Below are 125,833 nucleotides of genomic sequence, written 5' to 3' on the forward strand. Positions count from 1 at the left end.
CTCCAATGCAAAACTTAATCAGGATCTCAAAGATGATGTGTCGAGGGTGGAAGTGTCCTCTTGAAATATCTCTAATTGTCAAACTTATCAACATTTAAATTTCAATCAATAGAAATCAAGTGTTGGTATATTTCCAAAACAATTAATTATCTTTATTTACAAAGATAAGTAATTTTTTTTTTTAGAATTTTACATTGGAGACATACAAAAATTGAAGATCTTTATTTACGCTATTTAAAAGGAAGAGGCTCAACTGGAACTCCACATGTAAGTACATGTAAGACGAATAAGGATCTTTTTGAGTTTTGCATTAGAAATGATCCAAAGAAAATAATGAATGTGGAGCCTAATGTAACAAGAAAAAAATCCCCAAATTACAACTCATTTTCTTGTCCCTGGAGATCCTTTTGTCATTCTAAATATTTTCAGACCCAAAATTTTCTCAATTTTCTCTCAGTCCACCCTTACCCTTCTCTTCCTAAAATCTCTTTCACCCTAAAAATAAGCTACCATTTCCTACATAAATCCCCCTATTCTAGCCTGTCTCATCTACCCATATTCAGACCCCATTACCCTTCTCCTCTACCCACTCTCACTCATTTCTTTTTTTCTCTCTACTACAAAGTATTCATTTTCCTTTCTGAGAAAATCTGGTTCTGGGTTTTCTCCATTTGATGATATTTTCATGTTTAGAGAGATAATTGAATATAGAGTGAGAGAAATTTAGGGGATATAGCAAAAAATGGCACCTAGTTTTGATTATGCAGCATCTAGCCTTCTATGTACTGAAGATAACAATAGTCTTGTTTGTTTTGATGATTGTGATTATGGAGATGTAATAAATGATGATTTTAGTAGAGATGATGTTTGGCAAGAAAGAAACTATCAAATCAATAATCAAAATCAGAGCTTTTTTAATGTTGGGGGTTTTTGTTTAATGGGGTTTCCTTTACCAACTAATGAATGCATGATTTTGATGGTTCAGAAAGAAATTGATCATTTACCAAGAAATGACTATTTGAAGAGATTGAGAAATGGGGATTTGAATATAGGGGTTAGAGGGGAAGCTGTTGATTGGATTGGAAAGGTGAGTTTTTTCCCCTTAAATCAGATTAATTCAGTTCTTTAGTGGTTACTTTGAAGATGATTTTTCACTTGATTTACCTTTAAAAGGGTGGATTAGGATTTGGGTTTTTCTCAGAATCTTCAATGAGGTTTTAGTTTTTCATGAAGTTGGATTTTCACTTAAATTGAGATAATTTATGCTAAATCTTAAATATATCTATCTGATTTCTCTGAATTGATGTGGTTTTCATCTAATTTGTTCTTCAAATCCATCTACTAGCTTCTGAAATTGTTAATTTTGATTTAACAGGTTCATGCCCATTACAGTTTTGGACCTTTGAGTGCTTATTTATCAGTTAATTACTTGGATCGATTCCTTTCCTTTTACGAAATTCCTGTAAGTAATTTGATATTCAAGATCTTCCCTTTTTCTTTATATTCTTCTCTAATGAGCTCTGATTGCTTCTCTGTCTCTCTCTTGATATTTGTAGAGAGGTAAAGCTTGGATGATGCAGTTATTAGCAGTAGCTTGTCTATCACTGGCAGCCAAAATGGAAGAACATGAAGTTCCCTTGTCTCTAGATTTACAGGTAAAGGAGAAAAAAAATGGTTGAATCAATGTGGGTTTGTTCTTGAATTGTTGAAAATTTGATTTGATCTGATAATATATATGGGTTTGTTATGATCAGGTTTATGAATCCAAATTTGTGTTTGATTCTAAAACAATTCAAAGGATGGAACTTCTTGTTTTGAGTACTTTGAATTGGAGAATGAAAGCAATTACTCCATTTTCTTTAGTAGATTATTTCCTTTTGAAGATCAACAAGGATCAAACTCCATCAAGTTCATTAATTTCTCGAACGGTCGAACTCATATTAAGAACAATTAAAGGTTGATTAGTCCATAAATTTCTATCTGTTAATTAAACACAAAGTTAGGTGAAATTGGCTAAGGATCTGATCTTATTTATGGGTTGTTAATAAATGCAGGAATTGACTTCTTGGAATTCAGACCTTCTGAAATTGCTGCATCAGTGGCTATTTTTGTATCAGGGGAAACCCAAAATGGACTAGACATCGATAAGGCACTATCATCTTTCATCGAACATGTAGAAAAGGTAAAACCTCCTTGTGCAATATGGCTACTCCTTTTATTGTTTTTCCGTGTCGGATATGGATACTATGGTATTTGTATAATACTCGTGGTCATTTTACTTGGTGTAATATGAGATTTTGTACGTTTGTTCTCTATGTACTGAGCCATTGGCACAAAATCATGTCAAGGTCGTAAACTTCTACTCTAGGTTAATGTCACTAGAGGCTCGTGAAACAAAGAAAAAATGTGTAAGAATGGGACTCCATATTAGTGGAACTAGTCATTTGCGTAAAACCTAATAACTAAGACAAGCAAATACGTGTACAGCCTTATAGTCCCTGATACTGAGACTTTGCGGTTGTAGTCTCTGAAATCTGGTACCCGTGTCAGATACAATCTCGATGTCTGATACCCGTGCCAATGTACATGTTATTAAGGGTAACCCCTTTTTTCTAGATTGGTTAGTCTCATAATAGTCTTTTATTAGTTCGTCTGATTAACTTGCTCATTCGGTTTACTTGGTCGATTTTGTGTCTGCAGGAAAGAGTTCTGAAATGTCTAAAATTGATCAAAGATGGAAATGTTTCTTCCGTCCCATCTGTGCCTCCTCAAAGTCCAATTGGAGTGCTTGATGCTGCATGTTTGAGCTATAAAACCGATGAAACAACAGTTGGGTCATGTCCAAATTCTTCAAATTCAAGTCCAGAAGCTAAGAGAAGAAGATTAAACATACCAACTGAATAGATTTCAAGTCATGAGAAATCTTGTTTGTTTTGGTTTGGTGGGATAGAAATTTGGTGTGGGTGTGAGAAGGGCGTGCCCATAAAGAGCAGAAATAGAAAAATGATGAGTTAAATTTAGATAATCCAAAAAAAACAGAGGGTTGAGTTGAATAATTTATGATGGGGGTTTTGGAATCAACAACTTTGTGCTTTTTAGCATGTATTAGAACAACATTTTGAACAGCTAGAGAGAGAAAGGTAAGAGTAGGAGACAGAGAGAGAGTGAGCTGAGATTTTGAATCTGCCCTAAGAAGATATACAAATTTGTGGCTTCTACTATCTCAATGAAAAACAAGTAAAAATAGATCAAGAGGGGAGGTTTGTCAAATTAAATTATAATCACTAGATTTGAATAAATTTAGATTATCGATTAAGTTTGATTTGTCTGAATCTTAATCATCTAAAATTAAAATTGATAGTATAAAATAGCCCTAACTATATAAACAAGTGTAAAAGAACAAACATTCTGAAACGTGACTTCGTTAATTTAATTGAGACCTCCTAAAGTTAGGGTTCCAATCCTACTCTGAAATGCTTTGTTATGTCTTCTCATCTATCTCTCTCATCCATTTGCTTCATTATGTCTTCTTCTCATCTCCCTCTTTCTCTTTCATCAGTTGATAATAAATTTGCACTGATTCATAAGGAGGTCTTGGGAATACATAAAGAGAAACCACACAGAGAGAATCTCATGTATTTATAAGTTGGAGGATGGGGAGAAAATATTGGGGGCCCTCTTCCCTCCCTTTTTTAAAGTTCCAGAATTTCAGCCTTTAAAAATGACATAGGAATTATTCTTCCTAGTCTCATCTTTTTAACTTTTTTGTGCTATAATATTCCAAAAAAAAAACTCAATTTGATATACCAAAAATTCTATTTGTGTACACTATTTTACATACACTTCTCAGGCGAAATGTACATGTGATGGGCTATTACACACGGATTCTGACCGTCAAACCCACTTCAGATATGTGAGGTTCCGGTATGTGTGTATATATATAACATTGTCAGTCGATTTACCCGAGCAATATTTTTACTCTCTGTAGAAAGCTGATGATCTCTCAAATGTAAGGTACTGCAGTTGTTCTTGCCAATGCCATTATTGTTTTACTTTCCTCGTTCCCCACCATGCACCCAATACATAATTATAATAGGCTTACCACAAACCGAGACGGCCTGCAAGGATGTGCCAAGTATCTAAGGAGAGAAAGTTATTCCACTATCGTCAGTGGACATCCAACTCAACCCATCAAATTAGGTCGCCAAACCGGTCCTTACTCGTAAGGGTTGGCTGGCTAGGACGAGTTGAGTTTGTAGAGAGAGAAAGTTACTCGACCAATCCAGACAGCCAACTCGGAAACTGACATTCAGTCGGTCGGGCAGAGTAACATTATTGTTTTCACTCAGTCAACCAAAAAAACTCATAAACTGTGTTTTAATTGCACACTAGCACACCCAGTTCTAGAACTATATCAATTTCAACCACATAAAATGCTATAAATAAAAAAAGAACAATTTGATTAAGTTTATGAATGGAATTTTCACCAACAAACTATATGAAATGAAAGAGAGCACTTTACAATACTTAGATTGTCATTGAGACAGATATCAAACAGAGTACCATTCCACAAACTAGATCGAAACACGATAGCGAACAATGAAAGAATTTATCATACTTATATATGTTTATCAAGCAAAAAGAACATGACTTCTAAGTTGTCGAATATTGACCCAAAAAAATTCAGTCAAAACGTATGTTGCGCCGAGCATCATCCAAGCTTTTTATAGCACTGTCATAATTCACAAACCCCATGAACCAGAACTCATGGCTGTCTACAGAAACAACTTGAATGTACTTTTCGGTAGGATTTGTTTTACTTGCAGAAGGAATAACTGATCTAAGTTGATGCAGAGGAACAACCACCTGCTCAAACAAGATCAATTGAAATTAAATTAGAATAAATGAACAATCGAGCTGAGTCGATTATCGGCAGTTTGGTTCTAAATTTCTAGTTCAACCCCAATAAAAATGATAAAAAAATCAACACTCATAATTTATTCCAATTAGTATAATCAAAATACGTTAGCTGATATTTTACTCCTATCTTGGGTTCCTGTGCTTATCTCGGTTGAAGTCAACATTTATTTCATTTCAAAATGAATACTAATTTTGACCCAAACATGAATGAAAATAACAAAGTTATATGTTGAGTTTCCTGTTTATGGCCATTTCAACCAAAATATAATGATCTTTAGTACTATGATTTTGGAAAAGAAAAAACTAAACAAATATCTACTGATCCATTAATATCGATAGTATATTTGCATAATTGGAGAAAAGTTGATGCAAGCCTAACGGTGCCTAAGGGTTTGCGCTAACGTTACCAAATACTTTAACCCCCTTTGCGTACCACATAGGGTATCTCCGTACGCTTTTTGGGCTTCAGTCTAAATCAACCCAATTCCTTTGTAAGAACCTATAAGCTCCACCAGTTAGGTAATTAACTACAAGACTTTCTATTCAACTAGTTAAAATTTTAAGCTTTACGGAGATCGCGTGTATATGCATTGCTAAAAGTTGATATTATTCATGAAAATAGACTAAATAGTCTAAAAGGTACTGATGAGGTATACCCCTAGCATGTCCGATTCTCACATGGTAGCGTATCGTGTGCTGGTACCCGTACCACATACCGAGCGATCCGCATACTAGGTAACATTGTTTGAGCCATGTAAAACATAAGGATACCACCACGTAAGCAACAAATACATGAGAATGAATATTGAGAAGTGAATAATACCTTATAATAGCTCCATTCAGTTCGAGCTCCTTCTTTGTATGAAAGAGGAGTATCACTACAAAATGCAATCTTTGAAGTGGAGAGATACAAAGTTCCCATAACTGGACCAGCAGATGTTGATAGATAACAAGCAAATGAATTTTGAAGTTGTTCTTCAGGAACTGTTTCAAACGATTGTCGGAAGATTTTCTCGTAACCACCTTCTGCTAAAACTTTTGTAGATTGAGCAATCCTTCCCATTGCCGCATCAGTAACACTCGGAGCTGTTTTCACTGATTTTCAAAAATAATGTCAATACTTCCTCAGGTAAGTAGCAATTTTCCCCTGAGTCAGATCTGAAATCTGACTCGAGGTCCATAATAACATGTTAGAATATTTGTTTACGTTTCTTGAAATTGGAAGGGGGGAAAAAGAAACTCACAGTGTTGCCAAACGTTTCCGGCGAGATCCTCAGCTCTCTTGGTCGCCTCACCTACTCTCTTACTCCATCTCCCGAGTGCATCACGAACTGAATCCATTCTTTCTGAATCAAAACAAAAAATCTATCTCTTCATCATTTCTTGAACTAAACCGAAATAAACATCAATAAAATTGAAACTAATAAGATCATACAATTGGAAATCAGATACCCGGATTTGGGTACTGATGAAAACCCTAATTTAATCGATTTACAATCAAATCAAACCCAATTGGTAAAAAAAAAAAAAAACAAGAAGAAGGACTAACCCTTGACGGAGGAAGAAGGAACAGAGGAAGAAGAGATATATGGATTGGTTTCAGGAGGCAAAGAAGTTGCAGGAATAGGGTTATGATCTGCCATTGAAACGGTTGATTGTTTCGTCAAATTCAGAATACCCAAATCAATCTTCTTCCTGAGATTGAGATTGAGATCCCTCAATAATAAAAGTTCCCAAATTCTCTCTAACTGAGGTGGAACTGGAAGGACAATGTCACTCGGATCGAGTTTCGGGTATGGAGCATAGTCCGATCAATGTTCGACCGGACTACCGGAGATATCTTTCAACAATCCTAGAGAGTAGTGGTATCCAACGGTCCGGGATGGGCCGTTCCGGCTTATCCAAAGCCAGTCAATGATGGTCTATGGGTCGGCCCGTGAGCTTTTTATGTAGAGTAAAATTTAGGATTTTTGAGTTTAAGGTCCAAAAATAAGGGGGGTAATTAGTCATATATCCACTCCTAAATCAAAAAATAAAATAAAACCAAAATAAATCGAAAATGTAAAATAAGTCCAAAAATTCACTATTTGGTGGGGCCCATGCATCAATCCTTTAATTTTCTCTCAATTTTGCGCTTTCATAAATATTTTTTAACTATTGGTAAACCAAAGGTTTATAATGGTTGAGTTAATACAATTATTGTTTCCATAAATTTTATGAAAGAATATTTATGGTGGATATTTAATGTTAATCTTTATTTCCAAAACTTATATTTTTCTAAAGTAACCTACCAAATCAATGGATATTTACCTAAAACTAGTTTCTCTCTCCTAACACGAGTTTCCCTTTCTGTAACTATATGTTCTTCGAATTCAAGAAAATATATTATTTCCAAAACTGATATTTGTCTAAATTAACCTACCAATTCAATGAATATTTACCTAAAACGAGATGCTCTCTCCCAAAAACAATTTTCTCTCTCTGTAACTCTATGTTCTTTGAACTTCAAGAAAGTATGAATTTGTAATTTGCTTTTTATCTCTACCTCGATCCAATTAAACATCTACAAATTCTTTTGTGAGGTTAAAAAACAAACTATTTTGCTAGCATCTTACTGATTCTACTAGCATATTTTAGATTCTACTAGCATCTGATGAATGAATTTGATAAAGTAGTTTAAAAAGCAAATACTTACTATTTAGCTAGCATCTTATTGATTCTAATAGCAATTTTTACATTTTATTAGCATCGGTTGAATAAATTTGAATACAGTAGTTTAAAAAGCAAGAATATTTTGCTAGCATCTTATGAATTTGTTACAATAGGTTAACAAATACATTTTAGTAATTAAAATATATTATGTGAAATTGTTTTTGTTACATTTTCAGTATTTTACTAGCATTTTCTTGATTCTGTTACCATTTGATGTGAATTTGTTACAATAGGTTGATTCTAATAAAATTCTATGCTAGTAGAATCTTATCAAGTCTAACAACATTTTTAACATTTTATTTTAACGTTTGTGTTTTCTTATTCTTCACTACTGTAGATGATGAATGAAACCATCAATCGATTCTCTCTCTCTCCCACTCGATGCTTTCACCTTTTTCACTCGGTTTAATTTGGGCGTCGATGATGAATTTGTTACAATAGGTTGATTCTAATAAAATTCTATGCTAGTAGAATCTTATCGAGTCTAACAACATTTTTAACATTTTATTTTAACGTTTGTGTTTTCTTATTCTTCACTACTGTAGATGATGAATGAAACCATCAATCGATTCTCTCTCTCTCCCACTCGATGCTTTCACCTTTTTCACTCGGTTTAATTTGGGCGTCGATGATGAATGAAATCAAAACCTAGTTCATATATAAAAGTGACGATGCTCTCTCTCTCTCTTCGGTTTCCTTTTGCCCTATTCTAATAGAAATTTAAAAGAAAGTATTCTGCTAAACGGTAAAGGCAACTATTTTTCCGGAAGGAAAGTTTGTTTTTGAAGAAATCATTTAATGAATCTCTAAATACTATGGTATATTTTATTTTAGGTTATTTTTTTTAACTTAAGATAGGTTAGGTAGTAAAAGAGAATGAGAGGATAGACATGTAATTTACTTTGAGTGGATTTATTTTCTATTTCAGATTATCTTTGGTGTCTAGACTCATTGATCATGCGATTTTGGACTTAAAACACTTCCAATTTAGATGGTTTGGCAAAATGATATTTTAAATGAAAATTTTAGGTCTTTTAAGTCTAAGAAAGGGGTCCAAATAGGACCTTAGATTCACCCGTTATTAAAGAAAACCTTTATCCAAAACAACTTTCATAACCCACCTCAAGTCCAATACAAGATCTTTATGCTCCAAAACGGATCTCTAAGCAACGGTTGGATCATTCACTACGACAATGTCTGGGAATGCCACGACAACGGCCACAATATTGTTCATATTTGGACTTCATGTGGTAGTGCCACATCGCTTCGAGAGAGTCCAAAGTTTGTCTGGATTGTAGATGCAATGCCCAAGCTTAGTAAGTGATGAGGTCTTTTAGGCGAGCTTATGGAGCCTTTGCCGAGAACAAATCCCTGCACTTATTGAGCTTCGGTCTACGTGTCTAAAGCGGGGACAACATCGATAACTGTTAAGGCTTCGGTCTACGTGTCTAAAGCGGGGACAACATCGATAACTGTTAAGGCTTCGAGTGTTACGAGTGGTATCAGAGCCGAAGATGACACGTCACTGAAGGAGGGGGATTGTATAGTCCCACATAGTTTGCCTAAACTTAGTAAGTGACGAGACCTTTTGGGTGGGCTCGTGGACCCTTCCCCGAAAACAAAATCATGTACTTGTTGCACTAGAGCCCGGGGGTCTAAAGTAGGGACAACATTGAAACTGCTAAAGCATGGGGTGTTTACTTACTATCTCTTTTGAGGCTGGGCCGCTGGGGTAGAAGCATTATCGTATTTATTTGCCTGCGAAATTTTATCATGCCATTGCTTGGATCTTTGTAAATCCTTCTTTTAAATTCATTCCAACTATTTAAAAAAAAAAAAACTTAAGCAAGAAGACAGATCTCCAACTCAAGAAAACAAAAAAGTAACTAAAAGGAAGTTGCTATAACAGTAAATGAAATCAATCCAAATGTTGAAGTTAATTTCTGTTTAGTCAATAAAAGGAAATAGTTATCGAAAACACTAACTTTGTAGATCTAAACAATAAAGGGGAAAAAAAAGATGAACAAGTAATGATGAAAAAAAAAAGGCTTACTTTACAACTTCACCATCTAACCATTTTAGTTTAGGAAGAAGCTTTACTAGTAAAATCCTAAATTTTTCATCAGAAACTGCATTTCCAACAACATCTAACTGTGTTAATTGCAAGTCCTTAAATAGCAAAACAGCTTCCCAATCTTCTACTACTTCAAGATCATCAAAATACCAGTTGCTTTCTTGTGTGTGAGATAAAGGAGAAGAGCACAAATACCTTGTCGTGTCAATTGAGTGTGAACCGATCTCGTTGTGGGATAAATTAAGTACTTTCAAGGACTTTAAAAGTCTTAATGGCTCCAATGCTGTAAAACTTCGGAATTTGTTATTGCTTAGGTTCAAGCAAGACAGAAGTTGCAGTGCCTCCAACCCTGTCACGGAAACCGATAACAATCGTCAGTTAATGACAGGAAGCTATTGTCAGACACTTATATGTAAGGGTCTTAGATCCTCGAATTAGTTTGAGATTACCTTCAATTGATTGAAGTTCATTGTGGCTGAGATCTAACATTCGGACCCACAGTACATGTTCAAAAGACCCAATGCGAGATAATGACAAGTTGTTAAGGCGCAGGCACACGGAGCTATGATAATTCAAAGAACTTGACTCTCCATAGAAAAAGCAGTGGTTCAACAACGACTTCTCCTCTGAGATTACCTGCAAAGACACCCTAATGTAAGATCACATTCATAGTGAAGCAACAGAAGAGGAGTGACCACTTTCGAGCTCGTGAGAGTATACCCAAAAAACTCTCGAACCAAGTTAGACCTGGACAACTAGAAGAACTAGATATAGCTATAATCTGTACTCTTTTAACTATTCATATCAAACTTTCACTACCTAATTTCTGAACTCGGACTATAAATTGAATTATGAGGTGGGTTTCTTTATTTTACCATCTTCTGAATCTGACTCGTTTGAAAGTTAACCCAAATCATCCATTCAGACAAGTTAGACAACACGTGTCAGACATAAGCAAACACTCTGAAATCTAACTCAAGTAGTAAAACTCGATATCTGATTTTGCACTTTATTTGAATTTTAGTTTCCTAAATATTAAAGAACGATATGAATACTTTCTCCTGCTCTATGATGAATCAAGGTGTCTCTCAATGTTATATATTGAGGCACCCAATACAGTAGAGTAGTAGACGCAAAATGATCTAGTAGAGACCAACAGAGAAGAAGCCGAGAAGAATGTCGTATTTCTGATTTTCAATCCCATGAGTGGAACATCTTTGGCAGGTCGCAAGATATTTGCAAGAAAAAAAAAATGGGTCTCTATATATGTTTAGCCTACGCTAACTAGTCTAGATTCTACACTATACCGACCAAGGTAGGAACGTGAAAGACCCGATGCCTGATGGGATTAGTTCTCTTTTATCTCTTTTCCACTTATATGACAAGAAAATTAATACGCATCAATTTCATGCTTCAATTTCAATATTATAGTCATTACTTATTCGTTCACTAAGAGTAAGAAAAATTATTCATTTTAGTTTAAGGTAACTAAGCAGATGGTTGACAATATAACTTATGCTTCTTCTATAGGAAACAAACTCTACTGCAGCAACACCATCGAGTACTCAGACAAAATGAAGATAACTTCACATAATCTGAGCCATAAACAGTTACTTTTCTAATTAAGTAATGAAAAGATAACAGAGATGTTCATCATAAATACCTTCTCAACTAAGACTAAGCTATGTTCGCCTTTGTAGTATCCCGAATGATATGAATCCAATCTCATTAAGTCACTAAACAGCTCTAGAACTTCTTCCGTGTTAACCTTGTTGTATGCAAATGAAGTGTTGTATGACATCATTGCATCATGTGCCATCAATAATCTTGCAAGTGTAAGCTTTCCAATTTTACTACAAAACGAAGCAAACTCATACATGAAAATAAAACAAGAACAAATCTAGTAAACTGCGAAATAAATAAAAATTTGAAGTTGGCATTGTATCATAAAAATCGGAAATACCAGTTTGTTTCTAATAGCAACTCCCGAAAGAGAGCAATTTCATATACTATAGTCTTGATCTGCCACCTATAAGTTGTTGGATCATGATCCTCGATGATTCGAAGACCATCAAATGACAAAATACGATTTAAATCCTTTTGAAGAGCCTCGTCAGTATGAAAACTGTCATCTTTCCATACGACTTCTTTGGTACTTGCTTCTCCTTCACCATCTTCTTTACAGTTCAGTAGACTCACTGTAAATGCAAACCTTGATGGGTAGCTATAATTGGACCCATTTGAAGAAACGATACCCTGGCCATTTCCAACGCTTACCTCAACTGGATAATTCGTCGAAGAATGGGCCTCCCGTTCAGGAAATTTGAGGTATGCCATCCAAGCTTGGGCCTTTCCTGAGTTGTTCGCTGACAGTGGTGTCCATTTAATTTCTTCGTTATTACTGAACATGAACTTAATTTTTACAGTAAATGAGCTAACACCTTCAACAGTTTGGTTAAAATAAAGAATGAGAGGAAAAGTTCCTTCCTTAGAACAGAAGGTTGTGGAACGAGAGAACGTAGAACTGCCCGAGTTCTGATTAGAGGATAAGATCAAATCTGAACCATGAATAGGCCAAGAAGAAACCAACACAGGAGCATCAGGAGTAATAGTTTGATCGAGAAGCCATAAATGATAGAACCAACCACTTTGATCAGCTGGTTCTGTAAAAATTGCATTGTGTACCAGGTCATACTCATTGGCTAAAACTTTCTCTTTAGAAGCAAATTCTTGAGCCTTCTGCTTCAGCAAGCTTGATAGAATAGCACTGCAAAGAAAAATTCAATCATATGAGTTGCAAAAGCTGCTCCCCACGTAAAGCAATGACAACATTAGTCAACGATCAGAAAAGAGCCAAAGTAAATCCGTTCGACTTCAGGCGAACTCTTGTTAAACCTTTAAGTGGAAGCGTGACACAATGACGATATATTCATGCATGCTTATAGAAACTTCTAAAAAAATAAAAACTAAATAATAATGAATAAGATCATTCATTCATTCATTCATTATTAGAAGTACAGATGCTATTAACACTATAACTTGCGATTAACTCAATTATAGGTAAGGGTAGTACAGTGGTTCAAATGTTTCAGAAGAGAACACGAGATGTTCCAACATGAATCACATGATGGTGATGAGATCGTACTAACATTTCCCATATGCACCTTACTAATATATTTAAATCTGAAAGTGAAGATCTTTACCCTATGATATTCGACTTTCCTACCATAAAACAACCCACAATACATATAACACAAATATGAGATATGTTATCACAGTCTTTATAACTATATTCAACAAGCCAAACCCAGAGTTAGAATACCAAAGATCAAGACATTTATACCTACGATTATGCCACGCAGAATAATTACTGAAATTGTTCTCTATCATTGCAGTTGTATAATCTAATTCATCCTTTGCCGATACATTCTTCAATGAGGCCACAAACCTGAAAAAAGGCGTTAACAAATATATAAGCAAACCCTAATGCAGTCTCAACTCTCAAGAAAAACATTTTAAGTTTAGAATCTAATAATCACCTCCTATAATTCCAAGCATGGAAATTACGAGAATCAGCCTTCTGAAACTGATCTAATAACTTAAATTCATGATCAGTCGACGATAATCCTTTGCTTAGAACCCATTTCCTATGATGCCAAGCACCATAAGATTTGAAATTCCTTCTTAATCCAGCTTCCACCTACCATAAGAAATTAAAACTATAAATTTCGTAGTAACAAAAGTTTCAATCTTTACTTGAGAAATAAAATAAGTAAAAAACATACAACTCTGAGTTCTTCATCTAGAATTGATTTAATAGTTTCCTGATTTGTTTCTGATTGAAGATTAAATTCGACAGCGAGTTTTCGATAGTTCCAAGCTGTATAGAGTTCAGGATTAGATTCAACTAATTTTGAACTCAGATCTAGGGCTTCTTTGGTATATCTAAAGAGAAAAAAACAAAAAAGAGAGAGAAACCGTCACATAGATATAGAATGAACTAATCAAACGATATGTAAACTGGAAATGAAAAAGGAAGTTACATTTTGTTATGATGATTATGAAGGAGTTGAGATTGAAGAATTCGTAATTTAGAAGCTTTCTCTTTTGAAGCTGCGTCTTCTGGCTTGAGGGGTTTGCGAGGTCGACCGTGCATTTTCTCTCTCTCTCTCTCTCTCTCTCTCTATAACTTTCACGTTTCTGCTGGTTACTTACTGTTCTAGAAAGAGAAAGAGAGAGAAACTCAGATCAGATGGATGATGATGGTTCATTCACATTCAAGGGCGGAGCCAAGATTTGTATCTATACCTGGCTAGCCAAAATTACTATACAATCTATATGTAATCACGAAACTGTAATTTAGAGATGGTGAAGTAAAAGTGTAAACCAACAATTCTTCCGTATTTTCTCCATTTCAAAGATCATAAGAGAAGTTATTTGACTATATGAACTTCCATCTAGATATAAAAATGGTATGCTAAATTGAAATTGAGAAAGGGATTTACACAAAAACATCAAAATAACCAAATTAATCAACTAGTTAAAGCAAGATTACAGCAAAAAAGAAAAAAATAAAGAAAAGGGGAACAATAAATACTATATAAAATGCACTAAACAAATAGAGTTTATTCTCATTCTTTCTGTTTGAATCTACAATATTAGGGTTTAAAACTAGTTTCTACCCAGACCAGTTTTAAGAAAAATCAACCCCAACAGCTGACACCATACATGCTCAGCAATTTCCCAAGCATAATAAACCCTAAAGAGAAAAAGGATTTTAGAAGTATTTGGACTCTTAATGAATAGAAAAAGGGAAACCCTAACATCAAAATCAGTACCCAAATGCCCAAAATAAACAATATAGAAGTTTTAGAAGCTTTAGAAAGAATCAAAAAGAAGAGGGGAGAAATATCACTTACCTAAATAACAAAGTTTTGAATCACTTGAAGAACCATAAATTTTAGTTTGAATCTTCACTTTAAACCCTAATAAGGGTTAAAGAAGCTGAGAAAGTGAGATAGAAGAACGAGATGATACAGAAATTAGAGATTAGAGAGAGATAAAGAACGAGATGATAGAGAAATACTAGTTTGAATCTTCCTGTCGATCCAAGGGCGGAGCCAGGATTTGAAACTGTACAGGACTAGTCTAATTTTTTTATAATTAAAATTCTTCTTACGGTAAATATAAAATCGGCGAAAGTAACATGTGAAGGCAATTTTTTGTGTCAAAGTACAATGTTGCAACATTATTGTCACAAACCATATATGAAAAGTAAGAACATACCTAATAAGAATGCGAAGTTCGTCCGTTGCAATTATATCCGTTACTTTGTCGAAAAGAATACCTATCAAAAGAAATATTTCGCAATATATCATATACCAAGAATTTATTTATACAATGCGATAGTTCATTGAAATAAAAGTTCACAAAAGAGTATATAAGATCAAAGTAATGTTTTCATTTCACTGTGTATATATTACCACATTTAGCATATAACAAAAGAGGGTATATAGCAAAAAACAAAAGATGTACAAAACATCGAAACCCATCAAAATGACATATAACTATACTACTTGAGTTGAGCCCTACGATCCTTCAACTTATAAAACTAATCAATTATTGAATCATAATCGATTGTTTCGGCTATATCTCGATGTGTATAATCATGCAATCTCTTAGGAAATCATCCTCCATTTTGTTTCAAAGATAAAACATGGGAGACAATAGGCCGCATCTTTTGTAGCCTTGTAGGAGAGTACTCAAGCCAAGGAAATAAGGTATACCAAGAATTTTGAAATCTTCGGGATTGCTTTCCAAACTTTGTTGTCGGGTAGTCATTAAGCATAGGCTGATAAGGTCCCACATTAAGATATGCACGTCGACGGTCATCTTGTGTGTTAATAGGATGTTTCCAAATTTGAAGGCGCAATCCCAGATCACGTATAAAAGATGTAGTATCAATTTCTTCTTCTAAAGCATTCAAAGGAGGTTGTCTATCTTCAACTATATTTCGAATGTTAGGTATAGAAGGTGAAGGTTCTAAATCTTTATTGTTGTTTTCTCTTGTCGAAGTAAGGAACGAATATAAAGTTTTTTCCCTTCGCTTGGGTATTTGAGGATCTTCGGACATTTTAGCCTAAAGTTAAATCAACATCAAAATATAACAAATTTAGATGAATTCCTACTTTTTAAAACTACAAAAAAATCAAATTTCAAAATTAGGTTTCTTTAATCAAACATCAAAATAAGCATTATAAGTTTATATTTAAATTCACAAGAAATAACTAAAATTATTGCCTCATCTATAAATGAACACTCTCATTGTTGTACTAGATCCTAAGATCTCCCTACTTAAAAAAAATAATCACCTATTCACTTACTAGCTTTTTCTCACAGAAAACAGGAAAGTTCCATTAATCCATTCCAATTACCAAACCCTTCCAATTACCAAACCATTGAATCAATTACCATTCCAATTATTCAGAATCATTGTAGACAGAGATATGGAAATGAACAGGAAAGTTTCATTCCAATTACCATTTACCAAACCATTGAACCAATCAAATCTAGAATAAGCCTTTTCTCAACAAAACAGAGAACCCATAATAATTAATGGCATCATCAATTCAACATCTCTATTTCATTTTGAAGAAATCATACTAGAAAAGAAAAAGACAATCATCAACTTATTCCCCAAATCAAATTATTTCTGACCTAGAAATTGATTTCAAAGAGTTCAAGTAACCCTAAATATTAAAATGATGAAGAGTTGAAGTCTTTGAAGAGTAAAGATCTTTTTACCTTTGGATTAGCTCAAGCCCTAGGTCGATTTCCCTCTCTCGAAGAGTGATTGAAGATTTCGATTTCCTCTAAATGGAGTTCACGGCTCTTTCTCACTCTACTTCTCTGGTTCTTGAACAGATTGGGAAATGACCTAATACTGAGAGCAGAAAAATGGGGCGCCTTCGACTAAAAGGTGAGGCGCTTATATCACCTTTAATCTCTTCTCCACCCAAGTCGCGAGCAACTCACGAAATCAAACAGACGAAATCAAGCAGCTCACGTCTTCGACTAAAAGGTATTCTCGCTCTCTCTCTCTCTCTCTCCATTCGAACGAACTAGGGTTTCTCGTTTTGGGTTTTCTCTCTCTCTCTTGTACTCCATAGGGTAGGTAACTCGAACTAGGGTTTAGGTTTTTGCTGGTTCGATTTCACAATGTAGTTTTAGTAGTTCAAATATAGCTTTAATTAGGTTACAATAGTATGTTTGATAATCTGAATCTGTTTTTGTTCTTTATAGTTTGATAATCTGAAACTGGGAGATGTCGGAAATTGGGTTGCAATAGTATTTGGATTTTATGATCTTAGGTTGCAGTAATGTTTGATAATCTGAATTTGTTTTGTTCTTTAGTAGTTCTGTATTGATTTTATGATCTTAGGTTGCAATAGTATGTGGATTTGGAGATGTCGGAAATTGGGACCGAATTTTGCTTGAAATTTGATTGATATGTCTGAAATTGGGACTGAAATTTGCTTCATTTGTCTTTGTTTAGAACTACTAGTGATTTGATTATCAAAAGGTGGGGGTTTTAGTAAGAGGGCAAGAAAGTAGTATTGAAAATATCAAAGTTAAATCTAACGTTTGTGGGGGTTCAGTAATTCTCCCTTTATAATTTTACCACTCTCTCTTCGTCGGCAAGCGGAATTCCTCACCTTCTCTCTCAGGCAATAAGTACTCGACATTTAACCTAAGTGAGTTTTTCAAATATTTGCCCTAATTCGAATCAATCACTTTACTTAGTTCTAAACATTTTAGGGTTTTGAATGAATGAGGACTAGGTTTTGGTTCACATAATTATTCACATGTTTATGTTGTTGAAAAATCTAGCTTGATTATCAAAAAGTTTCTTCTTTAAAATCTTAACCTAAAACCCTCAAATTGTTCAGATTTCTGAAATTTCAAGCTCCTTCTACTTTCCTTCTCTTTGGGCTTTAACCATTTTTAGGGTTTCTTTAACCCGAATCTATGATGCTTGGTTGAAATGATCTCTTTTTTGCTTTGGGCGCAAGTTCTCTGATAAGGTCTTGTTTTAGTTGTTTTGTAACTAACAGATTCAATGGAGGAATCAACACAAAGAAGAGACAGACTGAAAGCAATGCGAATGGAAGCCGCTGAGACCGAAGTTTCTCATAATGTCAATACCTCAATACCAACTGGGAACCTCACAAATCCTTTACTCGAGTGCTCTTCAGTGCCGGAGAAATCACCTGCCAGTCGAAGGTTTGATTTCTATACCGATCCAATGGCCGCTTTCTCTGGAAATAAGAGGACTACTAGAGATACATATCAAAATCCACAAAGTAGTATGACTTCTGTTAATTTTACAACTCCTAACATTGGGCCATTACCATATCCTTCAGGTAATTTTTCTTTACCGGATCTCTTTTAACTTTTCTGTTTTTTCGTTAATTTCAATTCCAGACATTCAATATGGGTTTCTTATGTTATTGTGAAAAAATCTTTCTTTTGTATGAAGATCAAAGTTACTAGACGAAGAATTTATAACATGTAGTTTACGTCTTTACGAGTAAAGAGATCGAATCCCCAAATATTGTTGATAGCTCTAGTAAAGTTATAGATTGGGACTAAAGACCCTTTCTTTTAATCTCTTACGGATTTTAGCAACCCTTTGCGTCTTTTTCTTTACATATTTGTGTCGTTCCATTGTACTACAATGTGAATTTGAAGACTAGGAAGAAAAATTAGCTCCAGAAGATGACTAAAGAAGCAGAAACAAGACTTTCAGAAGCTTGATTACTGTTTACCTTCAGCTCTGAAGTTCCTTTAGAAAGGACATAAACGAGAATTGGTTAAGGGAATTGGACTTCTTTCAGTCATTTCTAGAAGTGCAGTAGTCCAAAAATGATTTTTCTGTCATTTGAAAGTTTTATAATGTACCTAATAACAACCCTATGACCCATGAAATACTTAATTTAATGGTTAAACACTTAGACTTACGAAACATGTTTGATATATATTCCTACTTCTCCCTTTTAGTCTTTTCCCAACTGAGTGTTATAAGCCTGACATATTTCCATTTTACTGATTAAACAGGACCGAGGAATCTTAACCCGAGTCTCCCTAGTAATCAACTACAGGGAGTGCATGAAGCACAATCACCCTACCTAAGTTCTGAACCGTGGAGAAGCCCAGCTGGGATAGCTACTCCATTTCCTGTGCATCAAGGTACTCTCCCTGAAGCTTGGAACAGGCCTGGTGGACCAGCCGGCTATGACTTTTCTCCCAACTCATCTAATCCTGCTGGCTTTTCCAGCCATGGTTTTGGAGGGGGAGGAAGTCATAGACCTTATTTTGGAAGAGGTCCCAGCTCTAGTCCTGGTTTTGGGCGAGGAGGTAGTTCAAGTCCGAATCCTTATTCCAATAGAGGTCCCAACCCTCGCCCTGGTTTTGGAGGAGGAGGTGGTCCTAACCCTCATTACAGAAGAGCTCCTAACCCTAGTTTTGGACGAGAAATTAACTATAGTCATTATGGAAGAAGTCCAAGCCCTAGTTCAGGACGAGGAGGTGGAAGAGGGCGAGGGTTACCAACTTGTGTCTCTGCAAGAGAAAGACCGGAACAGTTTTATAACAAGTCAATGGTAGAAGATCCTTGGGTATCACTTAAACCTATTGTACGATATTGGTTTCCTAAATCTATCAGTACGAAGAAGCCCAGAACCTCAGGATCAACCTTCAAGTTCAATTCTCAGTCAAGTGGCTCAAGCCTTGCTGAGTATTTGGCTGCTTCCTTGGAGGAAGCAACTGAGTAAGTCAAGAATGTATGAGGCCAGCAAGTGAGTTCGGGAAATTGCAGACTTCATCTTCACGGACCAATAGTAGTTTCCGTGGACAGTTTGAGTGAATTCCTTAACTTGCAGGTTTGCTGCATGTTATATGCATTCTTGATGCCTAAACAGTTGTAGGAGCTGCCCCATCGTAAATACATCAAGGAACATGAAATCGCTGAAACTTTTGCAAATGGTAAGAACTCTTATTGTTGAGATTTTGAAATGCAACATGAGAAAGAAGCATTTTGGTTCAGATGTATCATCATAAGTTGTGGGGAGATTGTGCATTGGTTCTAATGGCTGTCTAAATTTGTTTCAAAACAGTTTGTTCATTGTATAAGAGAGATATCCGAGTTTTATTAACATGTTATTTTCAAATCAACTATTGTGGTATAAAGATTTTGCATGATATTTTAGGCATGATATTTTGTTTCCTCATTAACTATTCCTGAACTAAATCAGGGCTCTGCAAGCGGACTTGCTTAGTTGCTTATATAATCAAAGGGAAGAGCTATCTCCATTGGGACACTCTAAAAAAACTCTAAAAGTTATAGTTGTCAAGTGTCAATGAAGATTTTCTTTCTTAAGTTGTAATATAGAGATCTTTCATCAAAAAAAAAAAGTTGTAATATAGAGACTAACTAAATTTTTTTGTCTCTTATGGAGATCTCTAAAATACTTCCTGACACAAAAGTCACTCTTAAATTAGTTCAATTTGGTAAAGATTTTTAAGCCTCTCCTCTAGAAGAGATCCCTCCTTGGGGATTTATTCTCTTGTTTTCTTCATTCGTATATAGATATACAAAATCTCTAAATTGCTATTCTTAATTGTTTACATCCTTTACTTTGATTATATGTATTACAATCAGACCCATTAACATCATCTAGTGGTATTGAGATCCACATTTTTTTATTTGAGACTTTCGTCATTGTGAATCGCTATTCTAGTTCCACATTTACTCCTTCAGCACTCTACATTTTTTCTCCGGAACAATTGATTCGGACAGGACTTGGTCATACGAAGACATTCGATTGAAAGCTTTGTCAAAGAGATCTAGCTAATAGTGAACGCCTTATCCTAAAAAAAAATGATAAATATGAAACTTCACTCACAAAGATAACAAAAACTCTTTTAATAAGAGTTTTCACCAGAAGAACATAACTAATCCAAAATCCTCGAGGGTTTCATAGTTGGTCGGCCACGAAATGTTTTGTAGTCGACAACCACAGATCTATCGTGGCGGGTGAGCTACTTTAGAGAGATCCAGAGAGAGAGAGAGAGGTATCTAGGCGGAAGTAGTTGACTTATTATTGGGAGATTTCATTCTTTTGGTGAAGTAATGGAAGTTTGGGGGATTTCAACAAAAAAAAAGGATAAATGAGTGAAAGATCCATAAATTTCACTCCTAATGGACCAGCAGTCCAAGTCAGAAAAAAAATAGGGTTTAGGTCCAAATGGTCAGAAATTTGTAGGCCCAAGAAAAAAAGGACAACTTGATTTTTTGTAATGCCCTAAACACCCTCCAAGCTTTTTATACACTTATTTCTCTCTCTTTTAACTTTTCAGTTTCTCTCTCTGCTCCATTATCTCTCTGCTCCATTATCTCTCTCTACGCCATCAACTTTCAGTTTCTCTCTCCACGCCATTAATTTTCTGTTTCTCTCTCTACACCATTATCTCTCCTCAATTTTCTTCATTTCCTCTCTTTACCTTAACTTTTCAGATTCAACAAGACTACTTTTGTATCTAGATTTTTGGAAGATTGGGTTTCTTCATGAACACAAATCAAAAATTTCTTCAAGACCTAGACTTGCTTAGATTTAGATTCGTTCTTTTTATAGGAATTGATCACTAACTAGTTTAGGTTATGATTTTGGAAAGGGATTCATTAGTTTTAGAGAGAGATTCATCGCCAAGTTTAGATCTGTTTTTTTTTTTATCTCTCTAGCAGTACAACAAGTTTAAAATCAACAACAGTTTTGTATCAAAATTATTCTCTAGGGTGAAGATCCGAGAGGGTTAGATCTGAATTCAAGATTGAAAATTTAATTTGGGTGTTGGGTTTAGAACAAATTTTAAGAACAAAATGATTTTTGGGGTGTTCGATCTCTATACTTATTCTCCTAAATTCTCTTAATTTTGTTGTTTTCTTTTTTATTATTAAGTGATTTGTAAGATTGAAATTATTGGATCATTGTAATCAAAACTGTTTCATTTATGTATATAAAAATTTCCAGATCGACTTGATTATGATACTGGGAAGGCTAGTAAATAAAACAATTCCTGGTACACAAAAAGAATAAAAATAGGAAATATGGAGAGAGAAAATTCCCAGGCTAGTACATAAAATAATTCCCGGTACATAAGAAAATTCCCAGTACAAAAGTGTCTAGTACATAAAATAATTCCCGGTACACAAGAAAATTTCCACTACAAAAGTCTCTAGTACATACCTAAATGGCTAGTACATAAAACAATTTCCGGTACACAAGAAAATTTCAAGTACAAAAGTGTATAGTAGTACGTAACCAAATGGCTAGTACATAAAACAATTCCTTGTACACAAGACAATTCCCAGTACAAATGTGTCTAGTACATAACCAAATGGCTAATATATAAAACCATTCCCGGTACACAAGAAAATTCTCAGTACAAAAGTGTCAAGTACACAAAAAAATGTACAATACAAAGTAAAATGTCTTACAAATTTTCTTTGAAAAAAATTTACGTTTTGGAAAGAATATCCTATAATTGTCCATCGTATAAGGAGAGAATGTTTGAGAGAAGGAAATAAGTTAAGTTTGGAGAGAGAAAATATGTTTAAAAAGAAGAAAAAATACGGAGAGAATCAAATCAATGGGAAACTACCAAAAAAATATATGGAAACAAATAAATGAAAAACTACTAAAAATGAGGAAAGTATAAATTTAAAGAGTAGAAAATATGGAGAAAAAAATGAATAGAGAATGAAATTTGAATGAGAAACAAATGACAAGTTTGTTAAGAAAAATCTGGAAAGAGAATATTTAGAAAATCATGTATTTTTAAATCAGATACATAAAATAATTCCGGTAAATAAAAAAATTCCCGGTACACAAGAAAATTCCCTGTACAAAAGTGTCTAGTACATAACCAAATAGTTAGTACATAAAACAATTCCAGGTACACAAGAAAATTTCCAGTACAAAAAGTGTCTAATACATAACCAAATGGTCAGTACATAAAACAATTCCCAGTAAACAAGAAAATTCTCAGTACAAAAGTGTCTAGTACACAACCAAATAGCTATTTCTTAGAAATTTCTTATGTATTGAAAATTAAAAAATCGAACATTTGGTATACATATTATCCAAGTTAAGAAGAATGTAACTTTGTCTTTCTTAGACGTAATATCTTGTTCCATTTTCCCAGATATAATATCTTGTTCTCCAAATGGAACATTTGGAATATGTATTATTTGAAAGTGCATTTATGGTTGTACTAGAGGATTCTCCTCTAAACCCGACATTCTTCCATATACCCAACTTTCTTCAATGTACACAACTTTCTTCAATGTACACAACTTTCTTCCCTGTACACAAATATGTTTCTTGTACACAAATTTATTTCCTGTACATAAAACAATTTCCTGAACATTTCTGATTGTAGTAAGAGCAGTTAGAATGAAATACAAGTATATTACACATAAATGATTGTAGTATCAAATATCCTATATACAAATATATTTCCTAGAAATTTCTTATGTATTGCAAATTTAAAAAATGTACATTTGGTATACATATTAGTCAAGTCAAGAAGAATGTAAGTTTGTCTTTGTTAGTAAATAATATCTTGTTCCCCAAATGATATATTTGGTATATGTATTATTTGAAAGTGCATTTCTGGTTGTACTAGAGGATTCTCCTCCAAACCCTACATTCTTCCATGTACCCAACTTTCTTCGATGTACACAACTTTCTTCCCTGTGCACAAATATGTTTCTTGTACACAAATTTATTTTCTGTACACAAATCAATTTCCTGAACATTTATGGATAAAATTATTTCATGTACACAAATTAATTTCTTGTACATAACATATAATGTGCATTATAATATCTATTTACTAAGAATAAACTATCTTCAACTGCTGCCAGGTATTGTAAATACTTATAACCTTTCGACAATTTTGCCGCAAGGTCGGAAGGTCTGTTTTTCATCTCACTTGCTCCTCCTACTTCAGGTCGAAAGGACTTTCCTTTCTTTTTATTACTCTCTCCTATTGTTTCTTCGGTATAGATCGATCGGGTACTTCAGTAGTTTCCGTAGCTGGAGTCTGTAAACAAAATAAACCAGGAACAAATTTGTGTTAGCCATTATAACAAACACATTATAACTAACACTAAAAGTTCAATGTTATTTCATGGACATACATTTTTTTCATTACATGGGGATAGTTACAGTGTGTTATTAATTGGGAATAAACCTGTTTACAATACACGAAATGTTTTACCAGAAATCAATCTTTGTTCTAGTGCATAACTTCATGTATTAGGAATAAAAAAATGTACAGGAAACTAACTTTATAGGAAGTAGAGAAATCAGTATAAACCCCTTTAGGGTTCTTACATTTTTACCAGGAATCAAGTAATTTACTGGACAGAAGATTATGTACCATTCTAAAAACATTTACTTCGAAAAAAATAATATTAAGTTGCATACCTTCTTCTTTCTTGGGCTTAGGGTCCTTGAGAATAGAGAGAGAGAGAGAGAGAGAGAATAAACCTACCTTAGGGGTTTTCAATAACAAAAGTTATTTAACCAGGAATTTAGACTGAAAAATATTAAGTTACATACCTCAACAATTTAGGGTTTTTTAAGGAAAAAATACCAGGAACATTAGGGTTTTTCAATAACAAAAGTTATTTTACCATTTTTAGAGATTTTCAAAAACAGAAAGTTATGGTGATTTAGGTTATGTTTAAGATAGAGAGAGTAATCTTCCTTAAAAGATAACGGGACTTTTGCTCTGGAGCGGAGACAGTTATTAGCACTGCCGGCACCACCAGTTTGGGCGGCAATACGGTATTCGTAGTCAGTTACTAGCAGTTATCATCGGTTTTTGGACGGTTAGGGGGTGAAACGACACCCTGTTTCATAAGTTTCAGTGTTTATTTATCTCTCTTAGTTCCCTTTAGGGGTTTTTATCCACGAGATCTAGTCTCTTTAATCATCGAATTCATTCACAATACCCGATTTCTTCCTCTCTTTCTGATAATGGACGCCGCCGACCAACAATTCCTTCAACAATTTGCCGCCTTAACCACAGATGAACGGACAACAATGATGGTTGATGGAGAAGATTTGAATCCAAACCTGGACGAAATTATCAAATGTGGAGTGGTGTGGTTTCAAAGCCCAAGGAAAATTGATATAGGGCAAGCTTTACAACGATTGTCGAAAGTAATACATGGACCAAATAAATTTTCTCTCACGGATGTGACTGAAAATGTATTCCTCATGAAATTTGCAACGGCTTCGGAACTAGACATGGCCCTTGACAGTTCTCCATGGGTTCTTCACGAAGAACTCGTCTTAATACAAAGATGTTGCAACGACTTGGCTCCTATAGACCATGTTTTCGACAAAGCCTGGTTCTGGACGCAATTTCACGGCATTCCACAAGGACATTTAACAGCCACAGCAGTGAATCGACTAGCAGGCAAATTAGGAACTTATGAACCGGCATCACCGGAGGAGGCAACAAAGTGGAAAGTATATGGGAGAGTCAAGATCGAATATGACATCACAAAGCCTCTTCACCAACATGTTTATCTAAAATTAGCCGCAAATAAATTAATTTTAGTGGAACTGCGTGTTGAAAAATTACCACGTTTTTGTCTGTCTTGTGGCATAATTGGACATTCTATAAAGTTCTGTCCGATCCTCATGCCTTTCAGGGATCTTCTCAAATTGACCGTCACTGATGACCACAAGAATATGGTCATGAAAGTTTTAGAACCAAAATTTAAGGAGTCCTTCAAAGTCCCTTATACCCTTAGGGGCCAATTAAGGGAGATGGATTCTGTAATTTTAGACCCTAGATACTTTGGTCGAGACAGTCCGGTCTATAATACAGACCACAATCCAGAATTTGATGGCATTAAAAACTCAATTGCTAATAATTTTGGTGATCTTCTGTCAACACTATCTCAGGTCAAAAGGACAAAACTCACGGAGGGCAGTTGTCCATCTTACATCTCGCTCCCCACCGACGGTCAACGAACCGAAGTGAACAACTTCATTCACAAGGGAGGCCAGAAGGACATCACTAAGGACGACTCTCCAGGAATCCGTATAAGGAGGCATTATAAACGCCAGGAAAGAGGAGAGACATCTCAACAAACACAAGATGCGGCATCGGCAGCCCAAATGCCGATGGAATTATGAGTCTACTTGCATGGAATTGTCGGGGGTTAGGGAACACCCCGACAAAAGAAACACTCTCTCAGTTCCTTTTATCTATTAGACCCGATTTACTTTTTTTGTCTGAAACTCGATTAAATTCCACTGTTCCTCTTTCGTTTGTAAATAGAGTCGGTCTTAATAATCGTTATGTTGTCCCTCCTATCGGTTATAGTGGAGGTCTTTTACTTTGTTGGTCAGATAACATAGAACTTAATGTACATTCTAGTTCTCCCAATATTATTCACACCACCATTACAATGTCAGATTCAACCCATCCCTGGGATTTACTATGCATATACGGACCCCCGAGAATCCAGGATAGACCTCCATTTTGGAATTCTGTACTCACGCTTATAAATTCTAGTACCAACCCGATTTGTTGTATAGGAGATCTAAACGCATTAATTTCTCCAACTGAAAAATATGGAGGTACTAATCATATTCCTTTTCTCTCGCAGTTTCAATCCTTTATATCAGATGCTGGCCTACTGGACCTTGGCTTTAACGGTCCGGGTTACACTTGGACAAACAATAAAGCACATCATCATCTCACTAAGGAGAGGTTGGATAGGGTGTTATGCACAACATCTTGGTTATCAAATTACCCAGAAGCAGGTCTTTTTCACTTACCAAGGTATAACAGCGACCACGCCCCAATCTTACTAAAACTAAAGGTACAAGGTCCGGTTATAAAGGAGTCAACAAAATTTGAGGCTTATTGGACAAAACATATCGACTATATAAGCACATTCGAGGAATCGTGGAACAAAGAGGAGGGATCATTCCATTCAAAAATTGCCAAAGTGAAAGACTCCATACTTGAGTGGAGTAAAAATACCTTTAACACAGTGAAAAACAGGCTGAGGATACTAAGGAAGAGATTACTTGACTTACAAAAATTGGAACCTTCGGAAAATATTTTGCTGGTGGAAAACAATTTACAAGAAGAAATTATACAGCTTGAAGAACTTCAAAGATCAAAGGCAGAACAGCGCGCAAAATCAAAATGGACTCAGAACGGGGATAGAAACACAAAAGCATTTCACATGGCAATGACACAACGTCGGTTTAAAAACAGAATTCAGAGTATTACTACTCAAACTGGAGAACAACTATATGATCAACATGCTATTGCCAATGAATTAATCGCCTTTTTTCAGAATTTGTTTTCTTCTAGTACCGTGAGTTCAATCCCAACGGAAATACTGCATGCTTTCAAGATACTATCGGCTGAATCTTTGAACGACATCTCAAGGATTCCTTCATTCGAGGAAATTAAGGCGGTAGTGATGCATATGGGGTCTCTCCAAAGTCCCGGACCAGACGGATTCCCTTGTTTCTTCTTCCAACACAATTGGGACATATTAGGTCAAGAATTAGTGGACTATATTCAGGAGATCTTCAGAACAGGTCGTATTTCTCCATCCCTCAATTTTACTACTATTGCCTTAATCCCCAAATGTCGGAATCCGAGTTTCGCCTCGGATTTCAGATCCATTTCTCTTTGCAATACATTATACAAATTCATCACAAAAATAGTGGCAAATAGAATCCGACCTTACTTAGAACAATGCATCTCCTGGAATCAAAATGCCTTTGTTCCGGAAAGACAGATAATTGATAATATAGTAATTACACAAGAATTGCTCCATTCTATGAAAAACTCTAAGTCAAAAAAAGGTCATTTCTGCCTCAAAATGGACATGGCCAAAGCATATGATAGAGTCAATTGGACTTTTCTGGAATCAGTCCTCAAGGCAACGGGATTCAGTGGTACAGTGTTGAATTTAATAATGTCTTGTGTCACTACGCCCACTTTTAGCATAAAGATCAATGGTCAGATAATTGGCGATTTTAAGGCCTCTAGAGGCCTGAGGCAGGGGTGCCCTTTGTCCCCTTACCTATTCATTCTAACCTCTCAAGCCCTCTCTCTCATCATTTCTCATTATGAAAGCCAAAATTTGTACATGGGTTACAAAATAAATAACTATAGCCCTACTATTTCCCATCTATTATTTGCTGATGACCTAATTCTATTTGGCAAAGCAAACATGGACAATTTAAAGGTAATAAAAGAAATGATGACATCCTACTCTAACTTTTCAGGTCAAGCCGTCAACTATTCAAAATCGTCTTTATTCTTTAGCAGTGGGGTCCCCCAGCAGTTAAAAGCTGTCTTCACATCCGACCTACAAGCTCCAGAAATGACGGATGAAGCAAAGTATCTTGGTTCCATGTTACTCAAGCCGGGGAACAAAATCAAAAATCAGAAATGGTTAATAGACAAATATCAATCGGCATTATCAGGATGGAAACAGAAATTTACCACTCAAGCCGGAAGAACAGTATTAATAAAATCCGTATTGAATTCATATTGTACATACCCATTCAGTTATCAATTAGTACCTCAAGGAATTATCCAACAATTGGAAAGGCATCAACGTAATTTCTGGTGGGGTCACAATGACAATGAAAGGAGGATCCATTTTCTACAATGGGACATTATTTCTTCACCAAAGAGTGAAGGGGGACTAGGAATCAGGTCTTTAAAGGAGGTGAATGAGTCACTAATAGGCAAACTCATTTGGAGATTGTTAACAACTCCAAATGCTATGTGGGTCAAACTTATTAAGGCAAAATACTTCAAGAATGATGACTTTTGGACTTCTCCTAAACCCTATTCATCATCACCATTATGGTCGGCCATCATCAGTGCCAGGCCAACCATGGAAAATAATTGTTTGTGGCTCGTAGGAGACGGCTCATCTATTAAGATCGAACATGATCCATGGATTCCAGACTTGGTGGGTTTCAAACCAAATTTAACACATAATCTCCCCCAAAATGTCTTCTGGGTCTCTGATCTGTTACTCTATAATCCAAAGAGATGGAATAATCAACTATTGGAGAGACACTTCCCAATCAACACAATAAGGGCCATACAAAATATACATATCAATGAAGAATTCTCGAGGGACAGATTAGTGTGGATGAAGACAGAGAATGGGAAGTTCAATCCCAAATCATATTATAAAGAAATTCAAAGGCTACCATCTCTACCAACAAGATTAGAAAATTTCCCTTGGAAACGATTCTGGAAGAAAATCATAATAACTCCCAAGATCCAAATATTTATTTGGAGGCTTATCCATGACAGTTTGGCAACAAAAAGCAATATTGGGAAGAGATTAAATGATGTACCTCAACTATGTTTGCTATGTGACACAGGGGAAACAGAAAGCTCGGACCACCTATTCGGCTCCTGTCCGAAGTTCAAAGACCTAATTAGGGCAACAAATGATCCACTGTTACAACAATTAACAGAAGATCCAGTTGGAAATCTACAAGAATTACTAAATAAAGGAAGAGAAGGAGATAATATTTGGCTTACCTACACATCAATTCTTTGGAACTGGTGGAAATCCAGAAACGAGCTCATCTTCAACAATAAACCAGTCGACATCAACAGATGCTGGATTTCAACAAAGATTGATATTTCTTATTTTAAATCAATAAACCCTAGCTCGCAACTAACTCCTTTTCCCTCCATGCAGGTAGAACAGTGGATTCCACCTCCCCAAGGAAGTTATAAAATCAACACAGATGGATCGTATAGAAATAATGGAGGATCGGCAGCAGCGGTGATTAGGGATTCGATGAGCAACATCATCTTCTCCACAACAACAACCTTCGCCCCAATCTCCCCTCTTCACAGCGAAATAAAAGGAGTACTACTAGGGTTGGAATCGGCGGAACTGATGGGAATGGAGTCTTTTATACTCGAAATAGATTGTAGGGTTTTATGGGAATACCTAATGGATTTTGATCCAACGGTCCCTTGGAATCTGACCGTCTATCTCAGCGAGTTACGTGGATACGCTTCTATGTTCCACGTCCATTTCACATGCGTCAAGAGAACCGCTAACACGCTAGCCCATGAACTTGCATCCTTGGAACTGGTTTGCCTAGACTAAGTCTATTGGTTCTTCTGAATTATGTCTAAATTAAAGTTGTAATTGTTACATTTTGATATATGGTATCACTTCTTTCACTAAAAAAAAAAAAAAAAAGATAGAGAGAGTAAATCTACCTTAGGGTTTCTTACTAAATAACCAAACTGGAAAGTTTCTAAGAATTAAGGTTCCTAAATAAAATGAAAGAGGATAAATTTTCCAGCTTTAGGGTTGTTAAAAAATCAAACTAGAAATTTTTAGGGTTCCTGTACAATAATCAAACAAAAATTGCTTTGATTTAGGTTTTTGAAATAAAAATCAACCGAGAAAGATTCTCAAATCAAACAAGAAAGTTAAGAAGAAACGTTTTTGGAGAGACAAAGATGAAAGATTTACAGATTTAGGGTTTTTTGTGTAATAATGGTGAGAGAGTGGAAAAACTTACTGTTTCAAATCAGATTGTTTGTTGTAAATGACTTTGTTGAAGAGATTTAAAGCTTTCCGATGGAATTTTGTTGGAGCCGAAATGAGGAAGATGAGTGGGAAGATCCGGTTTCAAATAATTTGTAGAGAGAGAGGATGAAATTTCTTAGTAAATGAAAGAAGGAGATGAACGGTCTCTTTCCTTAATGGGTCTTTTAGATCTGAGTGGTATATTAGTAAATACCAAAATAAACGAGGTGATTCTCGTCTTTTAACTAAGAGACCTGATGCCATGGACCTGCCTCTTATTTCTTTTCTGACGCGGACTGGGTTCCTATTAATAGGCCCATTGTGGGTCTTTTGCCCAACCCCTCAAAAAAAAAAAAAAAAATGGAAGTTTGGGGGTGAATGGGATCATTCCAGTCAAGGTCAAAACAAAAAAAATAGGAGACGACTTATTCAGTCAGTCAACTGAGACCCCCTGGATTATCTGTCGATTTCAACTCTTTCTCTAGTCTTTCCACTCTCTCTCTCTAGATTCAACCACAGTCTTGTGACTTCAGAATTAGTACTATCACTTCTCATCTTCCTCCATAATCTCTTCAATCAACAGCTGAAATCAGTCAATGCTAGATTCCTAGGGGGGTTTATCTTATCTTCTTCATATCAGTCTTTTCCCTTCCCAACTTGTACTTCATTCCTAGGGTTTCCTACAGATCCCGAGACCCGTCCTAGGGAAAACCCATTTGTTATCTTAATCTGGGTTAGCGGCTTTACTTTTTGATTCATGTAATTTGAAAAGAAAAGAAAAAGTTAGGATGGCTAACAGTAGCAATGCAAGGAAGAGGAAGGGTTTAATCAGCGAAGATGATGCCGCTTCCCTTTTAAAGAGGTAATCAAGCTTTTTTTTTTGATGAATGGGTTTAAATAATTCATGCTTTTTTTTTTGTTTATTTGATGAATTTGATTAGGGTTATGTCTGTTTGCATGTATTCCATCATTTTCTGGGATTGGATTTGGTATAATTGGATAATGTTGATAAAAAGTCGATGGGTTGTGATGTTTTATTTTTTTAATTTGATTCTCATTGCTGAAATGTTATAGCAATTGGCCATTGCTATACTGGCTGTAGTTTGGGAAGCTCTGAGAATAACTTTTGAGTGTCAAAATTCGTGCTCTAATTGGATACCCTCAATGAACGACTATTAGGTTTACGGTTGTCGATGTTTTAGTTTACCTCATTCACTCTCCTTGTCTGTGGGTATGGCATTTTAGTAACTTAAAATGCTCTCTTGTTATGCTAAGTGAATTTTGTAACTAATTGGTATTAACTGAATTTGAATTTTGGGGTGATTTCAACAACTGATCATAATGTAGTTCTCATCGCTAACAGATATTCTGCTACACAAGTTCTAGCTGTACTTCGGGAAATCGCCCAATTTCCTGACGTGAAGATCGATTGGGATGCATTGGTCAAGAAAACTTCGACAGGGATTTCTAATGCCCGAGAATATCAGATGTTGTGGCGACATTTAGCTTATTGTGGCACATTGACAGAAGAAGTAGAAGAAGAAGTAAACTTATTGGTAAGTCTTATACTCCCTCCGTCCCAAATTAAGAGTCCACTATTCCTTATTTGGATGTCCCAAATTAAGAGTCTCATTCTTAATATATCATATAAAATCCCTTACTTTTCCATGAATACCCTTTCTTTGATATTTTTAATATATGGTGCATTAATTAAGCTAATTAAGATATTTGACATTTTCCAATACAAAAGTTGGTTTTTCTTTGTAATATTTCAATTACTTTAAGAAAAGTTAATTACTTCAAGAAAAGTTACATGTAATTCTAGAATGGAAATTATAATCCTTGTATTGCTTCAAGAAAAGTTGTCAAGTAAATAAGGGTAAATTTGGAAGAAGAAAAAAATATGAAAATAAGTTGGATTACCAATATGGGACTCTTAATTTGGGACGGAGGGAGTAATTTATATAATTAGTATAATGTTTGGCTTGTTTTGTTACTTTGTAACACATATTTTGGAACTCAGGCTTGCTTCAAACATTCAATTCTGTTTTTTCAGTACAATTTTAGAATACACTTGCCGTCGCGTGAGTTGTTAAAAACTGAAACGGAAGGAAACTAAAAAGGCTCTGGTTGGAATTTGGGGAGCTTCCCAAGTTTTCACATCCCATTTATGAGTTGGGGATAGTTATTCTTTACACTGGTGCTATCAGACACACCTAGCTCTAGTTAGCCTACATTAATTTGCCAAAATAGGATGTACAAAAGTTTTTAGACCTCTGAGGGTCTCTCCATGGCCTTTTACGGTCAACCTCTCGTTGCTCTAGCGGTTTTATGATCTTATTCCACCTTTGTGATGCATCATTGACATGTTATATATAATGATATTATCTTGGTATTGATGTGCTTATTACATCCTTTAATATATCCATGCCTTTGATGTGATGATGTGATGGCCTTGGGGTTTGTCAAAAAAAATTTGTAATATTAAAACAACTTAAAGTTGTAGTTTTGTAGATAGCTAAAGATTTTCAGACCTTGGGGACTAAATGGACTGTGGTCCATGTGATATCACTTTTATAAACATTACTAGAGGCAAAACTGGATATTTTAGGCGATACCAAAGGGGGCCTTGGAGCATAATACGATGTTTCCGCTGATACCAACAGGGTCTAAGAACTTTTCAGATTCCATGGTCATTGATTGAATGTATGGGGTAATAAGATCTACTAACCTCATAACTGGGTAATGTTAAAAATTAGTGGTTCTTATTTGCTGGAAGTTAGAAGTATTAAGAAGCATCAAAATTGAGCAATGCAAGCTTAAAAAAAGATATTATTAGTTTTTCTTTCGTAGGTTTTTTGATTGACAATGTATAAAAAAATGTTCTATACCCAATTATTTAAGTTCCATTGACTAGAGTTAAAGTTTTCATGTTATAGCTCTCTGTAATGTTTTTTTGGGTTTTCTGATTACAGGATGATGATAGTGACTTGGAGTATGAGCTTGAAGCTTTTCCTCCTGTTAGTGATGAAGCGGCACTGGAGGCCGCAGCTTGTGTTAAAGTAGGAAACTCCATATCCTGTTTGCAGTGAATTGTTGGTCTTGATTTTAATGGTTAACATCTTTCTGGTTGTAATTCTCGAGGCTTGAGTCACATAAAGATATTAGTGAAATTCCAACAAGATTATATTATTGTTTATTTTCAGAATGTTGATGCTAGTGTTTATTTTCTTTGAGCTTACCGTTCATTTTTTGTTGGTTGGTCAGGTACTGCTTTCTTCCGGCTTACCGGATGATTCGGGTCCCCCAAACCAATCAACTATAGAGGCAGCCTTGACTATAAATATACCTAATGGTCAAGCTTCAAAGGATCCATTAGGAAATCCTGATGCATCTTGCTCGAAGGGCACAAATATCATAGTGCCTGTTTCTGTCCAAAAACAACCAACATCTTCAACAACAACAGCAGAAGGGTTAGATGGAATTGGATCCGCTGCTGGTGGCCTACCCCCGAGAAGAAAAAGAAAACCGTGGACGGAGGAGGAGGATTTGGAGCTCATTGCAGCTGTTCAGAAATGTGGTGAGAGGAATTGGGCGAACATTCTCAAGGGAGATTTCAAGGGTGATAGAACTGCTTCACAATTGTCTCAGGTTTTGTAGCTTTCATCTTCATTGTTATTAGGGCTTGGGTCCTCCTCTCTCTCTCTCTCTCTCTCTCTCTCGCTCTCTCTCTCTTTATATGTGTGTGTGCGTGTGTGTGTGCGTGCGTGCGTGCATTCACTTTTATCCGTTTTATTTAATCAAAAAGTGCTCTTTGAAGAGATGGGCTATCTTAAGGAAACGCCAGGCCAACTTGAACTCAGGAGCGGTTAGCAACCTAGGAGACTCACAACTCTCCGAGACGCAGCTTGCAACTCGACGTGCGGTTTCACTTGCTCTTGATATGCCAATGTTTGATAGCTTAAAAGCAGCACCTTCACTCGGTATGATGATTTTTTTCAGTAAAATAGAGCCTCGTTCACTGTTATATTTATTATTTTAGTTGTTTGGGCTATCCACCATAACTTTTCTTAACACATCAAGGGTAGGCTTGCAAAAAATTGCATGAGCGATAGAGTTTTCTAGAAATTTGAAGATTTCGAACCTCATTGGTGGCGAAGACTCAGATGGTAGTATTATTTCCATGTGAACCTCTTAGACAGTTTAAGTCCGAAACATAAAACCTGTTTAAGTTATTCGAAATCTTAGATACTCTTTTAGCGTAGATCACCAAAGTTTTTTGAGTGATTTTTTATGAAATAGTTGCACTTCGAAGATAATATTAGGAAAATATTTGATGTTTTCAATTATGTCCCCAGACCCAGACGAAGAAAATCCTCACTGCAAGGTGATTTAACCTTGTGAAACCCTACAATTAGATTGCAGTTAACTTTTTCAAACATAAATTTTCGTCAACCACCAGAATTTTCCGTGCTTGAAATACGAATAAATTTGGTTTGCACTTGAAACAGGTGCGAAAAAACTGGTTACACCATCTAGTTCTACTGCAGTTGCAGCTGCTCCTGCAGCTACCTCGGAAAGGAATGAGAAACCTACAATTGGCAACAGTATTGCACCTCAGACTCCACAACCACCTGCCCAAACAGTTTCAACACTTTCGAAAGGTACATCAAATAGTACTTCACCGAAATCCCGAATAACCACAAAGAAACCAATACTTGGGCCAGTTAAATCTTCTAGTGGGCCCAATCCTTTGATACAAGCAGCGGCAGTTGCCGCCGGAGCCCGTATTGCTCCTCCTGGAGCTGTCCAATCACTCCTAAAAGCCGCACAATCCAAAAATGCCGTTCATATCAGACCCGGAGGAACTCCTAATCACTCGGGTATTCGTCCTAATGTACATTATTTTCGGACGGGCTTGACCTCAGCCTCACCACCAGCATCTACATACTCTCCTGCGGTACCTAGTATTCCACCCTTGCCTGCAGTAACCGTGCAGAACCCCCCTCCTGTCAATGCTCCTACATCTTCGATTTCAGGCGAGAGTCAGCCTGAAGTCAAGACTACTAATGAAGAAGAGGTCAAACCGGCAGAAGAGATGAAAGTGGAGAGTTCAGTTGATACCGGAAAGGATTGTGGACAAGAAGTCAAAGTATCTGTGACAGATCCAGAAGTGGATATTGATAAGAAAACAACAGAGAGTTTGCCCAAAGTTGAGCAAGATGAGAATGATAAAATGGATGTGGACGATAATCAGATCGAAAGCAAAGAAACAAAGACAAATTCACCAGAAGTGAAGTGAGATTCCAAGCAACTTATTGTTCATAACCACGAAAATGAAACTGTGATTAGTAAGCAGAGAGATTGTGGGAAAGTGAATGGCAAGAATGAAGCAGAAAGACTAGCAAGGTTGTTATGTACTCTGGCTGAATTATCTTTATCTAGTTTTAAGCCTGAACCGGGAAAATGCGACTTTGTACAAAGAGTTAACGATAATAATTTATACTTAGTTGACCATATTGAATGTACTCTTTGAAAAACTATGACATCAGATGTATCAGAGGTAGGTGGTTCCTGAATCGACCCTGTTTTTTTAACATTGTAAGTATTCGTTCGTTCTTCCTCCCCATCTCTAATAAAACCTCTTACTATTTAAAATTGAACTCATCTTAACTTGGTTTACTACTTAAAACTGAAGATAGAAGAAGGCGAAAGATCTGATTATAAGTATATTATAAACAAAAACAGTTAACAACCTCTTAACAAGTCTAAAAGAAGATCAAAATGACTAAAAAGAAAGGAACTGAAGAGAAACCAATATTATGAAGGAAGTTTCTCTGTCAAATCACCACTATGATGTCTATGCAATGCTGGATTTATGCACAAGAAGATCGAAGCTTTCCTACCCTTGGGTTTATTCCCGAACAAGAACGAACGCAAAGGAATTCGAGGCTTACCACTCGACGAATTCTTTCCAGAATGACTCTTACTTGCCAACTTATATTCATCATTCAACTTAGACAAAGTCTTCTCAATCTCTAAATGCAAACTATTAACATGATCTAACCCAGCTTGTAGTTCATCTGCAACTTTATGGTTCTCTTGTTTCATGTTCAGAACTTCCCCTTGAAATTTCGCAGCTTGAACATTTGTTAACTCCGAATGATCGCCACTTTTCTCATTCATCTTCAACACTTGTGATATCTCTTCTTGTATATCACAAAGATTTGAGAATCTACATTGTAGTTCATCTTTTAACAGTGCCCCCTTTTCTAACCAAACTGTTAATTCTGTTTGAATCTCTCCTAGATGTTTGTAGATCGGTCGGGCCTCTGATTTTAGTGACCTGTCCGACCGATGATTATCTCCACGGTTGTGTCCTTCTTTTGAATTACTCTCTCTTGAACTACTTTCTTGTTTCTTTTTTTCTTTTAGTTTAGATATCTCCGTCTTTAGATCTTCGATTGAAGTTTGAAACTTTTGAATTTGATGGAATGATGTACTAAATCTTAACCAAAACTCAAGATTCTCTTCTAAAAGTTCGTCGATATCCTTTCTGAATTTTTCTTCAAGAGCTGAAGCAACTTGAGGCTCTTGAACTACAATTGTTTTGATATCTTCTTGCCCTTCTTCTGCTGAAGTGTCTGCACTTTTCGCCTTACCCAGTTCTATTTCTATCTGTGTTGTTTCAAGATTTCGGTCTTCTTGGTTATCTAAATTCATCGATCTTTCTTCTTGACAATCATGAGGTCTGTTGTTCTCTGAACCATCTTCTTCAAAACTTTGTATCATGCTTAGTTTTTGACGTAGAGATTGAATTTCTTCATCCTTAATGGCATTATCATTCTTTAATTCTCTCAACTGAACTGTTCTTTCGAAGATAGCTTCTCGATTTTTCTTCTCAAGTTCTGTTAGTTTCATCTTAGCATCCTTATAATTCCGAACAACAGAAGTGTATTCTGTTAATAAAATTTTCTCTCGTCCTTCCGACTCTTGTAAGTATAACTTCTGCCAGTCTATTTCTTGTTCTTCGTTGTCTCTTGATTCATCAAGATCACTGCCTCCTGTTTCGGTTAAATATCTATTCTCTTGAACTTCAATTGTATTTGACGCCTCAAATTCTTGATGGTTATTTACACCATCAACGGCGTATTCATCCGTTTCTGTTTTGATATTCTCGGTCTGTATCTTCCCCGAATCATTGTTTGGAGTCGCCATGTCTTTTACTTCATGGACGTCCGGGTTTGTTTGTTCCGAGTCTGTGGGTGTTTCAACCTCTTCTTCCTCCTCATCGTCAGGTTTTACATGCTGCAGCTTCTCTGTTAGATGATCAAGATGAAACCGTGCTTCGGTGAAATGTGTTTGAAGATTATTGTTTTGATCTTCAACATTCTTATTCAAACCACGAACTCCATGAAGATCAACCTCCAATTTCCTTAGCTTTTCACTCAAGTTGTTAGAATCTTGAATCAAACTTGATTTATCTTCTTCTAATTGATGCAAGTTCGTATGAAGTTCAGTCGTTTCCGATCTTAGTCTCTTTATGAGAGCAGTCTGAGATGAAAGTGCACTTTCCAAACTTATAACTTTAGTCACAAGTCCATCAATCTTCTCGGCAAGTTCTGTCACTGTGAGAGACGAATCAATATCCGTCTCAAAATGTTCCTTGATCTTCAAACGAATAGACTCCAATTCCGCTATTTCTTCTTTTGATATTTCAACTTCTTTCTCCAAATTTTTCCAGCTAGAGTTAGAAGACAAAGATTCTTCTTTCTCACTCGTATTTTGTTGATCCTTTTGATTAGGAAGAAACTCAAATTTCAGATTCTCATACTTCTCTTGTGCTTCTTGAATCCTTTTCCACTCTACTCTCGCCTCTTCGGCCGATCTTTCTTGTTTATCTAGTAATTGAACTAAGCTCACTTCACATGATTTCAAAGCCGTAGCTGTCATTAACCTTCGAGCTTCATCGTCCTCAATAAACGTATGCACACTAAACTCGTCCTGCAAACTACAAACTTCATCTTGCATTTCTCCTATTCGCTTTTCAATTTCGTAGTAATTGGCGAGTGCACTCTCGTATGAACCCTTAACGAACTCTTTTTCGGTTTGTAAAGCTAAAATCCCCTTTTGAAGCTTATCTATCTCAGCAAGTGCCTCAACTTTGGTGATCCTAGAATTAGTAACAGGAGTAGACATAGAAGGAGTACTCTTAGCTTGAACTCTCTTTGTGGGTAAAGTTAACAAACCTTTCACGTCTTTCTTTGGGATTTTCGGAACATTTGGGATATTTAGTTTCGGAGGTTGAGGTGGAGGTTCTTTTACGACTTTAGTAAGATCAAAAGGCGGTCGAGAAGTTGGAGAACAACCATCTTCATCATCTTCTTCCATGAATTGAACTTGTTCGGGGAAAACAGTAGCAATTGTATTGTTGGCATTTTGTAATTCTGCTGAAATATGATTATATCTCTCGGCTAAGGCTTTATACGCTCGAAGTGATTCTTCTACGAAGTTTATTAGTTCTGGTCTCTTTCTGTAATAAAATTCCGCTCTTTTTGCAAAGGAATCTCCTTCGTCGTGAAGAAGATCCAATGTGAATTTCGCTTTCTCTTCCATATCTGTGAAAACCCACAAAATCATTGAAAATTTTATAATAAAAAAAATCCCATAAAAACATCTTCTTTTGCATCTAACAAAAACAAACTTGGACACTCCTAAATGGATTTCTTGAAGAACAAAATCAAACTAAAAAGAATAGATAAAACCCATGTTTGAATAGATAACCTATTTGTGCAAAATCAAAATGTGCATGAAACAAAAAAAAAAAAAAAAGACTAGATAAAATCATAAAACCCATGTTTGAATAAGATCAAAGTTCACGCCAACAACTCTTGGAAGAAGTTTAATCTTCCACCTTAGAGGTCATGGGTTCGAGGCACGCTGACAATTTAAAAAAAATCGAAGTTCACAAATAATGCATTAAGAGAGAGAGAGAGAGAGAGAGAGAGAGAGAGAGAGAGAGATCATGAAAAAAAGAGTACCTTGTAAGTGTTGTTCCAGCCATTTTGATTGTTTTTTTCTAATGTGACTAGCCCACCACCATGAATATGCATTACTTGCAGCTCTCTGCAACATTCTCTCTTTCTAACCCTCTCTCTCTCTATATATATCTTTCTACTCTCTCTCTTATCTGTCTACCATAACCAAGATCAGAGTTGAAGGAAATCTGTAAAGAAGAAGAAGAACAAAGGAGAAGAAAGAGAAAGAATAATATGATAAGACCTTTTTTAGAAAAAAACAACAACTTTTGAGAACTAAGTGATTTTTTTTGGGCTAAACAAGGTAGGTATTGTCTGCCTGTATGGAGGAGAATCAAAATAGCCCTGATTTCATGGATTACCACTCTGTGTGTCAATTTATATTTCAGAATCTTTTAAACTAATTGAGGTACAAAATTTAATGTGCATGGATTACCAAATTATTACTATATCTATAGCTCAATCTCAAACATTAAATATTTGATTCTGAGCTTATCAACTTAGATTTTAGCTTATCTTTTAGATTTCCACTTAAAACTTTGTACAAGATTGTTTTAATGTCACAAATGAACAACAAGAAGCGGGAAATAGAGAATGTTGAGCAACGGGAGAGAATACTCCAGTGATATGCCGCCACATCAGGCGGAGGGCTGGGGAAGGGACCAAATGGAGAGATAAATAAAATCTTTGCGAGAAATATAATATGGTTGCCCGAAATTATATTAACCAAAAATGTAATATCTAGGTTTCTTTACTCATTACTGATTGGTTTTGAGTTGGATGACGATAAACTTAGGAATATGTATCAATAATGATCTTATTCATTTACATGGTAAGCGGAAGCATGGGCAAATTCCAACATTTTCATTACTAGAAAGAGATTTACACAAATATGAAGAAGTCTCATATATACTAGTACATACATAACTTCATTTCATCTACTCATTTGGTTTAGTTTTAGGAGAGTAGACAAGAACATGAAACAAAGCTGTCAACAACCCTTGGTTGGAGTGGTAAGAGGTATAGTCTTCCATCTTAGAGGTCAAGGGTTCGAGACACGCTGAACAATTCCAAAAAAAACATGAAACAAAGTTGCAGTAGAATATCATCAAACAACTTGTTCGAGTCTTTCTCTCTCCCTAAATCACTCATTCATCAAAACAGAAAGGGGTTACTCCTTCAAGCAGTTGTGATTCTCATCCTTCTTTTAAGTCCTTTCACTAACAGCCACTTCGTTTTCCCTTTCTTCACACACACACACACATACGCACATACACACACACATACACATGTATGAACAATGGAAAGGCAGCATACGTATATACATATATACAAACTTCGCCGATAGAAGTTTCATATTTCACATACGCTTGCCAACATATGACAAGACTACCATCTCTCTGTCTATCCCGTATTTCGTTTGGCTATTGACCCGAAATACAATAAGTTTAAGCTCATTCGAAGAAACATCAATTGTTCTGGATAGAAGTTAACCACTGTTCCATGAATTTCTTGCTCTCTGCAAATGACATCAAAATACAGAATATATATTAGCTTGGGTTACAAATACTACCCTTACACACAAGAGAGCAGGAAAAAGAATTGTTGATGAACTCAACTCAAATCTATCTGAGTCTGACTTGTTTTCAGAGACATAATAGTCATTTCATGTTATTTCGTGACAATAAGCTCTTTATGGATACTACTTTTATATCTGACTCAGACAGAACCAAAATCAGATCGAGCTAACCATTTAGATGAAATAATGAGCTCTAAATGCAGATTACTTTTCTGTCGGACTTAAATAGAGCCAAAATCAGACCGAGCGGACCATTTAGACGAAACAATGAGCTCCTTAATGCAGACTACTTTTATCTCTGACTTAAATAGACCCAAAATCAGACCAAGCCAACCAATTCGACGAAACAGATGCACGAGGTTGATAAAAAAACAGACTTGCTAAAATCTCGATTCAGTCTACTCAGATCTCGAGTCAGTCAATTCGGATTTCATATATCTTATTGAAGAAAAGACACCACCTAAGTTCATTCCTTCAATAACTAGAACATATAAGATCTACAATATAGCAATATCATAGTATTATTGAATTCAAATTGCAGCTTTAATGGCTTATAAATCTAGGACTAACAACTTCAATCTCACCCAACAAGAACAATTAAACCTAAAAGAAGAAAAGAACCATAAAAGGGTTTTAGGTTTTAGTATCATACCAGCTGAATATCCATCAGTAAGTTCTTCAATAATGGCACCCAAAATCTGGTTTTTAGAATTATCAACAATTTCATTTTGATTATGACATTGATACCCATAACAAGGAACTAATACAGCAAAACTACTCTCAGTTTCATTATAATCATCATCACTTTGAAAATCAGGAGCATGGGGTTCCATCCAACCAATTGAATAATCAGAACCATCTGATTCTGAACCAGATAAACACCCACCATCTGATGGAACTATAACCAAATCATATTCTTTATCAATTCTTCTTTCTTCTCTACTTTGCCATTTTTTCTTACTTCTTCTTGAATTTGAATTCATTTTAATAACTGAAGAAAATTTTACACTTTCTGATTCTCTAAGACCTAAATTGAAATCTGTTGAAGAACTTGAAGAACCAGTTGAAACATTAGAGGGTTCATGATCTTTTCCACCCCATAACCACCATGACAAATGATTAAAGGCTAAAGCCATTTTTGTCTACAAGACTTTGCCCTAATTTGGGTACAATAAATACTAATTGAAGAACAAAAATTTAGTAGAAGAATTTTAATATTAATTGAGCCAGGATTGAATTGAATTAACAAAAAATAACTGTAAATATCAAAAAGGCAAAAGCTAAAATGCCAAAAACAACTTCACCATAAATTTATGTTTTTGAAAGTGAATCAGACAAATCCCCAAAAATATAATAATCAAATTGTCCCAACTTGATATTTGAGGAATCAAAATCCAACCACTAAAATGATTAAAGAAAAACAGAACAAAAAATAATCAGAAGTACTAAAAAAACTTTGTCATCTATTCATACTTTTTAGGAGAAAAAACTTGGAAATCTAATAATTATTCATCAAACTATTAAAACCCAAGTTTTAGAAAACCCTAGTTTTTGAAGATTCTGACTGGACAGGAATATCAGGAACTGAGATGGAGTTTAACAATCTAGCAGTCAAAAACTAGATTAAACCATCTACAGAAAAAGAGGCAGAAATATGAAAATTTTACTAAAGAATTTGAAAGATAAACACAAATATGGAGATTTCATAACCCCACTAATTCCTCCTTCTTCTTCTTCTTCTTCTTCTTCTTCTTCTTCTTTTGTCTTTAATCTCTCTGCTTCACTGTATCTATGTATGGAAGTTCTTGGGTTATAATAGGCTCTGCCGTGTTGGCTTTCACCAAAGCCATATCAAACGGTTGTTATTCGGCATACAACTCTAGCCAATGGGAGCCTTTAGATCACTATTAGTCTTTTTAACATACACTTTCCCATCTCAAATAAGAAGTCGCTGATTTCAGGAAATAAGAAAAATTTGGGAGTGCAAAGACTCTGTATAAAATTAGTCAACTTTAGTTTTAGCAATATAGTATGTTCACCATTTCTTCTCGATATCGGCAAGGATCAGCCTTAAACTTGCATTGTCGACGACTTCAATTTTTTTTCTTCAAATCTTTCTCTCCCGTTTTTATTTTTCTGATCACCAAATTCGACAACCACCATCATTATTTGCATCTCTCGCTATCTTGCGCTCGCTCTCTCTTTCTCTCACTGTATCTCGTTTTTCCTCTGTCTCGCTAAGACTCGCGCTCCCTAAGCCCTAATCCTCTGTCTCGCATAGTAGATCTCGTGCATCGATCAACCATAAAACCCTCGAGGAGGAGTGGGGTTTGCGGTGAAGGGAAGCATTCCCTTCGCCAGAATGTGTATGCAAAAGAGGGAGTGAGACATTGAGAGGGATTGTGAGAGAGATATATAGAGATATAGACTGTGTGGGTGTATGTGAGAGAGATAGACAGTGAGAGGGAGAATAAGTGCGAGAGAGATGGACAGTGAGAGGACGAGAGAGTGAGAATACATTGAGAGAGAGAGAGTGCAATAGGATAGATAGGGAGAGAGGTTAGAGAGAAGAAGGAAGAAAAAAGAAGAGAAAATGGCGGTGGTGATGGTGGCCGGAGATGAAGAAGAAATATGTTATTTTCCCTTCAAGTTTGTTTCCTCAGAAAATCTTCTAAATTTTACATCTTCCGTTCAAAAAATTTCACCCCAGATAATATTCTTACTTCTCCAAATCAACAGGAAAAAAAGGGTATTTCGTCAATATACAACGAGCGTAAGATCGCACTCAACTCTTTCAGATAAGTTTGGAAGATTATCTCAGAACATCTCCAATGCAAAACTAAAAAAAAACTCTATTTATTTTATGTGTCAAGTTCCAATTGAGATTCTCAACTACTAGGTGGCGAAAATAAAGATACTCAATTTTTTTGTGTCTCAAATGCAAAACTTTAAACTTATTTTGTTTACTTATTCGACATTGTTATTTTTGTAAAGAAATAATTAATTATTTTAATAATTTAGAAGACTTGATTTCTATTGATTAAAATTCGAATATTGATTAGTTGAACATTTAGAGATATGCCTCATACTCTTCATCTTCTCTATCACCTTCACCATCACAACTTCCCACCACCACCATGGTGAACTCTTATCTCTCCTCTCACACTCATTGTTACCCTCTCTCGATCTCTCCCCCTCTCTCACTATCTCTCTATTGCTCTCACTATCTATGTTTCTGGATCTCTCACTGTTTTTCTCTCAATCTCTTATTGTTTCTCTCTCAATCTCTGATTGTTTCTCTTTCAAGTTCTCATGGTTTCTCTCTCAATCTCTCATTGTTTCTCTTTCAAGTTCTCATGGTTTCTCTCTCAATCTCTTTCATAGACACTATTCTGGGGAAGGGAAGTGTTCCCTTCGCCGGAACCAGACCTCGAGGCGAGTTTCTGGCGAAATCTTCAGAGGATTTCGTGGTCACGAAATATTTCGTGGTCACAAAACGTTTCGTGGCCATGAACTCTGTGATCTCCACAGAGAGATCCATACAGACCGCAAAAGAGAGAGGGAGAGACAAAGACTGCGAAAAAGAGAGATAAAGACTGCGAGAGATAGAGAGAAAAAGAAACAAAAACTAATCTACAAAGAGATATGTCTACAACGAGAGAGATATGAGAGTGATCTACAATGAAAGAGAGAGAGAGAGAGAGAGAGAGAAAGATCTAGAGTGAGACCGACAGAGAGATGCTGAGTGGGAGCAAAAGAAAAATGCGAGAGAGATAATGTGAGACAGTGGAGGAGAGAGACACATGCTCACAACCCAATGGACATTTTTTTTTGTTGTTGAAAAACAACCCAATGGACTTGGTATAGCTCACTATTGTAATACCTATAGATATTTAACATAACTTTTAAAAGCAGGGGACATGGCCACTCTTGACCCACACCAAGTCCATCCCTTGGGGACAGGGAACTATTGGAGGAGGAATAGCTAACAAAGGTCTTAGGTTTTGTAGAGAGCTAGTTTTTAATAACCAGCTCTTTCGAGTTTATAATGTGCCTACTGCCCTACCCCATGCTTATAAAAGAACTGTATCCAACACGTATGTGTTACAAATATGACAAACTTATTTTAATATTTTTATTAGATTTGGGTTATGTGGAATTGTTTAGGATTTTCCTTATCCACAAAAAATAAGAGGCAGATGAGGAGAACAAGTGCCAAACATCAATTCATGTTTGTAGATAAAGACCAAGTACAATGGAGAACCATAGCAAGGCAGCCAAAATTGGAGATAAGGTCAATTGGTGGTTTACGTATGTATAATATATATGGTTGATGTGTGTGTGGGGCGTGGAATATAGTTTTTAAAAAGGTATTTTATGGCCCCATTTGGCCATTTCATCTTAAATTGGGTATAGGTGGTGAGACTTGATTAAAGGATATGGTGCACTTTGTCCATAAAACATATTTATAATTTTTTTTTTCTAACTACTGATTGTGTTTTGAATTGTTTAGATATTTTCGAAAAATTTAATATAAAATATATAAGTGGTGTTGGGTTTCATTTAAGTTAAGAAAACATTAATAATCATGTTTTAATGCGAGAATAAAACCCATATCTCGATTTAATTCTTAGGTTGGTAGAGAAACAAGACCATCCAAACACAATATCACGACTGACGAGTGTGAGTGACTAAGAGGAGCCATGGTATTTAGTTGAGAAAATATAATCCTAACTAGTAACTAGAATAAATGGTTTGTTTAGATAAGAGATTCTTATTTGAACCTAAAGGTCAATTAGAAACTAATATTAAGTCACTCAACCACTTTTACAATTCATAAATCTTCACCCTAAATATGAATAGATCGAACGAATGAGAGAGACACTAGACAAAGAAAAATGATTTTCTTAGTACATTTAAAGTGAAAATTTCTCGGAAATTTTAGAGTAGAATACTTAAATTCTAGTAACTAGAAAGGAAGTAGAAGAAAATGTAAGGAATTTTGTTATGGGCAAGCATGGAAGAGCCGAAGAGGAGAGAAAACCAACCATTTGGTGCTTGTTGTTTGATGTCTTTTTTTCTTTGTTGTTTTGTTAAATTTGTCTCTCTTTCTCTAGTACAAAAAAAAAATGGTGTGAGAAAGATTACTCTCTTTAATTTATGCCCATCCGCTCTGCTTAACCCTATAGAGAGAGAGAAAGAGATCGAGATCTAGTATCCGGCGAAGGGACTCCTTTCGCCGGAATTTCCTCTTCTATGTATTTATTTTCTCTTTTTTGTCGACTAGTATTTCTTCTCTTCAAACTTAGCATTATAGAGTAGTATGAGAGGAAGAGATGGAGACGGTGGTTAGGGTGTTAGGCTGACTATGGGATCCTAGATCAGAATAGATGACTGTTTTTTCTCAAGTTCTTCCATTTTTGGTGATTCTCTCATTTAAGAGAAGTAAATCAAGAAATGGTTATTGAAGGTCTTCATCCAAATTCTGTCAAATGGGTCAAAAAGAGTGAAATTCCAAGTTTGAATTCCAATCAACAAATTAGAATGAATTCTGTTTATAAAATGGGTAATGGTGGTAAGGGTTTGGTGAAAGATTGGGTGGTGGATAGAAATCGGGGCCAGATTTGGATGTATTATCCGATTCTGATATTGAAATTTTTGGTCAGGGGAGACTGGTAGAAACCCATTTTAGAAGAATGAAATTAAAGAAGATGATGAGTGGTTTGATTCTATTTTGTACTCTGAGTTATGTCTACTCAGGCGATATGCAAATCTTCACCATTAACGCCTCAAAATTACAAATTCTACAATTATCCAAGCATGCAGCGATAATATCTTTCAATATTGTCGACTCCTCAAATTTAGACATCATAGAAGTTGGATCGAATTCTAAGATCGATCCAGTTAGTGATGTGGAGCAAGGGAGAAGAGAGAATTATTAGTTTTCTTTATGCTTAGTACAATAAAGGTTATGTTTCTCTGTTGGTCTTTAGGGCCTATTTTGTTGGTTTTTATGACCTTTTTGTTATTTTCGTTTTTTATTCAGGACCGAGTGTTTTGATGATGGACCACCATTGGGAGTTTCTTCATCAACTTGCAACTCTCTACCGATGTACCGGAATCAGAGGCACAAATCGGAGTTCTGCACGCCGACGGTTGACGGCGAGAAGAGAAGAAGATGAAAGAAGCATCAGTTATAAAACTACCCTCAGATGGTTAGTGGCGACTGCACCAGAAGCAGCCCACCAGTTAGATCAGGCAGCTCTAGAGGCACCCCAAGTGGGCATAACTTGTCTTGTTTTCCCGGTTATGGTTGTGTATTTGTTGTTTAAACTTCAAAATGTAATTCTCATTAGCCTATTGGCCATTATATGAAGTTTGACTTCAAAAAAAAAAATGTGCATCCAGGGACTCGAACCCCAAGTAGCCATAACTTGTCTTGTTTGTCCGGTTATGGTTGTGTCTTTGTTGTTTAAACTTCATGTTGTAATTTTCATTAGACTATTGGCCATTATATGAAGTTTGATTTCCAAAAAAAAAAAATGCGCATCCAGGGACTTGAACCCCGGTCTGTACCCAACCGAGGTATGTACCATCGGCAGACACTGTTACCACTACACCAGATGCGCTCTTGGTGATTATTCAACTATTTTTTACGTAATAATAGGTTCACTGTATGGAAAACGATATAGAAACCGCCACCATTTGGGTTCTAGGCAACCCATAATGGTACATGAACGTCTGGTGAAAATCTATAGACACCCAAATGGTGCACGTCTCCATGCCGCTCTACTGTTACTTACTCTATATCCATGTGGGGAAAATCTTGGAAACACACTACTTCCACTTAGATCCGATTCCAACACCTCCCTTTCGCCTGAACATAAAGAGAGGGAGAGTGGTGATCGTCATGCATGGTTGGAAGTGCTGGTGGTATTAGTGGTTTGAAGTGGTGGCGGTGTTAGTGATCGGAATTGGGAGTGGTGTTGGTGGTCGAAAGTGGTACTGTTACTGTTGGCGGTGTTAGTAGTCGGAAGTAAGGTAAAAGATGAAGATTATTGGACAAAAAGGTAAACAGTGGATTTTTACACTTAAAACAAGGAAGCCTCTTACGTTAAATTCGATTGACCAAAATCTTTGTTCTCCAGAGATTTTTTTAGATGTACAAAATCGTGGCTAAATGTTATTATTTAGCCATACGCAATTAACATGATCTTGTTTGTGGCTGAGAGGCTCCTTGCTTTTGTTTTATAATGTGCTGCAAAAACAGGCAAAACCACAAGGTTTGTACATAAAAATAAATAAAAAAAAAGATAATTTTCATGTATCAAACTAACCCGGTAGCTAATGAGCTATACATAGGGACAAAGAACTATTGGTCGAGTCCCTAAGAAAAGCCATACATTTTGTACAGTGCTAACTTTTCTCTAAGACTAATAACCCATCCTTACGAGATTAAAATGTGCCTACCCCATGCTTATAGAAGAACTATATCGAATAAGTATGTGTATGTAAAGGCTAAAATTATATTAAATAATAATTTTATTAGATTTGGGTTATGTGGAGCTATTAAGGATTTTTCTTATCCACAAAATATTAAGAGACAAATGATGAGAACAAGTGTCAAACATCAATTCATGTTTGTAGATAAACACCAAGTACATTGGAGAACCGTGGCAAAGAAGCCAAAATTGGAGAAAAGGTCAATTGATTGTTGACGTATGTATATAGTTGATGTGTGTGGGGGAATATAGATTTTAAAAAGGTATTTTATGGCCCCATCATCTTAAATTGGGTATAGGTGGCGAGGCTGGATTAACCCCAAAAACAACGAAAAAATGAGTGAAAAACCCAAAAATCTAGACCTTAATAAGAAAAAAACCCACTCAAAAATAATAATGTCAAAAAAACCCATTTTTTGAACATTTTTCAAAATGTTCACAAGATATGTAATTATGTTGTTAACAATACAACATATTTTTTTCATAATTCCATTTTTACCCTTATATGTTGACAACATATATCATTGTGTTGTTATAAAATGTTGACAATATCTATAATTGTGACGCCTCGTGTTCCGAGACACGGTTTGCCCGGCAGTTTATAAAAGAAACTAAGTCTCAGTCTCGCTTAAACAGAGTTTCTAAAATAAACCAAAGCCAACACACTTATCTCTGTTATCAAACAAATAAAATGAAGCAGCGGAAATCTAATAAGAAATCATAGTTTTTGAAAACGAACTAAAAGTCAAAAAGACGAGACTAAATTTCGGCAGAGTTTCCTCTGTAAATTGAGTCTATAAAACCTGTAAAACCTGCCAAAACATACATATATACATGCACATAAACTCATATCACGACAAAACAAACTACAAACCCCAAACATCTCGCACCTACTATATACTACAGTGATACATATATATTCTTCGTTCTGATAATATACATAACTTCAAAATATACAAAAACAAATCGATCTCACATCACCAGTTGCTCACAAGCAAGATTAGATCGATCTGGAACTATAGTACCTGAACAAAAACAAATGAAGGAGTGAGATAACTCGAAAGTTAGCTCAGTAGGATACCTAGACATCCTACCCGCACCACACATCAACCTTTTAATAAAACAATAGTTTAGGTGATACAATAGTACAAATAGATATTATGCACATCAAGCAAGGCAATACAGCAAGATAATTCTTCTAGCTTACCAAGATCATGACTGAATACGCCCTCAGTCGGGGTCACCTACTATTCGGCTAGGAAGAACCGTTAGGCCTTTGTTAGTACGTAGGCAGGCGGCGCCTTATCGAACAGTTGACAACTGCAGTGTACACATGGATCCACGTAATACCCCGGTAAGAGCTTCCGTAACTCTCCCTTCGTCATCATCGCCCATCGGGCTAACTTGTGATCTCAATACGCATCGAATAGTAAATCTCACCCAAACAATGATACGCTTAGAATATGTCATGACTTACCCAGACGACTATAAGAGTATCGTCGCTTAGTAGAGCCATATACCCACGGCGATACAATTATCTCGTCTTGAGGCGCGTCCTATCTCCGGCCAGATCTGACGCTTCCTCGCAAGGTAACTCATTGACCATTCGAAGAATACCCAAACATATGCATGAACCTATAATAATATTAAATGATCTGATAGGCTCCCAAAGCTACAAGAACAGAGCCCTCCTAAAGGTCCCATCAACCCAAAGGAGAAGAGCTTTCTTGTCTCTCAAGGTAGGGTAAACCCTGTTTAAAGCCAAGCTTTTATAAGTGTCCACTTTAAGGGATTAAGTATTTTCTTATTACGAAAACTCGGGTAAGCACCCTATTTCATTTCGGTGAAAATGTTGTAAGTATCAATCACATATCATACAGAATTCAAACCACAAACACCAGTGGCTTAGCAGAATAAATAAACAAACATGGCACTGGTCAGTCCCCTAATCACTCCAAGGGTCGGAATACCCCAACTCCCAATCTCTCTCGGACCCCATTCCGGGTAAACAAGAATGGTCGTTACCAAACGGCTGGCCACACGCACCGAGTGTAACCCTTAACATGAATTCATGGCTAATCCATAACATAAATATAAACAAGGGGACCAACCAATGCCCGACGTCAAACAATCAATACACGTAACACAGATCAAGCGATTCCGCCTCCATGTTATACACGCAGCTCAAGCGATTCCGCCACCACGTGTTTACAATTCACACAAAACGATCACACAGATCAAGCGATTCCGCCTCCATGTGATTATTTTTCAGAAAAACCAATTTGTTTTTAAAAGATAAACATCCATAACACACAACACACCACATACATTCCCACCATAGCATATTATGTCATAATTTTAACTAAAGAACGGAAAAGAAAAAGAAAAAGATAAAGACTAAATATATATATAAAATGGTGTAACGGGGAATACCCGTGCTCCAAGTAAGATTCATAGGATCCTACCTCAGATGTAGTACACTTCCGGTTCGTTGTCGTCCACCTGAGATTCGGACTCCTCGGGTCTCTCCTCTACGTAGTATTCGCTTCCTGCTGAAAGTACAAGGAACAAGAGTCACCTTCACTCTGACAACAAGAATATCTTATTCACACCCTTAATATACAAATCCAACCTATATTAGGTCCCGTTATAAACCAAACTATTCCGAAGTTGTTCCTTGTAACGAAATCGACTATACCGAGTACTTTCGACCATTTAAAAACTTTCGTTGTCATACTCAATTAAGTTGAATCATATATCGCTTAAAGTATATTTATGCCTTTTAACATTTCTATCGGTTCTCTTGCTAAAATCCGAATGAACCGTATCCAAAATGCATAAACACACAAAGTAGTCTTAATTGCGCACTGCGCACTCAAACAAACAATACTCTTTAGTCTTTAATCCGATTCAACTGATTCTTAAGTTTTCGGAAAGTTAACTTCACTCCTAGCGTTTCATTCTCAGGTGTCTTCTCCTAATTACGACTAAAACATGCCGGAAAAACCTAAAAGATACGCAGCAGTGCATCAGTTTTACTGCTCGTATGCTGCATACTCTAACCATCATATCGTCCTCATACGAATTCCGAATAATCATTATAATATGTTTCTGGAATCGGAACGAGACGAGCTATAATATCTATGAAGACTCGAAATTCTTCCGAAGCCTTTAAGACTGTCTAAACACCCAAAAACAGTAGCAGTTTTGTTCTTAAACCTACTGTTTTTCATCAAGTCTTGACCTATTCATCCACTTGATTCTTCATACATAACTTCATAACTCTTTAAGTTAACTAACATCATAGAATCACACATAAAGGTAAGGAAATACCCTTAAAAATTCATTATACAACCATAGGGATCAAAATTTCTTACCTTGATTCCAATAAAATCGATTTCAATAGCTTTCTCTTGATTATTCTCTTCCAATTCCTCCTCAATTCACCAAGTTCTTCAAGTAGTAAAGAAAACTACCATTAAAACTCAATTCAACATCATAGAGAGAGAAAATTAAGTTTCTATCAAAAACCTAAACAAAAAAAGCTTAAGAACAACACTTACTTCTTGATTGAACTCAAAATTTCTCTTTAAAATTCACCCAACTCTCAATCTTAATCAATTTCTTCCCTTGAGCTTAAGCCCTAATCTCAGTCGGTTTAAAGAGAGGAAGAAAATCTGATTTTTTTGGTTTACAACTTATCCACTCGAATTTACAGTTTAGTCCCTCAATTTCTATAAACTTGCAAAGCAGCCCCTAAATATTTCCTGGTCGTAGAAAACACCCTATTTTCTGCACCAGTTGTTGATTTAGTCCTTGTCCTAACTTTCTCTAAACTTCAAATGGCCCTTCGCCTAACCTTAGTCTTATATTTTCTGAATCGAAAGCACGGGACGTTACAATAATAATGTCCCGACTTATTATAAAATGTTGACGTCATATATAATTATGTTCTTAACAATATATATAATGTATTAGTCAAAATATTATTTGTTCGTTAACGGATTTGTTAAATACAAAGGATAATATGCATAACATTTTAATTTTTGTAAAAGTCAAATAAAAAAAATGCTTTAGTCTTTATATTTATGTCGAAAGCAAAACAAAAAATGCGGTAACCATTTATTTTTTCACAAGACAAATTGAAAAATGTTGTAGCCAAAATGTTTGTGTTAATTTGTCTATGTAAAATGCAAAAGAAAAAAATGCGAAATATTTTGGCAAAACAATGTCTAAGCAAAAACGAATTTGTTCACAAATTTACAAATTGTTGAGACAAACTAAGATTTGTTCAGAAATTTACAAAATTGTCGAGAGCAAACCAATAATTGTTCAGAAATGTTCAAAAAAATTTTTGACATTGATTTGGGCGGAAAATTTCATTTTAGAGGGTAAAATTGTATTTTTACCTACTGGGTTTTTTCCTCATTATTATTTAGTATTGGGCCTGATTCTCTTTAACTTTCCCATTTTGGGCCTTATAATTACCGGCCCAAAAACAGCTCCAAGATATGGTGCACTTTGTCCATAAAAAATACTTGTATAATTTTATTTTAACTATTGACAGTGTTTCGAAATTTTCAACAAAAAAAAAAACAGTGTTTCGAATTGTTTAGATATTTTTCGGAAAATTTAATATATAAGTGATGTTGGCTGCCATTTGAGTTAGGAAGAACTAATAATCATAGAAGAGAGGGATAGTTATGTTTTAATGCGAGAATTAAACTCATATCTCGAGTTAATTCTTAGGGCAATAGTGAAAGAAGACCATCCAAACACGATAACATAACCCATGAGACTAAGAGGAGTCGTGGAATTCAGAAGAGAATATATAATTCTAATAGTTAGAATAATTATTGGTTTGTTTGGATGAGAGATCCTTATTGGTAAATATGAGTCACTAAAAAACTAATATTGAGTCACTCAACCACTTTTACAATTCATAAATCTGCATCCTTCTTGATGGAATAAATGAGATGTGAAAATCAATAACAATAATCATAGAGAAGAAGGAAGAGGAGAAACATTGTGGAGGCTATGAATCTCATTCAATTAAACTAAGGTTACAACTTAACAAATATATACTAATGATAAAAGACTAAAAGGTCCTTAAAGGGCAAATTACTAAACAACCCCTAACTATTACATATATTATTCTAACACCCTCCCTCAAACTCACGATGCGATTTTGAAAAGTATCGAGAGTTTGCTAACTAAGCAACGAAAGCGTGGAACCGAGTGTGACTTGGTGAACAAGTCACTGCTAAACCAAATACTGCAAAACTGCTAAACCAAAATCCAATACTACGAACCAAAATTCAATACTGCAAATTACTGCCAAACTGCAAACGGAGAAGATGCAATCGTTGGAAAGAAGAAAAATGCAAATGCAATATTGCCCAAAGGAGGAAGAATTTGCAAATGCAATATTGCTCAAAAGAAGAAGGAAGAAGATGCAAATGCAATGCCCAAAGGAGGAGGAAGAAGATGCAAATGCAATATTGCCAACATTCAAATGCAATACTGCCAACAAGTTCAATAACAAATCCAAAACCACTTTCAAATTTTCAGTAACACCACCTCCTCCAAATTCTAAAACCACCTTATCTAAAACCACTCAAATCAAATCCCAACCAAAACTACCATTCAATTACTTCTTAAACCATTCAATTTCAATACCACCAACAATTTCAAACCGCCGAAACCACTCAATATTACCATTCAATACTATTTAATACCATTCAAAACTACCAATCAAATCAAAACAGGCATTCAAAACTAAACCACCTTCTTCTACCCCCAAAAATCAAAACAACACCAAACAAACTAGCTAAACAAATACGAAGAAGAAGTGAAGTAACAATACCAGATCTGTAACTAGAAAATAATTTTTCTGCGGAAGCAAACGATCTCTTGAAGAAAATAATTTTCTTGCGCAACCAAACGATCCCTTGCAGAAGATAATTTTCCAGCTACCAAATCAAATCCAAACGGTCCCTTAAATAAAGCAAATCATCCTACTCCCAAATCCAAACCGGCCACCAACAAAATCAAAATTAAAAACAGCTTTCCTTAGATCCAAAACCGTCAACAAATCAAAGAGCCATGGAGAACTCCAACCAAAACTCACAAAACGGCACTTCACAATCACAACCAGCTATATCCTCCTTGTACCACCTTATGCAATTTCCAAAACCACCCAAGTGAAACCCTAAGTGAAACTTACCCACCTTTAAAACCAACCAGCAATTTCCAAAAACCGCCTATTCTACTTTAAAACCAATCCCAGCCAAAACTACTAACCAAAAACCCCCTTACCCAATCTAAAACCACCTTCCAATGTTTACCACCTGTCTTCACGTTCCTTCTCTTCACAAAACAAATATACCACCATCTTATATACCATACTACTAACACATCTAAACCACAAAGACCATTTCTTTTAAATCCCACCTTCATTCAAAACTGCCATTACAACTTCCACCTTTTTTTTTTGTTGAAGTTACAACTTCTACTTAAATCTAAGTGCCATATCCAAAACCACGTAAGTGCCAAATCCACACCTAAGGGCCAAAATCCAAAACAGCACCACCCAAAATCCCAAACTATCTGTTGAATCCAACCAAAGCAACACTAGCCCCTTCTTTAAAACTGCCTGAATCAACTAAATCCAACTAAAACCGTTTGAATCCAACCAAAACAAAATAATACCACTCTTCTTCTCCAAACAATAACGGCCTAAAACAGAACTACTCTTCAAAACCCCTACAAATCCAACTCGTCAAAACCGTCAACACCAAAAACCCAAAACCACCTTCATCTTCTCCACTCTTCTAGCTCAAGCCATAGAAAAACTTCAAGAACCATGCTCTGATACCATGTGAAAATCAATAACAATAATCATAGAGAAGAAGGAAGAGGAGAAACATTGTGGAGGCTATGAATCTCATTCAATTAAACTAAGGTTACAACTTAACAAATATATACTAATGATAAAAGACTAAAAGGTCCTTAAAGGGCAAATTACTAAACAACCCCTAACTATTACATATATTATTCTAACATGAGAGAGAAGAAATAGACGTAGAAATATGATTAGGAGAAAATGTAAGGAATTTTGTTTTGGGCAAGCAAGGAAGAGGAGAGAAAACTAACCATTTGGTGTTTGTTGTTTTTATCTTTGTTGCCCTTTGCTTAATTTGTCTTCCTTTCTCCATTTCATCGAAAAAAAAAAGTAAAAAAAAAAAGACGGAAAATGATATCAAAAGTCCATAAAAATTGCGCATCCAGGAACTCGAACCCCGGTCTGTACCCAACCGAGGTCTGTACCATCGGCAGACACTATGTTACCACTACACCAGATGCGCTCTTGGTGATTATTCACATCTACTTATTACTTAATTGTAGGTTGTGTGTGTGTGGAAAACTATATAGAAACCACCACCATTTGGGTTCTAGGCAACCTATAATGGTTTCAACAAAAAAAAAAAACAATAATGGTACATGAACGTCTGGGAAGACTCTATAGACACCCAAATGGTGCACGTTTCCGTGTGGCACTTTTGTTAGGTATGTAAAGTTATATAGCAATACAAGAAAAGACACAACTAAGATTTTGCAAGATTGACATAAAATATAAGTATTGCAGAATGATCCGATTTACAAAGCTATTATAGTTATAATAAGATTGGCATAAAATATAAGTATTGCGGAAAATGATATCAAAAGTCCATAAAAATTGCGCATCCAGGGACTCGAACCCCGGTCTGTACCCAACCGAGGTCTGTACCATCGGCAGACACTATGCTACCACTACACCAGATGCGCTCTTGGTGATTAGTTATCTACTTTTTACTTAATAATAAAATATATTCTGTGTATGGATAACTATATAAAAACTTAAACCACCACCATTTGGGTTCGGCAACCCATAATGGTACATGAACGTCTGGGGAAATTCTATAGACACCCAAATGGTGCACGTCTCCATGTGATACTTTTGTTACATACGTAATGTTATATACTCACACAAGAAAAGACACTGAGGATACATAAAGTGGTCATCAGTTGACTGACATCGGAAGACACTGCCAAGAGGAGATAAAAAATTCAACGAGTCAACCCGTCTTTACGACGACAGGATCGCTGAGTCCGAAGAAGTCTACCACCTAAGTCCAAAATCGAAAAGCCGACGAGATCATTTAAATACCTCTAGCCCCGTTCTACTTCAAATAGAACCAGGTGTGCAATTTGTTATCATCTTAAATTGGGTATGGGTGGTGGAACTTGATTAACCCCAAAAAAAACTAAGGATAGGGTGCCCTTTGTCCATTAAACATACTTATAATTTTGTTCTAACTATTGATTGTGTCTCGAATTGTTTTAGATATTTTTTAGAAAATTTAACATAAAATATATGTGGTGTACGGAAAACTACGCCGGATGCGCTCTTGATGGTTATTGATCTATTTTTCACTCCACCTGCATTACCTTTATTTTATTTAATACCTATAACCATATTGGAAAAACCTTGTAACGAACTACTTCCACATAGAAAGAAACACTTCTTCATCTCCTTCTTAAGCATCACCCCTACCACCACCCACCTTCACGGCCATCCTTCTTCTCTTCTGTTCTCTTTGGCTCAGGCAAAGAAACCCCGCTCCCTTCAGTAGAGGGTGGTAACAGACGCGACAGTGAATAGAGACGGCAACAATTGATGGTTGAGGGGTGTGAAGATGTGTCCGTGAGAGACAGAGAGAGAGAGAGACACGCCAGTTTGCTTTTGTTACTTAATCCTTTAGTATGGTGTGTACTTTGCTTAAAAAATTTGAATCTAGGTTGCACGCCTTTATCCACATCTATCTTTATAGAAACCGTTTCAATAGGCATGGCCATTTGAGTGTAGGTACCCCCAAGACCCCAAGTATACATAGGCCAACTGGGGATCCGTAATTTTGAAGCCAAAAGCGTCTGCGTCGGCAAGTTCTATAAGCAATGCCAATTCTCAAAACTTGGCGTCCGCAAGTTTTATAGGCAATGCCAATTCTTGATATAGGCAATGTAACTTTTGGCCAAAACTTGGTCATTTTGTATTTTTCTCACCCTCCAAAAATCTGCAACCATATCAAATCCTAATCATCAAGGTTCATGGTAGCTCGCTCGCGAACTTTGAAACGGATTGACCACACCGATTTGGTACACAAACTCACTATGTTCTTCTCCTCAAATTCTAAGTGTAATATATCTCATATTTGTTCAAACCATCATGGATGAAGGAAATTTGGAAAGAATTTGGGAAACAATAAAGTACTACACATCATCCCTTTTTGGACAAGATTCTACCTTCAAAGAGGTATATATTCTATTAGACCTTATTACATGTTTGATGGGGTATGATTTGGTAATGAGAATCCACAAGATCAAGAATAGAAGGAGAGGGAAAATCAATGAGGGAGAGAAAGAACAAAACAAGAAATAGAATGAACACAAAAAGATAGTAAAACACTTAATATTATTAAATCTAATCCATTACAAAACCAAACTACCTAACTATACTAGTAATATTAAACTCTAAACCCCACTAAACCAATTACCACTTAGTAACCCAAACTTCAAATTTCTTCCCTACCAAAATAACCACAGACAAAAGTAGGGTTTGATTTTGGAACAAACTCCATTGAAGCAAGAACAATTCTAACCCCATTATGCATAAAAACATACATATTAGGTCTCATATATAAAGTAACCCGATTCTCATGTAACCATGGGTAACCTAAAAATATATGACCTAACCCTAAATCATCCATCACATCACAAAGAATTTCAGTCTTATAATTCCCAATAACAAACGGAACCCTACATTGAGAAGTAATCTTTGTTTTTCCTCCTCCTCCTGTAACAACAAAATAAGGTTTAGGATGAGGGGTTGTTACCAAATTTTGTTTCCGAATCACTAGTGGAGATACAAAATTAGAACAAGCAGCGTTTCCAACCCTAACATCACAAACTCTTCCATTAACCATTGCTCGAGTTTGAAAAACAGCAGGTTTGGGTACTGGTATATCTGGATCACAATGTAAACATCTTTCTACTAATGGTGGTCCTTCCATGGGGTATGAAATTTGAGTGCTGTTAATCAATCGTAATTCTTCACCCGTCGGTTCACTTGAAATCGTGTAGCTAGGTTCTTCCTTATACGCTTGGCCATTCTGGGTTTGAGCTTGATTTTGATTTGGATTGGAATTTCGGTTACGATTTCGTCGATTCGCCATGAGAAACTGAGATGAATGGGGATGAAGAAGATGGGAGGGAATATATATAGGAAGGAAAGGGTAGTGGGCTAGTGGCTATTGGGGCCCAGGATTTTCGGCGAAGATAAATCGATGTTACGATTGGATTTTCGGATTAGGTCTTTCGTTTCAAAATTACTAGCTTTTAGTTCCTTCCTCCCCTCAATCGATTCCAATTGATGCCCTTTTATTAGTACTAGTTAAAGTCGGCTAAACTAGGAACTCCAATTTCATTCTAATTTTTGTGACAACCCAATTTCATTCTAATTAACTTCAAATTAGAACTCTAATTTGACTTCAAATTATTTGGATGAGATGAAGGGGGATTCAAACTTAATTTGGAAACTCAAATGGGGAAGGATGATGTTATTGTCATTCAACTTCCTTTTCCTCTTGGTTCATGTTGGGATTTTCTCCAACTCTTACATCTCACTATGGCTTGTTGAGCAAATATGCAAGTACTGACATAAACCACGTTCAAAAAAATAAAACATAAACCACGTTCACATGATCATGTCTATGTTGTTTATGAAATATGTCATGCTAAAAACACAATAAAAGAAAAATTGTCACCCAAAATAGACAAATTAGAAATAGGTTAATTGGTTGTTGTTTTTTGTTGAAAGAAGGTCAACTAGTCTATTTTTTTTTTTTTTTTTTTTTTTTTAATGTTTGACTACAATGGTAATTACAAATGTATTGATACATCAATACGATGTGATAAACACGATAACTATCGAATTACTACTCGCCTAAAGTCTGACGAATTAATGAACTAAAACCCGAGGAATTAAATGACATAAAATTTACATATTTATATCAAAGTTCAATATTTCTGGATTTCCACTTCAATGAGATCGAACGTGAGATCTCTCCATTACGGAGTAGATGCACTTATGAACTAGTATTTTATGGTCCCATCATCTTAAATTGGGTATAGGTGGTGAGGCTTTTTTTTTTTTGATGAAGAGGGTGGTGAGGCTTGATAGTGTTTCAAATTGTTTAGATATTTTTGGGAAAATTTAACCTAAAATATATAAGTGATGTTTTGGGCAAGCAAGGAAGAGGAGAGAACCCATCATTTGGAGTTTGCTGTTTGGTGGCAAAAAATGCGCATCCAGGGACTCGAACCCCGGTCTGTACCCAACCGAGGTCTGTACCATCGGCAGACACTATGTTACCACTACACCAGATGCGCTCTTGGTGATTATTCATCTACTTTTTACTTAATTGTAGGTTGTGTGTGTGTGGAAAACTATATAGAAACCACCACCATTTGGGTTCTAGGCAACCTATAATGGTTTCAACAAAAAAAAAAAACAATAATGGTGCATGAACGTCTGGGAAGACTCTATAGACACCCAAATGGTGCACGTTTCCGTGTGGCACTTTTGTTACGTATGTAAAGTTATATAGCAACACAAGAAAAGACACAACTAAGATTTTGCAAGATTGACATAAAATATAAGTATTGCAAAATGATCGCATTTACAAAGCTATTATAGTTATAATAAGATTGTTGTCATTATCTTCGCAAAATTTTGAGTACTCCAAGAAAAGATTAAGGTTTACATGATCTATATTCATTACGTTGTAGTGATGCATCATGAAGATACAATATGCACCATAAATTGAAGAACCATATTAACTACATCCAATTTCATATTATGTTAATGAAGTGGAAGAAAGTGGATTTTCTGCAATACTTACCTCTCACTCTAGCTTGTTGAGCAAATATGTGAGTACCAATATAAACCACATCCAGGTGATCATATCTCTGCGGTTTATGAAATATATATCATGCTAAAAAAACGATAAAAGTAAACATTGCCACCCAAAATGGACAGATTTATTTATGAAAACCAACCTGGTAGATAAATATAGTGATCCACCTTCAAACTGTGCCATGGACTAAGCACAAATCTTCTAAAAAGGCCCAAAATGTTGGCATATCATTCAAGATGCAAATAACATGGTTTTCAATCTTAATTCTCTTGACCAAATCAATTATGGGCTCATCCAAGTAGCTATCTTCTCCTTTCAAAAAAAAAAGTAGTAGTAGTAGTTTTTTTCATCTGAATGTGGAGAGTCAGAGCCTTTTCAAACAGAATTGTCGACTACGATCGGTGTCCGAGTTGAGTTTGTAACGATGAAAGCAGAAAAAAAGAAAATTGGCCCATGCAGGTCTCGAACCTGCGACCTTCGCGTTATTAGCACGACGCTCTAACCAACTGAGCTAATGGGCCAACTGTTGATGTCTAATCTCTTATACTCATTTTATTGGGAAATCTTGGAAAATTGGTTTTTCTTCATATCACTGAAAACAAATCCAAATCTGGGTTTTTGGGTCTTTGAAGGAGGAGTCAAATCATTTTATAAGGATTAAAACCCAAACATAATGAGCTTTACATCACATTCCTAAAACATATTGAGGTAAACATGAAGATACGTTGGAATTTTTAGTGCTAAAATTATGACATGAAAGACTTAAAAGCTAATTTATCCACAAAAACACCAACTTTAGATGATAGTTTACAAATACTGCACACAATGTACGTATTCGTTTATTTCTAGTAAATTTAGGCCAAACTCATCTTATGTAAAATAAGGGTTCTACACTTCTCCCCTACATAAAATGTTTGACAAGATCGAAAAACATGGGGTCATTTTTCAGTTCGCTTCATGATTAAACATAAAGTTTAGGAGGAAGGCGTGGGGTGAGTAGAACTTCGAGTGGGGTAGCTTTCATATTAGTTAGACCAGCAGTGCCAGTCATGTCTGTAGGTAGACCAGAAGGTGTTTTAAACTCGAACCCATGTATAGTCCGAGCCAGTGCCAAGTGCAACACTTGAAGTGCCATGGGGACACCCGGACACCCTCTTCGACCCATACCAAATGGGATGAGTTGAGGATTATGGCCTCTGACATCTATGTCTTTGTGGGTAGTCAGAAATCTTTCTGGCTTGAACTCTGATGGATCTGTCCATATTCGCGGGTCATTGTGAATTTTCCAAGCGTTTATTATCAGTCGAGTTCCTGCAGGGACATGGTAACCGCCTAGGGTGCAGTCTTCAGCTGCTACGCGAAAACCAGACAATGGGACTGCTCCATGTAGACGAAACGCTTCTTTTAGTACAGCTTGGATGTAAGTAAGATTCTTCATATCTGATTCTTCCACTTGTCTATCTCTTCCTACGTGGATGTCCAACTCATCATGGACTTTCTTCAACTTGTCCTGATTGTTCACTAGTAAGGAAAGGACCCACACTCCGATAGCGGCCGTAGTGTCACCCGCTCCCGTTATGAGACCCTGTCAAAATAGAATTAATCCAAAATTTATAACTTTCGAATATTTATCGACAGATCAATCTAGTATAATTTTAGTACGGTTAGAAACTTTAACAGTACGATATTTAATATGGGAAATGCTAAGTTCAAAAAAAATTGACAAAATTTTTGCTGAAATGATGTGGCAAGTCTTTTTTCGAAGTTCGATTGAATCTTGGAAGTTAAAACATAATTCGTTCACAAAGAGAACGGTCCAGATTCTCAAAGTTTGAAAAGAATCTTGCCACGTCATTTAGGCAAAAATTGTGTCAATTTTTTTGTGAACCTAGCGTCAAGATATATGATTCTCGTATACGTACCAAGCAGGTTGCCTTGTTGATAGTATCAGCATCGTAAAATTCTGTTAGCTTCGTATCATCTTCGAGTATCGTGAGCATTACATCCATGAAATCTTGTTCTTCTCCCTTCTTCATTTCTCCGGATAATAATCTCTTCCTTTTATGTTCTTGTAGCCATTCCTCCATTAAAGAGTCCAATTCTTTTGCAGTACTTTTCATTTCCTTTTCATGACCACCGAAGTCCAAAAACCCTAGAGAGGGTATAGCATCACCCAACACAAACGTACCCACAAGCTTAAATAATCCTTTTAGTTTTGTAATAGCTACTTGATTGTATTCATGGTTATTGTTACTACCAAATATTCTCTTCCCAACAACCATTTTAACAGTAATGTTTAGTACTAAATCTGCAAACCACTTCTTCATATCCACTACAACTTCACCATTACTACTAGATTTTTCATTGTTCTTGCTTATCAAGCTCTCATATAGTTCTCTAAGGGAAGTTTTGATCTCAGAGTCCCATATATGTTGTAGTGACTCGAGCCGAGTATGCGAAAGAACTTCTTGGTTCATTATCTTACGAAGTTCACGCCAATATGGTCCGTATGGGGAGAACCCGAACATGGCATAGTCATAACCAAGATGTTGCATAGCCTTTTGCTTCGGATGCGAAGCAAACAACTTGTCGTTTGTAGTGAAACACTCTTTGGCTATTTCCCAACTACTCACAACGAGTGCCGGGTTTTGACCAATCCGTATGGTGAAAGCCGGCCCATATTTATCAGCCAATACTGCCAAGTTTATGTGGGGAAGGTCAGGTCCTGAGGCTAAGACGTGAAGATGACCTAGAAATGGCCATGAACCAGCTGCCTCTGGTGCTTGCTTTCTTGATAATGATATGTTACTCTTGGTCTTTGATGATGACCTCCATGAAAGTAAGAAGTGGAGTAGTAGTAAAGCAAAGAAGGAAGTTATAAGTATTGTAAAGGTTGATGAGAACTTGAAAAGTTCAGAATCCATGATGAAGATAGCTAGCTAGCTAGCTAGGGTTTATTGGTAATAATGAATGACATACTTCATGATCTCCTCTATTTATAGTTAAGTGTAGTTTTGACTAGTTCATAAGGAGCCTTTCCCAGTTAGGACCTCCAAAAAAAAGTTGAATCATATTTCTTTTTTCGCTAATAAGCTTACGTGTGAGACTGTTTATTAAGAACGTTAACTAATTTGTTATACGTAATATGGGTTTGTTTTCTTTATAGAATAGCGTAGCTTCGCAAATATGTATTTTCTATGGGGATAAATTTTCTGCAAGTTGTTTTCCGAAAAACCCGTTCAAGAATGCATAGAAGTATACAAATATAAATAATTTTTTTAGGATGTCCATCACCATATTAATTAGAGACTATGAAGATATAAGTGATTATGAATGGTAATGTAATGCAAGTACATTATTGAATTGACTTAGGTGCTGTTTGTTTTTTTTTTTAAGTCTGAATCTGAATTGGCTGAATCTGAATTTGCTGAACTGAATTTGCTGAATCTGAAATTACTGAATTATATTACAAGTTGGATGTTTGTTTTTTAAATCTGAATTATAAAGTCTGAATTAAGACTTTGACATTTATACCCTTATTTCGTACTCTAAACAAACAAAGCCTAAACCTTAATTTCTCAATCCTCATTTGGGTGAAAATAAAAAGGAAATTAATACCTAAACCTAATCACCATCTCTCCACCGTCTCTCTCTCTCAAACTCCTTCTCTCTAACAGATGGAGATCGATGGAGGTCTCTCTCTCGGCAAATGAAACTCCAAACCCTTCTTCATCCCCTTAGAGAGAGAGAGAGAGACAAACTCTGGTAAGCTTTCACTTCATAATTTTTACCTCTCCTCTTTCAAACCCTAGAAAAAAACCCCCTAACACTTCTAAGATTAAAGATTATACTTCTATTTCTATTCTTCTTCTTCTTCTATAGATCCCCCCTCTTTCACACTCAATGAATTAGGGTTTCATACTTTTTCATCCCAACAGAGACATGTCTAAGAGAAAATTCGGATTCGAAGGGTTTGGTATCAACAAACAAACAACTTACAATTTCGAACGTTCTCAACCTCCTCAACCTCCTCAAAGACTATACGTTCCTCCATCATCACGCCGCGGTGGTGCTGGTGGTGGTTCTCATGATAACTATGAAGATCACGATCTTGATGACATCGAGTACGACGACGACAGAGATGAAAATGTTGATGAACAAGTAAAGGAATCGAATTGTAATCGTGGTGGTGAAGAAGAAGAAGAAGAAATTGACCCTCTTGATGCGTTTATGGAAGGTATTCATGAAGAGATGAAAGCTCCTGTTGTTTCTAAACCTAAAGAAAAAGTTGATAAGTATAAAGATGTTGATGAAGAAGATGATCATATTGAGAGTTTTTTTTCTAGGGTTAACTTTTTTTTTGCATAAAATTTCTAGGGTTAACTTGCTGAAATGAGAAAGGGGGTTTTTAGGTGGTTGTTTTCTAGGTGGTTGTTTGGGTGGTGAGTTGTTCCTGTCTCGGCAGTGGTGGTGGTGGTTTGTTTCGGTGGTGTTGTGGTGGTGGTGGTTTGTTCCGGTGGTGGTGGTTCATGTGGTGGTGGTGGTAAAATGTTGGGCTATATGAGAATATGTGTAATTTATGGGGCTATTAGTGTCATTTAACTCATTTCAGATTTGGGCTTTTGTATTCAGACTTGTTTTGAAGTCTGAAAAGTGTGAGCTACTTTTCAGCCTTTTCAGACATGAACACAATTCAGCCAACATTTCAGATTTTTTAAATAAGAAAAACAAACATCTGAAATCTGAATTGATCCCAATTCAGATTTCAGATCTGAATTTTTTAAAAAAACAAACAGCACCTTACTCAAAATTGTAAATTGAATATTGAATTTAATCCTGATTTGTTAGTCAAATACCTGTTTACTAAATTCAATATATTGAATTCACTACTTGAGTAATTCAGTATAAAATAGGGATGACATGTTGGTATTTAGATCTACTTGGAATTTTGACTTTGAAAAACATGCTATTGCAGTTTAGACCATTTCATTTTCCACAACTGGTGGAAAAAACAACAATAATAGTAAAATGGCGAAATATTTTTAGGTGAACATCTCTCCCAATCTCTCGAGAGATAATTCACTGCTAGGTAATTCGACTCATTCACATACAGATCATGATTAAAATTAACCATCTTTCAGCTAACCTAGCCTCCTCCGTCCCTCGCGACCAACAAGGGTAGTACATGGATATTCACATGTTGTCCATCGACTACGCCTTTCGGCCTGATCTCAGGCCCTGTTCTGAATTTGAGTGACAGACCTATTTCGGATTCAACTTCCATGTTGATTTTATATGGGTTGATTTGTTGGTCATTTCTTTACTTATTGACCGTATTTAACTAGTGACCGTTTTTTGGATCACCAAGAACCAAGTACCTCCATTCCGAAAAGATAATCCTTTGTATCCTGTGAGACACAACGTAGATACTTTTGGTATAATAAGTCGTGCAAATTATAGTCTTAAAGAAAGAGATCATTTACCTCGGTTCTAATCAAATTGTTTCTCTGTTCTTTGCCCTTTAATTCTATTTTTGAAACATATTGGTATCTGAAATTTAAAAAAGAATACTAACAATTTGTTTTACATATAATATTTTACTCCATATTATATAATATAATCAATTACCTTTGATTAATTTCAGAACGATACACACATTTTGTTTTTTGCAGTTATCTGCTGCAAAGAAAAGAAGAATTTTCATAGTGTAAAACAACAAAAAAAGAGAAAACATATGAAGTGAGATCTCCAAAAGAAATCCAAAAGAAACCCCGTCAAAGAATGAGAAAAAGCATTAAATCCCATAAGAAACATACATATAATATATATGTAGCTATAAAACGAAAATCGCTAAAGATGTAATTCTTGTTTATCTTAAAAAAAAGCATTTTGTCAAGTAATTATTACCAAACATGCATGCATTTTTTTTCTATAAATGTATCCCACCTTTTTACACATATAAATAACACAATATTAAAAAATTCAAAGTCTTGCTACCATATATAGAGAACAAAATGACAAAATTAGAGCTACGTATGTGATATTACTCATTAGATTAATTTTTCAATACGATCATACAAAAAGGCAAAAGTATTATGCTATAATAAGACAAACCATTTTAGTACGATAATAACACAGATCGACTATTTAGCCACTATTAATCACTAGAGTTCAGGTTAACGTAGTGAGATAGACAAACTTTAAAACTACGATAGTCATTACATGACATTAATACATCTATCATCCATGAGACGTGATAAGCACGATGGGCGTGAACTCTAAAGCTTTGCATGCGTGCCAATGTGTATGATCAATAACAGGCCTAAATATGACGTGAATTAGGGGCAGTTCATTTAAATATGCTCAATATTTTTTTTTATTTTCCCTCCAAATTCGGTATAAACTATAATTGAAATTTTCAACTTTTTTCCCAAGTCAAAATTGGTTGCATACATGCATTTATAATGGTAGAAAAATAAAATATAATAGGGTACCTTCAAGTGAACATCTTCCCTTTTACCAAAAAAAAAAAAAAAAAGAAAGGTGAACATTCTTCTTGATTACTTGTTGACGAATTCCTAAGAATCTAACCTTAATGTTTATTTTTCTTAAATGAGATCATATGAACCATATTATTATGTTTAGAAAATTATTTCCTCATTTTGGTCCGTCGACTTTATCTCAAATCATTAGTTTAAGAACCACTAAAATTTGATTTCTTGTTACATGAGAATACAAAATTCATTTATTCGATATTAGAACACAGTTTTTTGAGTGCCGGTTATGATAAACCTTGACTGAGACATTCTCCATGGTTATTAAATTCAAAATTATATTTGGCAAATTAGCTACCTATAATAAATAAGAAAAAAATGCCAAAAAGTTTGTTGTTGTAACATAACTTTCTTTTTTTATTTTCTGATTTTCTTTTCTCTAGATATTTGATTTTAATTTAATTTGTTTATGACTTTCGTGATAATTGTTGTAGCGAAAATGATGGTGGAGATGTGTGGTGATAGATGTGGTAGTGGCGGAAATATGATAACGGAGGTGTGGTGGTGATGGAGGGGTATGATGGTGGTAGTACGGTTGTGGTGTCGTTGTTGGATGTATAATGTTGTTGGTTAAGGCGTAGAGGCGGGGTGGTGGTGTAAGAATATGATGGTGTTGTGGTGGGGGTATGGTATTTGTGTAGTGATGATCTAAAAGAGGGTCTCGACTAAGGTCGATAAGTCAAAAAAAGACAAAAAGTCCAACGGATCATCCATTGACAAGTCAACAGGGAGGTAGACTCGGATAAAACTCTATCACTTAAGTCTAGAAGTGGGGGTCAGTACGAGTGTCCCAGACATCTAAGCTCTACTTTAACTCAACTGCAACCAGATATGCCTTGGGATTTCAGAAAAGACAAGGTGAGTCTGAAGGAGATGTCCTTCAATCAAGATGATAATGCGCTCAATTTGTTGGATAAGAAAAATTATGAAGAAGATCATCAAGTCCGGTCGTATTAAGAAAGCTAGAAACGGACTACGATCGACGAGTCACTCAAATGATTCGTGACTAACTACGACCAGATCCTACAACGGGTTCCACTAAAGAATGTTGACTCAGTCGAAAGATATGACTAGATGAATGGAATAAAAGGCTTGGATTATAACCGCTTAAAAATGTCTAAAATGGTCCGGACAAGGACCGCTAAAAAATGACAAGAAATGGAACAAAAGTGTGAAAATCTAGTCGGGGCCATGACTCGTGCCATGCTAAGGGCGACCTTAGAAAGGCCCAGACCAGAGCATGGTCGGCCCATGGAGTGCCCTGGACGTCCAACAACAAGGAGTGCTTGATGAGACAAAATTCCATATGGGAACTCTACTCAAATTGGGACTCTGGATCTTTGGAGTTTATGTTAACACTATCAAGTATCAACCCGTCCGACAACCTAGTGTTATGCAATGGCCCGGGGGCGCTTTTCGCAATAATGTGGTGTCCAGCAATAACAGGGCCTAGATCTTCCCTTCGTCAAACGCTCATTTACCCAACTTCTTCTCGAACTCAGCTAGAGAGAGAAAGAAAGAGAGGAATATCTATCTAGAGAGAAACAGTTCCAGAGAGAGAGAGAGAGAGAGAGAGAGGAAGATGACGATGTTTCACTTCTTCAACTGCGCAATCCTCACCTTTGGCCCTCACGCCGTTTACTACTCAGCTACGCCATTGTAAGTCCTCCTTTAATTCCCCTCAATTATTTACAGATCCACCATTACCTTCACTTACTTGTCGAAACCCTAGTTCAGTTCATAATTCGTTTCCATTCCGATCTCTTTGAACTACCCATCTTTCTTATAAGACACCCAACAAAAACCCTTATTGTAGTTTTGAAACTAGATTCAAAATTGTGGTTGTGTGATCTAAAATGAAGATTTTATTTTTCTTCTCACAGGATTGGAAATTTGTTATAGACTAGTAATTTACTAACCTAAGTTTTGTCTCCTCATTTCTCATATTATTTTGTATTTGTCGATGCAGATCGGAGTACGATACAATTGGTTCTTCTATTAAAGCTGCTCTTGTTTATCTTGGAACTGCTTTAATAAAGGTTGGTATATGTGACATCTACTTCATTTCATCAAGTTAATGGTAATCAAGGTTGTCACTTCATTTGAAAGTAGTGAGGTGGGGTAAGGCGCGCGAGAGAGTGGAGAGGCTTTTAGAGCGTAGGTGCTATCTTTAAAAACATACATGTTAAATGACCTTAAGCAATCCCTTCTTCTGACATCAATCCTTGAGTAGTAGAACTTCCCCGGAAAACAGACTTGACGGCAAGCGGACAAGGTGAATCAGAGTTCATATTCCCACTACCAATCGCATACTTGTTCAATGTGGGTCGCTGTAGCTCCTTAGTATACTGTATATCCAGCTAAGTAAACATGATTCAACTCATGAGTAATGACCAAACCAAATGTGAACGATAAAGCATTAGAATCTTGTAGAATTGTATCAATTGTTGAATGAACCAGTGAACCACCATTAGTAGATCAGTTTAAGTATATAATCATATCTCAGTCCATTTCTTATTTCATGTACTTACAGTATTTGTTTACATGTGGTTTTATTTTCTTTTCATGGCAGCTTATTTGTTTGGCGACCTTTCTCAAAGTACCGGAGACTGACATCTTTGATCCATATCAGGTATTTAATTTCTTCTCGTTATTTCTCAGTGTGAACCACCTAAATTTGGTATGAAGGCCTCACGGCTCATATTACTGTTTTGAGAGTCTAATCTTGATTTTATTATCTCAAGATCTCGTTTTCACCCTTGCCTATGACATCCAGCTCTTTCTTAGATGTGAAATACTTGAATAATTCTTATACTAGATTGTTAAAAAAAAATCCCATATGAGAAGCTACAATTATTGGCAAGAACTCGTGTTACAAACTTAATTCATTTTCTTGAACGATTTGATTGAATTAAGAGAAAAGAAAAACTTTACAGAATTGTCAGGACCCTATAATAGGCCGATCCTGACTTGGCACACTTTGTTTGCCCAAAAAGTGAAGATTTACAATGTTGTGATCATAGCCTCCCGGCAAATTGTGAAGTCTAGGAACGGCAAATCTTTGACCCAAGTAAGTAGTCAGATCCAGTGCTTCCCTGTCTATTATGTTTGAGGATTCCAAGTTAGTAAGACCAATCCCCCCCATAAAGGACTTTTTCAGAAACTCTTGACCTAATAGAGATCCTAGATACAGTGCTGCCAGAAGTTTGCCTACCTTGCATCAAAGATCGCAGCTAGGGATTCTAGGTTACCCTTATCTCCTATCCGATAAACCCAACTGTTCTGGTAAATCATATTACGACTAAAGACCATTTTGAACCACATAAAATCCTTGATTTCCTTATTTGTGATTCCTCTGAATCAAGGAAAAAAGAGGGTGTAATTGATGTAGCATCTTTGACCCTAAAGCCTGAGATACTCTAATATTTCTTCTTTTGCAATGGCTTGACTGAGGATCTCATCAATCGGCAAGAACAATATATGGGATATTGTCACACTGAGTCTCCTTACATAGACCTCTATAGCTAGTGAGTTGTAATTCCATTGTTCAGAGCTGAGAAAGATGCTGAGAAGATGTAGCCATGGATACACGACCTCTGTTGTACCCAAAACCCATTTTCTCCATGGTGCTGGGTACAAAATCCCAGCTCACCCTATCACAGGCCTTCTCCAAGTCTGCTTTGATGATGATGCCGTTTTTCTTGAAATCTTATACGTGAAGTCAGGACTCCATCAAGTATTTGCCTGTCTGACACAAAAGTACTTTATATGGATTGCCTATCAAGCTGACCGGTCTGTTGTCATTCAGAATCTCGGTGATGTCTTCCTTCGGGATCAACACGGGGAATGTGTTATTTAACTTCCATTCAGTGAGCCGGATGCCCAGAACTCCTTAATCATGTCTAGGAATCATCTTTGACCTCTTCCCTGCACCTATACAAAGCTAATCTCTTCCAATCTAATTAAATTTTCTAGCTCCGCTGTGGCCTTGTTCCTGTTGTTGAATTCACCCGGAGGAAGGTCTTAGATTTTTCCTTCTGGTCCAAAGAGTGAATCTCTTCTTGGAGACCCCCAGTTTATCATAGACAGTTTGAACTTAACTCTTAACCAGTTCTTCAGCTGAGCAACCCAAAAGTTCTTTACTTTGTTGTGGGGTTTACTAAATAAGTACAGAAGTTAGCATAAAAGGAATTATTGTTTTCAATTATTGTGGTAAACTGGTGGGTTTTAGGCACGACTGATATTGTATCGACTTACTTTATACAACTAACATGTACTTTTGCAGTAAGAAGGTAGCTTATATAGTTTTGAAAAGGTAGCTCATTATCATTTGCAACTCATGTCCCTCAGGAACTCTTGAAAGCTGCAATTGGGTTTGTAGATGTTGCTGGCCTTTATTATGCTTTGACACAGTTGACCCATAGAAACATCTCTCAGCATCATAAATTCCAAGCTGTTGGACTTGGTGAGTTATCCTTTATTTATTTATGTCAAAGATGTTATAATGTTTTATCAACTGATATGTAAATTGCAAATTACATTCGTTCCGAATCAATTGATATGATCTCTGAAATGCTTCACTCTTCTAAATTATTTTGGAAGAAATTTTGCCATTTTCTTTTGGTAACTAACTTAATCTCTGCTTCTTAGGATGGGCTTTTGCTGATTCCGTTCTACACCGACTTGCACCCTTGTTGGTTGGTGCTAGAGGACTAGAGTTTACATGGGAATACATTTTCCAAGGTCTTGAAGCAAATGCGAATCTGGTACGAGAATTTTCGTCATTCATACTTTAAAGCATCAAATTGTCTTTGTTAACAAAAACCTGAGCAAAATTTTGTAGAAGCTCATCGAGCTTAAAGTGTTTTTCTCTTGAATATATATCTTCTCTCTCGTATTGTTTTCTAGTTCTGTTAATCTTATTAGTAATATATTATCTTCTCAGCGTGGTTCTCCAGTTCTCCCCTAACTGGTTCTTTGAGTTCTTCACCACTACCAACGGTTTATAAGTTTATATTCATTTTTTATGTAATTGTGAGTTCAGGTATTGACTATATCGCTAGCTGCTTTGGGATCTTTGATGTGGCTTCGGAAAAACAAGCCAAGGACTCTTATACCCATAATTTATATTTGTGCTTTGATCCTTGCAACAATGCCAACTACCACGAGGTATTTTTTGCATCTCTGAACCACTTACTTGAGAATTTAGAGTAGAATTCATTGCTCACATCTTAATATCTTACTGAACAAAACATTTTCATATTTCTTCTGCAACTTAGAGTTCTCTCTGGAACTATAGCTGTATCTGTATGAAAAAAATTGCTTTTATACTCGATCTGTTTCAACTATAACTTCGATTTGATTCGACTTCTCTTCATCTTTACTTATTATGTTTTATGGCTCTTACAGCTATCTAAGGCGAGGATTGGGGTGGGAGCTTCCCAAAGTTGTAGGCTTCGAACTGTTGTCTTCACTGGTTATGGCCTTCATCAGTTGGCAACTCTTCTCGGCATGTCAGAGACCTGTCTGAGTAAGTCAAGATCATAGACAGAGTCTAATGGACATTTCTGCCATGGCGGATATAACTTAGGAGATCTCGGCAAACTTTGCATGATCTTTGATCTTATTTGTAGAATTAGTAGAGAAACCTAATTCGATTCTTTTTCTACTCTCGAATTAAATTTCTATTATGTATTTTTAGCTTGAGTTATCTGTACGAACAAGGTTAGAATGAGTTTCAATGAAAGGTTTATTGTCTAATATCAACCACTTGTAAATTTTTGTCCGCATGGAAGAATTTAGGTTAGAGGAATTAAATAAGTGCTAAGACCAATAATCATCTAGACTTCTACACAAAAATGAAGAAAATATTTGGCCAAAGTCCCTCGGCTGGAGTCGTCAAGAACTTATAATTCTGGACTGAGGGCATTCTGGGTTCAGACTCTCTTTAAAAATACTCCTCCTATGATTCCATTTTAATTCTGGACTGAGGGCATTCTGGGTTCAGACTCTCTTTAAAAATACTCCTCCTATGATTCCATTTTAAAGTTTCCATCATTTGACTGTTCATTTGGGGAGGCGATTCTATGAGCTCGAGCTAACCCTCTAGTACATACGTAAATATAGTGCTTCAGAATTCAACTACTATTCTTGTTTTATACTTGTAACATGGAGAAGAAATACTAATTTGACAGAGGTATGTTCATGAGAACCAACACATATTCGAACAGAGAACACATTCTATGTTCTCTGTTTGTAGACATATATTTGAACCAATCGAGAAGAGTAACGAAAGAGGGTAGAGACTAGAGAGAGAGAGAGAGGACAAGAAAAGAAATTATCTATGGAAGAATTTGACTTCCGAGATTGACTGTAGTTGGAAAAGATGAAGAAAGATGATGTTGATGAAGAAGAAAGAGAAAGAAAGGTGAGAGAGATTAAATAAGAAAATAATTAAAAAAAACTTAGGAAAATAAGTCATTTGTATATTTCTTATAAACTAGTTAACTAGATGACTAAGAAGGAAACTGGTCATAAATTAGGGGTTATTTGGAAAATAACCACACTTGGCTCTAATGGCATCCTATTTTTAATTAAAATTTTAATGGAGACCCTAAAAACAGTTACCTTCCCCCCAAAATAAGATCAACCACACAAAGCTTTTGGTGATCAAGATTTAATCCATCCTTCCCGGATTCAAAACTAAACTATCAAAACTAATCACTAAAAATGGTGAAGAATGTATAGCCAATACTCTCTCTCTCTCTCTCTCTCTCTCTCTCTCTCTCTCTGTAGAATATGATTGATCTCATCTATAAAAACTCTCTCCAACATTAAATCCAACATTCCCCTCATTATAACCTTGGGGACAGAGTTCCAAGGTTGTGCAGGGGAAATATATACAAGAAAAAGAAAAATCAAAACTCTCTCCAAAATGCAGTCTTTAAGATCATACCCTCAATTCCTAATAATCTTCTTATTTACATTTTCACCTTCTCTCTCCTCAGCTCTAACTGATGCTGAGGTTTCATTAATAACCCATAGACAACTTCTGTCTCTTGGAGAAAATAGTGGTGATTTACCTGATGATATTGAATATGAAATGGATATTAAAGTAGTTTTTGCTAATTCGAGACTTCGTCGAGCTTATATCGCTTTACAAGCATTGAAAAAAGCTATTTATTCAGACCCATTTAACACAACTGGTGATTGGGATGGTCCTGAAGTTTGTTCTTACAAAGGAGTTTTTTGTTCAGCTGCTCTTGATGATCCATCAATCAGTGTAGTTGCTGGTGTCGATCTTAACAGTGCTGACATTGCTGGTCATCTTCCTTCTGAACTTGGTTATTTAACTGATATTGCTCTTTTTCATATAAACTCAAATAGATTTTGTGGAATCATACCTGAAAGTTTTTCAAGATTGACATTACTTCATGAACTTGATGTTAGTAATAATCGATTCGTGGGTCCTTTTCCAAATGTTGTTTTGTCGATCCCGTCTTTGAAGTATCTTGATCTTAGGTATAATGATTTCGAAGGGGAATTACCTCCTGCTCTATTCGATAAAGATCTAGATGCTTTGTTCTTGAATGATAACAGATTCAAATCAAATATCCCTGAAAACATGGGTAATTCCCCTGTTTCGATTGTTGTTTTCGCCAATAACAAGTTCACTGGTTGTATTCCAAGAAGTATTGGGAAGATGGGTAACACCTTGAATGAGATAAGCTTCCTCAATAATGAATTTTCGGGTTGTTTTCCACCAGAGATCGAGAATTTGTCGAACTTAAGTGTATTCGATGCTGGTTCAAACACATTTACAGGAATTGTAACAAAAACATTTTGCAGATTGAAGCTTCTTGAATCTTTGGTTCTATCAAATAACAAGTTAACAGGATTTATTCCTCAAAATCTCTGTGGTTTGCCTCTATTGAGTAATTTTACATTCTCGGATAACTTTTTCAACGGAGAATCGGCTACTTGTGTTCCATCAAGTAATTCTAATGTTTACTTAGATGATTCGAACAATTGTTTGCCTGATAGGCCTAAACAGAAGGATTCAAAGACTTGTTCAGCAGTGGTGAATAAGCCGGTTGATTGTGGTAAGTCTAAGTGCGGGTCTGGTTCTTCTAGCTCATCTCCGTCACCAGCTCCTTCCCCATCTAAACAATCTCAACCACAAAAGCCTTTGAAATCATCTCCATCACCAGTTCCTTCTACGCCGAAAGAGTTTAGACCACAACCGCCTTCGAAGTCTTCCCCTGCTCCTTCTCCATTTAAACCGGAAGAGCCTTCTAAGGCAGGACCTGTTCCATCTCCGTCAAAACCATCTCAACCAGAAGAGCCTTCTAAGGCAGGACCTGTTCCATCTCCGTCAAAACCATCTCAACCAGAAGAGCCTTCTAAGGCAGGACCTGTTCCATCTCCGTCAAAACCATCTCAACCAGAAGAGCCTTCTAAGACAGGACCTGTTCCATCTCCGTCTAAACCGTCTCAACCAGAAGAGCCTTCTAAGGCAGGACATGTAACACCTGTTCCTTCTCCATCTAAACCATCTAAACCGGAAGAGATTTATATGCCAAAACGTGTTCCTTCTCCGGTTAACAAGCCATCTCAACCGGAAGAGCCTTCTAAGTCAGAGCCCGTTCCTTCTCCGGTTAATAACCCATCTCAACCAGCACTAGCCCCGGGTCCTTCTCCTTCAAAGAACTTACCACCAGTTATTGCGCCCGAAGCACCATCTCCGAGTACTTTATCTCCAGTAAAGAGGAGACGCTCACCTCCGCCGTCGATGAACTTACCTTCTTCACCTCCCGTTTACTCTCCTCCATCACCAGTGTATAGTCCACCACCACCAGTGTCTACACCACCGCCACCAGTTCAATCGCCCCCACCACCACCTGTGCAGTCTCCACCGCCACCAGTGCACTCCCCACCACCACCAGTGCACTCCCCACCACCACCAGTGCACTCCCCACCACCACCAGTGCACTCCCCACCACCACCAGTGCACTCCCCTCCACCACCAGTGTACTCCCCACCACCACCAGTTTACTCTCCACCACCACCACCACCAGTTTCCTCTCCACCACCTCCAGTTCAATCCCCACCACCACCAGTTCACTCTCCTCCACCACCAGTTTTCTCCCCACCACCACCTGTTCACTCTCCTCCACCACCAGTTTTCTCCCCACCACCACCTGTTCACTCTCCTCCTCCACCCGTTTACTCCCCACCACCACCACCACCTGTGCACTCCCCTCCACCACCCGTACACTCCCCACCACCACCTGTCCACTCTCCCCCACCACCGGTGCACTCCCCACCACCACCAGTTCACTCTCCTCCACCTCCAGTGCACTCTCCCCCACCACCAGTCCACTCCCCACCACCACCAGTTCAATCTCCTCCACCTCCAGTGCACTCCCCACCACCACCGGTTTTCTCTCCTCCACCTCCTGTGCACTCTCCACCACCAGTTCACTCTCCACCACCACCAGTCCAATCACCACCTCCACCAACTCCATCAGATGACTTCATCCTCCCACCAAACATTGGATTCGCATATTCATCTCCTCCTCCACCCATGTTCCCAGGTTACTAGACTTCAGTCTCTCTTTCATTTCTTACTTGCTTCCCATTTTCTTCACTTCAGCTCTTATTATGGGTCCAAAGCCAAAAGTACCTACTGAGACCACCCAATCTTGCTAGTTGATCAGAACAAGAAGGCTATAATCGATATAAAGAATAAAAAAAAAAGAGCTAAAAGAAGAAGGGGGGGTCAAGATGCAATTCTGATACACATAATGATAACTACATATGGATTAATTCCTTCTTTTCTTTTTTAACTTGTTTGTATGAAATGTATACAAAAATGTGCCTGCTAGTTTTAATGGAGAGCAATTTTTTTGACTAGCTTTCATCTTTCAAGTTTATTATCTAAACAAGGAGAAGCTCTTCATGTAAAAATCATGTATGAAGTATATCATTGCCTTCCCAAGAAGGAAAAAAAACATTAACTACCCACCTTGTTATATGTTCTTATGAATCAAATACTCATGTTAGTAATCCATGATAAGGAGACTAGTTTGTATCCAATTATTAATATATCAGAGTATCGTAAGAGACATTTTCACAAACAGTTGACGGGTGGGTATGTTTTATTTTGATCTGTTTAAATGACAAAAAGAAGTTTAGGAGAAATTCTAACAGACAGTTAAAGGTTGTTCTTCTGAGATGAACTCCTTAAATTCTTTCTCCTAAGTGAATTGTGATAGTCCTGCATCGCCCGCGAGAGTGTCCGGAGTCTGGGCTATAGGTGAACATTAAAGCTTAGTAAGTGTTTGACCTTTTGGGTGGGTTTTGGGCTTGGGACCGCTGTCGAAAGTGGGGACAATATAACTGCGGACTTTATCTCCAACCATTGAGATTATAGAACTGTCTGTGTCACGATTGTACTTATATTACGTGGAAGGGTATTTTATGTAAAAAATGAAGCGTTAACACTTAAATGCAAAGTACTCTTTGACATAAATATTTGGAAGAAAATTACATCTCAGGAATACACTAGAACCCCAGCACATTATTTGAGACAACTTTAGCTAGATTTAAAGAACTTAAGTTTAAGACCATTAGTGACCAAACTCCAAATACCTCCAATGGAGAAGGCCAAGCTAAAAGCAATCCCTAACCAACCAAGAATCCAATTGAAATACCAATTAAAGCTATACTTTTGAGGCTTCTTTATAAGAACCCACATGAAGCAAGGGTAAGCAAATGTGACTGGAAGAGTAAGACCACCCAAAAGACCAGCAAGGCTAGATAGAAACGGAAGTGCTACTCCAATGAAGAAGGAGATGAACCCACACAAGACTCGGAAACCAGATCGAACCCAAATTGAGCAAGGACGGTTAGTACGACTAGTGTAACCAGCTTCAAAACTATCAAAAACAGGCATTGAGTATATCTGGAAGCTACTGAGACAGTTGAACACAACCAAGAGGAAAGTTGTTGCTAGAAGCCCTCTTGCAATATCTTCGTTGTGAAATCCGTATAAAGCATTTAAAATCCCCGACGAAGGCATCTACATGAACATAAATATACTCAGACTAGGTCAAGATTACTATGCAATTTATGGACTAAATAGCAAAGAAAAATTCATGGTAACGATGAAAACGAGGAAAAAAGTGCACTTACTAGGTTTCCATATGCCCAGAAACCTCCGATTGCAACAGGGAATAAGCACATTGCAATCAAGGAGTAGGCGACCTTGGCTCCTCTCCACATTGGAACATGAGCCGGGTGCTTAAAAGTCGATGGCATTGTTGCCTATAAACCCAAAGTGAACTCGTTTAGAATTTGAAACAACTATAATTCCAAGAACTATTCAATTACCTCATGCAAGGTCTAAATAGTTGAGCGGACAGTACTGAGTCCTAGGCCTAGCTGAGTGACTCACCATCGTTGAGTCTCGTACGTAGGCGACTGACTCGTCAGTCACTACTAACTCGTCTCATTTAATCTTCGCATACCCCTTAGACTTGGCTCCGACTACTCGCTAGCCGAGCCAACTTATGACCCAACTACTTAGCTAGTTAGCTCAAGATTACTATATATATCAGAAAAACTACTCCACATTGTTCATACCTGGATTTCAAGAACAAGATTGTGTCCTCTAAATGCGAAGGCGACGATTCCTAAAGCGTTTAAGATCGAGAAGAGAGAAGAAGAAGTTGAAGGAAATGAAAGGGGTTGATAAGAAATGGATGGAGGTCTGGTTTGACTAATTGAAAGAACCCAAACCATAGTAGAATATATAATGGCTGTAACAGCTCCAACTAGAGAGAGACCTGCTATTGAATTAAGATTTGGGAGTTGAGATAGAACAATGGATAAGGAAGTGAAAACCAGATACCATTCAACAGTTGTTAAAGGATTTGAAGAACAATCAGGTCCACAAACTATTTCGAAGAAGAGTTTCATTGTCTCTCCTCCTACAAGAATCAATGTTGTTGCTGTCCCTGCTGATAGGTAAACTGTTGGAAAAAGAGCTAGCCAAACACCCAACCTTTCTCCTGTAGAGAGATAAAGATGTGAGAATAGTCTCGCATAGAAGAAGGGTTATCTAACTTTGAGTTTGATGAGCACAAACTTAACATTGTATCAGAGCTAGGGCCACACGCCCACACATGATAGGCTTAAAAGCCACACGTGTTCCACGTCACCCGAAAAAAAAAAAAAACACGTTTTAGGCTGAGGGTGTTGGTGCACGTGAGAATAGTCTCACATGGGATAAAGGTTATCTAGCAACCAAGAACAAAATGTGAAGTCAAAGGGAGGGAGGGAACTCTCACCAAATGCTGCTTGGGCAAGCTCAACATATCTATTGTATCTCTTTCCAGGAACTGCTTCATGTAATTGGACTAGTATCCATAGAGTATAAAGTTGCCAGAAATAAGCAATTGTCAAGGAAATTAACCCCCAACTCCTACAATAAGAAAAGAAATGAAACCCATTTGTTAGATTCTCCTTAGATTATTTCTTAGCTGATGGTTGTTTTTTCAGATCTGACTAGTCTGATTCAAATGGACCGAAAAACAGAGGTTCCATAATAAGAAAAACAGAGCAGAAACAGAGACCTGAGAGAGAGAGAGAGAGAGAGAGAGAGAGAGAGAGAGAGAGAGAGAGAGGTTTATGTAATGTACCAGCCAAGGAAAGCAAAGGAAAGAGGCAAGAGAAGTGCTTGAAAACCAATACCAGCATTGAGATTATGAAAAGCAGCATAATGGGCATTACCATTACGAGATTCTGTAATTGGAAGCCATGAATCTTGAGGATTCAATTTTGTTAAATGTCCCATTTCTTCCAAATACCCTTTCATATTCACTATTACTTTCTTCATTGGTGTCCCAATTGGACTCAAAAATCTTGGTGAAATTAAAGAATTTGGTGTCCATGCCGTCGATCTTACTTCTTTTATTGATCCTTGAGGTCTTGGTGATCTCTGTCCTGATGGAGGAGTTAGTATCTCTGGTGGTGTTGAAACTCTGGGTGTTGTTGGAACTGACGACATTACCTCCATCTCTGCAACTCTCTCATCCATTTCACACACACACTCTCTCTCTCTCTCTAAGTATTTTTACAAGTGAACAGGAAAGTGGAGTTCTGTCTATATATCTTTGTCTCTGTGACTGTGAGGGAGAAAGCTAGCTAGAGAGAGAGAGAGAGATAGGGAATTTAAAGCTAAAGTTATGAAAATCATGAGCTCAAAACCCAAAGCTGATTAGAGGAGAGAGAGAAACAGACAGTAGAGACAGAACTGTTTTTATGCTGGAGGGGTCATTTTGCTCTCAATCCATCAATCGTGGGATTAGCCCAGTCCGAGTGCCTTCGGACTGCCCTGTTCCGTATGGACCTGAACTTTTTTGGCACGTAAATGGGTGGGACTCTGTATTCTTATTTGAGATTGTTTATAACAATAGTAGTACATCATTTGCATATGTGTGTGACACCAGAAGATGCGAGCAAGAACATCTTAATACGTGTAAGTTTGAGTGTATATATATTCGAAAGTGTCATCCATGCATCACTTAGAAGTACTAGATTGAGACGGATGAGTAGTTACACCACATATTTTTATTTGTTGTTTATTCGTAATTCCAAAAAAAAGAAAAGACGTAGACAATATGTGAACGCAATCAACGCATATAACATGTACATGCGAGATGCCAACCACGTAACTAGAGACACTATGATACATGACACATCATACATGCATGTCGATGTGCGTGTCGAGCGCGTTACACACGTATCACTCGTACGTGCTCCATCCGAAAGATTTCTAAAAAAAATATAAGAGTAATAATGATATAATATTAAATATCTATCAATATTTACGGCCATCCACTAGTCTTTGGCATTTTAGCTTGTGTGATCCATTGAAACTAAGGATTTGAAAGAGTGTCAAATAAAAAATGGGCTGTTAGACAAACTGGTCTCTTAACTGGGTAACAGAAGATCGGGTTGGTCCGGATGTCTGACTAAAACTGACTATTCGACGACCCCATTGCCCAATACAAAACCCATCTTCCAACAACTCCGGGGGCCACCGCATTTCACGCTTTAGGCGCACAACCCAAGACCTTATCCATCAAATACTATTAGAACGAATAAAGTTGACCGACCACTTGACATAAGCAGACCATCGTCGGTCTAGATTGACATCGTTCATCGATTCGTATCTCAATACAATCAGTGAAAGTGTTGGATTTTGACAAAAATACCCCTAAATCCATGATTTTGTTTCTCATTTTTGCTTTTATCTCAAGTTTGACAGAGCACGCTCCTTGACCTTGACCTCTGCTTATGGACCGCATCATAATGGTTTTCTTTTTCTTTCTTTTTTTTGGTAAAAAATCATGATGATGTTAACTCTAACATAACAGGTGAGTTTTGTTTGTAGGGTATGTACAAATCATATTTTTATAATGGGAAAGAAAGAAATAGGGTCGGCCTTGGGACTAGGTGACCCAGGCGGGCCACCTAGGGCCCTCAAAATTAGAGGCCCCCACACTATACGGGGGATGAGATTTAAGTCCAAAATCGCATGATCAACGAGTCTAGAGACCAAAGATAATCTGAAATAGAAAATAAATTCACTCAAAGTAAATTACATGTCTATCCTCTTATTCTCTTTTACTGCCTAACCTATCCTAAGTTAAAAAAAAACAACCCAAAATAAAAGATACCATAATATATAGAGATTCATTACATTTATTTCTTAAAAAACAAACTTTCTTTCTCCGGAAAAATTTGTCTTTTTCGTTTAGCATAAAAAAAAAATAGCCTTTTTTGTTTCAAAAAAAAATTGTCTTTTCCTCAAATATCAAACCAAAGAGAGAGAGAGTGAGAGTGTAAGAGAGAGGAATAATCCATTGTTGGTTTCGTTCATCATCATCAACAGTAAAGAGTAAGTTATTTTGGTTTTCATCATTTTTGTTGTTCCTTCAACTTTGTTTATGATTTAGATTGATTTCTACAACACAAAACGAATTAGGTTTTGATTTTTACAACTTTAACTATGATTTATTTTTCTGAAATTGATTAGTTAATAAGAAATTTCTAGGGTTTAGTTGTTTCGAAGTGGTTTAATGGAAGTTATTTTCAAAACCCTAAATCAGTTCAAATGAAGAGTATGTTTCTTTTTTGCATGCAACTAAAAATTTGTATTGTTACTTTGTCTCTGTTGTTGTGTGATTTCTTTGAAGAAATGGTTTCTGCTTAAATTTTTTATTTTAAACCGACAATTTAGGGTTCTATCTAATTTAGGATTTTGTATTGTAGACTTTCAAGCATAGTGTTAGATCCAGAATATAGTCACTTTCAATCAAACTTAATATTTTGTCTAGCATTATTAAGTTTCTTATAAAAGTTTATCAATGGTTACCTGTCAAACCTGATTTTTTGACAACCATAGAACATCACATGGTATAATTTGGGAAAAAAAATGAGAGAATAAATTGGATTGTAAAAACAATGTCATTTTTTTGTCTAACATTTTTGAAGTTTATCATAGAACCTTGAAATGGTTACTGTTCAAAACTGGTTTCATAAGAAAAATGACTTGTTTGACTAGCATTTTTTAGTTTCTTATAGAAACGCATAAATGGTTACAACCCAAAGATGTTGAATTGGTTTGTTGTTTGAACTTTGACAGGCCTGATTGTAGGTTGTATGTGATTTTGCACATGGAAGAACTTTATATTGAATCGAACTATAAACATTTTCCTAACGAGATGCTAAAAGATGATTGGACAAAACTAGAGCAAAGGAAGAGGGGTGAACTAACTTGGTTGTTGCTGAATGAATCGAAGGATATATGGAGAAAAAATGTTTAAGTACTTTAACTTGTATTTTGTAACGGCCTATGTTATTAAATGTAGCAAACATGTTTATGTTTTAAGTTTGAATAACATCTTGAGCAGTTATGGGATTATTTATCAATGTTCTATAATACCACAATTATATTATATTTTAGATGTCGTTCAACAGGTTTATAGATACGATAAAGACGTTACTCAAATTTCTTGGACACTACTGAAACTATATAATTATAATACGTGGTAGGGCAAAGGCATGATGAACTCAAACACTGAAACACTTAATGCTAAATCCATTGATAACATATATAACTAAGGAAACAAATAGTTCGTACAAAAATATATCAAAAATCTGGACATTTTGATTAAAATATAACAAATGCTAAATCCAACCTGCTTTGATTGTATTGAAAATTGCTAAATTGCTGGAAACATCAAACAAATTTTTCTAGCATGGTCCAATGGGTATAAAGATACTAGTAAGATGTTGACAAAATTTCTCCAACACTACCAGCATTTTTCAGTTTTTCGACATTTTGTAACTTACTCTAGCCAAATACATATGAGTATAACTACGATAATATCGTAACCATTGAAAAAATTTAAGGAAATAGGAAAATCCTCTTGTTTAAATACGATAATCTGGTAACATTGATCAAATTCTCAAAACATATAAAAGACATAAGTAGAATATTTATGTTTCTGGTAGAATAAGTAAACCTGCATAGTCAAAATTTAAGTTAGTTATTATACAGCTGTCGTGCATGAGGCACTATTTTGATAAGCCGGTTTTTTGCACCGACCGCAAACACTCACTTTTTTGGGTATGTTTCCTGAGCTCTCTCTTCTTACTGTCCTTGGTCTTCTCGGTTTCCTCTTTGTTAACGGAGGTAGTGTTCTTGTTTCATCGATGTACTCCATTGGCTCATCATAATTTGGTATTGGGTAGACATAACATTGATAAGTGTTGATGAACGCTTGTTTGGTGAAAATGATCAAAAAAAACTTGTCGTATCACCATCATAATTCTTGATGCACAACATGGCATGTTGATAAGGGATACCATCTATCGAGCACCTACCGCAACTACATGTGAGATCAATGAGATTGACAGAGTAGAATACGAATGTAGAAAATGCTAGTAGATGTCACTAGAATCGATAAAATGCTAGTAGAATACGGAAAATGTAACAAAAACAATTTCACCTTATGCATTTTAATTACTAAAAAGTATTTGTTAACCTACTGTAACAAATTCATTCAACAGATACTGATAGAATGTAGAATATGTTAGTAGAATCAATAAGATGCTAGAAAAATAATATTTGTATTTTAACCTACTGTAATAAATACATTCAACAGATGCTAATGTAATGTAAACAATGTTATTAGAATCAATAAGATGCTAACAAAATAGTACTATATTTGTTTTTTAACTTATTGTAACAAATTCATAACAGATGCTAATAGAATGTAGAAAATGCTAGTAGAATACCGAAAATGTAGCAAACACAATTTCACTTTATAAAACTTTTTTATGAAAAAAATATTGAATTAATAGAGATTTCAACATTCACTTTTTACCAAAAAGTGATAAAAAATGTTAAATATAAATTTTTTGTTAGAATAAATAATTTTTTTAAGAAGATTGTAGTAATAGAGATTTATTGATTTCTGACGATCAATTTAAGTTGGACATACCTCACAAACGAATTTGTAGATGTCTAATTAGATCGAGGTAGAGATAAAATGCAAATTACAACTTCATACTTTCTTGAAGTTCAAAGAACAAAGAGTTACAGAGAGAGAAATTCGTTTTTGGGATTGAGCATCTAGTTTTAGGTAAATATCCATTGATTTGGTAGGTTACTTTAATCAAATACAACGGATTTAGAAATAATATACTTTCTTGAATTCAAAGAATATAGAGTTACATAGATAGAAACTCGTTTTTTTGAGAGTGCAACTCATTTTTGTTAAATATCCACTGATTTGGTTAAATATTTATGGAGTTTATGGAAATAAAGATTGGTATTAAATATCCAACATAAATATTCTTTCATAAAATATATGGAAAGAGTTATTAACTTAACTAGTATAAACCTTTGGTTTACCGATGGTTAAAAAATATTTATAAAGGCCAGCGCTTTGGAGAAAGCTAAATAGTTTCCGGGGTGTGAAATTTTAAAGGGAATATGTAAAATTTTAAAGATTTTCCGGGGAAATAAATTTTAAGGGGAAATAAAAAAAACACTCCACCTCACCTCAATCTATCTCCACCTCACCTCACTCTCTCTCCACCTCACCTCACTCTATCTCCACCTCACCTCTTTGTCTTCTCCGATTTGGTCGCCGACCGGAAAATTTTCCGGCCGGCGACCATTAAAAAAAAAAAAAAAAAATTTCACTCTCTCTCTCTCTAGAAACTCCGGCGAAGGGGTTTCCCTTCGCCGGAGTCCCGGTCTGTTGAAGATTTTCCGGGGAAATAAATTATATGGAAAGAGTTATTAACTTAACCAGTATAAACCTTTGGTTTACCAATGGTTAAAAAATATTTATAAAGGCCAGCGCTTTGGGGAAAGCTAAATAGCTTCCGGGGTGTGAAATTTTAAAGGGAATATGTAAAATTTTAAAGATTTTCCGGGGAAATAAAAAAAACACTCCACCTCACCTCAATCTATCTCCACCTCACCTCACTCTCTCTCCACCTCACCTCACTCTATCTCCACCTCACCTCACTCTCTCTCCACCTCACCTCTTTGTCTTCTCCGATTTGGTCGCCGACCGGAAAATTTTCCGGCCGGCGACCATTAAAAAAAAAAAAAAATTTCACTCTCTCTCTCTCTAGAAACTCCGGTCTATTCTTCAACAGACCGGGACTCCGGCGAAGGGAAACCCCTTCGCCGGAGTTTCTAGAGAGAGAGAGAGAGTGAATTTTTTTTTTTTTTAATTTTTTTTATGGTCGCCGGCCGGAAAATTTTCCGGCCGGCGACCTAATCGGAGAAGATAGAGGTGAGGTGGAGAGAGAGTGAGGTGAGGTGGAGAAGTATTTTGCTTTCCCCCAAAATAAAATTGTCAAACAAAATTGACCAATTTTTGACCAAGTCTTCACACCCCGGAAACTTTTTAGCTTTCCCCAAAGCGCTGGCCTTTATGAAAGGGCAAAGATGAGAGATAATTAAAGGATTGATGCATGGGGCCCACCAAATAGTTAATTTTTGGACTTATTTTACATTTTCGTTTTATTTTGGTTTTATTTTATTTATTAATATAGGAGTGGATATATGACTCATTACTCCCCCTATTTTTGGACCTTAAACTCAAAAATCCTTTAAGCAACATTATATATAGATCAAATTATTATATGTGTTATTTTATGCACATGTACATAATATCTGTTTGGGTAGTAGAGTTGGCAGACTAGTTTATTAGTAAACCCAAGGTTAGGGGTTTGACCCCCACGACTTGCAATTATATTTTTAGTTTTTATATTTTTTCGACTTAAAGTGTAGGGGTTCCACGGCCCCCTAAAAGTCAAGGTCGGTACTGCTAAGAAATGATCATCAGACATCGTTGCAGTATCGTTTGTAACAGGTATATTCGCGGGAGACGGTCATGGGAGATGACCATAAGGAGAGGCGTTCTTGTTGAACGGATATCGATTAGCAGGCTTAATCGGCGATACACTTAGGTGTAGCTATTTGAAGGGCCTTGGATGACGACACTTGTGCGTCGATACATGTTTTTCTATTTCACTAGGCGTCTGGAGGTAACTGAGTCAGACCCGTTATAATTTGTGGGTATGGTTGAAATGCAAGGCCACTAGTTGTAGATTATTATGGGCGTTCTCCAAAATGCATACACCAATAATTTTTTGGATTGAAAAACAGTGTACTATTCACTTTAGAGTGTATGGACTTAAACTTGGCACTTGGTGCAGATGTACCGCCAGCCCCCAAGGAAACAAGTTCGCCTCAGGAAAGGTTCCACCATAAGCGGTAGGGCGATCTAATTGTTTAAATTTGATGCTCACATAAAGAATAGTACATATTCAGAGTTCTATCCCTGATTGCTCATGCAAAACACGTCTTTAAGGTAATTGTGGACAATTAGTTCACTCAGATAAGACACCATGCCACCACCCCTAACGAAGATTCCATGAAACAAATTTTTTGAATATTTTAAAGGAGTGTGTGAGCACATTATGGAGATGAAGGACATTTTTGCTCATCTGAAACCTCTTAAAGTTCAGATTTTTGAGTCATTTTTAATTCATTTGATACTCAACTCTCTTCCTAAGGAACATTGGCCTTTCAAAATCTCTTAACAACACACAAGGAGAATTGGTCAATTAACGAATTTTTAACGTTGTGTGTTCAAGATGAAGAGAGAATAAAACATGAGAAATTTGAAAGTGCATATTTTGTTTCTCATGCTAAGAGAAGTACTAATAAAGACAAACGCGTCAAGATTGTATAGAATAAAGAGACTATGCCCATAAAGCATCATGAAAGCTGATGAAAGGTTTTTTGTACATAAAGGTTGGGCATGAAATGAAAGTAATCTCATATCTTGTGTATGACATAGATCGTATTTTATTGATGCTCCAACGAATACTTGGTAAATTGACTCTGGTTTTACGATCTATATTGTCAATATCATGTCGGACTTTTTGGACCTCACGAAGCAAAAAAGAAAATGAGCTTGACATCTATTCCGGAGATCAGATGCGGTCTCAACTTTGAAGACTTTTAGATTAATTTTATAAACTACTTTTGTGCTGGATTTAAACAATATTTTCAATGTTCCATCATTTTCTAGAAATTTAAGTTTTGATTTAAAACTAATGGTAAATTTTATATAAATAACCATATTTTAATATTTTGAGAAATCAATTTTGGGTTGGTGGTGGAACTCTTGATGGATTATATAAAACTAGGTTCCCACCGCGTCCTACGGACGCGGTAGATCCCTTTTGGCTGCGCCGTCGTGTTAAGAATATTGTAACAATTGAATAGTCATTTTACATTTAGAGAAGAGAGAATTACATTTAAAAAAGAAAAATAATATTTCATTGAAGCCTGAACTATAAAATAGATGTGAGAGATTGTTTTTTCTTACAGTGAAAAGATATCTGTCTGGCAAGAGTCCTATTTATATATTTTTCGAAGTAGTTAATTGGGAAGTTTTTTATAAAAAAAACGATCAAGAATGTGGAAGAGAGATTTTCTCCCCACTAATTTCTCATCCTCCCACGTTTTTCTACTCAATAGGAAAAAAAAGAGAGAAATATATGGGTAGTAGTTACTCTAACTAATTTTAGTTGATTTACATAGATACCCTTCTTTTTGTAGTCTATTTACGTTAAAAAAAAAATTATATCATCCGTCGGATGTGTTCCCAACCAAATCTCTAAAATAAAATGGACGGTCAGACTTATCTCCTGAATAACCGACTAACCTGTTTTAATATAATAGATTGACCTAGCCCTCCATCAAGCATAATTATTTGAATATGCATTAAGATGTTGGTATTAAGCGTAATAGGATCAATGAAAATTCTTCTACTTTATAGCACATGAGATATAAGGTCATATTTTCATTAGGCATATAAAGAGATTAGTAAATGAAAGAGCTTTAAAGACTCTTAGTTTTATTGATTTTGGTACTGATGTGGATTGCTTAAAGGAAAAGCAAACAACAAACAAGACCTTTAAGAGCGCCACCTCATTTAACTTTAGAAATTAAATCAATAGAAAAAAAAATTTAACTACTTTTTCCTATTAGATTTAGGATTGACACGTTTATCCCATAGAGTTAGTTTAGAGATCTCCATTGGAGACACAAAATTTAGAGTGTCTCTAATTTGACAGGGAAGAAATAAAACCTTAACTGACACTTTACAATAGGATTGTAAGAGTTTTTCTTGAGGGCCCCATTGAAGATGCTCTAATTTGTCATAATAATCGTCTGACATGTTAAATCTAAATTAGACACAATTACTGTTTTTGTATACTAGATTCATGAATCGATTACTGGTTGATTATGTCGTTAGATTTGCTTGTATTGATTCAGTAACAATAATGGCGTCATAGATCAGAAAACATTTGTTTCAATCTTTGTGAGGGCATTACTGAATACTCCACTGATCGAACAAGGGAATGGAGGAGGGAGAGTACGATGTTTGTAGGCCGTGTTTGTAGGTCTTATTGTAACATGTTTGTCTAGATATAGACGGACCCATATTTTTCCACCAGTACGCGCACATCGTGTCATTACTCCTCTTCTTGCTTCTATGTGTCTAGATGTTATGCAGAACATCTTTAATTTGGTTTGTATGTCTTAAGTATGCCCTTCATTCAAGTAACTTTTTCTTCGTCAATTTGCCCAATGCCCGAACTCTCGACTGGATGAGGGAACACCAAAGGCCTCCACACTTCCTTCGGTCCCTTGTATAGCTAGAGAGGGAGGACATGGTTATATTACGTTGTCAAAGATTTGAAACAGTTTCTAGTGTTGTTAAAGAGTTGAGCAATAAAAACAAGAAAAATGAAAACCAAGACCTAATATGGTAGTTTTGTCCGTGAAGAGGAATTTGTGTCATTATGAAAAAAAAAATATATATATATATATAGGCCGCGGCTTTGGGGAATAAAGAATAATCTCTAAGGAATAAATTCTTTAGGGAATCCATGTTTTTCTGTACATTCTCGGAGGAATATTTTATTTTAGTCCAAAAACTGACTTGATATAACATTATCCCCTAATCTTCATATTCTTTATTAACTTCATACCACCACCATTCCGACCACCACCATTCCGACTACCATTGTCATCTCTTCTCGTTCCTCTCTTCTCCTTTCTAACTCACAACTATCTCCACGTCGTTCTCACTCTAGATCTTTCTCTCTTTCATTGTAGATCACTCTCATTATTTCTCTCGTTGTAAATATTTTTGTCTCTTTCGCAGTTTCTCTCTCCCACTATCTCGGTCTGTATAGATCTATCCGTGAAAATCACAGAGTTCGTCGCCACGAAACGTTTTGTGGCCACGTAACATTTTGTAGCCACGAAATGTTTTGTGGCCACGTAACGTTTTGTAGCCACGAAACGTTTTGTAGCCACGAAATGGTCTTGACCACAAAACACTTTGCGGACACGAAATGTTTCGTGGTCACGAAATTTTCGAGGAGGGTCCCACGAGAAACCCTCCTCGATGTCAAGTTCCGACGAAGGGAACACTTCCCGTTGTCGGGACGACGTCTGTGAAAGGGGAAGAGAAAAAAATGAGAGATCGATTGAGAAACAGTGAGAGATTGAGAGACAAATAGTGAGAGATCGAGAGACATAGATATGGAGAATAATAGAGAGAGATAGTAAGAGATAGACAATGAAGAATCGAGAGAGACCAAGAGAAGAAGAGGGAAGGAATAAGAGAATAAGAGAGAGATAGAGAGGGATATATATATATATATATATATATATATATATATATATAGAGAGAGAGAGAGAGAGAGAGAGAAAGAGAGAGAGGGATGGAGAGAGAAGATGAAGATTAAGGAGCAATGTTTGATCAAGTCAACTTCTGGACTAAAAACAAAATATACCCATGAGTCAATATTTATTGACTAAATTTTTATTCCCTAGAGAATTTTCTTTATTCCCCAAAGCCGCGGCCTATATATATTTTGTTCACCTGCTTTTCTCACCAAAATCTTTAGATGAAACTACCATTACCTCAAAATATCTTTTCCGTACGACCAATCTATCCTCGGGATAAATTTGATTAAAAATCTAATACTCCAATGGAGTAAAGGGTATTGCAGTAAAAAGTCCACCTAATATAATCCCTGACAGAAGGACTATTCGTAAATTTTAGCAAATAATAGGTCCTTATCCTCACTTTTCTCACTTATATAACTACTTTTAACTCCCATTTTTGCAGCTCTTGCTGTCTTGTAAAAGTTAAAGAATTCATTCTCTCTCTCTCTCTCTCTCTCTTCAGCTTCTTTGTCTTTGTTAGAGAGAGAAAGAGGTTCAGTGCATCTACAACCGCCTCAATCAATTCCTTTAACCAAAACCCTAGAACTGTTTCCCAATTTTGTTTCTCCAACTATCAATCTTTGTTTCCTTTACTCTTTAGGTAAATTTGAACAGAGCAATTCATAATTTATTTCTCCAATTCACTTCTTTGAGTCGTGAAAATGTATTCTTTGCTGTGATTTTAGGGTTTCTGTTCTTTAAATCTTCAATCAAAATAAACACTCTGCATTTAATCTTTCTTAGGTTATTCAAATTAGTAGTTATGGCTATTCGAATGACAATCCCTTACTCCGGCTACCTTGCTTCTTCCGCCGGAAGTAAGAGTGGAAGTTGCCGGTTTTTTCAGGAATTACTTGGAAAAACTCGAGCTCTGTTACCCAATCAAAATTCTTCTGATAATGTTAAATTCAAAGCTAGAAGTCTATCAAACACACCTGCGACTTCAATGGATATTGGTTCATTAGATTTGCAGTCTCGTGTTCTTGTTAGAATGATGAAATCATCTGGTTCTGCCTCAGCCATGGGGGTTTCTTCTTCATCTTCCTTAATAGAATTTTTCCAAACAAAAAAATGGTTTCCATCTAATGAATTAGGTCAGAATTGTATTAGTAATGATGTTGATAAAGGTGGTACATTAACTACAATTCCTTCTGATACTAATAAAGATATGGATTCTTCCATGAGAATTTCGAAAAAATTTGATGAGAAGTTAGTGGTGAAAAATAGATGGTTTTCAAGATTAACAAGTTTTTGGGAAGAAGAAGCTAAGACTGCTTTTACAGCTTTGACAGTTAACTTATTGTTTCGTTCTTGCTTGGCTGAGCCTAGATCAATTCCATCACTTTCTATGTATCCAACACTTGATATTGGGGACAGAATTTTAGCAGAGAAGGTAACAAAATTGTCACTCTAATAATTGTTTCTTGGAATCTTCATAATGTGGTTATTTCGTAGGATCTTCACCGCCATATACGAGTTTTTCTTATGTTTCAACAATGAAGTTGCGAGAACAGTCCCACATGGGAGAATGTGTATCTAGCAACCAAGAATATAAGGTCTAGGTCCTCTCCACTCATATCCAATTGGTTTTGTGTTGGATGACCACAAACTTAACATGTTATCAGAGCTAGGCCCACACGTGATAGGCTTGCAGAAAAGCCACACGTGCTCCATGTCACCCGAAAGAAAAAAAAAAACACGCTCAAAGAACCCCACACGTGGTGTGAGAGTAAAAGGATGTTTGTGTTAGTCCCACATTGGTCGTGGGATGGGGTGGTGTCCTTAGTTTATAAGTGTGAGGTAAAGTCTCACCTTTTGAGCTAGCTTTTCGCGCGAATGAGGCCCAACACCACTTAGGGTAAGTAATGCCCAAGACCACACCCACAAATGGTGTCAGAGTTCTAGTTACCAACGTCTTCCACATCCCGTTGTAGAGGGGGGAGATAGTCTTCTAACTCTAGGTCCTAACGTGTGAAGGGAAAGAACTTTGGAGTTTTAGTTTATAAGTTTGAGGGGAAAGCCTCACATTTTGAGCTAGCTTTCGGAATAAGAGAGGCCCAAGACTACACCCGTAAAGGACATTACTAATTATTTTTGGGTTTATGCTTTTAATTTTGTGACTTTTTCTTTTGGATAGTTTTAATTAAGATATAAAAGTGTAACTAATGTACAGACTTCTAGGTAATTTTAGTGACTTGATATAATGTTGCTAATAGAGACTTCCTAGATCTTCCTACATTTTCATTTTGCAACTTATGTCTATTCAACAACATTGGAGAGATTTAAGTTTCATATATTTGAAGCTAATATTTTAGTTCTGACTCAATTTACTTACAGGTTTCATATATCTTCAGAAAGCCAGAAATTGCTGATATAGTGATTTTAAGGCCCCTCCGATCCTGCAGGTAAATATACGAAGCTTTAAAGGAAGCAATTTTTGTTCACGTGATCTGATAATATTGTTAGTTATATAACCGTTTTTACTTTCCGCAGGAAAAGGGTTTCACTTCTTGTGATGTATTCATCAAGAGAATTGTAGCTTTGGAAGGAGACTCTGTTGAAGTAAGGGCTTGCTTCGAACTTCTAAGTACCACTTTAATTCTTGGTTGTTACCTTGTTTTTGGTAACGTCTTACCGTGAGCTTACTATATCTCACTTGTTTTTTTGTAATAGGTTCACAATGGAAGGCTTTTAGTAAATGGAGCCGTTCAAGATGAGGATTTCATTTTAGAGCCACATACTTATGAAATGGATCAAATGGTATTACTCTTTCTGTCGTTTATATTAGTTCCCTCAGCGATTTTTGGTTCTGGTATGTGTGAATCGTGTTTATTTGTACTAACTGTTGCTGGCTTCCTGATTTTTGTGCAGCTTGTACCTGAAGGATATGTGTTCGTGTTGGGTGACAACAGGAATAACAGCTTTGACTCCCATAACTGGTACACTATTTAACCTTCTATTAAGTATGAATGACTTCGAAGTTTAAGTTTATCATGAGGATTATAAGTTCCAGTTAAAACCAATGTCTGTTTTTCGACAAAATTGGCCACATCACTATATTCTTTATCGACTGAGAGAACTTCAACGGCTATGTAGTTGCTAGTGGCATGTGTTAGTAACTCAACGGGTAGACTGTGTCAGCTCGTGTGTTTGGTTGAGTGGCTCTAGAGTCTGAAGCCCAATTACTCAGGTCTATGGTCCTATCTGAGTGTTAGGTTGAGTGACAGTCTGACTGAAGCTCAACTACATCAGTGGTCCGGTCCAAGTGTTGAGGTAAGTGACTCCCCAGTCTGAATTCCAACTAGATCTATGCTCGTGTTTGAGTGTTCGGGCGTCTGACTCCCGAGATTGACGCCCAACTACTTAGGTCTATGGTCGACTGGGTTCTACTAGTACTATTAGGGCATTCACTTCGCAATAATGTTAACTGACTCAAGAACATATTTATTTTCAGGGGTCCACTACCTACCAAAAATATTCTAGGCAGATCAGTCCTTCGTTACTGGCCGCCTGCTAGAATTTCAAATATTGTATATGAAGCAGCGGCACGCGAAAACATCAACACAGTTTCTTGACCCCCTTCACCAACTCTGTTTCTGGGAGTTCAAGTGATTCCAAGTTTATAAAGAATGAAAATAGAAAATTTAGACTTGTTCCTTCTTTCCTTTTGTGTCCTATTTGTTGTAAATTCTGTTCTATAATGTATTTAAGTTCATCACTATGAGAATCCCAAAATTTATAGATCATGAATGGGTTCCCAGTAGTCTCCAATGTAATAAAAATTCTTGGATTTTTGGTTGCTTTGGTCTGCAACCAATCATATTTCTGCTTCTGATATTTTTTTACTACGAAAATTTCGTTGAAGTTTTCATGGTGTGAAGCCTAAAATGAAATATGGGAAGGTTGCTCAAGACTTATCAGTCTGATTCCAAATCATCTGATCGGCAAATCAAATAATTTCAAGGAAATACGAACTCAAACATTGAGCAAACCAATACAGAGTATAATAGATTAATGAAACAAGGAACAAATTTAAATTTCTCGAACTTTAGCTACAAAAACATGGTTACTCCAAATTCTGAAAATAATAACATATGTTTCTCCAATTTAGGCTAGCCAGCCTCTGAAACAATTCTATCGATCTTATAATTATCCTGCGGTGACACCCTTGTGAGTAGAAATCAATAGCGAGATACAGAGAGAACACTAATTATGTCGTCCGATTGCCTTGCCACAACGCAGAGCATTTGAAGGAATGTCATATTCGTTCGCTAGGTTCTGTGTATTAGTCCAGATCCTGAGATAAAACTGTTGACCTAGGTATTGTCTTTCCCAATTCGCCGATCTCATATTCCACATACCTTGATTATCCAAAGACACCAATATAGACGACCAAGAATTCGGGAACACCTACATTTTGTGACATACGAAAAAAAAAGATACTATTAGAACGAAACTTCCATATACTGCAGCATTCAAGTCTAAGATAACTACGCCCCGTGCTCTCAAGCACCTTAGACATCCAGACGAGACTCATATCTCTCATAGTCTCATTTGTAAATCGAATACCAAACCTCTATAACACTTCATATGAGAGATGTACTCTTAGTTACCTGAACAGTGTGTCTAGTGAGAGTATCAACTAGATTATAGCTTTTCCTTGAAGCTGGAGTCCATTTACCACTACCATACCTACACCATCAAAAAATCAATATCAGTTTCCTAGCCTGTTTGTTTTAATCTTATACCAGAATAATTTGAAAAGTTCTACATACCCAGTAGCCCAGAAATCATATCCATCAAGATGCCAAGACTGAATTTCGTTTTCATTGTTTTGGAAAACAATTTCAATAAATTCATGGAGGGAAGATGGCATGACAGAAGTAGCAATGGATGCAGCATTGTCACTAGGTTGGCTTTGAAGGGTATTTGTGGTGAAGACTCCGGGGATATTGAAATAATCGGCAAGCTTCAATGGGGTGTCAGTGTTTACATATGAAACTCTATTAACAGCATAACGTAACTTTCCATTTATCAGAGGCGACGAGTTTTCCAAGATAATCGTTCTTGAGGTTGTTATACTTCCGTAGTGGAATGAGCCTTGTGGGTTCGGTCTTGCTGCATTTGCTGTCAAGTTCCATCTGAGGTCAACGGGAAAAAAAATGAGAATAGTAGTAGTAAAATCTAAGCATCAAGGACCATTATGCATCGAAAATGAACAAAACAATCTAAGCAAGGCTATCTCCAACGGCTTCCATCAAGTGCTGGTTGGAACTGATTCAAAAAGCATTATTTCGAATCATTTTTTATAGGAAGTCCAACAGAGCCAAAAATCACTTTGAAGGGCCAAAAACCGAGATTGTCGAAGTTCTCAAGTCCTTCCAAATGAGGACTTCAAGAAGTTTTTTTTTTCTAAGTAAAAGCCAAAATACCTATTATCGTTATTCTAGTTGATGATTTTTTAAGAGAAAATGTCATTTTGCACTGAAAACATTACATAAATGTAACAACAATCCAACTACTTTACGTAAGGACAAAAATAACAAGAGAGGAAGTGATAACCCATGTTTACCACCGAGCAATAATTTAGGTCAAGAAATACAATTCTCAACCACGTCCCGACTACCGTCACACAAACTAGTAACTTAGTATTAGAGCTTTAGCAAGTTAACTATCGAACACTTGAACAAATGACAAGAAAAGTAAGTGAAATATGTGGACATGGAAAATGAAGAACTACCTGAAGGTTCTTGCTTGATCCATGGACCATTGTACTTGGTTCGGGGGAGCACTAGGTAAAGGCCCAGAAGCGACGGCTTTTGAATTAGTATAGTGTAAAACTGCAGTTCGGGTAAGAACGGCATTTGTGAAACGTGTAGAAGCAACGATGAAGTAATCTTTGGGTGGCTGGTCAAAGGTAACAAGAACAGAAAGAGACTGGCCAACATGTATGTCAAGAGATTCATAAACAGTTTGCACGGTATGAGATCCTTCACATTCAACTAGCTTCATCTTATGACCTTGAATCCTGAAATTGATCGAGGTTTTCAATCCAATATTTGAGACCCTGAACATGTAGGTTTTTCCTGAAACAAAATGATTGATTCCAACTCATTTACCAAAAGAACAAATACCACATAACAACGAAGGATACTCAGATTTTTCACTAAGAAAGTCTGAATAGTTAAGACTAGAGTTGGTGGAGTTACCTTGGTCGCCATTGAAGGTAGATCCTGCTTGACCATTAATTAGAAGACCGTCCGGGAGGGGAAGAGATTTCCCGGAGTCCAGTAATCCTTGTAAAACCTGTGAATAACGGAAGAAGGCAATATTTTATTAAAAAATCCGAAGAAAAAGAATAACAAATGAAAATAAAACTATCTGGACTGCAGCAACCCTTGGGGTTACAAAGTAGTGAGAACTAGTTTGTAACACGAAAGGTGCTCGAAAAGCAATAAGACATGAATACTTTGAATAACGATAGGACCCTGTCCATAAATAGGCACTCTTGGGGTTACAAAGTAGTGAGAACTAGTTTGTAACACGAAAGGTGCTCGAAGGCAATATTTTATTAAAAAATCCGAAGAAAAAGAATAACAAATGAAAATAAAACTATCTGGACTGCAGCAACCCATGGGGTTACAAAGTAGTGAGAACTAGTTTGTAACACGAAAGGTGCTCGAAAAGCAATAAGACATGAATACTTTGAATAACGATAGGACCCTGTCCATAAATAGGCACTCTGAGTAACTTCGGCAACCCAATAAAAAAAGACTAAAATCGGACAGAGTCACTTCTGTACATTGGACCTGTCGCACCTATACAGAAACAGCACAGAGGCTTAAAGTTCCTTTAGGATATGGTTTACCCAGTTGAACTACCACGACTCTAGAACCCTCGTCCAAGACGATCTCAAGCAATAATATATATGCTACTTATAACTGTACGTACAAACACTTTGTAGGCAAAAGTTGTTAGATTCTGAAGGCTAATTACCTTATGGTTAGTCTTATACCAATCGCCGATAAGTAAGGTGAATTCTGCAGTAGGAATAGGATATGGGATAGGAATCCGTGGTCTCGAGTGGACGTTAATAGCTCCGAAACCACCTGCAGCTTTATGCATTTGTGTTGAGGGGAAATATGTGAAAGTTCCAATTTGATCTTTGGGTTGGAACTTATATGTGTAGTTTGAGTTTGGAGGAATTGGACAATTTGTACCCAATACTCCATCTTGCCATGAATTCTTCCTTTGCTTAATCCCATTCCTATTTTAAACAACATATTTAAGTTTTTAATTTCATAGATATGATCAAGACCCTTTTCATTATACATGATTAACTAACTATTGTGAAGGGATTTGATTGAAATCTAGAGAGAGAGAGAGAGACTAACCAAGTTAAGAGGAAAGGCTGATCAAGCTTGTTAATGACATTAAGTATAATGTTGTCATTGGTCACAACATCAAGTTTAGGACCAGGAAATTGTCCATTGATGAGAATACCCTTCAAACAACAAGAAGCTCAAAATCAATACTCATATATTCAAAACTAGAGAGAGAGAGAGAGAGAGAGAAAGAGAGTTTTAGAGAGAGAAAGAACCTGTTGAGGAACACCAAGAGGAGATATTGTTCCATAAGTTACAGTCCATGTAAAGAATATATAAGGATCTTCAGCTTTCACTAGATTAACACTCAAACAAACCAAAACCCCACAAATCAAACCTAATATGATTGAATCTTTCATCTTCTTCCTCCCCAAAATTTCCCTCAAAATTTGGGATTTCAACTCAGATCAATAATAGAACAAATGATTCCTAAAAAAAGAATCAATTTTTGATGAATTGATCAAACAAAAACAGAAATAAGAACCAACCCAAATCCAAATAATTGATATAAATGGGAATTCAACCAAAACCCTAACTTGAAATTTGATAAATCTTTGTTGCTAAAGTTTATAAAGTTATAGAGTGAAGTGGATCAGAGTAGTGATCATCTTTATCCTTATATACAGGTAACGCGGGAAAATAGAAATGATTTAGTTAATTAGTTGCGTAATCTTTAATTAACAGTCACTTTAAATCATCATTAATTAGGATAATTTAAGGCCATTAGATTTGAGAAGCTTAGATCCAGCGGTTAGAATATTGTCCTTCTAATTCAATTTGTTCACTGGAATCTAACGTGGGTAAAATTAACTTCAAATAAGGCCAATTAGATATCGTTGTTTATAAACCCACGTTAATTCCCTGCCAATTCATAATTAGTTATGATTTTAGAGAGAGAGTTTGCGGGTAAAGCAAACGCGGTTTCATCTTTAAAGTCATAATACTAAAAGTACTTTAAATCTACGGCTAGTATGAAATTATAGTTATTGTAGAAGTGGGGCCATCATTAGTAGGTCACATACAGGTACATGGGATCAATAAAATTAGGGTTTTTTTGGTCTGTTATGTGATATTCGGTGGAGAAGACGCGTTTATATGAATGAATGAAATGAATTCTAACCAAGAGACAGCTAATTGATGAGAGATGATAGAATTGCAGATACGACAGGAAAAAGATCATTAATATAGGAACCGAATGGGCTCAACTACTCTTCTTTTTTGTTCTTTTCTTTTGAACATTTTTTTTCTTTTTTATGTAAAAGAAAACATTTTTTTCTTTAATACTTTTATGTGTAACTTTATTTTGTTATGATTTATTTTAGTAGGAGGCAGAATCTCCAGACGTTTATGTCTACAATAAATTAGGGAACCTATGAGAAAAATAAAAAAAATTTAGAGAACAAAGATTGTAGAATAGCAAAGTCTAACTTTTTCCTCCAGCACCACTTCTTCTCTTCAAGGTGGTAAGAACTGTTGTTAGCGGCCTTCCAAAGACAAGAATTTTATTTTCTTTTTCATCTCCCCCCACCATCATTACCACTACTCTCTCTCTCTTAGATCCTTGTCCGCATGAAAAGAAGAAGTATTGAGGAGGCCGAGGAGGGAGAAAAAAAAATTCCATCCAAATTGCCATACCTGAAAAAAAGAAATTTTCCCCAAGGCACATCTATATACGAGGGTGTAACCCGTGCCCGTAGGGCACGAACAGTATCTCCAGACGTTACGCGAGGATGTACAGTTTTGTCTTCCAAATTGATAGTGTAAATTGACAATAACAAACGTTACGCGAGGATGTGCATTTTTCTCTTTCACATTGACAGTGTGAATTGACAATAAAAATAGGCAAGAAAGAGTCATATTCTATTAAGTCTAATTTTTTTTTATTAATGGTTAGAGTCAATGCAACAATTAAATTCACATATTCCAATTCAAAATGAAAGCTACAACTTGGAAATAGTTTTAAACTAATAAGTTCAAACATATAAACATTAAAAATCAAAATACAGAACTCTTTTGAATCTCGTTTGTCGCTTCCACAACCACAACCGTACGATCTTCTGGAAGAGGTTCTTGTGACAAATCCTCACCCTTGTATATGTACTTGTGAAGATATTGAATTGTTGAACTTCGCTCTGACGGATTTTGAACCCCAATGAGTGCTTTTGCAGGAGGTTCTTTCTTTAATAAATCCATCCAGTAATTACTCGAACAGACCCTAAGTTGAGCTGATGAGTAAGAGAACCTAATCACAAACGCAAAAATGAGTTCAGTAAGCTTAGAGTTTAAATATATAAAGAGAGAATTAAAACAATAAGAATGTAATCTCGATTCGCATTGAGTGAATGTGAATCTATCTAATAAGAAGTAAGGAAAAAAGATTAAGAATTAGCTACTTCAACCATTATGAATACCAAGTTTCGTCGACCAAACTTCATTAACCAAATCTCGACACCTGACTAACAGTTACAAAGAGGGAAAAAATATCAGGATCTCATTCAAATATCGCATTTATTGTACCTGAATAACATGTGCTAGCGATATTAGTAACATGTAACATCATACACAAACAATGTGAAACCATCATCACGAAAAATCCTAACACTACCAGTTAGAACAATTACCCACAACAAAAAATATATTGCAATCATATCCACTATGATAACAAAATGTGAAGTATCATAGTCATCCAATTCTTCCTGATCATCGTCGAATAACTCAAAACTTCAAATAGGGCCAACCATAACCATTGTCGACGCTCTAAAAATGATAAAAACAATTGCTTTAGTTCCATGTCTCAGAGTTAATAGTGGCCTTATTAAGCCAGGTGATATGCGAAGGTATTTATGTTTATTCAGCTATTAGGTTTTTTGCCTTTTGAGTTTGGATCAAGTATTATGACAATTACCAAACACAAAAAACAGAAGCTAACACAAATGGATATCATAACAGATTCCATTGAAGTACCTGGTAATGCTATCCTTGAGTTGATCCTGTGCAAAAGTTGAAACCCTTTGAGTTGAAGCTGACTACTGTTGAGAGAGAGAGAGGAAAACTCTACTCGAGAAAGAGAAAAAGATGAGGGAACCATTATATCGAGAGAGCGAAAGAGGTTATGTATGTGTGTGTAAGAGGGTCCGACAGCTACCGGTTCTGCGAGAGAGATCGCCTAACACATAAAAGTTCACCAAAACTGTAAAAAGAAAAATGCAAAAAAAAATTAGCTAATTATAGAGAGAGAGAATTGACAACGTTAAAGATTAGTTTGTGAAACTAACCATTAGACTAAATTGTTAATACAAATGTGGTACCGCCAAAAATTTACGTAATGTAGAAAAAGAAGGAGAAAATGATTAGCAAATTGATTGAGTTGCTTAATACTGGGAGCGTATTGGCAAAATCTATATGGTCTATATAAGGCAAAATATTTCAGCAAAATGTAAAGAGTCATAATAACCAATTTAAGCTTAAAAAATCAGACAAACTTACCTGAGAAATAGTGTGAATGAGATAGTCGAAATTTAAAAAAAAAAAAAAAAACAAAGTGTAGACACAAAAAATTTCAGCGAAATATTGTTTGAAAAAGCTAAAACCTTGAATTGGATACAAACATGGTTACCGACCAAATTTCAGCAAAATTTCTGTCATCAACTAAGTATAACTTTGTTGGGACTGGGTCCAGCTATCTGCTAAACCGGCTTGAAATGTCGCCCTTTGTTTCATTTGGTTGCCATTTAGTACGCAATTGAAAGCATTTAAAATATCTGGCTAAGTATCACATTTTTCGGACTGGGCCAAGCTACATGTTGAACTGCCTTGTAGGTGAGCTTGATGGTTCATATGAATAGCTATGTGAGTCGGTTGTTACTATGGTTATACCCATGCAGAGAAGCTACTACTTGTAGTCTTTGCTCGAATGAGTTTAACTTCTGAATATAGAGCCCAAAATTTATGGTTAACCTATACGTAATATGTCTCCGCCTGATTGTCGGTCTAAAATTAAGCTTATAGCCGTGCAGACTATACCCGTTTGCTCCTTTAAGTTAACTTGTTACAGAATTCAAAAGTAAAAAAGAAAAAAAAGTAGTTAAAGAAGAGAGAAGCGTACACAAACCTTGCAACCGAATTTGAGGAAGACACCAAGAGGGGGAAGGATGATAGACAAAACAAAGTTAAAGAGCTTATTCCTAAATCTCAAATTCTTCTTCATCAATTGAAGAATCTACCAACTCCATTATCAAATTGCTTACACGAAATTAACCTAAATGTATGAAATTTAGGATTTCAAAGGAAGAACCCTAGTTTTCAAGGTTCCATTAAAATCCTAGTAGAGCTTGCTATGTATTGGGGGTTTAGGAATTTAATTTGGGGGCTAGGGTTTTCAATTTTTAAGAAGGTTTTCTCTTATTCTAAATCAAAGAGTCCTCATTAAGTATATGGAGTTACTGAGAGCTCGGTTCGGTGAAATAGTTAAAACTAAAGGATTTCACCCCAACTACCACTACTTACAGTTACTCAAACTAAATGAAAACCCTAGATAAAATCTGTGAAATATAGAGAGAGAGAGAAGAAGATATACCTGCTGGGAAGATGAGAGAGGGGAGAGTTCGAGATCGACAATTTCTCTGCGATGAAGATGAGAGGGTGCCATGACATTCGTGAAGATGAGAGGGAGCAGGACAGAGAGCTTGAAGAAAGTGTTTTGGCGTTTTGGCCGGAAGGAATGTTTGGGGGGAGGGGGTGGGTAAAAAAAAGCATCTTTTAAAGATTCTTCTTTTACCATTATCTCTTAATCTAAATCCTTGAATTAAAGAAATTCAGATCTCATCCATTAGATTTAAAGAGAATTCATCTGAGCCGTCTTTTATATACTCCTAAGGTTAAATCTTGACCGTTGGGAGGAGGGCAAAAGATACCCTCCTCCCTTATAATATAGATTATGAAAAGTGAGAAAATTATTTTTTTTCTGAAAAGCTTGCCTTTCAAATTGCCTCTATAACATGACTAACTTCTTTAATTGAACCCCAAATTTCTGGAGCTCTCTCAGGTTACCACCTTCTCTGTTACCACAAGTTTCAACATTAAATTAGTTGTTCCATTTTCTCCTTCAATTTTATTTGTTAGATTCAATTGTTGTTCTCTCCACTTGGAGCATCTCCAATGCAACACTCAACAAAAATTCAATTAATCCAATGTGTCAAGTGTGAATTGAGATTCTCTTTCATAAGTGGCATTTATTGAGATCTTCAATTAAAAATACTGTTCAATGCAACACTCAAAAAATTCACCATTTACTTTAGATTTACTCTCGTGTTCTTTTTAATATATAAAATGATGATGTGCGTCAATTGAGATACAAAATAATAATGCATGTGCCCGGCCTGATTCGCTCGATAGTCCGACGAACACAACATTATAGAACCCGATCGGCTCGAATTCGCGCACAAAAAATCTGAGCCCGACCGAACCCGCCCGATACTCACCCCTACATAGAAGAGTAAAATATGAAAGGGAAAAGCAATTTAATTGAGAAGGAACCCTAACCAAAAAAGGTCAATTGGGAATGCTGGAAAAAATTGGAGACCAACTAAGCTAATTTGTCAAGTAATGTGTGTGGGGTGGAGGGTGGGGGTGCATTCGCCAATTAACCCTAGAGTAAGGATCCTTATGATCCAAGTCTTTTCTTTCTACTTTTTCTAAAGGTCTACCAAAAGCAATTGATACAATCGTTTTCCTAATTAATTTATATAAAAAATAGGAAGACAAATTTTACCATCTATTTTTCCATTTGAACAATATACTAATCACAAAATACCCGAACACTACTGGGAATGTTGCAATAATACCTACTTGTAAAGAAAAAAATAATTACTCGAGAAAAGGACAATATTTACGAACTATACATTAGGAGAGTATAATCTATTTATGTTTTTCTAATATATGATATTGGATTTTCATTACACTCCTTTCCCTTTCCCCTTCTTGGGGGAACCACTCCCATGGCCCAAATCCTGAATGGGTGATGTCTCATCTTGACATGGGTTACCCTCCCTATTAGTTTTAATGGAATTTGCCTAGGGCAGAAAAATGTAAGTTTATGTATCCTGATAGGGAAACCACCTTAAGACACGGCACTTCGTGGCTTAAACGACTTCAATACTTTTACGATTTGCAAAAAAAATTTAAAATGTCTGCAAATCATTGAAATCCTTTGCAAAACAATGCGCAATCCCTTGCAAACAGTCCAAAAACCTTTGCAAATATTTTGCAAGCCTTCTCAAAAAGTTTTAATCACTTTTGCAAACAACTTTCAATCCTTTTGCAAACAGTTTCCAATCTTTTGCAAATTGATCGCAAGCAACTTGCGAGCCTTTGTACACAACTTGCGATCTTTTGCAGACAGTTTGAAAGCCTTTAGAACTCTTTGCAAACAGTTGGAGTCATGTTGCAAGCAATTTGCAAGCGCTTGCAAGTAGTTTGAATCACTTTAAGAGTTTGCAAGTCTTTGCAAACATTTTACAAGCCTTAGCAAATTTCTTGCAAGAATTTGCAATTGTGTTGCAAATGATTTTCAAACGATTTGCCAAGATATCAAACAATAATAATATTAACTGAAACTGATTTGAGGTTATAGAAAGAGAACCTAAAATGAACTACGGTTTGAAATGTATTTTAAAAATCAAAATGTTTCCATAAGCTAGGAAGTACATTCAACATCCTACATATATACTAGAGAACATAAAATTTCTTTGAAATAATTGAACATATTTATTTTAGGATTTTCCAAATCTCTTGAGAATTAACTAAAGAAAATCGAGAAACTTAGTAATTCTACAACTGGTTTTTCTGTTTTAGGAGAATCGTGTTTCATTTTCAAAAAAATTCCTGAATTATTTTGATTCTCAAAGTTATTTTAGTTTTTTCACCACATTAGATAATTTACAAGGGGTGCTTGGGTGATAGGTCAATAAAAAGAATATAATATAAGTTCCAAACTTAATAAAAATGCATCACTAATGTGTATTATTTAATGAAATTAGTGATTATTTAATGAAGGTGTAGATATACGCAGAAACAAGTCTACTATTACCCAATAGAAACTTAGTTGCATGAAAATATATCAACGCTTCCACTAAATAATATACATTAGTGATGCATTTGTTATCTGCATTAGGAAAAATCGGAGATTCAACAAAATGGACTTTAGCTAAAATCATTGGTCTTCGACCATAGTAAGCTGAAGACGACTCCAAAACATAAGTGAATTTTTTTTTTAAAAACCTACCTTTTTAGGGTTAATTTCGATTTAATATTATATCATTTTTTTCGAAGTAAAATGTCAAAACATGTGACGGTAGATGTGGCCCATAAATGGGCCTTGCCAAAATCTTCCATGACCAAGAAGATCCTATCCCAAATCTAAAATGTTTTTATCTTTGTTTTTTGCACTTGACCTCATAGTCAAAGATGGTGAATGAGATTTTCAACCACAGAATATTTTCTTTTTATTATTATTATTGTTATTATTACTATCATCATCATTTTTTGAAAATGTGATATGGTATCTATGTTTGAAATCCGAAACCTAGAGAAAGAACGTGAATTTGGTAACTACTCTAACCAAATGTCGTTTACGAAAAAGGAGAAGTTTTGAATGAGACTTCGGTCTAGGTATCCCTATCATGTGATTTCTTGGAGATAATTAAAATACTCGGCCAACAAGTTGGCCCTCTTCATATGAACAGGGAGGCAATGACATGTGGTACGACAACCTATAGGACCTTAGCAGCATAATGGCATCTTACTAGTACGTTTTAGAGAGAGAACCATTCAGAGAGAAGAAAATAAACAACCCATCTGGGAAATGAACTGTGAAGGAAAAGAGAGGAAAAGAAACATCCCATCTACAAAGAGATGAGAGGCGAACCCACCTACAAAGCGAGATGACTGGGAAATTTGCTGATGCTGCCAACTATCCTAAAAAGCAACAATCCATCATTCAAGATGTCGTCTGAGTCATCCTAATGGTATTGGTGTTTACCAATGCCGTCCAAGCTCTATTCGACTTTGGTTTAAGAGGAAAATAAAATATGAATAAGAGCAGACGTGGCAGTCGTCGGCAGGGTTCATCAACCGACGAGACATGGCATCAAAATGGAGCATGTGCACAAATATTGTGTTGTTTGAAAAAAACAATCCTGCCTGTGCCCTAATCGTGCGTACTATTTGGAAGGTGGTTGTGCCTTTAAACTTCCCATGATCTAAGTGCTTTTGTTTGTTGTCTTGCCAAGAATCAGAAACCTCTTGTACACACTAAAGTTACCTAGCCAAAGTGTTATTAGCTTGTGTCAATAACATTTTATGTTGGTAGTTGGCCAATGACACTTACTTTTTCTTGCTTAGATTTAACCGTTTAACTCGGTACAAGTCAACGGTCCAAATTCAAGGAGGTCAGGGCAGTACGATTAGTAAAACTAATGGTCCTGCCTGACTTCAGCTACAACGTGTTACTAGCACAAAACTGAGTTAACTATTGCACACGACCCCTCTCATCAGATTCGGTCGAGTAAGACAGAGGGAGTTTGGGATGCAAGAACTCAGTTTTGGAGAGAATAAAAACATAAAAACTACATTATACATCTACAACAGACAACGTAGAAACAGCAATTCTGATTTACCTTACCTCCGGCAGAGTCGTACCACTGGTTGTACCAAAACAACTGATGATGAAGTTGTTAGTGGTACCACTCACCAATACGACCCTAGTGGTGTAATGGCATCATACTAGTACGTTCTAGAGGGATAATCCATCTACAGAGAGAAAGCAGAGAAACAACGAATGTCTTTCGAGTTCTCATCAGACGACAAAATATGGCGTCCAGGTGGGTGTGTGTGTAAGTACTGTGTTGTTTGAAAAATAAAAAATATTTCGACTTATGCTCTAACCGTGTGTAGCAGCGGTAAGGTGGTTGTTCCCCTAACCTTCCCATGATTTAAGTGCTTCCATTTGTTGTGTAGCCGGAAATCAGAAATATCTTATACAAAATGCAAGGTGATAGAGAACCTGGTAATGGACCCAATACCAAGTCGTTAAGTTTTATCTAGAAGATCACAAGCCGTGTTGGAATGGGGTTAACGTGAATTATAAGACTATATTGTGGCTAACCAACCTAAAACTAACTAAAAACTAGGCCTTGTATCTAACTATACACCTATCTGATCTCTCCACTTGTATTTAACCAGTCATGTGCTCAAGCTATATGTTAGGGTAAGCCCTTTTCATGTGATCTAATTTATTGGCACCCAGACTTAGCTCGTTTGGGGTTTCGGGTATCTCGTTTTCCTAAATGTCTCGGACCATTAGGACCGGGATAACAGACTCCTGCATAAACTCCCCGCCCCTAAATCTATGTAGGTGCCTCTGAAGGACCTGAATTGAAACGCATCGTCAGTTCAACTAGACCAAAAGAGAAAAAACAATACGAAATCAATTTCAACAATGCCAGGTCTTCCGCCTACTTCGGCCCCAGTTGATAGTTTGGATAAGGGAAAAGAGAATAGAGATAGATTTGAGGGCAATATGGCCGCGCCCACCTCCAATTCCCTTGTCTTATTATCATAGGTCAAGTAGGCGAGTGACCTATCTCTATTGAATTAGTTGAACACATAAGGAGAGCAATACATATTTTTCACTCACCGGTAAAATTCGTTCTCAAGAAGGAAACCCATAAGCCTCCTGGTTTATCATCAGATTTCATTTGAGCGCTCTACAATATATCAATAACATGAAAAACATCAGATTCACCAAAGTAAGCATCAATTAATATCAGTAGTTAATATATATTCGATCCACATCAAAAGAAAGGAAAAGTGTTATAATTCACCCCATTCTGAAGTTCTAAATTACCTGACACCATCCTATATAGAGTCTGGGTAATGATACTAAGGAGCAATTGTTACCTCGCTGCACCAATCTTACAGGTTTTTCTTGTATAGGCAAGTAAGCAACAAGAATTTGCAGTTATAATCGCAAGTGAGATGATGATTTAATTGAAACTTGATTGTAAAGCTATTTAAAAGAATATATAATTCAACTAGTTAAACCCTAATCATGTGTACCTATTTTAGTGGGGAGTTTCGGTATGAAAGAAATAGAAGAATGACGTGAAAAACAATTAAGGGACAGCAGTCAATGATATTGCAGCTAGGAAAAGACTCAGATGTCACGAGTTAATATATCTCATAACAAAACAGCGTAAAGAGAGCTTGCCATATAAATCCTATGGTTGCACTTACTCAATGCCAATTATCAACAACATATTACTAGCTAGTATCGTCACTAGCCAGTTCCAACTAAATATCAATCATTCTGAAATTGATATAGGAATTCTAACTTATCATCGACATTCTTGAGGGCACCAGAGAACCAAAAAGTTTGAAACATTAAGTACAGGTCCCAAAATCACCGACCTATCATCTATTAAGAACTTCCAACCAGTGAAAAACAGAATCATTCTAGTAATTACATTTTACAGAACAGGTAAAAAAATTCCACAATGATGTTTGTCAATCCTCCTAAATTTGTTCAAGGCCAAAGTAATTGCCAATTCCAGTTCAATCCACATTAGGTCAATAGTAACTTCTACTCACTACTATTGGCTTCAACAGAATTAAGTAAACAACAAGAGTGGATTGAACAGAAGTGAAATTAGACATAGATATATAATGACCACAAAAAGCAACCCATGTTAACTAACCAAAAGCTCATCATAGAGACATGATGTCCATTTCTAGGAGAAAAACAGTAGAAGCGTTATCTGTAAATGAGATTGCTAACAAAGTAAATATATCTAGTTCAATATAGTTTGTAGTCCTAAAATGAACTAATTTTTGAGCTCCATCACTAGAACAGAAACTCAACCAAAATCACTTTTGTACTCCACTAAAAACAAAAACTCAACCAAAACCATCGTTAAGCAAATTATTAATCTTCATAAATAACCGTGTGATGATCTATCATAAAAGAGACTAGCTCTTTTAAAACCAGTGAACTGAACTAGAGGACCTTGAAATAAGCCTCATGACTTCGGAGTCATTGATATATCCTTGTAACTATGGCTGCATCGTCCAGAGTTTCTTTTAACAGTAAGAAGTTTAACATATTACTGATACCAAAAGAAAATGAACCCAATAACAAAAAGATTTACCAAGTCAAAATGGCAAATAGTGTTGAATTAAAGGGACTAATTAAGGAGCGAAGAATGATCAAGCTTCTCGATGGAGATACCCTTAATCAATCACAATATAAAAGGCTTCGAAAAGTGAACTTACAATATATGTGTACATGCAGAATATTCAATTAAGCAAAGGATAATCCAGCTTCTCTAAAGAGATGTAACCTTAGTTACTCTCAATCCAAAAGAGGATTTACAATAATTACTCAAATGCAGATGATTGAATTACATGGACTAATTAAGAAGCGACCAATATTCCAACTTCTCCAAGCATATGTACCCATAATTGACCACAATCTCTTTCGATGAATTTTCGACGGATTAGAGAGAGTTCCCGTTTGTAGAAAATATATTCAAATGCAGAAGATGGAATAAGGGGGACTCATTAAGGGAGCAAGGGATGATCCGGGCAAATGTACCATCAAATTATCAAAATCTTTTCCAACCAAATTTGCAGTGGGCCAGAGAGATATCCCAAAAGGAGAACTTTCTACGAATATATTATTCAAATGCAAAAGATTGAATTAAAGGAACTAATTAGGGAGCGAAGGATGATCCAACTACTCGATGGAGATACCCTTAATCGCTCACAATCCAAAAGACGATTTACAATAATTATTGAAATGCAGAAGATTGAATTACAGAGACTAATTAAAAAGCGACTGATCGTCCAACTTCTCCAAGCATATGTACCCATAATTGACCACATCCCTTCCGATTGAATGTTTTATGGACTAGAAAGAGCTCCCCGAATTGTAGAAAATATATTCAAATGCAGAAGGTTGAATAAAGAGGATACATTAAGGGAGCAAGGGACTGTCCGAGCAAATTTACCATTAAATTATCATAATCATTTCCAACCATATTTGCAACGAACTAGGAGAATCTCCCGAAAGAAGAACTTTCAACAAATAAATTCAAATACAAAAGATTGAATTAAAGAGACCAATTAAGGATCGAAGGATGATCCAGCTTGTAAATGGAAATACCCTTAACCGATCATAATACGAAAAGCTTCAAAAAGAAAACTTCCAATATATGTGTACATGCAGAGGATTGAATTAGAGGGACTGATTAAGGAGCGAAGGATGATACAGCTTCTCAAAGGAGATGTACCCTTAATTGATCACAATTCAAAAGAGGAATTATAATAATTATTCAAATGCAGATGATTGAATTACATGAACTAATTAAGAAACGACTTATCATCCAACTTCTCCAACCATATGTATCAAAATTGACCATACTCCTTTTTTATTGAACTTTCCAAGATTGAATAAGAGCGACTCGTAAAGGGAGCAAGGGATGATCCGAGCAAATGTACCACTAATTTATCATAATCTTTTCCTACCAAATTTGCAACTGACCAGGAAGATATCCAAACAGAAAACTTTGAGCAAATATATACAAATGGAAAAGATTGAATTAAAAGGACTAATCAAGGAACGAGGAATGATCCCGCTTCTGATCGGAGATACCCTTAATCGATCACAATAGGAGAAGCTTCAGAAAGAGAACTTACTATATATGTGTACATGCAGAAGATTGAATTAAAGAGACTATATCAGGAGCGAAGGATGATCCAACTTATTTAAGGAGATGTTCCCTTGATTAAACCTACTCCAAAAGAGGATTTACAATAACTATTCAAATGCAGATGATTGAATTACAGGGACTAATTAAGAAACGACTGGTGATCCAACTTCTCGAAGCATGTCTATTCATAATTGAACACAATCCCTTTCAGTAAAGTTTTTGATCGACTATAAAGAGCTCCCCGAATTGAAGAAAATGTGTTTAAATGCAGAAGATTGAATAAGGGGGACTCATTCAGGGAGCAAAGGATGATCCAGGCAAAGGTACCATTAAGTTGTCATAATTTTTCAAACCGAACTTTGAACGGGCCAGGAAGATCTCCCAAAAGAACTTTCGGCAAATATATTCAAATGCAAAAGATTGAATTTGAAGGACTGATTAAAGAGCGAAGGATGATCCAGCTTCTCGATAGAAATACCCTTTACTGATCACAATACGAAAAGCTTCCAAAACAGAACTTACAATATATGTGTACATGCAGAAGATTGAATCAAACGAACTAGTTAAGGAGCGAAGTATGATCCAGCTTCTCCAAGGAGATGTACCCTCAATCGATCAAATCCAAAAGAGGGTTTACAATAATTATTCAAATGTAGATGATCGAATTATAAGGACAAATTAAGAAGTGATTGATCATCCAACTTCTCCAACCATATGTACCCATAATTGATCACAAACCGTTTCGATTGAATTTTCAATGAACTAGAAAGGCCACCCAAAATTGTAGAAAATATGTTCAAATGCAGAAGATTAAAAAGGACTTATTAAGGGAGAAAGGAATGATCAGGGCAAATGTACCAATCATTTGTCATTATCTTTTTCAACCAAATTAGCGAAGGACCAAGAAGATCTCCAAAAAGGAGAACATTCAGCAAATATATTCAAATGCAGAAGATTAAATTAGAGGGACTAATTAAGGAGCGAACGATGATCTAGCTTCTCTAAGGAACCCTTAATTGATCACAATCCAAAAGAGGATTTACAATAATTATTCAAATGCTGATGATTGAATTAAAGGGACTAGAAGCGAGTGATCATCCAACTTCTCCAAGCAAATGTACCCTTAATTCCCTTTCGATTGAATATTCGATGGACTAGAAAGAGCTCCCAAAATTGTACAAAATATATTCAAATGCAGAAGATTGAATTAGAGGGACTAATTAAGGGAGCAAGGGATGATCCAGGCAGATTTACCATTAATTTATCATTATCTTTTCCGACCAAATTTGCAGTGGAGTAGGATATCTCCTAAAAGGAGAACTTTCGGCGAATATATATTTGAATGCAGAATATTGAATTAGAAGGGGACTTCTTTAGGCATATGTACCCTTAATTTATAACAACAGAAAGGATTTACCGTATATATTCAAATGCAAAAGATTGAAATATAGGGACTAATTAAGGAGCGAAGGATGATCCAGCTTCTCTACGGGGATGTACCCTTAATTGATCGCAATCCAGAAGAGGATTTGCAACAATTATTCAAATGCAGATGATTGGATTAAAGGGACTAGAAGCAGTGATCATCCAACTTCTCCAAGCATATGTACCCTTAATTCCCTTTCGGTAGAATTTTCGATGGACAAAAAAAAGCTCTAAAAATTGTAGAAAATATATTCAAATGCAGAAGACTGAATAAGGGGACTAATTAGGAGAGCAGAGGATGATCCGGGCAGATGTACCATTAATTTATCACTATCTTTTCCAACCAAATTTGCAAGGGACCACGAAGATATCCAAAAAAGGAGCACATTCAGCAAATATATCCAAATGCAAAAGATTAAATTAAAGAGACTAATTAAGGAGCGAAGGATGATCCAGCTTCTCTAAGGGGGTGTACCCTTAATTGATCATAATCCAGAAGAGGAATTGCAACAATTATTCAAATGCAGATGATTGAATTAGAGCGACTAAAAGCAAGTGATCATCCAACTTCTCCAAGCATATGTGCCCTTTAATTCCCTTTTGATTGAATTTTCGATGGACAAGAAAGAGCTCCCAAAATTGTAGAAATATATTCAAATGCAGAAGATTGAATAAGAGGGACTAATTAAGAGAGCAAGGGATGATCCGTGCAGATGCACCATTAATTTATCATTTATCTTTCCAACCAAATTTGCAACGGACCAAGAAGATCTCCAAAAAGGAGAACAATCGGGAAATATATGCACATGCAGAAGATTGAATTAGAGGGACTAATTAAGGAGTGAAGGATGTATAGCTTCTCTAAGGGGATGTACTCTTAGCTGATTACAGTCCAAAAGAGGGTTTACAGTAATTCTACAAATGCAGATGATTGAAGTAAAGGGACTAGAAGCGAGTGATCAACCAACTTCTCAGAGCAAATGTACCCTTAATTCCTTTCGATGGATTACAAAGAGCTCCCAAAATTGTAGAAAAAACATTCAAATGCAGAAGATTGAATTAGAGGGACTAATTAGTGGAGCAAGGGATGATCCAGGCAGATGTACCATTAATTTATCATTATTTTTTCCAACCAAATTTCATCGGAGTAGGAAGATCTCCTAAAAAGGGAACTTTCGGCGAATATATATTCGAATGCAGAAGATTGAATTAGAGGGAAACTATTTAGCCATATGTACCCTCAATTTATCATAACAAAAGTATTTACCGTATATATTCAAATGCAGAAGATTGAATTACAAGGACTAGCTACGGAGCGAAGGATGATCCAGCTTCTCTAAGGGGATGTACCCTTAATTGATCGCAATCCAGAGGAGGATTTGCAACAATTATTCAAATGCAGATGATTGAATTAGAGGGACTAGAAGCAACTGATCATCCAACTTCTCCAAGCATATGTACCCTTAATTCCCTTTCGATTGAATTTTCGATATACCAGAAAGAGCTCCCAAAATTGTAGAAATATATTCAAATGCAGAAGATTGAATACGAGGGATTAATTAAGAGAGCAATGAATGATCCGGGCAGATGTATCATTACTTTATCACTATTTTTTCCAACCAAATTTGCAACGGGCCAAGAAGATATCCAAAAAGGAGAACATTCAGCAAATATATTCAAATGCAGAAGATTAAATTAAAGGGACTAATCAAGGAGCGAAGAATGATCCAGCTTCTCTAAGGGGTTGTACCCTTAATTGATCGCAATCCAAAAGAGGATTTGCAACAATTATTCAAATGCAGATGATTGAATTAGAGGGACTAGAAGCAACTGATCATCCAACTTCTCCAAGCATATGTACCCTTAGTTCCCTTTCGATTAAATTTCGATGGACCAGAAAGAGCTCCCAAAATTGTAGAAATATATTCAAATGCAGAAGATTGAATAAGAGGGACTAATTAAGAGAGCAAGGAATGATCCGGGCAGATGTATCATTACTTTATCACTATCTTTTCCAACCAAATTTGCAACGGGCCAAGAAGATATCCAAAAAGAAGAACATTCAGCAAATATATTCAAATGCAGAAGATTGAATTACAAGGACTAGCTAAGGAGCGAAGAATGATCCAACTTCTCTAAGGGGTTGTACCCTTAATTGATCGCAATCCAAAAGAGGATTTGCAACAATTATTCAAATGCAGATGATTGAATTAGAGGGACTAGAAGCAACTGATCATCCAACTTCTCCAAGCATATGTACCCTTAGTTCCCTTTCGATTAAATTTCGATGGACCAGAAAGAGCTCCCAAAATTGTAGAAATATATTCAAATGCAGAAGATTGAATAAGAGGGACTAATTAAGAGAGCAAGGAATGATCCGGGCAGATGTATCATTACTTTATCACTATCTTTTCGAACCAAATTTGCAACGGGCCAAGAAGATATCCAAAAAGGAGAACATTCAGCAAATATATTCAAATGCAGAAGATTAAATTAAAGGGACTAATTAAGGAGCGAAGAATGATCCTGCTTCTCTAAGGGGATGTACCCTTAATTGATCGCAATCCAAAAGAGGATTTGCAACAATTATTCAAATGCAGATGATTGAATTAGAGGGACTAGAAGCAACTGATCATCCAACTTCTCCAAGCATATGTACCCTTAATTCCCTTTCGATTGAATTTTCGATGGACCAGAAAGAGCTCCCAAAATTGTAGAAATATATTCAAATGCAGAAGATTGAATAAGAGGGACTAATTAAGAGAGCAAGGAATGATCCGGGCAGATGTATCATTACTTTATCACTATCTTTTCGAACCAAATTTGCAACGGGCCAAGAAGATATCCAAAAAGGAGAACATTCAGCAAATATATTCAAATGCAGAAGATTAAATTAAAGGGACTAATTAAGGAGCGAAGAATGATCCAGCTTCTCTAAGGGGATGTACCCTTAATTGATCGCAATCCAAAAGAGGATTTGCAATAATTATTCAAATGCAGATGATTGAATTAGAGGGACTAGAAGCAAGTGATCATCCAACTTCTCCAAGCATATGTACCCTTAATTCCCTTTCGATTGAATTTTCGATGGACAAGAAAGAGCCCCCAAAATTGTAGAAATATATTCAAATGCAGAAGATTGAATAAGAGGGACTAACTAAGAGAGCAACGGATGATCCGGGCAGATGTACCATTAATTTATCATTATCTTTTCCAACCAACTTTGCAGTGGACTAGGAAGATCTCCCAAAAAGAGAACTTTCGGCGAATATATATATTTGAATGCAAAGATTAAATGAGAGGGAAACTTCGGAGGCATATGTACCTTGAATTTGTCACAATAGAAAGGATTTACCTATATATTCAAATGCAGAAGATTGAATTATAGGGACTAACTACGGAGCGAAGGATGATCCAGCTTCTCTAAGGGGATGTATTCTTAATTTATCGCAATCCAGAAGAGGAATTGCAACAATTATTCAAATGCAGATGATTGAATTAGAGGGACTAGAAGCAAGTGATCATCCAACTTCTCCAAGCATATGTACCCTTTATTTCCCTTTTTATTGAATTTTCGATGGACAAGAAAGAGCTCGCTAAATTATATTAATATAATCAAATGCAGAAGATTGAATTAGAGGGACTAATATTATATTGATATATTCAAATGCAGAAGATTGAATTAAAGGGCTAATTAAGGAGCAAATGATGACCCAAATCTCTAGGGAGGTGTGCCCTTAACTAGTCACAATATGGAAACTTCCAAAAGAGGAGTTACCATGTTTCATGCATATGGTTGAATTAGAGGAACTAATTAAGAAGCGACTAATAATCCAACTTCTCAAGGTCTATGCACTCTTCTTAATTGACCACAATCCATTATCTATTGAATGTTCAAATGCAGAAGATTGAATTAGATGGACTAATTAAGGGAGCAAATGGTGATCCGGGACACATGTATCCTTAATTATCCTAGTCTTTTTCTATCAAAATTGCTATGGACAGTGAATAGCTCCCAAAAAGACTATTTTTAGCAAATATACCTTTAATTGATTACATTCCCTTCTATAAAATCTGGAATGAACTAACAAAAGAGTTCCCAAAGGTCAAAACTCAAGACAAAATGCAAAAAAAAAAAACGAAAAAAGAAAAACACAAATAGTAAATATGTAAACAAATATTTAGCAGATTGATTAGTAACAGTATCTGTGCAAGATTAGAAAGTCAATGATCCTGACATGGATTTGCGAAATAAAGCTGGCTAGTACTGGTTTTGAAAACCTAGTATCATGATTCAGTCCTCTGAGATCGTGAATACCGATACTCTGGTCCCTAATTCAAATGTCTAATTATCAGTAGAGAAGATGAAATATAATAACGAAATTGGAACCCTAACTCCGTTCCACGAGATCAAACAAAGAGCCAGAAACCCTAAGTATTGTTACAATCTTGATATCATTGATCTATCGTTTCAATAAGAAAAGATAAGAAAGAGAAACCTAGACCACAATCTTTAGATGAGATAAATAAACCTAGAAAAGAAAGGTGGAGATGTTGGGTTTTGCACCCTTCTACTAGTGTTTATAGCGGAATAAGACATCTAATGTCTACACTAGTATTCCCAGGATCACATGCATAAGCCTATGATAATCATTAATTAAAACTAGAAAGATAAATACCTTATTCGCTAGTTTTCCCTCGAACCTTTCCAATTGCTTATGAGAAGATCAAGAGCTTCAAGTGTAGCTCCTCTACTTGGGACACGAGCAATCAATTTGATCTCCCACCTTGTTGTATAGCTAGCACACCAATGGTGGTTGGAAGAAGAACTCCTTTCTTCTTGACTAGATAGATAGTTAATGGGAATTAGCTCACTTTCTCTTCTCTACTTGATGTGGTAGAGTAAGAAAGCTTAGAGAGAAATTCCACACCTTATTCTCTGCCCTAAGAGTGTTTATATAGAACCCTAATAAGAATCCACCTCCTTTTAGGTTTCCCAAAACACCCTTTAGAATAAGATTTAGGGAAATAGTCGAAAATAGCAACTATTGGTATTTTCTCAATTCCCTAAGGAGATGACGTCCAAACCCAGCCAAAATTGGCAGATTTAATGTTCATAACATAAGGAAACGTCCCTCCAAAAATCAGCCCAATCCGAGCCCTAAAAGTGCCCGAATCGGCCTAGGCCCAAAAACCCTGCTTTTGGCCTTTTTGTACTATCTTTGCCTAATTCCTTTTTAGGCCTATGAGATATGTTTATGGGACACTCCCATGATTATATCTCACTCCCACTAGTCATATCCTAGATCAATTTGTCACTCTTATGTGTAACCCGTTGTAGGATCCGATCGAAGTTAGCCGCGAATTACTTCGTAATTCGACGATCGTAGTTGGTCTCTAGCTACAACTCTACGATCCCTAAATCAATCGGACTTGATGATCTTCCACATCAATTGTCCTATCCGACAAATTGTTCGCATTGTCACCTTGGTCGAAGGACATCTCCTTCAACTCCTTCAGACTCCCACTTGGACTTAGAACAAGTACAATGCTCGATTCCCATGTCACTTAGTATCCCATCTGATACGTCACGTCATTCAGACTTTCTTGATCTCGAGTACAACTGTCAAAACAAATGATTAACTTTTAATCCATTTGAGCACGGCCATGCATTTTCAGTTGCTGCTCGTCAAGTGGCCCGAGGACACTGCATCCTAACATGGTTAGGAGGACATAATCCATTCTTGCGCTCCCACTCAACTTCATGTCTATCCTGTCCTTCCCAGTATCCGCCTTTATAACCTCCTTTTACGGCGCGGCGTTTAACGGAACCAAAGTCAGACATTCCTTACATAAGATGAGCTGAGCACTCATGTTTTGAGGAATCTCTTCAATCTTGTCTTTATGAGAAGTTTGACGATTTCATCATTCTTTGGATGAACTTCTCATGTTGAGGGTTATTCCAGCGCATAATCTCTATTATGCACTCACGTAGTCGAATCGAATACACTATTCCTATAGCCCATGAAACTGCGCTATCCCATCGACTCCCGTACTAGTCTTCGTGAGTCATTGTTGTCCATGCAATGACCTGGACTAGGGAATTGATAATGAATCACTCCAAGTTCACTTAGTAGGGTTTCATTCATCAGATCACGTATCTGACAAGCCTACTCGGAGCGTTTTCTTTATCGTGTGGACTGTCTCTTAAAATACCAAACCAAATTCTAAGGACAAAATAAAATTTCTTTTATTTTATTTATCGAATGTAAGTAATTAGGCACATAAACTCTTTTATGAATCCAAATTACATTTGTTGCCATTCCCCAATGCGCTTTATACCAATGTCCCTCATGTGTGAATCATGTTTGGACTGAGGTAACGGTTTGGTCAACGGATCTGCAACGTTATCATCCGTATGAACCTTGCAAATTACCACATCTTTTCTTTCTATGATTTCTCTAATCAAGTGGTACTTCCTTTGGATATGTTTGGATTTTTGGTGCGCTCTTGGTTCCTTGGCTTGGGCTATTGCTCCGTTGTTGTCACAATAGAGAGTCACGCCCTCTTCCATGCCAGGTACGACACCAAGTTCTATCATGAACTTCTTGATCCAAACTCCTTCCTTTGCAGCTTCCGAGGCCGCTAGGTATTCTGCTTCAGTGGTAGAGTCTGCAACTGTGCTCTGCTTGGAACTTTTCCAACATACCGCTCCTCCATTCAGACAGTAGACGAACCCAGATTGTGATTTGAAGTCGTCTCTATCAGTTTGAAAGCTTGCATCCACATGGCCTACAACTTTTAGTGTATCTTCCCCGCCATATACCAGGAAATGATCCTTAGTCCTTTTCAGGTACTTTAGGATATTCTTGGCGGCGTGCCAGTGCGCTTGGCCTGGATTTGATTGGTAACGGCTACACATGCTCAAAGCATATGAGACGTCTGGGCGAGTGCAGATCATGGCGTACATGATTGATCCTATTGCCGAAGCATAGGGTACTTTCATCATGTGTGCTAGCTCATCAGGACTCTTAGGACACTGATCTTTGCTAAGCACCATACCATGTGACATGGGAAGGAATCCTCTTTTGGAGTTTGTCATCTCGAACCGTTGAAGAATCTTATCTATATAAGTTTCTTGACTAAGTCCGATCATCCTCTTTGATCTATCTCTATAGATCTTGATTCCCAATATGTATTCTGCTTCCCCTAGGTCCTTCATAGAGAAGCATTTCCGAAGCCAGTCTTTAACTGATTCCAACATCGGAATCTTGTTTCCTATGATTAATATGTCATCGACATAAAGGACTAAGAAAACTAGGTCGCTCCCACTAACCTTCTTGTAAACACAAGATTCTTCTGCATTCTTGAGAAATCCAAATTCTTTGATTTTCTCGTCGAATCGAAGATTCCAACTCCGGCTTGCTTGCTTGAGTCCATAAATGGATTTCTTAAGCTTGCAAACTTTTCCAGCATTTTTGGAATCTAAAAAACCTTCGGGTTGTGTCATGTACACATCCTCTTCCAAGTGTCCGTTTAGGAAGGCGGTTTTGACATCCATTTGCCAAATCTCATAATCATAATGAGCTGCAATTGCTAGAATGATCCGAATGGATTTAAGCATTGCGACAGGTGAAAAGGTTTCATCATAGTCTATACCATGAATCTGTTTGTATCCTTTCGCCACGAGTCTAGCTTTGAAAACGCTAACGTTTCCATCCTTGTCAGTTTTTACTTTGAAAACCCATTTGCATCCGATTGGTTTTGCTCCATCGGGCAAATCGATCAAGTTCCATACTTGATTTTCTGACATGGAATCCATTTCCGACCTCATGGCTTTTAGCCATTTTTCGGAGTCGGGGCTCGCCATAGCTTGGTTGTAGGTACTCGGCTCATTATCTTCTAACAGTAGGATATCTGTTTTCTGAGATAATTCCTGGAGCCTTTGAGATCTACGAGGGGCCTGAGCAACTTTTGGAGTGTTCTCAACTAGTTGAGATGTCTCCTGCGAATTTAATTCGACTTGAGCGGGAGGTACTCTCTCGACCTCATTTTCCTCTTCCATACTTTGTGTATAGATAGGAGCCGCTAAACCTCTTGATATCTCTATATCTGTGTTTATTTGTTGCTCATATCGAATTTCATCGATATCTACATTTCTCCCACTTGTCTGTTTGGAAAGGAATTCCTTTTCAAGGAAGACACCATCTCGAGCAACAAACACTTTGTTCTCAGATTCGTGGTAGAAGTAGTAACCCCTTGTCTCTTTTGGATAGCCCACAAAGAGACATTTGTCTGATTTAGGTGCGAGTTTGTCTCCTTGTAAACGTTTTACATAAACTTCGCATCCCCAGACTTTGAGAAAAGACAGCTTTGGAACCTTTCCAAACCATAACTCATATGGCGTCTTTTCTACAGCTTTTGACGGAGCTCGGTTAAGTGTGAAAGCAGCCGTTTCTAGAGCATACCCCCAGAACGTGTTTGGAAGATTTGCTAAACTCATCATAGATCGAACCATGTCTAACAAGGTGCGATTTCTCCTTTCAGAAACACCATTCATCTGGGGTGTTCCTGGCGGAGTGAGTTGAGATACTATACCACAACTCCTAAGATGATCGTCAAATTCTTGACTCAAATATTCACCACCTCGATCGGATCGAATGGCTTTTATTTTCTTGCCAAGTTGATTCTCTACTTCGTTCTGAAATTGTTTGAACATGTCAAACGATTCGGACTTATGCCTCATCAAGTATATGTAACCATAACGAGTGAAGTCATCCGTGAACGTGATGAAGTAGCCATAGTTACCTCTCGCCGGAGTACTCATTGGTCCGCATACATCCGTATGTATGAGTTCCAAGGGTTCTTTGGCTCGGTCTCCTTTTCCTTTAAAAGAAGACCTCGTCATTTTACCCATTAAACATGATTCGCATGTGTCATATGATTCTAAATTATACGAACCTAGAAGTCCATGCTCATGGAGCTTCTTCATGCGTGTCATGTTAATGTGACCCAAACGACAATGCCAAAGGTAACTTGGATTTGAATCATCTGACCGTAGCCTATTGGTTTCTATGTTGAAGACTTCGTTCTCAATATTCGTAATATAGAGACCGTTGTATAGCTTAGCACTGGTATAAAACATTTCACCTTTGTATAAAGAACAACGCTGGTTTTTTATTAATAGGTGATATCCCTCTTTGTCTAATTCTGAGACAGAGATAATGTTTCTAGAAATAGAGGGTACATAATAGCAATTATGAAGTTCTAAAACTAGACCAGTTTCTAAAGGTAGACTGAATGTTCCTACAGCTTTTGCAGCAACCGTTGCTCTATTTGCTACTCGTAGGACAAGCTCCCTTCCAGATAAATACTTGATTCCCTTAAGGCCCTGCACATCATAAATGATATGAGCACCACATCCGGTATCGAATACCCAGGATTGAGAATCAAATGTATTTGCTAAGTTAACTTCGATAACATAGATACCTTGGTCGGAATCGCGAGTTCCTTCCTTTTTCCTTTTGTTCTTCTGAATCAGTTGAAGTTCTTTCTTTGATTCAGACATTCCAATGCCTCTCCGGATTGCCTTGGAAGTCCCGTACTTCCTCAACCGTGATTTGTTTCGGGACATGTCCCTTAATCGACGGATGATTGTGTGCGCATCCATTTTCCTGAATCTCTTTTGAAGATTAGGTTCCATGGTTGCCAACATAAGGCAAGTTACTGAAATTGATTTCATCCGGATACTTTTGGCCTGCTTTTGTTCCTCAACCTTTGAGTTCGCAGTTATTCTTGGAATAGGGGTATCCAGTACGCTTTCTTTGTTTGTAGACTTGAGAACACTTCTCAATCTCTTTTCCCAATCAAGGAAGTTATCCATGTTCAATTTGTCCTCATCAAGGATTGAACATAGGTTGAAAAGATTGATTTTTGCCATAGTAAAACTACATGAAACAGAAAAAGGATTTTGCTAAGTATTACATTCGATAATTTTTGCAAAAAAGTTCTACGTTTTTGCCACATTATTCAAGATAAAACATGTCCCTAGATGAATAATGCGATTCCGAGATCCCATCTCTCAAGGATTAAGCGGACTAGGGCCCTGCCCTTAATTCCCATTGATTTAGGTGAGTGAACACTTTCACTGATCATACCGTATGATTCTCGGTTGATGGATTACATGTTAAGTGTAAAATCCATCCTTTTGCCTCGAGTATCCAAGACTCTCTTGCTGATCTCGTTGAGTAGAACCATTTAGACATGTAGGCCTCTTCTATAGGCCTACCCGCAATGTCCCAAGGTAGAGGAGGTACTCTGCGAAGGCCGACCCACCTTCCTCGAACAAGGGCGCAAGGAGTGTCTTAATTTGGATAGGCACTGTACTCAAAATTACTTTTAGGGACTTTTACGCTAGTCTGGCGTTCGTTTTAGTGAACTAATTAGCCTAACTAACATCCACGACATAAAGCGTAAATAAGTAAGTAAATGCGCGCGAGAAAGTAAATCAAGCACATATGGATCCTAGTATGGCCTCTAACCTAGAAGATCTAATCTCCTTTGGTTTGCTTCTTGTTTCGTCTTTTGGTTCGTCTAGATCTCCATCTTTGAACCTCCATTGATTTCTCCCACTCACCTTAGGACTCCTTCCTTGAGCTTCTTCAATGGACTCATAAACCCTAAACTCTAATTACAAGACTCAAACGATTCGCAGATCGTGTAAACTTGAAAATTAAAATTATTACAAATTAGGCACCCATCCGTGCTCAAAACAAAAATAAGAAACACTTTCTATGGCCATACTAGTTTCCGCATTCACATCACATGCAATCATATAATATATTTCAAGGCTAACAATTATATATGCATGTATATCCGGGAGATACTTTTGTCGACATCTATATGTCATGTACGTACCTTAAGTCTACATCAAAGGATTAGACTAATGGTGCGTCTTGGTTTGATTTTAAAATCTGATTTTAAAGAGAAATTCCGTTTAGGCTTTGAATGGCCCGGGTTTATTTCGGAAATATTTGGATTGGAATTTTGGAGAAAATTTGGATAAAACTCCCACTCGAATAGTGGTCCCTTTTCGTGGTCCGAAAAGCCTTGAAAAGACCCGGGACAAGTCCTAGACAAGTCCCGGCCCAAGCCCAAAAAGGGACCCGGACAAGGTCCGGACATGGCACGGCCCATAGGGCCGGCATGTCCGAGCCGAGGCCAATAGGCCTGATCTCGTCCTGGCCGGAGCCAGGACGCTAGTCCAAGCACCAGACGCGTCCTAGACGCATCTGATGCTGGACCGGACCAGCACTAGGTGTCTCGGACTTAGTCCGAGACACCCAGGACCCCAGACGCGTCTCCAAGACGCGTCTGATGGTAGCTACTGGACGCGTCCCAGACGCGTCCTGGTTAAGCTACTGGTCGCGTCTGGAAGACGCGACCTGGAGTACCCGGACGCGTCCCCAGACGCATCCACCAGTAGTCTGGGACGCGTCTCCCAGACGCGTCCTCCAGACTACTGGTCCGGCCAGGAAGCTTCCTGGCCGGACCTATTGAGTTTCTAAAAAACTCAATAGTCTTTCCCCTTTTTTTTTTTTGTGTTGCAATTCTAAATTGCTATTTCCAAAATTTGAAACACTTCTAAAATATTTCAAATTCTTTTAGAACAATTCTAAATTTCCAAATTTTGTTTTTCACAAGTTTCCAAAAACTAAAAAAAAACAACTCTTACTCAAACTATTTTGGATCAAAATTTCAGGTTTTGAAACTCTTTTCAAGAACAAATTTTGAAATCTTTTGACAAATACTTGAATCTTATTCAAAATTAATCAAAATTTTGTGTTCAAAACACTTTTAAACACAATATTCTATCTAGAAAAGCATGGAATTGGTCCAAAACTTAGATAAGATAGGCTAATTGCAAGAGGCTCTGACGCCACTGTTGGGTTTTGCACCCTTCTACTAGTGTTTATAGCGGAATAAGACATCTAATGTCTACACTAGTATTCCCAGGATCACATGCATAAGCCTATGATAATCATTAATTAAAACTAGAAAGATAAATACCTTATTCGCTAGTTTTCCCTCGAACCTTTCCAATTGCTTATGAGAAGATCAAGAGCTTCAAGTGTAGCTCCTCTACTTGGGACACGAGCAATCAATTTGATCTCCCACCTTGTTGTATAGCTAGCACACCAATGGTGGTTGGAAGAAGAACTCCTTTCTTCTTGACTAGATAGATAGTTAATGGGAATTAGCTCACTTTCTCTTCTCTACTTGATGTGGTAGAGTAAGAAAGCTTAGAGAGAAATTCCACACCTTATTCTCTGCCCTAAGAGTGTTTATATAGAACCCTAATAAGAATCCACCTCCTTTTAGGTTTCCCAAAACACCCTTTAGAATAAGATTTAGGGAAATAGTCGAAAATAGCAACTATTGGTATTTTCTCAATTCCCTAAGGAGATGACGTCCAAACCCAGCCAAAATTGGCAGATTTAATGTTCATAACATAAGGAAACGTCCCTCCAAAAATCAGCCCAATCCGAGCCCTAAAAGTGCCCGAATCGGCCTAGGCCCAAAAACCCTGCTTTTGGCCTTTTTGTACTATCTTTGCCTAATTCCTTTTTAGGCCTATGAGATATGTTTATGGGACACTCCCATGATTATATCTCACTCCCACTAGTCATATCCTAGATCAATTTGTCACTCTTATGTGTAACCCGTTGTAGGATCCGATCGAAGTTAGCCGCGAATTACTTCGTAATTCGACGATCGTAGTTGGTCTCTAGCTACAACTCTACGATCCCTAAATCAATCGGACTTGATGATCTTCCACATCAATTGTCCTATCCGACAAATTGTTCGCATTGTCACCTTGGTCGAAGGACATCTCCTTCAACTCCTTCAGGAGATACCTTTGCAAGAACTGGACGAGTATTTCCGCAAGATAAAGATACCTTTAGGGCTTCTTTTAACAGCAATACGATAAGTGTTTTCTTTCTTGATCATGTACCAGATCATCTTTTTCTTCTTGATCACGATGAATACGCGTTTCAAAAGCCTAAGAAAATATTAGTAGAGAAGATAAAATGTAATAAGTAAATTGGAACCCTAAATTTCGATAAAACAAAAAAAAAACAGAAACCCTAAGCGTTGTTCATCTTCTTGCGATCTCCGACTGATCGTTTCAAGAAAACAAGATAAGAAATTGTAACCTAAAATACATTCATCGAATGAGAGATAAATAAACCCAAAAAAGAAAAATGAAGATACCTTTACAAAAAAGATCTCGACGAGTAATTCCGGCAAGACAAAGATTCCTCGAAACCAAAGGTGTGACTACAATCAATCGAACACGGTCATTAGGGTTTCCTTTTACCGGCGATACGAGATGTTTCTTGATCGTTGAATACCACCAGATCGTCTCTTTTTCTTGAACATGATAATTAGGGCTTCTTTCGCGCCTGCTTGAGTTTCCCGCGAATATGCTGCCTGGTTTCCTTTTCACTCCGTTTTTTACTGTAATAAAATGGACTTCGGCGAAGGAGAGAAAAATAAGAATTATTAGGTTATAAGTCAAAAATATTGGAAAAGGGTCGGTCGGTCAATATAGGGAAAAGGGTCGGTCAGTCCATATAGGGAAAAGGTCAAGTAAGGTTGGCTCACACACAAAGCACCGAGGAAAATTGTGTGCGTCTTTCTAAAACTGTAAAAAAAATGTAGGTTCTTCAACTT

At 36.5% G+C, this 125,833-nt stretch overlaps 12 protein-coding genes, 3 long non-coding RNA genes, 1 other non-coding gene and 1 pseudogene across 36 annotated transcripts; 6 read left to right on the forward strand and 11 right to left on the reverse strand.

Annotated features, from left to right (window-relative positions):
• Positions 1-307: 307 nt before the first annotated feature.
• LOC147551615 (cyclin-D4-2-like) lies at positions 308-3,316 on the forward strand. The gene is made up of 6 exons (XM_086669717.1): positions 308-1,087; positions 1,376-1,462; positions 1,557-1,655; positions 1,755-1,956; positions 2,055-2,182; positions 2,701-3,316. The coding sequence occupies exons 1-6, from the start codon at positions 743-745 to the stop codon at positions 2,902-2,904; spliced, it is 1,065 nt and encodes a 354-aa protein (XP_086525843.1). The 5' UTR covers positions 308-742; the 3' UTR covers positions 2,905-3,316.
• Positions 3,317-4,443: 1,127 nt separating this feature from the next.
• Positions 4,444-6,754, reverse strand: LOC147551616 (GLABRA2 expression modulator-like). Its single transcript, XM_086669718.1, has 4 exons — positions 6,470-6,754; positions 6,165-6,266; positions 5,744-6,015; positions 4,444-4,866 (listed from the first exon to the last, which is right to left on the reverse strand). Exons 1-4 carry the CDS (start codon positions 6,561-6,563, stop codon positions 4,684-4,686), a joined length of 651 nt encoding a protein of 216 aa, XP_086525844.1. The 5' UTR covers positions 6,564-6,754; the 3' UTR covers positions 4,444-4,683.
• A 2,761-nt stretch (positions 6,755-9,515) lies between these two features.
• Positions 9,516-16,693, reverse strand: LOC147551617 (geranylgeranyl transferase type-2 subunit alpha 1-like). Of its 12 annotated transcripts, none has more exons than XM_086669713.1 (12): positions 16,511-16,693; positions 14,993-15,053; positions 14,793-14,839; positions 14,626-14,691; positions 13,750-13,920; positions 13,492-13,651; positions 13,246-13,406; positions 13,050-13,154; positions 11,670-12,473; positions 11,370-11,559; positions 10,156-10,342; positions 9,516-10,055 (listed from the first exon to the last, which is right to left on the reverse strand). In XM_086669713.1, the coding sequence occupies exons 5-12, from the start codon at positions 13,860-13,862 to the stop codon at positions 9,682-9,684; spliced, it is 2,094 nt and encodes a 697-aa protein (XP_086525839.1). In that variant the 5' UTR covers positions 13,863-13,920; positions 14,626-14,691; positions 14,793-14,839; positions 14,993-15,053; positions 16,511-16,693; the 3' UTR covers positions 9,516-9,681. The 12 variants fall into 12 exon arrangements, with proteins under 12 accessions (XP_086525839.1, XP_086525834.1, XP_086525838.1 ...); XM_086669708.1 differs by having other exon boundaries at positions 13,750-13,925; XM_086669712.1 differs by lacking the exon at positions 14,793-14,839.
• SIC (hydroxyproline-rich glycoprotein family protein) lies at positions 16,664-19,966 on the forward strand. 3 transcript variants are annotated; one of them, XM_086669714.1, is made up of 3 exons: positions 16,664-16,787; positions 17,821-18,129; positions 18,824-19,966. In XM_086669714.1, exons 1-3 carry the CDS (start codon positions 16,664-16,666, stop codon positions 19,537-19,539), a joined length of 1,149 nt encoding a protein of 382 aa, XP_086525840.1. In that variant the 3' UTR covers positions 19,540-19,966. The 3 variants fall into 3 exon arrangements, with proteins under 3 accessions (XP_086525840.1, XP_086525841.1, XP_086525842.1); XM_086669715.1 differs by having other exon boundaries at positions 16,677-16,787; positions 17,803-18,129; XM_086669716.1 differs by having other exon boundaries at positions 16,779-17,460; positions 17,803-18,129.
• Positions 19,967-20,317: 351 nt separating this feature from the next.
• LOC147551619 (uncharacterized) lies at positions 20,318-36,068 on the forward strand. 2 transcript variants are annotated; one of them, XM_086669720.1, is made up of 7 exons: positions 20,318-20,939; positions 30,778-31,272; positions 31,774-31,966; positions 33,386-33,472; positions 33,678-34,061; positions 34,231-34,393; positions 34,922-36,068. In XM_086669720.1, exons 2-7 carry the CDS (start codon positions 31,199-31,201, stop codon positions 35,710-35,712), a joined length of 1,692 nt encoding a protein of 563 aa, XP_086525846.1. In that variant the 5' UTR covers positions 20,318-20,939; positions 30,778-31,198; the 3' UTR covers positions 35,713-36,068. The 2 variants fall into 2 exon arrangements, with proteins under 2 accessions (XP_086525846.1, XP_086525847.1); XM_086669721.1 differs by having other exon boundaries at positions 20,745-20,903.
• A 41-nt stretch (positions 36,069-36,109) lies between these two features.
• On the reverse strand, positions 36,110-39,719 carry LOC147551620 (protein NETWORKED 2D-like). Its single transcript, XM_086669719.1, has 2 exons — positions 39,452-39,719; positions 36,110-39,028 (listed from the first exon to the last, which is right to left on the reverse strand). Exons 1-2 carry the CDS (start codon positions 39,543-39,545, stop codon positions 36,231-36,233), a joined length of 2,892 nt encoding a protein of 963 aa, XP_086525845.1. The 5' UTR covers positions 39,546-39,719; the 3' UTR covers positions 36,110-36,230.
• Positions 39,720-40,293: 574 nt separating this feature from the next.
• LOC147551621 (uncharacterized) lies at positions 40,294-43,225 on the reverse strand. Of its 2 annotated transcripts, XR_015237828.1 has the most exons (3): positions 41,680-43,225; positions 40,537-40,967; positions 40,294-40,436 (listed from the first exon to the last, which is right to left on the reverse strand). XR_015237828.1 is itself a non-coding variant. In XM_086669823.1 (2 exons), the coding sequence occupies exons 1-2, from the start codon at positions 42,161-42,163 to the stop codon at positions 40,918-40,920; spliced, it is 534 nt and encodes a 177-aa protein (XP_086525949.1). In that variant the 5' UTR covers positions 42,164-42,965; the 3' UTR covers positions 40,294-40,917. The 2 variants fall into 2 exon arrangements, 1 of the variants encoding a protein (XP_086525949.1); XM_086669823.1 differs by having other exon boundaries at positions 40,294-40,967; positions 41,680-42,965.
• Positions 43,226-49,293: 6,068 nt separating this feature from the next.
• LOC147551622 (uncharacterized) lies at positions 49,294-52,227 on the reverse strand. The gene is made up of 4 exons (XR_015238455.1): positions 52,093-52,227; positions 51,907-51,982; positions 50,995-51,081; positions 49,294-49,554 (listed from the first exon to the last, which is right to left on the reverse strand). It is a non-coding gene; the product is annotated as an uncharacterized LOC147551622 (long non-coding RNA).
• Positions 52,228-60,993: 8,766 nt separating this feature from the next.
• On the reverse strand, positions 60,994-61,067 carry TRNAI-AAU (transfer RNA isoleucine (anticodon AAU)). The gene has a single exon. It is a non-coding gene; the product is annotated as a tRNA-Ile (tRNA).
• A 143-nt stretch (positions 61,068-61,210) lies between these two features.
• LOC147551624 (demethylepipodophyllotoxin synthase-like) lies at positions 61,211-63,511 on the reverse strand. Its single transcript, XM_086670398.1, has 3 exons — positions 62,469-63,511; positions 61,329-62,131; positions 61,211-61,239 (listed from the first exon to the last, which is right to left on the reverse strand). Exons 1-2 carry the CDS (start codon positions 63,468-63,470, stop codon positions 61,508-61,510), a joined length of 1,626 nt encoding a protein of 541 aa, XP_086526524.1. The 5' UTR covers positions 63,471-63,511; the 3' UTR covers positions 61,211-61,239; positions 61,329-61,507.
• Positions 63,512-68,408: 4,897 nt separating this feature from the next.
• LOC147551625 (seven transmembrane domain protein) lies at positions 68,409-72,860 on the forward strand. Its single transcript, XM_086669789.1, has 7 exons — positions 68,409-68,759; positions 69,070-69,139; positions 69,673-69,732; positions 71,451-71,565; positions 71,751-71,866; positions 72,145-72,269; positions 72,510-72,860. Exons 1-7 carry the CDS (start codon positions 68,683-68,685, stop codon positions 72,628-72,630), a joined length of 684 nt encoding a protein of 227 aa, XP_086525915.1. The 5' UTR covers positions 68,409-68,682; the 3' UTR covers positions 72,631-72,860.
• A 950-nt stretch (positions 72,861-73,810) lies between these two features.
• LOC147551626 (uncharacterized) lies at positions 73,811-77,015 on the forward strand. Its single transcript, XM_086669722.1, has one exon. The coding sequence runs from the start codon at positions 74,035-74,037 to the stop codon at positions 76,702-76,704; it is 2,670 nt and encodes an 889-aa protein (XP_086525848.1). The 5' UTR covers positions 73,811-74,034; the 3' UTR covers positions 76,705-77,015.
• A 591-nt stretch (positions 77,016-77,606) lies between these two features.
• On the reverse strand, positions 77,607-80,367 carry LOC147551627 (lysine histidine transporter-like 8). Its single transcript, XM_086669723.1, has 5 exons — positions 79,805-80,367; positions 79,454-79,587; positions 78,747-79,174; positions 78,297-78,428; positions 77,607-78,183 (listed from the first exon to the last, which is right to left on the reverse strand). The coding sequence occupies exons 1-5, from the start codon at positions 80,200-80,202 to the stop codon at positions 77,698-77,700; spliced, it is 1,578 nt and encodes a 525-aa protein (XP_086525849.1). The 5' UTR covers positions 80,203-80,367; the 3' UTR covers positions 77,607-77,697.
• Positions 80,368-91,136: 10,769 nt separating this feature from the next.
• LOC147551628 (thylakoidal processing peptidase 1, chloroplastic-like) lies at positions 91,137-94,339 on the forward strand (annotated as a pseudogene). The gene is made up of 6 exons (XR_015236984.1): positions 91,137-91,912; positions 92,857-92,924; positions 93,013-93,081; positions 93,193-93,279; positions 93,391-93,458; positions 93,974-94,339. The product of XR_015236984.1 is annotated as a thylakoidal processing peptidase 1, chloroplastic-like (transcript).
• Positions 94,340-94,501: 162 nt separating this feature from the next.
• Positions 94,502-99,133, reverse strand: LOC147551629 (L-ascorbate oxidase homolog). The gene is made up of 8 exons (XM_086666320.1): positions 98,120-99,133; positions 97,914-98,023; positions 97,516-97,786; positions 96,729-96,825; positions 96,260-96,605; positions 95,295-95,660; positions 95,133-95,211; positions 94,502-94,929 (listed from the first exon to the last, which is right to left on the reverse strand). Exons 1-8 carry the CDS (start codon positions 98,261-98,263, stop codon positions 94,726-94,728), a joined length of 1,617 nt encoding a protein of 538 aa, XP_086522446.1. The 5' UTR covers positions 98,264-99,133; the 3' UTR covers positions 94,502-94,725.
• Positions 99,134-99,745: 612 nt separating this feature from the next.
• On the reverse strand, positions 99,746-102,655 carry LOC147551630 (uncharacterized). Of its 3 annotated transcripts, none has more exons than XR_015236987.1 (5): positions 102,481-102,655; positions 100,869-101,094; positions 100,526-100,661; positions 100,304-100,356; positions 99,746-100,146 (listed from the first exon to the last, which is right to left on the reverse strand). It is a non-coding gene; the product is annotated as an uncharacterized LOC147551630 (long non-coding RNA). The 3 variants fall into 3 exon arrangements; XR_015236986.1 differs by having other exon boundaries at positions 100,304-100,360; XR_015236985.1 differs by lacking the exons at positions 100,304-100,356; positions 100,526-100,661.
• A 4,603-nt stretch (positions 102,656-107,258) lies between these two features.
• Positions 107,259-125,629, reverse strand: LOC147551631 (uncharacterized). 3 transcript variants are annotated; one of them, XR_015236989.1, is made up of 4 exons: positions 125,372-125,629; positions 125,014-125,159; positions 107,599-107,668; positions 107,259-107,331 (listed from the first exon to the last, which is right to left on the reverse strand). It is a non-coding gene; the product is annotated as an uncharacterized LOC147551631 (long non-coding RNA). The 3 variants fall into 3 exon arrangements; XR_015236990.1 differs by lacking the exon at positions 107,259-107,331 and adding an exon at positions 107,809-107,875 and having other exon boundaries at positions 125,372-125,624; XR_015236988.1 differs by lacking the exon at positions 107,259-107,331 and having other exon boundaries at positions 107,470-107,668.
• Positions 125,630-125,833: the final 204 nt, after the last annotated feature.

Source organism: Eschscholzia californica, unplaced genomic scaffold, assembly GCF_041429995.1.
Source record: "Eschscholzia californica isolate CP2 unplaced genomic scaffold, dmEscCali1.0.p SCAF_3, whole genome shotgun sequence".
Lineage (NCBI taxonomy): Eukaryota > Viridiplantae > Streptophyta > Magnoliopsida > Ranunculales > Papaveraceae > Eschscholzia > Eschscholzia californica.

Bases quoted from the DNA above. Each gene is read 5' to 3' on its own strand.
- LOC147551615 (XM_086669717.1), top strand. From the start codon at position 743: ATGGCACCTAGTTTTGATTATGCAGCATCTAGCCTTCTATGTACTGAA. The intron at 1,957-2,054 runs GTTGATTAGTCC...TAATAAATGCAG, and splicing joins CATATTAAGAACAATTAAAG to GAATTGACTTCTTGGAATTC. The intron at 2,183-2,700 runs GTAAAACCTCCT...TTGTGTCTGCAG, and splicing joins TCATCGAACATGTAGAAAAG to GAAAGAGTTCTGAAATGTCT.
- LOC147551616 (XM_086669718.1), bottom strand. From the start codon at position 6,563: ATGGCAGATCATAACCCTATTCCTGCAACTTCTTTGCCTCCTGAAACC. The intron at 6,267-6,469 runs GTTAGTCCTTCT...GTTTTGATTCAG, and splicing joins TCCTTCTTCCTCCGTCAAGG to AAAGAATGGATTCAGTTCGT. The intron at 4,867-5,743 runs GTATTATTCACT...TTGTTTGAGCAG, and splicing joins CTGAATGGAGCTATTATAAG to GTGGTTGTTCCTCTGCATCA.
- LOC147551617 (XM_086669705.1), bottom strand. From the start codon at position 13,862: ATGCACGGTCGACCTCGCAAACCCCTCAAGCCAGAAGACGCAGCTTCA. The intron at 13,155-13,245 runs GTGATTATTAGA...GCCTTTTTTCAG, and splicing joins CATGCTTGGAATTATAGGAG to GTTTGTGGCCTCATTGAAGA. The intron at 10,343-11,369 runs GTATTTATGATG...GTGTCTTTGCAG, and splicing joins GCTTAGTCTTAGTTGAGAAG to GTAATCTCAGAGGAGAAGTC.
- SIC (XM_086669714.1), top strand. From the start codon at position 16,664: ATGGGGCGCCTTCGACTAAAAGGTGAGGCGCTTATATCACCTTTAATC. The intron at 16,788-17,820 runs GTATTCTCGCTC...TGTAACTAACAG, and splicing joins CTCACGTCTTCGACTAAAAG to ATTCAATGGAGGAATCAACA. The intron at 18,130-18,823 runs GTAATTTTTCTT...CTGATTAAACAG, and splicing joins GCCATTACCATATCCTTCAG to GACCGAGGAATCTTAACCCG.
- LOC147551619 (XM_086669720.1), top strand. From the start codon at position 31,199: ATGGCTAACAGTAGCAATGCAAGGAAGAGGAAGGGTTTAATCAGCGAA. The intron at 34,062-34,230 runs GTTTTGTAGCTT...TGCTCTTTGAAG, and splicing joins CTGCTTCACAATTGTCTCAG to AGATGGGCTATCTTAAGGAA. The intron at 34,394-34,921 runs GTATGATGATTT...CACTTGAAACAG, and splicing joins AAAAGCAGCACCTTCACTCG to GTGCGAAAAAACTGGTTACA.
- LOC147551620 (XM_086669719.1), bottom strand. From the start codon at position 39,545: ATGTTGCAGAGAGCTGCAAGTAATGCATATTCATGGTGGTGGGCTAGT. The intron at 39,029-39,451 runs GTACTCTTTTTT...GGGTTTTCACAG, and splicing joins GCTGGAACAACACTTACAAG to ATATGGAAGAGAAAGCGAAA.
- LOC147551621 (XM_086669823.1), bottom strand. From the start codon at position 42,163: ATGGCTTTAGCCTTTAATCATTTGTCATGGTGGTTATGGGGTGGAAAA. The intron at 40,968-41,679 runs GTATGATACTAA...TGTCATTTGCAG, and splicing joins TACTGATGGATATTCAGCTG to AGAGCAAGAAATTCATGGAA.
- LOC147551624 (XM_086670398.1), bottom strand. From the start codon at position 63,470: ATGGATTCTGAACTTTTCAAGTTCTCATCAACCTTTACAATACTTATA. The intron at 62,132-62,468 runs GTACGTATACGA...CTATTTTGACAG, and splicing joins TCAACAAGGCAACCTGCTTG to GGTCTCATAACGGGAGCGGG.
- LOC147551625 (XM_086669789.1), top strand. From the start codon at position 68,683: ATGACGATGTTTCACTTCTTCAACTGCGCAATCCTCACCTTTGGCCCT. The intron at 68,760-69,069 runs GTAAGTCCTCCT...TTGTCGATGCAG, and splicing joins TACTACTCAGCTACGCCATT to ATCGGAGTACGATACAATTG. The intron at 69,733-71,450 runs GTATTTAATTTC...CATGTCCCTCAG, and splicing joins ACATCTTTGATCCATATCAG to GAACTCTTGAAAGCTGCAAT.
- LOC147551626 (XM_086669722.1), top strand. From the start codon at position 74,035: ATGCAGTCTTTAAGATCATACCCTCAATTCCTAATAATCTTCTTATTT.
- LOC147551627 (XM_086669723.1), bottom strand. From the start codon at position 80,202: ATGGATGAGAGAGTTGCAGAGATGGAGGTAATGTCGTCAGTTCCAACA. The intron at 79,175-79,453 runs GTGAGAGTTCCC...ATCTCTCTACAG, and splicing joins GCTTGCCCAAGCAGCATTTG to GAGAAAGGTTGGGTGTTTGG. The intron at 78,429-78,746 runs GTATGAACAATG...TTGGGTTTATAG, and splicing joins ATCTTGTTCTTGAAATCCAG to GCAACAATGCCATCGACTTT.
- LOC147551629 (XM_086666320.1), bottom strand. From the start codon at position 98,263: ATGAAAGATTCAATCATATTAGGTTTGATTTGTGGGGTTTTGGTTTGT. The intron at 98,024-98,119 runs GTTCTTTCTCTC...TGTTGTTTGAAG, and splicing joins CTCTTGGTGTTCCTCAACAG to GGTATTCTCATCAATGGACA. The intron at 96,606-96,728 runs GTAACTCCACCA...ATTTTGTTTCAG, and splicing joins TACCTTCAATGGCGACCAAG to GAAAAACCTACATGTTCAGG.